Genomic DNA, 131,989 nt, shown 5'->3' with positions numbered 1-131,989 from the left:
TAGACATTATATAAATTCATATTTCCTCCCATTCCTCTTCTTATTTAAGCCTCCCCACAGCCCTATGAATGCGCAGGACAAAGACTTTTTGATAGGTGAGGTAAGAGGTAGCTTCCATGTTGCCCTAGCACACTGGGAATTATTTCTCTGTCTCAGTGTACTGTGCAAAGCGAATAAGGAGGATAAGTTCTGTATTTACCATGGGAATGTACCAGGTTTGAAAGCAACTGTAGAAAACATATAACTACACAGCCAAGGGTGGGGAACCCCTCCTTATGTTAACACAACTGGGGAAAGTAGGAGTCACCAAAACCCAAGTTTGCTCTAAAAGTGAAAAGAACCTTTTGTCCAACAGGAAATTCATTCAAAGAGAGCACCATAAATGACTCATCAGCAAGGATAAAGATAAGGGGGGGGAGAGAAGAAGGCATCCTATATAATGAAGCAATGGAAGAGGTGGGAAAATTGTACAAACTTGCCAGTGACTCAGTCATTTCCCTAGAACAGCTGCTCCCATTTCCTCCCCAATGCCAGTAAATGGAAGCAGGGCTATATAAGACACTGTCATGGCCAACAAAATAAAAATAACTGACCATTTACATAGTTCTTTATGGTGCACAAATGACTGTACAAGATTATCTTATTTGATCTCCACAACAACCCAGTGAGATAGATTCAACAGATACTATTATCCCCATTTTACAGATAAAACAACTGAGGCTTAGAGAGGTTAATTGACTTGCCCAGGATTAGAGCATCCGGAGATTTGAACACAGGTCTCTACCATCTTCAAGTTCAGTGATTGGTGTTTTTTTCACTAGACTGATGATGATGCTCACTGTCTTTTTAGTATCATTATTAATATTGTGTCATTCCTGTTGCTTTGTTATTTGCAGAGAACCAAGGAGGATTATTATTGCAGAGAACATTATAAGGACATTATAATCTTGTTCAGATATGAAGAGTTGAGAGAGGATAGCCTTTTGGACCCAGTATAGATTATAGAAATGTTAGATAATATTGTTTGGATTGTGCAGTGTCCTTACAATTTTTTCAGAGGTTCATTTAATCAGTTTTTCAGCAATTACTGTATCTCATGTATTCAAGCCTCTGGGACAAATGTGATTCTGAAGATAATTTTGCTCAATGATCCACTGAATATTAATGTCAAATGAGATATAAAAAGGAGACATGCAGGTTCACATAAGGTGTCCAACAGTGTCTTTAGACAAGGATGTCCTGAAGTCTAAACAGATGAAGAAGTCATTCTCAATGTCAAGATTCTCCAAATGCTCTATTCACAAATTATGTTGTACTAATGGCAATGATCCCCACAACAGCCTCCTCAATGAAATCCATAATTATTGGGGGAGTGAGGAAAGAAGGAATCACATTAACTATCCACATCCATAAAACAAAGTGGATGAAAACATGCATGTTGCCCAGATTCTGACCTATAGCATGTTGTGCTAACACATCAACCTCTACTGGGAAAGGCACTACAGAACTTGACCCAGATTTGAATAAAGAGAGAAAGAGACTTGAATCACATTTGGAAAATTGTGGGCAGCATAGTGGTGCCACAAAAATCCACCTCTTTAACAACGATATTCTCTCAGCAGTGCTGTATGGCAGTGAATCATGGAATGCCAAAATTTTAGAGGCATGATGATTCCTTGTGACCCAAAGGGAAATGGAAAAAAATGATCAAAAAGTTACATATAAGACATCATTGAGAATATATAACATTACAAAAGGAGGCGAGCTAATAATGTAGTCAATCTAGGAGGCATCATGGCACAGTGAAAAGAATATTAGCTCTGAAGTCTTAGGACCTGGATTCAAATTTTTCCTCTAATGTTTATTACTCATATGACCTAAGGCATGTCACTTAACTTCTGTGGACCCCAGTTTCCTCATCTGTAAAATGAGTGAGCCAGGGTCCTATGGAAGATAAAGAGGTGGACAGTCCCAGCATTACCTCATATTATAGGAGAATAACTTTAGGCACAAAGACATTAAATGAACTGGAGAAAGACTTTCATCATATTTGATGTACTGAGCCTTTATGGAGGCTCTATTGGATAACATAACAGAGAATCAAGCACAACAAGGAGGAGAGAATGGGTTGTGATTTTTACCACACCTACAGTCAGTCAGTCAATAAACCTTTATTAAGAACTTACTCCATGTCAGGTACTGCACTGAGCACGTGTTTGTCCTTCATGCTCAAAGAGAACCAAAATGACATCATGATATCAGGGCCAACGTGCAGTGTGTCTAGCTGTGGCTGATCATAACAGTATGAGCTCCAAAGGCTCTACTACAGGTCAGGTACAAATAGCTCATGTGACCATTTGGGAGGGAGATGTCTTCAAATTGGCACATCCCATGTTTCTTTTTAGCTATTGCAATTCTGCTTTGCTCATAATAACTGATAATAGCAACCCAAATTGCTGATAGTAACAATCCAAAGTGTTTTTAAAATGCCCTGAAGGCTACCTATGGATTAAAGACCTTTGGTGCATCTCAACTACTCAGCCCTGATGGAGACCTACTAATTGGTGATAAGGACATGATCTTTGAGAGATGGGCTGAACACTTCCACAGTGTTCTCAACAGACCAATGTCGACCAATGCTAAAGTTATGGATGGTTTATCTCCAAAATTCCAACTAAAGAAGAGGATTTGAATGATTTTAGGCTCTTTTCATGTGGCAAAGCACCTGGTTCTGATTCCATTCCAGCTGAGATCTTACAAAGCAGGGGGTTCAGTGTTTATACAAAATCTGGCAAAAGGAGGTTATTGCCCAGAAGATCGATAATGCCTCCGTTATCCATCTGCATAAAGGAAAAGAAAACAGGTTTTCCTGTGAGAACCAGAGAGGGGTCTTTTAGTCATTGCCGGCAACATTCTTGCCAGATTCTTTAATCAGCTGATCTTTCACCTGGAAGATGGTCATCTACCCCAGAGTCCATGTGTCTTCAGAAAGAGCTGAGGATTTGGAGAACTGACAGGAGCAGAACAGAGGTCTGTATACATTTGTTAATCTAATGAAAGCCTTTGATACTGTGAATCATGAGGGCTTGTGGAAAATGTGACAAAATTTGGTTGACTGGAGTTCATCAGGTCCACAACCACATACTTGCGTAGGTTCTGGATAATAGACAATGCTCTCTCACTTTCCCAGTCATCAGCGGAGGGAAGCAGGATTTCCATGCTTTTTAGCATGATGTGTTCTGCGATGTTGTCAGGCACCTTCAGCATGGATGAAAATTACATCAAGGAAAGCTGTCACATGGATGGCAAATTATTGAACTTGAAAAGGCTACAAGTCAATACCAAAGCAGAGAGAAAGTTGATACACAACTTTTTTGGTTTTTGTTCACAAGATGATCATGCATTCGGTGCAGCATCTGAGGCTGAGATGTAACAAAGTATGAATCAATTTCACTGCTTGTGCTAATTTTGGCCTGACAATTAACACCAAAAAAATAGAGGTTCTCCACCAGCCAGAATCACCCCATCCATATGTGAAACCATCAGGCTATAGTAATGAAGAAATTTAGCAGTATTCTTCCCAGGAATGTACACATAAACGATGAGGTGGATGCACACATTGCCAGAGCTACCTCAGTGTTTGGGAGGAGGCTCTGAAAGAATGTATGGGAGAGAAGAGGCATTCAGCTGCATACCAAGCTGAAAGTCTACAGATCCATTGTGCTGACTTCCTTGTTATATGCCTGTGAAACCTGAACAGTCTGCTAGCACCATGCCAGAAAATTGAACCATTTCCATTTGAATTGTCTTAGGAAGATTTTGAAGATCATCTAGCAAGACAAACTAAGTACCTGATACTGAGGTGCTCTCTCAAACTGAACTGCCAAGCATTCAAACTCTGCTGCAGAGGGTGCCATTCCAATGGGCAGACACCTTGTTCAAATGCCAGATGTGCATTTGTCTAAAAGACTATTTTACAAAGACCTCACACAAGGCAGGCACTCACATAGTAGTCTGAAGACACTCTCAAAGTCTTTCAAAGAACTTTGGAATTGATTGTGAGACATGGGAGACACTGGCACAGGACCACTCAGCATAGTGTGCCCCAATCAAAGAACCTAAGCACTAGGGACACAGAGAAAGGAAGAAACAATCCCTGCTCTCAAGGACATTTCAGCCTGAGGAGACAATGTGTAAACAACGATGTATAAAGATGCTATATACAAGATGAATTGGAAATAATCAACACTAGGGATCATGGGAGGCTTCAATCTTTCTCACAGAAGGGTGGGATATTAGCCAGAACCTGAAGGAAGCCAGGGAAGTCAGGAGATAAGGAGAGACAGCATTCCAGGCATGGGGGGGAGGGGAGTTAGCAATAAAAATGCCCAATCAAGAGATGATGTATAGCTGAGTAATACATGCAGCATTGCACATGGACTGGTAGTGCTACAAGTGGAACTTTCTCTTTTATAGGAATAATAATACCTTATATTTGTCCAGTGCTTTACAATTTTCTAGGGATTTGCCATCCTTTATCTCATTTCATTTTCCAATTCAGCTTTTTACTTCCAAAAATAGGCAAATCAGACACTAGATGTCACTGTTGCTACATAAAATTAGCCTCAAAAAGACAGTTTTTGGTGTATAGGACACTGTCCCTGAATTTATTTCTTGGAGTGGGGGAAGGGAATAAGCATTTATGGTATTAAGCACCTACTCTGTGCCACACTTTCTGCTAACTCATTTGATCCTCACAACACTGAGATAAGTCGGATTATGATCTCCATTTTCTAGTTGAGAAAACTGAGACAGAACAAGGTTAAGTGACTTGCCCGAGGTCACACAAAGTGTCTGAGGTCAGATTTTAATTCAGGTCTATCTAACTCCAGACTCAGTGCCTATCCACCTCACTACTATTTCCTTCTATTAGAATCATAGCACCTCTGAGTTAGGATTCATCCTTCCTCCAAGATACCTGTATCCCCCTGCCTTTGCCTGAAGAACTCCCCTACTCCACTGAGTGGCCCAGTCTACTTCTGGAGAGCTCTGATTCATTAGGAAGCTTTTCTTCACATTAAAACTAAACCTACCTCTTTGCAGCTTCTACCCCCAATGCTGCCTTCTAGGAGCAAACAGAATAAGTCATCTCTGTCTTCCGTATGAAAGCCTTTCAAATATTTGAATGTAGCTTTTATGCTCTCCCTATCTTCTCTTCTGATTAAACACTCCCACTGTTTCTCCTACTGGTCTGCATGTGCCATGATCTCAAAGCACTGATTGCCTTCCTTGGGTTCTCTCTAACTCATCTTCATAAAATATGGTGCCTAGAATTAAAACAAAGTACAGGGAAACTATCCACTCCAAAGTGCTCCGTTAATGCAACCCAAGGCCAAACAAGCATTCTTGGCTACCATGATCACACCACAAACCCATGTAGAAGTTGCAGTTCACTAAAGCCCCAAGATCTTTCTCAAACAAAATTACTGCATAGACCACACTTCCCCCATCTCTTACTGATGGAATCAATTTTTTAATCCAAGTATATTTACATTTATTCCTATTAAATTAGACTCCTATTAAACTAGACTAGACTAGTGTTATAGGCTCTGGAGGTTAGGTGTCTCAGTGAAGAGAATTCTGGGCCTGGAGTTCAAAAGACCTGAGTTCGAATGAAGCCTCAGATACTTATTAGCTATACATCTCCAGGCAAGTCACTTGACCTCTATGTGCTTCTGTTTCCCCAACTACAAAACTGGGATATTAATATCACCTCTGTGTCAGGATTACTGTGAGAAACAAGAGAGATAACATTTGTAAAACAATTAACAGAGTGCCATGTATGTTGCTGTTCAGGCATGTCCAGCTCGGTGATCCTACTGGGGGTCTTCTTGGCAAAGACACTAGAGTAGTTTGCCATTTCCTGCTCTAGCTCATTTGACAGATGAAGAGACTGAGGTAAACTGGGTTAAGTGACTTGCCCAGGGTCACACAGCTAGTAAGTCCAGATTTGAACTCAGGAAGGTGAGTCTTCCTGACTTCAGGCCCAGCACTCTATCCACTGCAATGTCTAGCTGTCCTGCCAGGTACATAGCATTGTGTACTAAATTTGGGTTTCCCTTCTTCTAAACTGTCCTTAAAAATCCTGATTCATGCATACTCCCCCCCCCCCCACTTTCAGTACATTTTTCCCTCTATTTTTCTTGCTTTTCCCACCTACAGCATGGCTAATGTGGAAATGTTTTGCATAACTTCAATTGTATAATTAGTTTTATGTTCCTTGCCTTCTGGTTGAATGAAGGGAGGGAGAAAATTGAAACTGAAAATAAAAATTAAAAGTTAGCATAAATCTAACTCATTATTCTATGAGTCCACAATCTGATCCTCAAAGCAACAGTGGAACAATTAAATACAAGTCTTTCTAAGACTATTCCCTAAAAGCCCATTTAACTTGTTAGTTACTCTTTGCTGTACTTTAAAAATCTCCAGGCTTGGAACGTCCATTCCAGTCTTCCCATTTTACTGCACTATCTGTAAAGAAACACTTCACTTGAACATGATTGCATCTTATGTCTTTCAGGAGAAGGAAAAGGATGACAATAGAAACAGCCTGATCATGTCTGTAAAAGTTGCTATAGAGCCTTATGCACTTCCGTGTTCATTATCTTCACTAGTTAAAAAGATAGAGTGGGGGATGTTTATATCAACAGACCATGAGTTGCTGCACACTCCAGCGGTTCCTGATCACCTCCGAGATCGAATACAAAATCCTGTGCGCTGCTCAAAGCCCTTTATAACCTGAAACACACACACACACACACACACACACACACACACGCACGCACACACACGCCTTTCAGCTCTTCTTACACTGCCACCACTAAGGACAGATATTAACAGTAACATTTCCCAAATACTCTGTAACACACAGACACTGGCCTCTTTACTGTATCTCCAGACTCCAGACATTTTCACCGGCCCTCTCTCAACCTGGATTTCTCTCCCTCCTCATCATCTCCTAATTTCCCTGGTTTCCTTCAAGTCCTTGCTAAAATTCCCCCTTCTCCAGGAAGTATTTCCTAATCCCCCTTCATTCTAGCTCCTTCCCTCTGTTCTAATATATGCTGTATATAACTTGCTTGTATAGGCCATGAACTCCTTGAGAGCAGAGACCATTTTTTTTTTGGTCCAGAGCTCAGCACAATACTTGGCACATAGTAGGTGCTTAATAAATATTTATTGAATGACTGAGGTTCGGGATTTCAAGGACAGTCACTGTTATTCGCTCTTTAAACTAAATATAAGATTTATCAAATGACATAGAAACTATACTGATGTAGCCGCCCATACAGAAAGGATACGAGGAGACAGACACATCTGCTTCTTTGCTGACCATTGAGTCCCTGTCTTTGTCTGGCCTAATGAAAGGAAGCTGCCCACATAACTGCTCCCAGGAAGTTAGCTCTATCCAGACAATAACCCAACCACCAGCTGGCCCACAGATCTAAGGGATGTGAGATTTAATACTTCGGTAGACAAAGGGGAGCTAGTGCCTCTTACAAATTCACCAATCTAGGGTAAGCAGATAAGATTAAACACCCAGGTTAGCACCCGTCCTTTGGAGTCATGGATATTCATCAGTCACCCTAGCTGTCTCTGTCTGTACTTTCCCCACAACCCCTCTGGGTGAAAGGGCTCATCTAGCTAGCCAGTGTCAACTGACATCCATAAAATATTAAACAACCCAAAGGGAGCCCTCTGGGGCATTGCACAGATCCTTTATGAAGGATTTATGGAGGAATATAGACAAGAATCATGCCAGATCAGGAGAGGCATAAATGGACTGGGATCTGCACCCCTCCCCTCCCATCCTACTCCCATGGATTAGACCAAGCGTTTTTAAGCTTTTTTGAGTCATGAACCTCTTAGGCAGTTTGGTGAAGTTTATGGACCCCTTCTCAGAATGTTTGTAAATAATTGAATGAAATGGAGATTTTTAATTAGAAGTTAGTGGAAATAAAGACGTAATTTTTCCCATCCAAATCCGTAGACCCCCAAAATCTAACCACCAACCATAAGTTAAGGACCCTGAATTAGTGTATTCATAAAAGAATCCAAGTAAAAAGACAAAGAAATTAATCCCATAAAACCCTCATTATTCAGAACATAAGCTGGGTTTAAATTCTGCCTTTTTACTATCTATGAGAAACAGATTCACTGAGGATACAGGGATGGAATCTGTGATTTCAGGGATACAAACAATTCCCAGATTAGGAAACTCCCCTTACTAATGCAGGTCAGCACCTTCTCTGCACTTTATAATCTTCGAGGACTGGTTGAAGCGCAGAGAGAATCAGTGATTCTCCTGGGGTCACTTGACCAGAATTGGTCAGAGGAGTGCCGTGAATTGAAGGCTAGCTCTCTCTCCACTATTCCACGATGCCCCGCAGAAACTGATTAAGAGAACCATTTTTTAAGCACTTTAGATCCATCCAATTACCAAAAATTCAATACCAGTCTACTTATAAAAAACATTCTTATTAAAAGAGATGCCCAAAGGACAAGAGCTTGGTAAGATTTTGTTAGCCTTATTTGTGTTACTATGGGTCCTTGAAAGTCATAAAACTGTACTACATGGTCAGGTGAGATTTGGCTCTTTCCCACAGAAAGAGGAGTGGAGTTGCTCAGCAGAAAAGAGAGAGTGGCGGCTCCACAGAGGTTATCACTATTCTCCAAAGGAATAATAACCCAGATAATAACAACCTTATCTAGCTAACTCTTGATTGGCTCGTTCAGAGGTGCCTGGAGCCTATTTATCTTAAATTGCTACATTGGTAAAGCTCCAACTGTCTCTATCCTTCTCCTTATAAAATAATTCAAACTCCAAAGTCCTGGGGCTACTCAATCTAGAGTCCTGACATATAAGACAAGTTCTTTCTTGGACCACACTCTCACTATGACATGTCCCAAATCAGGGCAAAAGGGACCCAGATGGCAATGTCACAGACTGCCCATCTGTTTTAATATCAATAAGTTACAACCAGGCAAGTCACAATTGTGACATGTGTTTCTTGTCCCTTTACATATATTATCTCATTTTGATCCAGAAATGAATTACTATATTGTACTTGTTTTTAGATATTCTCTGTTCAATACTTTTCACTTCATCTCTGTTCATTTGACTAAGTTAATATTTTTAAAAACTAAAAACAAATTGCTTGACAACCAGGATATACACAATGACTTTTTTTTTTTTTTTTGGTCCAGACCTTGACTGGATTCGAGAACTACCATAGAGAGACTTCCCTTTGTCAAAGTAAATTCACAATTCTTATACCACTTCCAGTCATATTCAATTGCCTAGTATACTGAGAGCTTAAGTGACTGCCCGGAGTCCCACAGTTAGGAAGTTTCAGAGGCAGGACTGGAACCCAGATCTTCCTGGCTACACAGCTCACTTTCTATCTGATACCTTTTGAACATAGCTACAATGATGGAAATTAAAACAAGATTAAAGGACGTGAATTCAGGTTAAAGGCAATAATCAATCTTGGTCCCTGAGAACAGGGGATGAAAATCACTTCTCTCATTAAAGAAGAAGGGGACTTCAGGTGGGAAATTATTCTTACGCTATCCGACATCATCACACAGTTTTTATCAGTTTTGTTTATGGCAAAGGAGAGGTCTGTTGCAGCAGATATGTCAGGATATCACTGTGGTATTTCTCAGAAAATATTAATGAACCTATAATTCATACATTCATTAAAGAAATTAAAGCTCAAAGAACTCCCCAAATTAATAGCTACAGAGCGGGACAAGGCGGTTGTATTCCCTTCTTTAGGTTTATATTTATCCCCCCTCCCTCTCCACAGGCTACTACAAATTGTAAAAGTCAATTAAATCATATATCTAAAAATGTGTAATTTGGACACTGTATTATTTCATTAAACATGTTTGAATTGCTTCACCTATTAGAACCCTAAGGTCCGTCTCGTAAAAGTGAGCCTTCCCATCCTCATCCCAGGGCTAACACTGCTTTGGAGGCACGAACCAGAGAGCACTTTGACATTCAGCCTGATAGGGATAGAGCCTGGATCTGCCGTCTAATAGTATGGGGAACTTCCAGAAAAGGAAACTCCCTCCTTGAATGCAGGTCAATATCTCTGTGGCAGTTTACAGTAAGGAACCAATTAGTACAAATAATGACTCTTCTGATGTGACTGCATGTATTTGAATTTGCACTATTCAAAGTCGAAATTATGTAAGTCATGTGATTGTTTCTAACCCAAGGGAAATAGGCAGCATGAATTGGATGATGCAACTACTTCAGAGTATCCACCATTCAGCTAATGGCGACCAAGCTGTAGAGTGTTTGAGAGTTGCCCAGAGCACCAAGAGGCTAAATTTCTCAATTCTACCTAGTATTCCAGTGTCTACATTCATCATGTCACTTCCTTGTTGTGCTGTTGTAAAGAAAAGCACTTTATAAACTCCCAAGTGCCCTGTTGTTATCCTCTGTGGAGGTAGGGGAAAGAGTCAGAAGACACTGGCTCAAATCCAGAGGACCTTTGCTACTTACTACCTGCGTCACCCTGAGCAAGGGAATGACCCTGTGGTAGGAATGATATACGGAAGGCTCCCCTCAATGGGTTTCCACTTCTTTCTCATTCTGCCCCCACCATTCTAAATCTTCAAAAGTACCTGACCCAATGCCAAAGCTCATAATGAGCTGCTGAGAGCCTCAGATCTCAGGTTTGAGATTCAGTGCTCCCTCCCAGTAACAAGGAGCATCCCCTGTCCTGGCTTCACATGCAGACAACTACAACATCCTCATGAAAATAAGCAGGGGGAGACTATACCACTAAATTATTATTTATCACTCACTTGTAAAATATGTACATACATACAAAGATATCTAAAATAGGAATGACAACAGTAATTAATAATAATAATAGCATCTGCCTCCCAAGGTTATTATAAGGATCAAATGAAATGTTTGTGAAGTGTTTGTAAGCCCTGAAGAGATATATAAATATAAAAAATTGTTATGTATGTATACATTGTTGGCAAAGACTATTTCATTTTTGTTTCAGTACCTTAGCACAGTGTCAGTCACAAAGTTCTTAATAAGCATTTTCTGTTGATTAATTACAAATAGATTTATATGTGTGTATGTATATACATATATAAATATTAACAGAAGTACATGTGGCAGCTGGGCAGTGCAGAGAACTCGGCTTAGAAACAGGAAGACTTATTTTCCTGATTTCAAATCTGGCCTCAGGCACTTCCTAGCTGTGTGACCCTGGGCAAGTCACTTAACCCTGTTTGCCTCAGTTTCTCAACTGTAAAGTGAGCTGGGAGAAGGAAATAGCAAGCTACACCAGTACGATTGCCAAGAAAATCCCCAAAAAGGGGTCACAAAGAGTGAAATAACTGAACAACAACAACTAGATGTGTGTGTATAATATACACATTTACAAATACATGTGTGTATACACATGTATGTATATATGTTTTAGATCTATGATTTCATTAGTATAAGGACCATCCAATGTAGAAATAGCCTCCACCACTCCAGACTGGCAACTAGTTGTCTGTACTGCTAATTAGCTAAATGACTTACCCGTGGACAGACTCCAGAACATTTCAGAGGTAGAACTAAATGCTTGTGATTATATTACATGCATGTTTATGTTATTGGCAGAGAAAAGCCTGCCTGGAGCTGTGTGTAGCAGGCAGTTCGGACCTGAATGCCTACTTTTAGGTTGCCAGGGATACCTTTCCCAAGGTTACTACAGATAAGCTCTTGTAAGGCTTTTATATCTGAGTTTGGCAGCCTGTAAGAGGTCACAAACAATAACTTCCATCATTTTAACAAAAGCTGTAGCTCTACAAATGAATCTGCCCCCACATACATGAACATACATGCACGGGCACAGTTTTTTAAATGCTCACTACTCCTCTTATTCTTTACAGGAAACACTGATGTTCATGGGGTCTTAATGAGCCACTAGCTCATTGGGAGATTCCTGGCACTGCACAACTGAGATAGAAATTAATCAGTTGTCAGGAAACTGAGACACTGCAGGGCAGAAAGAACAGAGAGACGCAGGTGTTGAGGCTTGCTTGGGAGGATTCCCTCCCACCTCGCCCTGTTCCAGGGGCAGCTGGAAAGGGGTGTGATTGATTACAGTTCTACCAGGAGTCTTTAGCAGCATCTGGAGGGAGGCAGAGTGCTGATGTACGTGACAAAGGGTGGTTGGAAGCTGGCCCGTCTCTAGTGAGCATTAGAGAATGGAAGGAGAGAAAATCATAGTGGTGGGTGGGTGTGGGAGACAGGGGTGCGAATTTTTTGTGTAAGATCGATGAGAGAGTCCCTTTGAGTGTGGAGTCAGGGAGGTCGCCATGACATATGACAAGTGTGTCTTTTAGCATGAGGACAGAGAGTAGTAAGTGAAGGCCAATTCAGAGATGGCACTACATTTTAGGAGTTAGTGCATGTTCCTGAGTTGAAGGGATATGCATTGGGTACAGATTTGTGGCTTGGTGTCTAATTTGGCAACACACACACACACACACACACACACACACACACACACACACAGCATGGGTCAGTATCTAGTGTAGCTTATCTGAATCACAGACACCTGAGCTTAATTCTGGATTTCTGTTTCTGAAGCAAATTGCAATCTAACAGTAAAGAGCTAAGTTGAAAGGGCACTGGGCTGGACCAGAATACATTCGGGTGTGAGTCTTGGCTGTATGGTTGTAGACAAGTCTGAGGGTGTTTCCTGATCTATAAAATGGGACAACTAAAACTGCGGTGCCAATCTCAAAGTATTACGGTGAAGAAAGTGTTTTGTCAATCTTAAAACTCTACAAAAATGTGAACAAATGTTGCAAAAGCTGTAGCCCTTGGAGAGCGTACTTTAATGACTATAGTGTAGCAGCTGTTGGTGTGGGAAAGTCAAACATCTCAAGGATCATTTAAGGTTACAAGGAAACAGAAGTCTCATCAAAGTTCAAAAGAAATTGTGGTCAAAAACAAAATAACAGTGCCAAGAAATGATAAACTGTTGCTATAAAACAGACTACTGTATCCTCAGAAAACAGGTAAATACCTTTATAAAGAGCTGAAAGTCACAAGGGTTGCAAGTGATTCCTCAGAATAGCATAGGATTATTGAAGCTAGAAAAAATATATAGAAGGCAAGTAATGAAACAGAAGTTAACTGCTGAGATGATGAAAAAACCCATAGATGAAACAAGACAAAGACTGGAGCACTGAAGATTGGAAAAGGTGATTTTACTGGTGGGACTCATTTGAAATTCAAGGTCATGCCAAAACCATTATCAGAAAAAGTATAGATGAATCTATCATATCTGAGCAAAAATCTGCAAAGCATCTAGCCAAAAAATGTTTCATGGATTTTTACTCAAGAATCTGTCTTGGAGCACTAAAAGCCTAGAGAACTGACAGATTGAGTAACTGTCCAGGGTCATATAGCTAGTATGTGTTAGAAGAACATAGGTCTTCTTGGCTTTCTATCCATATGACAGACTGTCTTTTATTTGTTTATTTGTATAAATGCTTGGATACATATAAATGCACTCTGTTGTATACATGTAGATATACTCTATTGCAAATAATACTGACAGCACTTACAGTTACAAAATGATAAGAAGAAAAACCATTGCTTACACAAATAATAAGCTGTGTATAGAACTACAAAGACCAAGACATTATGAGAAGAATTGTAAAACTTACAGTCTGTTGACCCTTTCACAAGAGGGGAGAAACTAGAGGGATAAAGTCCAATTAGAGACATTGCATGCAGTGGTATAGGTGAGGCAGGGCCTGTAATAAAGAACTGAAATAGGATGGTGATTATGGAAGTGAGAAAGAAGGAAACCTATGTGGACATGTTTTTGAGGGAAAATCAATAAGACTTAACAGCTATGGACAAAATGACTTCTGAGGGGTCCCCACCAACTTTAGGATTCTATGATTTTTGCTGAGATATGGGTAGTGACTTAAGGACGAGTTTGAGGTAGCAAACTGTATGACTAGAAGGATGCTGGTATAGGGAATACGGAGGTGTGGAAGAGGGCTGGAAAGATGAGATGTTTTGAACATGCTGAGTTTGAGGTGCCTATAGTACATAGAGTTGGAAATGTCCAAAAAGCAGTTTTTTATGCTGGACTGGCACTCAGGAGTTGAGGAAAGGGTCTATAGATCTGAGCAAAGGGGCACAGTGGATAGAGTACAAGGCCTAGATTCAGGAAGATTCATCTTCCTGGATTCAAATCTAGCCTCAGACACTTATTAGCTCTATGACCCTGGCAAGTCACTTAACCCAGTTTGCCTCAGTTTCCTCATCAGTAAAACAAAAGGAGCTAGAGAAGGAAATGGCAGACCACTCCAAAAAAAACCTCAAAAGGGGTCACACAAAGAGTTGCACACAGCTGGAAAATGACTAAACAACAAAAATAGGTCTGAGTCAATTGCATAGATATGACCATTGAAACTACAGGAGCTGATGAAAGAGACAGAGAGAGACAAAGAGAGAAGAGGAAAAGAAAGAGGGCAGAGAAACCAAAATTTAGAGTACATTCACAGCCACAGAGCAGATGTGCATTATGATCCTGCAATAGAGATTAAGGAGCGGTCAGACAGGTAGAAGGAGAACCAAGGAGGAGTGTAACCGAAACCCAGAAAAGAGAGCACATCCCAAAGTTATTCAAGTCCCAACCTCCCAGGTCCTTATTGAGTCACGGGGGAAGCTGAGTGCCCCACTTGTTCACTCCTGCAGACTAGCTACACCAATCAGGTTGGATGCTGATTCCTCCTCCCATCTCCCCCTCTTCAGCTGTTCTATCCTCTCTACTCACTCCTCCAGACCTGCCTTTGGCATACAATCACTAACTTCCTCATGAGCCAGAAAATTCTCAGGGGACATAGTCTTCTTAGTATTATCTTATTACAGGAAACCCATCAAGACGGGTTTTACTCTCATTCAGTTTTCCCCACTGGCTGTGTCCAGGAACACGTCAGATCCAGGCTCATTTCTTATCTAATTCTTCGTATTTTCCAGATTGACAGAGAGGCAGCACAAGTATAAAGGGAAAGAGTGTGAGATTTGTAGCTAAAGAACCACCACTCGAATCCAGTCCCTATTACACGATGTATGTGTGACCTTGAGCAAGTCACCTAAATCTAACTTCTCAGAACCTCGGTTTCTTCATCCATAAAATGAGTATAATAATACTTCAGCAGTATTTGTTCCATGTGATTGCTGTGAAGTTTGTTTTTTAAGCATTTTGCAAACTTTAAAATACAATCCAAATGTCACTTATTTTAGCTATTCCTTCTGAAGTATGAATCCCCTCTTAAAAGTACAAACAGCCATTCAAGAAGGCCTTTCCTCACATGTTAACTTCGGAGAAATCTGGAAATACATTTGCATGGCTTCCCATGTATGATTGATATTATATTGCTTGCCTTCTCAAGGCACAGGAGAAAAGGAGAGAGGAACTCAAAATTTTTTAAAATTGATGTTTAAAAATTTTCAGTGTAATTGGGAAATATACATACATACATGTGTATATACACTTGTGCTTGTATACACACACACACACACACGCACACACACACACACAAGTTCAGACCTAGGGGTTCATGCACTCAGAAATGGTTGAATTTTTATCAGTGCATTTTCTGCCCTAAGAATGGAAAATGAAAACTGCCATAGCCCTGCTTACAAGGAACATGAGAATCTTTTGCATTATTCTTCTGCCACAGAAAAGATCGCTCTATCTATCTGGGGAAAAGTGCCAGCCTCAAATTGACCTTTTGCTGCCAAAAGTCTTTTTATGTCTCCGTGAACACCGGAAGCCCTCCCAACAGCATTCAAGAGAAGATTCAGTTCAACCTTTTACGAAGTAGAACAATCACCTGCCTAAGGGGCCCCGACTCCCCAGTTTGCTAACATTTAGGCGGTACTTTAAGGTTGAATGATAATAATAATAACAGCTAACATTTAAAGAGTGCCTTAAAGTTTTCAAAGTACTTTACAAATATTATCTCATTTTATCTCCATGACAGCTATCATCCCCATTTTACAGCTGAGAAAACTGAGACTGAAAGAGACTAAATGACTCGTCCAGGGTCACATAGCTAATAAGTGCCTGAGACTGGATTTGAACTCAGGTCTTCTTGACTTTAAGTTTAGCACTCTATCCACTGGGCAACCTAGGTTTACAAATCTTTGCATATTTTATTTCACTTTGCATATATTATCTTAATTCTCACAACAGCCCTGTGAGATAGGTACCCATTCGCCCATTCTACGGATTACAGAAACAGACTCTGAGAAGTTAGATGTCACACAGTTAGAAAGTGTCAGAGGAGGGAATCAAAACCATTTTTCTCCTGACTCCAAGTTCACTACCTTGCAACGTGTTTCACTCTATTACATTGCTTCTCCTAGGGAAGGCTGGTTAATACTGAGTTTAAACTCCAAGGAGATAACAGCTGAATTAGTTGAGGCATCCCTTTGTAGCCACGCATGCTCAGAGTTTTTACCTTTATTTTCCTAACACCTCTAGGTCATAGAGAGAAATGGAAATGCGAGACATCAGGAGCTGAATTGTCTGGGACATTATGTACAGAGATCTTTAAGGTCATGTAACATTGTGTTAGAGAAGAACATTTAAAAGCCCCAAGAGTTGCCTACTTCCCAAGAAACATTCTAAAAGGGCATGTCAAACAAGGAATTTGTTTTGCTTGACCATGCATATCAATTACAAGGTTTTATTTTTCTCTTTTTTCAAGGAAGAGAAACATTGATTTTTGCTCACTGAAAAAAGTTTTTTCATTTAATCTTTTAAAAATTACCAGAAGGAGTCAGAATGGGACACAGGAAAATACACATGCTTGAGATACAGAATAGTCGAAGAATTTAAACTCACTAGTCAGGGTTGGGGAACCTACAGCCTTGAGGCCACATGTGGCCCTCTAGGTCCTCAAGTGTGGCCCTTCCGGTTTGAATTCCGTCAGGGGGCCACACTTGAGGACCTAGAGGATCACATGTGGCCTCAAGGTCGCAGGTTCCCCACCCCTGTACTAGGTGGTCACTCAGGGTTATTGATAGGTGACCTCAGGTCTGAAAACAGCACAAGGTGATGACATAGAAGATAGCAAAGAAGCCATCTGCTGACCTCCCTCCTGCATCACATCTCCGACTGCATAATTTTCACCTAAAAACTGATCAAAGAAACAAATGCTGTCCTCCCAGGGCTCAGGGTGGAGGATGGCACACGGTAGAATGGTTCATCTTTCCCTCTTTGGATCTTTGAGATGGGAGAGGTGGGAGACAGGGAGATGCCTCCTCTACAGATGGCCTTTGGACAAAAAAATGAAGTTGATGATAAACTCCAAGGCAAAGATGGCTGCCTGGACAGAAGCAGGTTCCCACATATCTGCTCTAGCAAAAACCTGAAATTCACTTCAACAAAATAATGATCAAGAAAGTCAATTAGAAACTGCAATAAGAGATTTCTTCCCCAGAACTGCACAAAAGGTCATCCAGAATGCCCTTGGGCAACAGAAAAGGGAGCTGTCAAAATATCCAACACCAGAACATGCAAACACATGCATAGTTCTTGGTCCAGAGGAAGCAGATCAAAAGGATCCCTCCTCTAGAAAACTATGGGAGGTTGGTAACCAGACCTTGGAAACTCCATAGAGCAGTAGGGACCAGTGGGGCATCAAAGCATAGACTGGGACAACCAAAGAACTCAAAGGTTCCCAGATCTCTAGTACTCTGTTCTGAGATGCTGTGGAGAGCCCAGAAGATCCAAGCTCTGAAACTCAAACATCCAGGGGAGGAGGGATCCTGGGAGGTGGAGATCAGCACTGGAGCCCCAGTAAGCCAGAGGAAAACCAAGCAGGGCCAACCACTTCTCCCAAAAGCCCAACATGGATTGGAATCTGGCCCTGACCCAAAGCCCCATTTCAGGAAACCAAAAAAGACACCAACAAATATAAAAATTATAGATCTAGAGATGTCCACAAAGCCATTCTAAAAGAAGAAATTGACTCCATACCAAATGCAAACTGAAAAATATAAATTTTTCAGGAAAACCACGAATACTTAAAATCATTAAGCAAAGAGGTAATTCAGGCTAGTAGTTCAGGGCTCATATGCCACCTGGTGGCTCACTCAGAGATTGCATGATGCTTGATTATTCCTGCACTGTCTCTGTCCTTGCAGACTGGGTCTTTCCAGGACAGAAAAATCTGTATCCTTTCAATCAAAAAGAAATATTCCATATGTACCCAAATATTTACAATAGTGCAATTCATAACAATTTGAAGCTGGGAATATATTCTGTGCCTAATGATTGGGAAATAACTCAACAAATTGAAATATATGTGTGTAACAGTATTCCTGACTTCTGAGGAATTACAAATATGAAGAATTCAGAGAAATGTGGAAAGACTTGTATTGACTGACACAGAGCAGAAAAGGCAGACTCGAAAAGACAATATTCAATAACGCAAATGGAAACGTTACTGAAAGACAAGAGAATGTAGGTCAGATGCAATGAACCATGGGGGTTTCAGATGACTCAGGTTGAAACACATTTGATTTCTATTCAAAAATGATAAGCCATAAGAATAGACCATTATATAGTCTCTTAATTATAACTTTTATATTAGATATTTTTGTTTGTTTTTTTAAAAGGAAGATACTTTTGGAGGTGTTTATTGGAAAGCAACTAACATATCCAATCAAAATATTAGAGGAGAGATAAATAAGATAGTGCTAGTTAAAGGACTATGGGGGCATCTAGATAACTCAGTAGACATCTTCCTGAGTTCAGATCTGGCCTCAGACACTTACTACCTATGTGACCTTGGACAAGTCACCTAACCCTGTTTGCCTCAGTTTCCTCATCTGTGAAATGAGCTAGAGAAGGAAATGGCAAACCAGTCCAGTATCTTTGCCAAAAAATCCCAAATGGGTTTACAAAGAATCAGAAACAATGGAAAATAACTGAAAAAAGCTAAAAGACCATGGCAATGATTCACAGTCAATGGTCTTTCAAAAGCAGCATGGTAACAGAACACTAGACTAGGAATCATAAAAACCTGACTTCAAATCCTGCTTTATGAACCATGTGACCATGGACAAATTAACTTTTCTCATCTTCAGTGTCTTCATCTGTAAAATGGGTATAATACCTGTACTACTTCCTCAAAGGATTGTGAAGATAAAGTAGGATAATATGTGGGAAGCACTTTGCAGACATTAAAACACTATATGAATTATAGTCATTATTTGGCCTGTAAATGTATATTTTAGATTTTTAGTATTTTTGGCAGGCATCTATAGGCTGCAATGGCCCAAAACATCCATTATATTGCAGAGTACAAGATAAAAGATTGATAGTCCAAGTGTCATCCTGGCAGTCCTGAAATATTAAAAGACCCACAGGCAGGGCTCTAGAACGTTGGATAAATTTTCTTTGGAGGATTTATAGGACGTAGACAAGAATCACGCAGAATGAAAAGAAATGGATGGGTTGTCATCTGAATCAATGGAAGGAGAGTTCACACCAGTGAGACCACAGAGTCATCAAAGAATCTGGCATGGTGTTGCTACTTAAAACTAAGCATTTAATTTTTTTAATAGCTGTTTTTTGAAAGTATCTATTAGCACAACCTTTGACCACTATATAAGCCCCAAAATTTCAAGGTGCTAATATTGTAGTGAAGCTAAAACATTAGAATCAATCAAACAAGCATTCATTACATGCTTTGTGCATGTATATACATATGTATGTATATATACACATATACATGCATATACATATATGTGTGTGTATGTATATATACATATACATACATATGTGTGTATATGTAGGTATGCCAGGTACTATACTAACTGCTGGGGATACAAAGTAAAAAGCAGTTCTTGCCCTTGGTGAACTTACAGTATCATGGAGACACCAACATGTACAAATAGAGCTCCATACAAGATACATACAAAGTAACCCCAGAGAGGAAGACACTAGCTGGTACTCAGCCAGTTCCTTAGAGACTTCTTCTGTCCTCTCTTCCTCAATCAACTCTCATCTCCTTTTTCTTCCTCGCCTTTTTCATTTTTCTTAACTCCCTTACTTCTCTTTTTTTTACATTCCTTCCCTACTATGCTGAAATGTTGAATACTGTTGTGACCTGGGCCCTTGCAAGGTTGGTAATGAATGGACTGTCTTGGCAAGGATGGAGCATTGACCATCAGCCTTGACTGCAGGGAAGGAGGAGGAGAAGGGGAAGAGAAAGGAGAGAGAAGAGAAGGTAAGAAACATTTATTAAGAGTCTACTATTTACCAAACACTTTTACCAAAAATTACCTCTTTCATCCTCACAACAACCCTGTGAGGTAGGTCATATTTTTTACATTTTATCCACATTTTACAGTTGAGGAAACTGAGGCAGAAAGAAGTTAAATTGCTTGCTCAGGATTCCATAGCTACTAAGTGACTAAGGTCAGATTTGAACTCTGCTCTTCCTGACTCCAGATCCAGCAATCTACCAACCTCACCACCTAGCAGCTTTATAAGGACACGGGTAGGTACAGAAGCTGGGGGCAGTAGAGGAGATCCCAGAGGAATCCCTTAACTTCATTCAATACTGGACTTTTTTCTGCACATTGTGGGGGCCCCAAAGCCAGTTTGTCCCACAAAATGGAATACTGCAAAGTTCGCCTTGGTTCAGGCCAAAGAGAATCCCAGGTTGCATGAAATATTTTCAGTGGACTTGGAATCCTAGCTGGTCCTCTCATGGCCTTATGGGAAGTCCCTGAGGTACTCCAGGTGCTGTCAGGGACCTGGGTCAATAATTCCAACTGCTTCCTCAGCCAGAAGTTTGCATCCCTCTGAAGAGCAAATGTGCTTTACCAGGCAGAAAAATTCCTCAGAGGTCTGGGCCAACCGTCTGGGCAGCTCTGGGGTCTTATGGAGGCCCCTGCTGCGGGGCTTCCAGTCCAGCAGTCAGCCTCTGCCATTGTCAGCTGCAGGACATACATTCATGGAGTCAAACAATAACTGTCACATCTCTAATTGTTATAAAGGGGATGATGGGAGTTTGGGGGGTTGGGAACGGACAGTGTTGCTGTGTGCCAGTAATTAGGGCAAGCACCAGGCCTGGGAAGGAACAATTGCTTCCTCAGAAGAGGGCCAGGATCCAAGAAAGCATCAACCAAAACAAAAAAAATAAGTAATAAAGCAAAAGCAGGCTAAAGAAATATAAAACAATAACTGTTTTCAAGTATCTAAAGGCTTTTGTAATAGAAGTAAATATGTTCTGTGCTGTTCCAGAAAGAAGATCTTAGGAAAAATTGATGGCAATTACAAGATGCCTTTTTTGCTTCAATAATAAAAGGAATATTCTTACAATTAGACCCGGCCAATTATGAGCTCTTTGTTACTAGAGGTATTTAAGCAAAAGACTAGCTGACCATCCATTAGGGAAACTATCATACTGCAAAGGATGGGGCACTGAACTTTAATCCGGAGATTTTAAACAATAAGATTTTACGCAGAATTCAGTTTGCCTAATAACTGGCTAGTTTCTGATCCAAATGTGTATTATTATAACAATAGACTATCCCATCTCCAAATACCCAGTATCACAAATCTCTTTGCTTAGCTTCCCCTCCTGCTTCCTTTCTCTCTCCTCTACAAGAAGAGATCGGTTTTTTTATGGGGAGGCAGTGGGAGAGAGGGGATGGGGAAAAGGAGCAAAGTGAGCTCCTCCAGAGTCCTTGTAGAAAGCATTTGGAATGCATTTCAGTCCTGGATTTCAAGCATAGAGTCCTTTTGATCAGAGGCGAGGGTTTTTAAGGCTCAACTTCAATTGATCTGGCTCAGAGGCGAGATTCCTTTGGCCAGTATTTCTAAAGCCCAGATCATGAGACAAACCCAGATACAAGGGTAATGCCTGGGACTACTTTCAATTTTTCTTTTTGACATCGGTTTATCTGGGGCTTTGCCAGTTCCAGTAGACAAAAGTTTCCTACATACTGTTTGCTCAGAAAAATGTTTGGAGCTTTTTGACACTGACCAAAAAGTAACCCAGGGTTATTACTAGAACCTAATTTGTATATTTACCTAAGGAACTATGGGATACCCAGGGCTGCTCAAGGATCACAATTTGCTTATGTGCCCCTGTGTCTAAGAAGAGGAATTTGAGACTATTGCCAAGTCCCCTAGACAACTAAGTTTGGACAACACCAGAGCTCTATGCTGAAATACCGAGAGAGAGATCCTTGGGAAACGAAACAATTTATCCTGAATTAGAGAATTTGCTTGCAGGTCTATGTCTGCTTCAATCTGCAATGAGGATCGCTAAGCTCCCTTCCAACCCCATGATTTTTATTTTATATATATAGGTGTGTGTGTGTGTGTGTGTGTGTACATATATATGTATATATGTATTGCATACATAAATATGTGTATGTGTAGATGGATAGACAGATTAGACAGACAGACAGACAGATAGACAGACAAATCGTGAGCATAACACCCTGTGGTGTGTAAGCCACTCTTATGTCTTCCTGTTGAGCTACTCAATTCATACAGATTATAACCCTTCATTAGGAGTTGTTCTTTGATGATCTTGATGTAAACAGAAGGGTTTGCTTTTCGTATGTCTACTGGAATTCTTAGCTTTTTGAGATTAGGGAAACTCTGCCTCTTGGTTTTCCTTTGAGGGGGTGGGACAAAAGAAAGGGAGGAAGAGTCAGCTACGTATTAGGAAGTAATATAGGTGAAGCACCACAACCCCCACCCCACCACCACCATCAAAAGACCTTCCCATGGGCTGAAAATGAACCTGAATTGGAAGAAATAATCAAATATCCCAGGAAAGGGATATCTAAATTCTACTTGGGGCTAATATTCTAAAAGGAAGATTCCATTCTCATCTCCAATTAGAAGAGGAACACACAGACAGAGGGGATTCAAGATCATTAGACTGGGGATATTCATAGTTAAGGACTATATCAGAAAGAAGGGGGCAGCTAGGTGGTACAGTGGATAGAGCACCAGTACAAGAATCAGGAGAACCTTAGTTCAAATCTCACCTCAGACACTTGACATTCACTAGCTGTGTGACCTTGGCCAAGTGACTTAACCCCAATTGCCTCATCCTGGATCATCTCCAGTCATCTTGATGAATATCAGATCACTGGATTCAGATGGCTCTGGAGGAGAAGTGAAACTGGTGACCTGAACAGCCCTCCCTCACTCAACACAAAGTCAAGTGCAAGTTATGTCATTATTTCTCTGATGGCATGGTCTTCTTCGACAATGAAGGACGAACACACCACACCAATATCAGAAAGGCTAAATGCCACTCAGTCGTGGTGGAAAATACAAACTTCTGATTGCCTTCCTTACCCTTGATCTAGAGTCTACCTGGTATCACACATATTTGTATAAACATGTATACTGCTTTATTAGATTATAAACTCCTTGAGAGCAGGGACAATGTCATTTTTCACATTTGTTATCTTCAGCACTCAGCACAGTACTTTAGATATAGTAGACATTAAATTTCCTTGGGGCATCATTTCTGAATATGAATATTCCCATTTCCCTCATACATTGGTCTGGACCTATGATTTCATCAGTAGAAGGAATTCCCAGCATGAAAACTCCCTCCACATATGTAGATCTGCCCCACATCTATAACTTATAGTACTAGAGTTGCCTGGGGTGATGAGAAAATGGGAAATTTGTCCACAATCACAGAATCCCTGTATCAGAAGCAGATACAACTCAAATGTAAGTCTTCCCAACTCTAAGACTGACCCTCTAGCCATGATACCCTGATGCCTCTCTTTCCTTCTGCATAAGCCATATAAGAAATGATTTAAGGAATTGTTTTACCACAATCTTGGGTCAAAGTCCAGATTTGGACTTGGCCCTACTTAATCCCATTCAAGGAAGGTAATACCTCAAAAGATGTCAAAAAATTGAATAAGAAGGTGACACCTGAAAAGATGCCAAAAAATTACCCAGAGGCAGTTAATTTGGGTCCTAGAGGATTGTTCTTGTACTTCATCTCGATGTCTCCCCAAGTATGAAGTGCATCTGCTGATCAGAGAATGGGGGGGACTGTTGAAAAAGAGTGAAATCTAGTCCATGTGTCTCATAGCCCCAGGTAGTTCAGCCACCCTACAAGAACTCCTATCACTTTCTTGATAACAGAGCTTCCATATTAACCATCATTCAAGGATGCTGCCCAACGAAGCTATTGCCTCTAGATGTAAACTACTGTTGTTGGTACTTGCTGTTTTTAGAAAGAGAACTGACCGTGCCAGTTAAATCTTGATCTAGTCATGAAATTATCAGGATAGAATCAGTCCCAGAAATCCAAGGATCTTCAGTCAATATCTAGTGAAGCCAACATCTTTACCAGATAGAGAAACCCCTTAACAACACCACTGAAAAAAGTCACCTATCCTCTTAAGAGTTCCACTGAGGGGGGATCCATTACCTCCTCAGGCAATCCATTCCACTTTCAGATACCTCTAACTCTAAGGGAAGTTTTCCCTTCAAAGTTTGCCTCTACAACTTCTGGCCATTATTCCTAGTTCTGCCTTCTGGGCAGAAAATACACGAATTCTGAAATGTCCTTAGAGGATGTCTTCTGGAGCCAAATAGAAGTAATCTCATCTCTCTTCCATCACCTGTCACCTCTTCTCCACCCTACACACCTCCAGTTCCTTAGATGGCACAGACTCAATGCTCTTCACCATTCTCGTTGCCCTCCTTTGGGTATTCTCGATTATGAAATGTGGCACCTGGAACAGAACGCAGTCCTCTGGTCTGACCAAGGCAGATTACAGTAGGACTATTGCATTCTTCTTGTCTCTGAATAGTAATACCTCTTAATCAGATGGAGATCACATTAGCTTCTTTTGGCCATTAAATCACAATTGGTTCATGTTGAACTTGCAGACGATCAGAACCTTCAGATCTTTTTCAGACAAACTCTAGGATGGTGGTGACAGTTCCAGAGGTGACATCATGGGACATCAGCACAAATCATATATAATGAATGGTTTGTGATCTGATGTGTTAGGAGTTTTCACCTCACCTGGTCAAAGAACGATTTGAATTCATATATATTTGAGAATCACGGATTTAGAATTGCTGAAGTCCTTAAAAATCATGTAATCCAATCCCTTCCTCTTTCAGAGGAGGAACCTAAGGCCCAGAGATGTTGAGTGACTTACTCAAGGTCACATTGCCATTAAGGGGCACAGACCTTTAGACTTTAAATCCAGCACACTTCTACCTGACCATGCTGCTTCATGGCATTTGTTTTGAAAAACCAACTGTATGAGTACAGAATGAGGCAGAAATAATAGGCTGCAGTTTTTTCATGTAAAAATGATCTGCAGAACCAGGAGAACATTGTACACAGTAACAGCCTCATGGTGAGATAACTTTGATAGACTCATCTCTTCTTTGCAATGCAAAGATCTAAGACAATTCCCAAAGACTTATAATGGAAAATGCTGTCCACATCCAGAAAAAGAACTATGGACTATGAATGCAGATCAAAGCATATTTTTCTCTTTTTTTGTTTGTTTTTTCTCATGGTTTCTTCCACTGGTTCTAATTATTCTTTTTAATATGACTAACATGAAAATAGGTTTAATATGAATGTATCTGTAGAGTCGATTTCAAATCATACACCATCTTGGGGTGGGGGAGGGGAGAGATGGGGAGAAAATTGGAACTCAAAATCTTATAGAACTGAATGTTGAAAACCAAAAATAAATTTATTTTTATAAATGATCTGAGTATTTTGTTGTTCAGTCATGTCTGACTCTACATGACCCCATTTGGGTTTTTTTTGGCAAAGATACTAGAGTAGTTTGCCATTTCCTTCTCCAGCTTACTTTATAGATGAGAAACTAAGACAAACAGGGTTAAGTGACTTGCCCAGGGTCACACAGCTAATAAGTATCTGAGGTCAGATTTGAACTCAGGAAGATGAATCTTCCTATTTCCAAGCCTAGTTCTCTGTCAACTGTACCATCTAGCTGCCAAGTTATCAAGAGGATTTTAGCCCACTGCTATTCAGGAATCAACAATGTGCCATGGCAGCCCCACTCCCAAAAAATAAAAAGCAAATGCGATCTTAGATTGCAATAATGAACATCCAGCATCCAGCATCAGGGAGGTCATAGGATCATAGATATAATGATGGGAAGGCACATTAAGGCTATTTTGTTTAACCCCTTCATTTTACAAATAAGGAAACTGAGGCCCAGGGAAATGAAGCAACTAGCCTAAAGTCATATGAATAGTAACGAACAGAAGCAGGATTTGAACACTTCGGTTTCCAGAGTCAGTGCTCTTTCCACTGTACCTACCACACCACCTCCAAGGGGCTAGTCCCACTATACCCTGCCCTAATGGAACCTCAGCTAAAATACTGCCTTTGACTCTAAATACCACATTTTAGGGAAGACACTGATGAGTCAGAAAGACATCTAAAATGGTCACCAGGAAGAGAGAAGGCCTTTGAGGTCACTCCATAATGATTATATTTTTTTAAACTAGGGCTATTTCACCAAATTTGGACAGAGGAAGAGGAAGGATGAGAAAGAACCTCTGAAAAGTGAGGGGATAGGGGAAGATGCTCAGTAGCCTTTCAGGTCCTTTCAAGCTCTGAATTTATAACTCTGTGACATGATTGCTGCTCTACGGAAAAGATCAGGTTGAAGATTCCAGCTTTATGGCTAGAAGGGACCTTCAAGGTCATCTTGCCTAATGGTTATTTTACAAATGAGGAAACTGAGGCCCCCACAAGGTCATTTAACAAGAGCAAGCAGTAGAGTTGGAATTCAAACCCAGGTCCTCTGACACCAGATCCAGCCTTCTTTCCACTGTATCCCCCTGTTCTCCTTGACCCCCCAGGGCAAAATTAGGACCAAAGGGTAAAAGTTACAGAGGCAGATTTAGGCCTGCTGTAAGGAAAAACTTAGTAACACATCTATCCCACAGTGGAAGGGGCCACCTCAGAAAGTGATCATAGCTAACATTTATTAAGCATCTACTGCATGTGCAAGGCATTGTGCTAAGCATTTTACAACTCTCTTTTGATCTTCACAACAGCCCTGGGAGGGCTGAGAGAAAGAAACTGAAGCAGGCAGAAGGTAAGAGACTTGCCCAGGATCACTACAGCTAGTAAGTGTGTAAGGCTGGATTGTACTCGGGTCTCTCTGACTCCAGGCCCAGAGCTCTACTACACCCATCCCCCTTCTCCAGGGCTAGTCAAGCAAAAGCTGTATGAATGGTTCCTTGTCAAGAATGTTGTATTCCTCTAAATCTGGGATTCCAGGCCCACCTCCACCAATCTGGTGACTTGCAGATTAGACCCTCTCCCTTCCTGCCTCCCTCACAAATTCACTCATCTCCAGACTACTAAACTCCCTCCACCAATCCACTCATTCTTCCAGTAGAGCTTGGTTGCACCTCAGGAGCAGAGGCCTTGGCTGTGGTCACAGCCAAGTGTGAACCATAAAGGGATTAGGCTGAGGCCAGCAAGAGTTGCCTGAAATCTTAATCTCAGCTGCCTCACTGGTCTCTTCCTTTGCTTCCTGATTCAATGACTACAGGTGAATTACATTTTATAGCCTTTTGATTCTTGTTTTACATGTTTTGAGATTTCAGTTGCTAGTTTTAATTGGATTTTATGGTTCACAAGTGCCTATGGCATATTTGTAAAAAGTGGGGAGGGAACCTTTGAACTGGGCCAAGCCAAATTTGGACTTAGCTCCCAATACCTGCCCTTTGCTAATCCCTACAATGCATACCCCTTCCCTCTGTCTGCAGCAATCCATTAACCTTTAGATTTTAGACCCCCTCCTACTTCATACTAATATGCTAAAACCTACTGATCTCCCTTCTCCTGAAGGAACAGGAGACAGCTGTGGGGCTTGGGGACAAGACTCCCTTCAGGGTCCCAGGAGTCACTCAAGATACCTATGCAGGGCAGGAAGGTGTGCATGGCACGTCCTAGGGATGGATGTGAGCATCTCCCTGCATTGCCCACTAAGGATAGCAGGGCCTGCAGAGGTCTGCTGCTCCCAACAGGGACAAGGCCTGAAAAAGCAAAGCCCAACTCCATGAGGTCAGTGTTATCCTTTAATGATCACCAGGTGTCAGTCAGGTCCAGCACTACAGTTACATCACTAGGTCATAAGGTCAGAACCTCATCAAGGCTTTATACCAATTTTTCTTCCCAACAGAGGCAGACTTTTAGCACTGAAGAAGGGGTTATGAGGGTGAGCAGGATGGGCACCTCTCCCCCATTCTCCACCCCCAGGATTGCTGTCTCAAGCAGCCAGACCTGACTAGGGACCAGTCTGCAGGGATCCTGGGAGAGGATTCAGAGTTACAAAGGATGGAAACCCACAATGCAGCAGGGCTGATGGGGAAGCCAGAGAAGGGGAATGGGACCATATCCCTGCTCCTTTGACTTTAGCCTTGAGGGGCAGAATGATAAGATGCCATAGGGCATCCTATGTGAGCGGCATCACTTGTCCTCCCTATCTATCCCCCAAGGGAAAACTGAACCCTGACTCTGTGTCCACAGTCCAAGCAGAAACAGCTAAGAGGGCCAGCTCAGTCCCACATAGAGAAGGTGAATCCTATAGGGCTAGTGAGCTCACGGAAAGGGGATCGCCACATGTAGCGTGAGGCCACTGCCATAGTGCTTGAGGGGCCTGTGGCCAGAGCTCCAGGAAGCCCGAACCCTGTTACTCCCACTAAACTCTGCTTGGAAAATCAGTCACAAAAGAGTATGTCTTCTAACACGAGGGCCCTCATTCTGTATGAGGCCACCCTGGTGGGGGGAGGTGGGAGGGTCCACTTCCCAGGCTTTTGAGGCCATAGCAAGATATGTATCCAGGCCACGGGGGTCGAGGGAGAGGGTCTGTCAGGACCAGCTCGGTGAGGAGGGGTCACAAGTCAGTGACTTTGTTCTCTACAGCAGCAGCAATCTGTTGGAGCCGGTAACCCAACTGCATCTTCTGGGCAGTACCATCCTCCTCCAGGGCAGTGATGATCTGAAAGGCAGAGACTAAATCACACAGAGCCTTGACAGGCAGCTGCAGGGAAGAACAGGAGAGGCCTCTCACTGAAAGCCTTTAGAAATCAAAGAAGGCACCACTCAAGGTGGGGGATGGAAGGGAGGGAGAGGAAGCCTGCACTAGAGGTTCCCATCACCAGGACCTGAAGGCCAAGGAGACATCACCCAGAGCCTTCTGGAAAGAATACAGACCCCAGACCTCTGGGAAATAAGAATGACAAGGGTTTCAATCAACCGAGATCTATCACTATCACCCCTATTTTTCTCCTATCAGTGGGTTGTGAGAAATCCCACTCTAATGCCATAGCATCCCCACCACCCCCAACCTGGGCATACTCTCTCCAACCCTGCCCATAGACAAGTGTCAAAGAGGAGGGAGCACCACAAACAAATACCTCCCCCCAAATAGAATGGAGCTGAAGCTCATTTTATTGTCAGACAGTGTTTGGGACTCAGAGAACGTATTTGCAGTGAAATCTAGGCAGGCAAGGAGACATTCCCAAACCTTGTAGTGGGAGAAGGCATCTCTCCTACATCTGGCCTAAGGATTAGGAAACGTTCACCAAAATTTGGGCTTCCCTGAAGTTAAGGCCAGGGCAGTGACACAGGGGTGAGGGCCTGTGGGAGAAAAATTCCCAACAAAGGACTTCCCGGACCCCAAGATGAGGGGCCTACCTAAGGTGTCCCATTGCCCCAGGGAAATTCTATCCCAGTCCTGGGGGTGGGGGGAGAGTGGGGCAGGATTACAGAGCAGGATCTGGGAATGAGGGAGCAAGCCTTCCTAAGATGAAGCTTCCAGATAGTAACAAGAGGTAGGGGTGGGATCAGCAGAACATACCAGCCCCCACCATTCTTGCCAGATCTCTGGGAAGCAATGGTCCCCTTCCCCCTCTGCTGGGAGGGGCACTTAGGGTAATGGCAGAAGAGAACACTAATCAGTGGGGGCTTCTGTGCAGAAGACACAGGAAGGCTCCCCCTTGCCGATCCCACCCAAGTCACATGCGGTCCCAGGTACCGAGAACCTCAGCTCCCTGCCCACTCCCAGCCCGACCCGCAGTGCTTTATGGGGGTCCCTGCACTCCTGAGGGTGGCACTCACCTGGTCATAGTATTTGTTGATATACTTGTAGAGTTCATGAAGTGCCACCAGGGCACTGAGGTCCCCAGAATAATTCTAAGAGGGAAGATCAGAACTTCAGGTTACACAGGGACAAGGGAAGGAGAGGGAGCCCATTGAGGGAGGAAGAAACCCATCACACAGGCCTCAAGAGCTTGCCTCATGTTGGCCAATGACCGCAGCAGGTAAGCAAGGGCCATCGTGGGCCTCAGGTGGCCAAACACTCCTAGGAGAACCCCCTCTTTGTGACAAAAGCTAACCGAGGTAGCCAAGTTCCAATTTTTTTCTGGAGTACAGATGGCTTTAATTTCAGCCCATGATGTTCCCAAAGATTCACCATAAGTACAGTACAGACACATTCGACCATAAGGGAAAGGGAATAAGCCTTTATATGGTGCCTGCTATATGCCAGGCAATGTGGTAAGTGCTTTTTACAAATATTATCTCACTGGGTCCTCACAACCTTGGAGGCAGATGCTATTATTATCCCTATTTAACAACTGGGAAAACTGAGGAAGAGTTTAAACAAAGACTTGCCCAGGGTCACACAGCTAATAAGTGTCTGAGACCAGGTTTAAATTCAGGGACTGGCTACCTATGAGAAGGTGGAAAGCACATGGAAGGGAGCTATGGACCACTGGCTCACAGAATGGAAAAAAGCACAGGACTGGGAGTCAAGAGAATTGGGTTCTAATCCCTGTTCTGTCACTGGTTAGGGGACTTCAGGCAAGTCACAGCCTTATTTTTCTATCTGAATGAATTGGTTGGAACACCCAATGAGAAGCACTGCAGGGAAAAAATGAAAAAAGCAACGAATTCAGGAATCCAAAACATGCCACTTACTAATTGGTAGACTTGGGCAAGCCACAATCTCACAGAGCCTCAGTTTCCTCATTTGTAAAGGGGGGGAAATAATCAATCTGCCTTAAAGATCATGATTGTAAACAGTTTATAAACTGTCAAAGGCTATACACATACACCATATACAGAAGATAAGGAAAAGGAAAGAGAGTTTAGTTCTGTGGTGCTTTTTGCTTCTTGAATTCAGTGGACAGCCCAGCTCAAGTCAAACTTTCCTTGTACCATGAGTAGAAGGGAGAATTTTAGAGATCTCTTGTTTTGTAACTTTCTTCACATGTGTGATTTTTAGACCCATACTGGCAAGCAGCAAAAATTTCTACAAACTCAGAAAAAGGCTGCATGCTTGCTTCAGGAATAGGAGGAAATGGGAGACACCAGGAGACTCTATTCCATTTCTTAATGGACCCTGAAGGAAGGAAACCCCAAAGAGAAACAGCTAGTAGTAGAATGGATTAATTCCCAAAGTTCATAAAAAAGAAGGAAGTGTTCCTTGGAAATGTACCTGGAAGTCCATACCAGCAAAATACTCCAAGACTTACTACCAGGGCAGGGATGAACAAAGCCCACCCCCCAAGAGTCAAACAACATTTTTCTTACCCTGGACAGCTCAGCTAGGGCTGAATTCATCTCCTGATCGCTGGCCGAGATGGTCTGCCTAATGTCTGCATAATACCTGCCCAGAGACCACAGCCACAGAGGAGATTTAGTGAGCTGGTCACCCCTAGGATCCCTCTCTGTTCCATTCCCCACTCCTATACTTCCAGCTTCTGCTGTCCACAATGTTCTCCATTTCATCCCCAGCTTTTTTCTCCATCCCCACCCTCCCAACTGGTAGGTTCACTCCCAGCTCCTCTAAACCCCAATCCTCATAGTGGTACCTCTCCACCATCTGCTTGTAGCGTGGGATGTCTCGGGCATAGAGCAGCTTATTGATGGGTGAGTCCTGGACGTTAGGAGGAAGGAAAATAAAAATGACTTCTCTTCACTGCTGAATTCCAATGGAAGGGTCATATCCAGCATCCATTCTCTCCTTGCCCTCCTGCAATCTGACTTTTGTCCTGATCATTTTTCACTCAAATTGATCTACTTGAAGCTACTGATGCCCTCCTTCTATACACATCCAACAGTCTCTTTTTAGCCTCCAATTCATCCCCACTGCATTTGGACACTTCAGGAAGATAAGAGCCCCAACCTGCGCCCTTGGAATAGGAGTTTGGTAACAAAGATCCCCTTCTGATGTTCTCCTCCCTTTAATAATCTCACTTGGGAGAAAGAGGTGAGCATAGCCAAACAGGCAAGCATGATTAAGGCAATCTCAGTCAAACATGGTACTAACTTTGCCCTGTGTTTGATGATTCCCTAACACCTACCTCATTGAATAAAATACACCAATGCAGCAGTGGCCAATGCACAGACTGAACCAACTAAACCCAATTACCAATGCACATTGTCTGCTTCTGTCTCTCTCTGTATTCAAACTGGGACCCTCACCTCATAGTCTACTCAAGCCCTTCAGCCCTTGCTTTATAATTCACCCTTATTTCTTTCAAAGTTTCAAAGGAACTTTCTTCAGTTCCAGGCATGTTTGTTCATTCATTCATAAATTCATCCAACCAACATTCCTGAGTGCTTATAACCATGAAAGGCACAGAGAAAAGCTCTGGACTTGGTGCTAGCAGAGACTTGGGCTGGAGAGATTTCCCACACTAAAGAGGCTGACCATGGACAGGCCACTTAGCATCAGAGTCTCAGCTTCTCGACTTGCAAAATGGCCCAACAATTAGCACCTATAACGTCATCACGGTGCTAGTGTGAAGACAGAAAGCTTTGCAAACCTCCAGGTGCCATAAGAACATCAGTTCCTATTTTATTTCATTCGATTTCTTCCCAAGAGGCTCCCCGGTCACCCTCCCACTCCAACTCTCCAGCCTGGTTCTGAGGCTGCCATTGCATGACTGGGGCAAGCTTCCAGACATAGTCCTCTCTGTTCCTTTCTAATCCTCTTCTGAGTTTATCCCTCCTCCTCGTACTCTTAAGGTTTTAATGTATTTAATTCAAAAACATTTATTGAGTACCTACTATGTGCAAAACACTAAAAATATAATGATGAAAATTTATGTAATTAATCCCTGATCTTAAGTAAAATAAGGGAAGGAGTATTTCCAAGAGATATGTACATAAATAACCATATTCTAATTTTGATCATAATGTATAGGCCCAATACACATACAATGGGTCACTTCTGGTGGAGAGAAAGGGTGGCAGATTAGAGAAGGCTTCAGGAGTGAAAGAAAAAAAGCACTTATTAATGTTTATCATTATGTGTCATAAACTATGCTAAGCATTGGGAATGGGGATATAAATAGAAAAACAATACAGTTCCTGCCCTCAGGAAGATCACATTCTAACAGGAGAAAGGATAATTCAGTTGCCAGTCAGATGGAAGGACCCAGAGGTCCTAAGGGCTCAGGTGAAGATAAAATGGCAAGTCTCAGGGTTCATTAGGTTGCACTAGCAGTCAAACTGCAATGCCTGGGGGTCTAGAGAATATCATGGCAGGGTAGATGGTAAGACCCAGTAAGACCTCCATTGTCTGGGATGAATTATCCCTGCTCATTCCAGTGGCCATGTCCACCAGGTAAGGGAGTAGAGTAAGGATAGTAGTACCTCCATTGGGAAATAGGGAGAGGGGTTTGAGGGTTGGAATAGAGTGGGAACTTTGGGTTTCCTCTAGGAGGAAAAGGTCAGCAGAAAGCCCAGAGAGGCAAGAGAAAAGAAGGTATTGTCAGGGAGATGGGGGGACGGTGTCTGGTACTGCCAGAGAGGATCTAGGCCAGACAGGCAATCAGTCCGGGATGAAGGAAAGTAAAGCTATTCCTTATGGAGATGGTTTCTCAACTGAGCCTTGAAGCCAAAGAAGGACTTCAAGGGCAGAGAATGGAAGAAAAGTCTCTTCTGGGCATGGTATATGACTAGCAATAGAAAAAGGTAGAACAAGATCAAGTAACAGTCAAGGAGACCACTGATTAAAAAAAAAAGTCCCCATATACACCAAAATATTTATAGCAGCACTTTTTGGGATAACAAAGAATTAGAAAAAATAGTAGATGCCCATAGACTGGGCATCCAAACTGTGATCCAAGAATGTACTAGAGCAATATGCTGTAAAAGAATGACAAATGTGAGGAATACTAAGAAGTATGGAAAAATCGGCATGAACTGACACAGAATGAAGGAAGCAGAGCCAAGAAAAACCAACATACATAATGACAACAACAACCTAAATGGAAAAAACCAACATAAAGTCAATCCAAAATAAATACTGCAGAATTATAAAGAACAAGCATGTCTGGAAATAAGAAATATAAGAAGAATGTCTTCTCCTCTTTGCAGAGGTGGGAGATCCACAAGCATTACACTCTGTATATATTTTCAGACTTCTTTTGGTGTGTTCATTGGTTATGTCGATTTTTGCTTTTTTTTCTTTAAGTAAGTACTATTTATAATATCTGATGACTCAAGGAGGAGGAAGAGGAAGAACACCAGGGGGAACTAGGTTGATGGAACATAACAAAAGATAAAAATTAAAACATTTTTTAAAAAGATCAAATAACAGTTTTAATTTGATTTAAGTTGAGTATAAAGTACATGAAGAGGAAGGAAGTCAGATGGTAATATAAAGAAGAGATTAGAGAAAGAGGAGACTGGTGGCAGAGACCAGTTGGGAGACTAATATAATAATCTATTCAATAAGTAAAAAGGCCTAAATGAGGGTGGTGACAAGGGGAAAGGAAAGAAGGAGATGAATGAGACATATAAGGGAGAGAGAATCAAGAAGACAAGTTCAAAAGTGATTCAACGTGATGGATGAGGGATCAGGAAAAGTCAAAGATGACTCTCAGGCTTTGTGTCTGGACAACTGAGAGAATTGTGGTGCCATCATCAAAAACGGAAGAGCCACGTCTAGGAGGAGGAGGGGTACAATTTAAGGCATGAAGAGACAGAAGTTATTAGGCAAGCTGAAAACGTGACTGGAGCTCCCAGGAAAGGGAAAAGACAAAAATACTAATTTGGGAATCTGTCACAAGTGTTGATGATAATAATAGCTAGCAGTTATATAGCACCTACTATGTGTCACAGCAGCTAGGTAGCACAATAGAGTGCCAGGCCTGCAGTCAGGAAGACTCATCTTCCAGAGTTCAAATCTGGCCTCAGTAACTTATTAGCTATATGTCCCTAGGTTAGTCACTTAACCCAATTTGCCTCAGTTTCCTTATCCGTAAAATGAACTAGAGAAGGAAAGGGCAAAACCATTCCAGTATCCTTGCCAAGAAAACCTCAAATGGGGTCATGAAGAGTCAGACACCACTGAAAACAATTAAACAACAACTATGTGCCAGGAGCTTTGCAAATATTACCATATTTAATCCTCACAACAACCCCAGAACATAGGCGCTGTTACCATTTCCATTTTACAGTTAAGGAAACTGAGACAAAGAGATCAAATGACTCGCCCAAGGTCACATAGTTAGTATGCATCTAAGGCCAGTTTTGAATTCGGGTCTTCCTGACTCCAAGACTCCTGGCTCAAAACTCTATCCACTCTACCACCTACCTGCCTCAAAGATGATATGAAATCTATTCTAAAGCTTCAATTTTTAGCATAAGAACAGTGAAAGGACAAAGGGTCATGGGATCCAAGAATGAACACTACATAATTGAAATAATTGATTAGAACAGAAACAATGGACTAGGACAACAAAGATGATCCCAGATACTTAAAGGGCAAGATAAGGATGAAGAGACTGGGGAAGAATGAGAGCTTGGGAGATATGAAAGGACAGGAGATTATGATCAGAGAGAATCCCAAATACTGGTAATTCCCATTTATCTAGAGCTTTAAGTTTCATAGAGTGCTTTCCTCAGAACCACCCTGTGAGGTGGGAAGGGAATTCATGATCATCTCATTTTACAGATGAGGAAACTGAGGCCCATAGACTCAAAGTGACTTTCCCATGGGGACAGTGATACAGCAAGCAGTTTTCAGCATCAAGATCACACGTGTCCTGACCAAGAGCACAATGCTATTTAATGCAACACAAGGTCATTCTACCTCTAAGAAAAGAGAGGAATATGTAGTGATAACAGAACACTAGGAAGCTGAGTGATCAGGAAATGAGGCCAAGATGTTACAAAGGTCACCAAGGTGAATATTAAAAGTCAGAAACAATGATCAGAAATAGAACATGGAAACTCTTCACAGTCTCCAACATGTATTTATGAGACAACAACAAGGATGTCTGACCCCGTTTCATCATACTTCCTCTCCCTGTTTGGTTTGCAGGATATTTTACTCTCCTGGCATTCTTCCTGAATTTCTGGGAGCTCTTCCTCAATTTCCTTTACTGTCTCCTCATCTTCCTCCAAGCTCTCCTAACCCTGGGAATTCCCCATGGTTTATTCTTGGCCTGTAGCTCTTCTCTCTCATTGATTCATCCCTCAAGGAGCAGTCACAGTCAGAGTTTGAACCCTGGGAATTCCCCAAGGCTTATTTCTGGGTCTTCACCTCTTCTCTCTTGTGAATTCCTCCCTCAGAGAGCTCAGCCACAGTCAGAGTTTGAAGTACCACACACAGACTGTGACCTCATACATGCTAAGATAGCTCATAAGATGAAAGGCCACAATGGTCAGACATTTACAGCTGGAAAAGGTTTTTGACAATAACACTACCAGGCCTTTGTCCCACAAGAGATCAAAGAAAGAGGAAAAAGCCCCAGATGCACAAAAATATTTACAGCAGCTCTTGTAGCGGTGGCAAAAAAACTGGAAACTGAGGAGGTGACCATCAATTGGGGAATAGCTGGAGAGATTATAGTGTATGAATGTGATGGAATATCCTTCTGCTGCAAGAAACTGTGAAATGAACTATTTCAAAGGAAACTAGAAAGACCTCTATGAACCAATGAAGAATGAAGTGAGCAGGACTGGGAGAATAATTTATACAAAGATAGTAACATTATAGAGAAAAACAGCTTGGAAAGTCAACAGAATACTGCTCAAGGCAATGAAAAACTATGAAGTCGAAGCATGCTACCAATCTATTTACAGAGAGATGTTGGGCTCAAAATGCAGAATGAGATACACGTTGTTGGACATGGCCAAAGAGAAAATTTATTTTTCTGGGTTATGAATATGTATTATGAAGGTTCTCTTTTTATTGGTCTGTTTTTCATTTGGGTGGAAAGAAGTGGAAGGGGGTAGAGAGGAGAGAAAGACAGAGACAGAGAGGGAGGAAGGGAGGAAAGAAGGAAAGGAGCAAGGAAGGAAGGAAGGAAGGAAGGAAGGAAGGAAGGAAGGAAGGAAGGAAGGAAGGAAGGAAGGAAGGAAAGAAAGAACTGACATCTTTGATTACTCTCCATTTCAGTCTCTTAACTTTGGGCAATTCAGTCTCCTTACTTATCTCCACACAACCTACTCTTTCCCACCACAGGGCTTTTGCTTACTTACTCCCATCTCCAAAAAGCCATAATAACCATCTCTTCCTCCAAAAAGTGACCCAAGTTCACTTCCCCTCAACGAGTCTTCCTTTCCTCTGCATTTTTACACAGTGTTCTACACCAGACGGTTGAACATTCCATTTCACTGCCTTAGAATTGTCCTTTATTGGGTTCCTGTGTCCTCTGCAAAAATCCTACTCCATACTTCATTGTGGCATTGAGATGGGCTTAAATTTTTGAGAGCATGCCAGTCAAAGACATGCTCCAGCAAGCTTTGCCCAAGCTGGGACCATTTCCAGTAGGAGACAGTGGCTGCTGCCCAAAGATCATTCTAGGTTAAGTGCATAAAGTCTCACTACCAGCAGATTGGCCACTAAGAGATGAATTTTTAGGCCATGGTGATCCAACAAATTTCAGATTCCCAGAGACAATGACTGAATAGTAAAAAGAGAGAAGAGAGGGAACTAAGAATCAGGGAGTTTTCTTAGACTATCAACAAACATTACAAAGTATTTTTCCACAGACACTGTCAGTACTCTAACTGTGAGATTCTTGTCCAAAGATCATTGAGTTGGATAAAACCAAACCACATCCATATTGACATTCTCCCTAGAAACAAAACTAAGAGAAATAACTTGCTGCCAATGAAAAGATGGCTCATGGTTTCTCCTTAAAGAAACAACGAAAGGAATTAGTTAGTTTCATCAGATGCCCAAATATCATTTCATGAAATCCTTGTTCATCTCACCTTGAAATACTCCTGACGAGCATCAGTAAAAAGGCCACCATGAAGATAATTACAGGTTGTGCCCCAACGCTGGTTGTAAAGGATAAACAAGCAGAAAAATTCCAGGAAGAACTTGACAAGATCCTCCGAATTAAATCAACAGATACCCTGCTATGTGGTAACTTCAGTGTCAAAGCAGACATAGGGAGAACAGAAGAAATATTGGAAAATATGGTTTGGGATTAAGAAATGAAAAAGGTCAAAAGCTTATAGATTACTCAGAAGTCTCAAGCCTACATTTCACAAATACTTTACTTAAGAAGTGAGTCAGAAGGGTCTGGTCATGACAAGTCTTGAACAATATCACAAAACTTTCAATGTACTATGTAATAACAAGAGCTGACTTTTATATAGCACTTGCAAGTTGGTAAAGACTTTTACCTAGGTTGTCTAATTTGTGTCTTAACGGACAGGGAAACAACAGTTACCAAAATGGCAATCTGAGCTGAATCAACTCATTGAAACAAGTCAGATCATTGACAAGTTAGAACAGAAGTCCAAATCATCACCAGATTAGAAAAAGGATAAGAAAATACAGTGTGCATTTACAACAGTTGAAAGTGTTGACAACTTCTTGGTTCTCCAAAAATGGGAAAGGTAAAAGACACTGACTCTAATTAGCAAAGGCTTACTGAATGTAAAAGAGCCACGATAATGAGGCAGCCAAAAGACCCAGAGACTGCCTTAATCAAGCAAATAGTTGATCTCAATGCCAAGCAGGCAGATGACACAAAGAACAATTCTAGCCCGATCGTAACACACCATGGAAAAGGATGACAGAAGATCACAAGCAATATTGGCCCTGCAGCACAGTGAAAAGCAAGGAAAGGAATACAAAATTAGTATAAGAATTAGCTGAGCTAGATCATTTAGAGATGAAACTAGAAGGGCAATCAATAGTCATGTAATGGAACAGATTTGTTCACAATTCTTTGGAATCTGTTCTCATCATTGATAAATAGAACCACCCCATTCGGGTGCCACCACCTCGGATTCTGATGTGCTATAATGAAGAAGTAGAAATATCACTTAAAAATATGAATTCAGGAAGAACAGCTGTCCTAAACAAATACATATTAAAAAATGCATGCCGAATTTGTCACAATATTAGTCACTTAGATGTCAAATTTCAAACTGCCTCAAAGTGGGGGAAAATTCCAAAAAAAGAGAAAAAATACAGACCAAAAGAAAGGGGACCAGGAAAACATCAGCAACTCATGATCCACATATGTACTTTTACACCTTCGTGAAAATTGTATATGCTCATATTGCAATATCCAGGAGGTAAATATGAGAAGAAAACAGGTTTCCTCAGATGATTTTCCACTTCAGACTCTTTCTTCAAATATGGTAACATGTATTTGGAATCTATTTGTCTGGATTATGACCTGCCATTGCGAGGGCAGACCAGTGAGTTCTTCCATCTATCTCCTAGACAGACAATGAAGATAGGCAATGAACTGGGCCCAAAAATCAAACAGGATAAGGACAGCAAACACCACAAAGACAGTTGTCCTCTTTGTGATCCCAAAAGTCTCCCTAACACCAAGGTCTTTTTTCATCAGCAACATTTACTCAGTGATACTATAAGGTTTTAAACATAGAACATGACCTCAGAAGAAGCACAGCTGAAGTTGGCCTAAATCTCAGTGGAGAGCAACAGCCTAACACCAAGGATGTGTGGGAGGTGGCATGAAAGGCATCACGCCAAGGATGGGGAAGGCCAGAAAAGGAAGAGGCCTTGTCATGTAATTCACCGGAAGGCCTCCTGCATGTCACGTAGATTCTCAGTGATTTATAGAAGAATATGGAGAAGTCAATACGATGAAACGCTTATGTTTGCGTGTTTGTATGAGTGAGTGAATGACCATTTTGCTACTTGCTCCCTATGGGACCTGGGGCAAGTCATCTAAAGTCTCTCTAGGCTTCAGTTTCCTCATCCAGAAAATTAGGAGATTGGAATGGATGATCCCTAAAGTCTCATCTCTAAGTCTTTAAATCTCTATGGTCTCCATTTTTTATCCAAAAGATATGATCAACATAGTTCTACCCCATGCCAAACCCACATTTTCCTCTCCCACCTCTGCCATATACTTCATTCTTTCCCAAAGAACATTTTTTTTGAAGGGCATGTCAGTTGGAGCCTGTGATTTTATCAATATAGAGAACTCCCAGAGTGAAACACAGACTGAGAGAGTTTCTTGGAACAATATGAGCCTAAGTGACTTGCCCAGAAGTCACACAACTAATACATATCAAAGGCGGGATTTGAATCCATGTCTCCCTGACTCTAAAGCCTTTATCTACATGCTATGCTACCTCCTCCCTATATCTTATTACCAACCCCAAATCCATGCTACTTCTCCATTCTTTAAGACATCTCTTCTTCCAACGTCATACCTCTTCCCACAAACCTACTTCACTCCAAGATTCTCCCCCTCTCCCTCTAGCCCAAAGCTGCAACAGCCTGACTTCTGCCCCTGTCTCATACCTCTGATCCTCATACTTTAGGCCACCCTCAATCCTTGACTCACCCGACCCAACTTGTGGTCCGCAAGAGTACAGGCATCCATGAAGGTCTGGGCAATGACTAGGAGCACAGCATCCATGTTGTCTGACGTCTGGACATCAAAAACAAACTGAGGGTTCTTGATGATGTTGATCCAGAACCTCAGGGGCAGACTGTGGACAGGGCAGGCCAGGGTAGGGTGTGAGAATGTAAGTTCTGGGTAACTGGGGAGGCCCCCCAGGGCCTCTGTGCCCTCTCCCTCCCAACCACAGCTGTAACCAGAACTTTCTCACTGTAAGGGATGGTGTGTAGTGGCGCTTGTCCACTACATAGTCCACCATCACCTCAGGGACAGACTTATAGACAGGGCAGACCAGAGGATGGTCCTGGTCACTACCCCATTAGTCCAACTGGCACCTGACCTGTTAGTTTTCCAGATGTGGATAGTGTCCTGGTCTGAGATACCATGCAGCTGTGCCTGATCATCCAGCAAGTCAAAGAAATACTTGATAGCCAGGGGCACTGGGCGGCTGGTACTAAGAATCACCTGGAATAAGTCATCCACAAACGTCTGCAGGGTGCCCTGGGAAGAGATCATGGGAGAAAAAAAGAACAAAGCCTGAAGTGACACTGAGACCTTAGCAAGTATCCATCCTGTAGCTGAAGGCAGCAGCAACTCTACCCAGTCTGTACCAAATCCACTTTCTGGACAGCTCTAATTAGTAGGAAATTTTCCCTTGCATCAAACAAAAATCAGCTTTGCTTCTTAACAACTTTCATCCAGTACTCCCAGTTCTGGCCAAACAAAACAAATCTAATCCTTTTAAATGACAGCCCTTTATCTCCTTGAAGAAAGTTTTCATGTAACCCAAGTCCTCCCTTCTCCAGGCTAAAACTCCCTAGTGCTTTCAGCTGATCCTCCTAAGGCATAATCTCCCATCCTCTCACCATTCAGCTTGCCCTCCTCTGGACTCACTTCAATTTGTCAACGTCCTCCCTTAAAATGTGGTACCCAGAACCAAACACAATACTCTGGATGTGGTCTGATCAAGGCAAAGACCTATGTAGGAGTGTGCTGGTAAATGTTTGTTTGGAGTGGGGGTCAACAACGAGGAATGTACACTTGGTGTACTGTAGTTTAATCTATATTATTAATGTTTTCTTCATCACTATCTTAAGTCTAAACCATCAATCAAACAACAAATCAAGTACAGGTTTGTAGCATTTGCTAATTACTAAGGTGTAAAATCTAAATGCTCACACTGAAAATTTAATAATCACCTCTCATGAGCCAGTACAAGGCAGCTCTAGCCCACCGCTAAAAAATGGGACTATTGGGATCTTTGTCTGGGACACTTCAACAATCTATGATTTCACCAGTGTAGGGTCCCTCCACTGATTCAAATCATGACTCCCCCACCCCCACCCTGGATGGTCTTTCAGAACTGCAAAAGCCAAAAAATTCATCCCTTGTAAGGCTCATTAGCTGGGTTGGCTTTCAGACGATAGATAGACACTCACTCTGTCACAGAGATCACATTCAAAGGCTTTCTACTTTGATTGGCTCTTTCAAAGCTTGACTGGCACAGCCTTCAAGAACCCAGGGTTCCCTTCAGTCCATAACAAGGCACCAGCGGGAGCTCAATAAGCATTGTGTCTTGTTAATGCAGTTCTAGGTTACCTTGTCCTACATGATCTCTGAGTACATCTATTCCCAACCAAACCCTTGATTTGCCCATGCCATCTGTCCCTGAATGACACCCCCATGTAATTGCTACCTTCATGGACAACAGACGGGTCAAGTAGATCTCAGGGATGGCTTTGGCTCTTTCCCGATCTCCACCCCGAAGGCTTCCCCTTCTTTGCCTGGGTGGTTCTGGCTCCTCGCTTGGTTTCACTAGATGCCAGGGACGGATGCCTCCCTCATCCATGTCTTCCAACATTGGAGTTTCTGCATTAGGAACCCCATATCTAGATCAGCCTATATCCCCATAAGAGATCCTCACAATCTCCATAGTGAAGGGCAGGGGCTGAAGAGATGTGCTACCTATGATTATGCTTGGAGATCTCCTTGGGATAAGGAAGGATTTGGGGAGATGCTCATGCTATCCAGTGTAAGGAGAAGAGAGGTACTTACTCTCTCCAGGGACATAATCCTGGTTTTCCCGGGGAATGTGCTTGTTGAAGCGGGGGACCAGGGCTACAGTTGCTCCATCAGGCACCTGTTGACAGGGCTGGTGATTCCCCTACCCCCCAATAGCCCAGCACACCTCCCCCTAGCCCTCACCCTTGTTCTCTACCCCCCATCCCCTCCCACCTTATAATGCTGCAAGGTGTTCAGCCGCCTCCATGCACCTTGGACTACAGAGGTGACATCCTCATCAGACAGGATGAGGTGACCAGCCACCCCTGACCGCCATTCTACAAGGGGAATGAGAAAGGACAGGCTTCAATCTCCCCCTGTCATCACACAAAGCTCCCAGGCTGCTGTCCAGGGAGAAGGGTTTGGGTCAGTTTAAGTCTCAAACTCATTATCTAGGGATGAGGGCAACTTTGGGGGATGCCCTGACCCCTGCAGCAGGAGAGCAATGCAATCCAATTCATCCCTCCCTCCCCCTGAAGCCACCCCTCCAGCCACCTCACCAACATCCAGGGCACCAGGCTCTGGCCGCTGAGCAAGGGGCACCCCCTTATACAGCTGGTCCAGAATCTTCTCCTTGGCCTGGGAAATGGTGTCACAGTCTAGGACCTTCACAGGAATGCCTGGAGCCTCTGCCAACCCAACACCTGGCACTGTCACTGCATTTAATGTCTGTCAGGACATATAAAGGGGTAATCATGAGTGGTCCCTTTACAAAGGCTCCAGGGGCTGGGAGGGGGTGGTGAAGAGGAAAAAGGAACCAGTCTGTGAAGGGATCAACATGACCGGTTAACTGCATGGCTAGCAGAGGTTCCACCAGGGACCACTGATTCTCCTCAGCTGGAGAGAGGCCTTTCTGTCACCATCACCCAAAATACCTAGGGACTGACCATTTCCCTTATCTACTGTGTGTACAATTCCCTTGGCTCTTAAGTTTCACTAAGAAAAGAGTGGGAGATTTCTATAATGAATCTCTTTAGGAAAGAAACTACAGGAAAAGAAAAGAAACACCTTGACATCCAGAAAAGTACAGGTTTCCAGAGTGTGATGCTGGATTTGGATCAGAAGACCTGGATTCAGACTCTGGCTTTGATGTTCACTATCTGTATGACTTTGGAGCAGATCTCTAAGGTCCCTTCCCACTCAAGATCTATGTTCCTAGGAGCCCAACTTGAGCATCCAGCCAGAGTTTAGTTTGCTATGTAGCTCATGGCCTGGTCAGGCACTGCTCCTTTTCCCTCCTGTCTAAGCTAAGTACCAGAGAATGGATATTAACCAAAGATCCAGATTTCTCACTGGACAGGCAGTGGCTAGCGCTGCTGCCCAGGCTGATGGATCTCTAGTCCCTTCCCCATGATTCCAGGCTCCTACCCCAGCTGTATGTCCTTCTGCTTAACCCTAGCCTAGGTGAAATCTTTGATTTGCTGCTGCTCTGACCCTCACAGGTCCTCAGTTTCCCCAACTATAAAGAGTGCTTAACAAATCCTCCCTCCCTTTTTTCCTTTCTTTTCTTCCTTCACTTCTTCCTTTCCTTTCTTTTTCTCTCCTTTCCTTCCTTTGCTTTCTTCTTACCTTCTTCCTTTTCCTTCCTTCTTTTTCCTAACTTCCTTCCTTTCCTTCCTTGCTTCCTTCCTCCCTCCCTTCCCTGACTCCTCAGTGAGGAAGAATCTTTCTTTTTTTGTTGCACAGATTCCTCCCCCAAGATTCAGATCCCTTTGCTCTGATATCACAAGCCCCTGACCTTCAACTTCCTAGAGCTTCTGTGACTCTAGTGCAGGGAATCCTTCCCTCTCCACAGAAAAATGGCTGCAGTCTCTATGCCTGAAATTCATGTACCAACTCTCTCAATTATGACATTAGAAGCTGGGTTCTGTACCTAAACCATGTAGGTAGGTAGAACCATTTTTACCAGGATCCTGTCTACACTATGTCAGCTCCCTCCACTGGCCAGAAACAGACCCCTTGTCTCTTGTGTTAAAGGTCTTACTCCCCTTTTGGCCCACCCACCAAATTTCTTGCCTGAAGAACAGCTAGGCAGCACAGTGAATAGTGCACAGTGAGACACTAGGCCTCAAGTCAGAAAGACTGAGCTCAAATCCTGCCTCAGACACTTTACTGGCTTTTGTGATACCGAACAAGTCACTTAGCCTCTGTCTACCTCAGTTTCCTCAACTGTAAAATGGGGATAATAATATGACCTACTTTCTCAGGGTTACTCTGAAGATCAAATGAGATATTTGTAAAGCACTTTAGCACAATGCCTAGTACATAGTAGGTATAGAAATTATTATGCCAAGATCTAGCAGCTCCTACATTAAGGAATCACAGGGCTTGGAGTATGATATTTCAGGGGTCAAAGGAGCTAGGATTAAAACCAAGAATCACCTACCCAGCAAAACTGAGTATAATCCTTCAGGGGAAAAAATGGTTTTTCAATGAAAAAAGGACTTTCAAGCATTCTTGATGAAAATACCAGAGCTGAATAGAAAATTTGACTTTCAAACACAAGAATCAAGGGAAGCATGAAAAGGTAAACAGGAAAGAGAAATCATAAGTGACTTACTAAAGTTGAACTGTTTACATTCCTCCATGGAAAGATAATATCTGTCACTCTTGAAACTTTTTTCAGTATTTGGGTAGTTGGAGGGATTATACACACACACACACACACACACACACACACACACAGACAAAGGGCGCAGAGTGAGTGAATAGGAATATCTAAAAAATAAACAGGAATATCTAAAAAAATAAAATTAAGAGGTGAGAGAGGAATATATTGGGAGGAGAAAGGGAGAAATGGAATGGGGCAAATTATCTCTCATAAAACAGGCAAAAAAAAGCTTTTTCAATGGAAGGAAAAAGAGGAGAGGTGAGAGGGAAAAAATGAAGTTTACTCTCATCACATTTGGCTTAAGGAAGAAATAACATGCACACTCAGTTTGGTATGAAAATCTATCTTACACTACAGGAAAGTAGGGGAGAAAAGGATAAGTGGGGGGGTGATAGAAGGAGGGCAAATGGGAGGAGGGAATTAGAAGTAAATACTTTAGGGGAGGGACAAGGTCTAAAGAAAGAATAGAATAAATAGGGGGCAGGATAGGATGGAGGGAAATATAGTCCATCACAACATGACTGTTATGGAAGTTTTTAGCAAAGCTACACATATACAGCCCATATTGAATTGCTTGCCATCTAGTGGGGATGGGTGGGGAGGGAGAAAGGGAGACAAGTTGGAACTCAAAGTTGTAGGAACAAATATTTAGAATTGATTTTGCGTGTAACTGGGAAATGAGAAATACAGTTAATGGGATATAGAGATCTATCTTGCCCCACAAGAAAAGAGAGAAGATGGGGATAAGAGAAGGGAGGGGTGTGATAGAAGGGAGGGCAGACTGGGGGAAGGGGTAATCAGAATGCATGGTGTTTTGGGGTGGGGGAGGAGAGAGATGAGGAGAAAATTTGGAACTCAAAATCTTGTGAAAATGAATGTTGAAAACCAAAAATAAATTAATAAATTTTAAAAAAAGAAATTATTATTCCACTCCCTTTCCCCTTTTCCACTCTAGTCTCAGCTCATAAGCAAAGCAGGGATGACTAACATTCTGAGCCCAGTAAGGTCTAGTAAGGCTAGTAAGGTCTTTCTTAGTCCAAGGTACCAGCTCTGCCCATTTCCCTGGTTTCCTTCTGATGACTCACTCGAGTGCCCCTCACAAGAGAAAGAAGCCTTCTAGAATCCTATGATTGTGGCGTCACAAAATCCTAATTATCCTACATAAGCAGAAATAATGACAAACAAAATTTCCACCAATGGGCTAGGCAGGTCATTCCCTCACCAGAGGACGGTATTCCAAGTCCTCTCGAAGTAGACGGTTATCATTCAATGTGTACTTGGCCTTGCCGGTCACACTGTCCACAGGCCCCTTGTCCACTTGATGCTTGATCCCTCGGAAAAGCATGTAGAGGGGTTCACCCACTGAGTCCTATTACACAAGATCAGAATGTTACTGAGGCTAATGGGAGTGGTATGTGAAGACTCAGAGGACAGAGGGGACTTCAGTGTAATGGTGGAGGGTCTACACAGAAGGATCAGCCTTCTTTCACAGGGATTAAATGAGCATCCTGGCTAGAGATACAGAAAAATCCAGCTCCAAAGCCTAATTTAAGGTGCACTGTCCCTTTTTTTTTCTCATTAAACTGTCCTGTGTGTAATGGGCCTGAAGTATCATAAAATCATAGACTTAGAGCTGAAAGGGATCTTAGAGACCATCTAATCCAAACTGCTTCATTTTTTTAAAGATAAAAACTGATATTCAAAGATGTCATAGAGGTCAGGACAATAGTAGGATTTGAATGCTGGTTCACTATCTCCAAATTCAGCGCTCTTCCCAGCGCAGAGTTTCTCATCTAATCAACTACAACCCTCTTCTGACCAGGAGAGAAGAAAGAAAGGGCCTGAATGGCCCAGACCAAGAAACAAAGGCTCCTCACCCGCACAAAGGTGTAGAGGCAAATGGACATCCAGTTGGTGAGTAATTTTTCCACCACAGTCTCAGTCCTGGGTGAAAGCAAAAAGGAAAGAGGCTTGAAGTTACTCAGATGCAGCTTTGGAACAGAGAAGGGAACACCTGCATAGGATGGGTGCTTTGGGAGGAGAAGGTTGGGTAACATGGTCAACACAATCACCACCAAAGACCTCAAGGTTACCTGTGTAGACCCAAGCAGTACACACAGGTCTTTGTGAAATTTACAGCAAATTCTTATTAAATCAGCTTGTTCTAAAGATGAAAACTCAAAAATTAAGAGTTGAAAAGAAGCTTAATGTTTGAAAAATAAAGTCTGCATACACCAAAGAGAATATCAGAGTTGGTCACCTTGATTTCCTATAAGAGATCTGAAAGCTATGAGATGTCATTCATGACTGTCCTCCCAACTCACACACACACCCATCCCTCACACACACTCGTGCCAGCCCAATACCCTTCCCAGACCCTCTCAAACATTCAAGGTTATTGTGATTGTTCTATGACACAGTATCATTTAGAAGCTGGATTTGGTAATTGGGGTTCAATGAACTCCAAGAACCATTCCCCATTCTTCCCTTGCCCTGCCTCCCACTCCTTCCTACCTTCTGCAAGACCTTGATCTATCAATCCCATCCTATCTCTAGTATCTTTAATGTTTCCCTCTCTCCAGCTCCTTCCAATCTACTTACAAAAACTCCTACAGGACCTCTACCCTAAAAGAAAAAGCCTTCCTTTTATCCTTCTACCTTATTCAATCCCTCTCCCATCTTTCTCCCACTAAGATCTTGGACAAGTCATTTCATTTCTAAGGGCCTTGATTCCTCCAGATGGAAATGAGGGGGTGGGACAAGATGACCTTAGACCTTTCCTGGCTTTAGAGCTTGATCCTATGATCTTCTTGCAAACATTTTCTCCCCATCCTCATGACTTTATCCCTCCTTAACCCCAGTAATGAGGATTCTTCTACCCCATCACTTTACTAAAACTGCTCTCTCTGAGGTCACCAATGGACCTCTTAATGGCCAAACTCAGTTTTCCCTCAGTTTTCCCATATACACACCACTACTCCTTATGGCAGGGAGCTGAGGAGACCCAGCTGTTACTGATATCTGAATCAGTTCCCATCAGGAACCCTGCCAGCCCTCAGAGTTTTTAAAGCTTAAAAATGCTAGTATTGAGAAGACTCTTTAAAAGTCCAGAGCATGTAGGCATAGATGGGATCACCAGGTACCTGCTGTCTCTTTTTACCTTTTGTTCCTCCATCTCTGTCCCTGTAGCAACATGTTTGACCCTCTTTGTCGTACCCTTCTATCCCTTCTTACAGTAAACAGAACGATCTTATATACAAACCTCACTGACTCATTTTCAACTTCCAGAGGCCATTTGTCCTCGTCACCAGTCTTAACTCCTGAACTCCACTCATCAGTCTTCCCAATCTCCACCTCCTGCCTCATCTCTGACGCCAGTCTCCACCCCCACTTCCCTTCCCAGCACAGTCCCAGGTCCCCCTCAGAAACACTGACCTCCTCAGCATCAGCTTGGGGTTCTTGGCCACATATTGGGTCACCAGGTCACTGAGTAACGTCCGGAGAATGTCAGTGAAATACTCCAGCTTCCCATGCAATGCTACAGTGAGTAGGGATGCCACGTAAGCACGGTCTCGTGGTGAGAAAGTACGCTGACTCTCCAGTGTGTGGATGAACTGAGGATCAAGGAAAGGAAGCATCAAACCACACAAGTTCAGAACTGGGAGGGACCTGAGAGCTCTGGTCCAACTCATACCTGAGCAGGAATCCTATAATATTCTCAAGTAGCTGTACCCTCTGCTGGAAAACCATCACTGATGAGAAACCATCACCTTCTGAAGCAGCTCATTCTATTTATGGACAGCAACCCTAACCGTCGAAAAGATTCTCCTTACATTAAACTCAAATCTGCAGATTCTACTGCCGGCTCCTAATTTTTCCCTCTCTAATGCCTCTTCTACACATCAGACTTCCAAATACTTGGAGACAGCTATCATGTCTCCCTGCCTCCTAATATTCTCTTCTCTTGGCTAAACATTCTCATTTCTTTCAGGTGACCCAGGAATAATGTGCTTTTTAAGTCCCCTCCCTATTCTGGTTTCCCTCTTCTGAACATCCCTCAGCTCGTCAATGGCATTCCCATTAGATGATACCCAGACTGGAATACAGTAGAGGCATGGCTTCCACATCATGTGGTTTAGGAACATAGCACCCCCACAATCTGGAAAATCTACATAAAATTTTTGGCCCTCCCTTCGTAACATAAAAGATGTCTGAATTATTATGGTATGTTGATATTATACAATACTATGTATGTATATATATATATATATTATACATTTCTGAGTTTCTAAACTTTTTTTTATGTCATCTGCTGGCCTCCACATCTGCAACTTCCATAAAACTCCCAAAAAATTCCCATTTAATATCTTTTGCTGATCCAAGATATATAGAAATGTGGAAAGTTGCAAAGTGGAGGGGCTAACTGTACTTTATATGCAATCTGACCTGACCTGAGGACTAAAGTATCAGCTCCTTCCTCCTAATACTTTTATTGATACAGCCTAAGGTTACATTAGCTCTCTTGGCAAACTGTTGATTCATACTGAGCTTGGAATCCACTAAAACCCCAGCCCTTGTACATGTGGATTGGTTGTCTAACCATACTCTGCTCTTTACCCTGTATCTGCAGAGTTGATTTTTTGAGTCTAGGTGTAGGATTTACATTTATTGGAGAAGAGTACAAAGGGAAGAAGGAAACAGAGTGGAAAGATGGGAAGCAAAGGGAAGAGAAGGGAACTAAAGGAAGACTCAAAAAAGGGACACAGAGAGAGATCGCTGATTGTACCTTGGTAAGAAAGAGTTTGCTGTTGAGGAGGTTGGACAGCTGCCCCAGCCCCTGCTCCACTGTCGGCCTTCGACTCTCAGGCACCCCCAAGTCTCTGTGCAGGGGTGACTCCCGGTGTCCAGGGAAGAAGACACGCTCTGCATATGACTTGTAGTCCAGAAATGGGATTCCACTGCCCACCAAGTCACTAGTAAGATCTGTCATCTCTGTCATCAAGTCTGTAGAGAAGGAAGATACATGACTCTGGAGGGCTTGGGGGGCACAAGGAGTTAGGAAAGACCACCAGGGCTCCGGTGATAAAGAGGTGCTGAGTCAAGAGAGGTGGAATAGGGCAAGAAAGTCACCTGTAAACTCTTTCTTGCAGCGATCTCGGACACTGGTTTCCAGATTCTCCAACTGGATTTGCACTTTCTTATAGTCCCTCAGGGCCTGTTTGCTCTTCCTCCTAGGAACCCCAGTGTAAGCAAGGAAAGAGAGAAGGAAAACAAGAGGAAGAGGCAGAGAGGGAGAAGGGGGGTGGCAATGAAGTTGAGAAAAAAATGGGGGTTGGAGTGGGGAAAGGCAGGGAAGTTGTGTGTGTGTGTGTGTGTGTGTGTGTGTGTGTGTGTGCGCGCACGTGCGCACGTGAGAGAGAGACAGAGACAGAGACAGAGAGAGACAGAGTATAAGAGAGAGAGAGACAGAGAGAAAGAGAGAGAGAGACAGAAATATAAATGTACAGTGAGTACCACAACAGAAGACATTAGGGACCATGTGATGACCATGCAGAGGAAAGAAGAGTAACATTATGTGGGCAGATATCAAGTGGGTAGAAGAAAGAGAGAGAGAGAACATGTAATAGGAAGAAGACCACTCAGAGGGGGAGAAAAAGAACATGGGTAACATGTCACTGGAGGGTGAAGGAGACCATAGACCTTCCTGATCCCCTAAGCCCCCTCCTTCCCTTTCCCTTATCCCCTTTCTAAGATGTATCCCACCTATAGATGAAGACGATGATGAGGACACCAAGTGCAAGAAGGGAGGCACCCACACCCAGTCCAACCTGGGCTCCCACGGGGAAGGCAAGGGGACTCTCGATATCATATTGTACTCGGCCAAGTGTAAAGTTCAGGTTGCCCATCTGCACCTGTACCAGGAACAGAATCACTGAGTCCAGATAACTGCTGACTATACCCAACAATGTCCCAAAGCTTTTCATGCCCCACTTACTGTGAACTCAGGGAGGGAGTTCAACCCTTCCCGATGCCTAGGAGGGGGCTGCTCCGCTGGGGGTTCACAATACAAATGGTTCCGTGTCAGAGTCTTCACAAGACAAGGACCATCGCCAATCATGGCAACCACCTCATCCTTAGAGATTGCCAGATCCAGATTCTCCCCCTGGGACAGACAATGAGTCACTCAAGATGCCCCAATTCCTCCAAATAAGAGGTCACTCTGACCCACCTTCCCCTAAAATATAGGAATACTTGGATAGAGAGCAAGTAAATAATCCCCTCTTCTCACTAGGATGCAAGGACAATGGGTCTATCAGATCCCCTGCCCCTGGGATAGAGGCAAAGCAAGTCACTCAAACCACCCTTCTCCTAGGACACTGGAACAATGGGGCTCCTTCTCCATGCAATAGAGGGAGAATAAGTCACTCAGCTCCACCTGCCTCCTCCTGGAATAGAAGGTCAATGAGCACCTCAAATTTCTAAACCTCATAATAAGACCTTCTCCCCTCCTTGCATTTTCAGTCTCTTCTTCTTATCCCTTTATTCCTCCCTCCCCATGAATCACTCTTACCCTGCCACACCCATAACACTTTCACAACCTTGCCTTGACCTTCCATGTTCCTGGAATCCTTCAGCTCCTACAACCCTCCCACAATGACTAGCCTCAAGCCTTTGCTTTGTCCATCTGTCTCCCACAACTCAGCAAAGCTAGCAAGGCAGTAGGTTGACATGGCTAGGGCCAAAGTGCTCTTTCCACTGAACAAGCAGGGAAGTACAGACAACTGGGATAAAAGGATCACAGACCTAGTGGGTGGCAAGAAGAGTGAGGAACAGGACCTCTGCTATGACCTCCCTAGAAGCCACAGTGGTGTGAAGGGAAGATAGGTACCTCCACAGAGAGCACACTCCCAGGCTTGTGTCTGAATGGTGAGGAAGGGTCCTCCATGTTGAGGGGCCTCAGGATAGGGTTGGCCTCATAGGAGAAGCGTGTGGGATGCAGGGTAGCAAAATCAAAGAGCAGATTGTCGAGGATGAACTCCAGCTGGACCCACGTACCACCTGGGAGCCCAGGGATGGCTGGTGTACGGCACACAAGCAGTTGAGAAGAGTTGATATGGCATGGCTCCTCAAACTGAGAGAAAGGGAAAAGAGGCTAATGAGAAGAGGGAGACAGAATGATTATATCTGCCTCATCTACTCAACCCCAGTCCCTTCAAGCTAGCGTGCCAAGCCCACACACTGACCACCAGCCATGTGTGGGGGCTACACCTAAGTGCTGAGGGAATACAGAAGAGGATGTGGTCCCTGCCCCAGGCAGTCATGTGTGTCTCTTAGTCCAATCCACCCTCCTTCCCCCAGGAAGATCCTGGTACAGAGTAAAATCAAGATAGAAACTATCAGAACAAAATCTAAAGTCCGTCCAGATCAAATGATAATACAGAGCGAAATTATTCTCCTCTCTCACACAAACTTCATTGTGAAGATTTAACATGCACAAATGCCATTCCCCAATAGATAAGTGGTCAAAGGATATGGACAAACAGAAACAGAATTGGAGAAAAACAACCATATGAAAGAATGCTCCAAACCACTAATAACAAGAGAAATGCAAACCAGAACAACCCTGAGGATTCACCTTGCACCCTACAAATTGGCAAAGTTGACAAAAGACAGCAATAATCAATGCTGGAAGGGTTAGTGGGAAGATAGACACACTGGTGCATTGCTGGTAGAACTGTGAAATGGTACAACCATTTTTGAAAGCATTTTGGAATTATGCAGATAAAGTGATTAAAATGTTTGACCTACAGATTTCATTACTAGGCTTATACTTCTAGGAGACCAATAAGAAGGAGAAAGTCCCCATATGCACCAAATATTTATAACAGCACTTTTTGTGATAGCAAAGAATTAGAAACAAAGTAGATGATATCACCTAGGGAATGGCTAAACAAAAGTACATGAATATAATGGAATATTTCTGTGCTGTAAGAAATGATGTATGATGCATACTGAGAAGCACGTGAAGATCTACATGAACTGATGCAGAGTGAAGGAAGCAGAACCAAGAAAACAACTTACACATTGACCACAATGATGTTTACAGAAATGACAATCACATACACACACACAAAAATTAATTGGTTGTTGCAAAATTATAAAGAATAAACATGGATTGAAAGAAGAAATGTGAGAAGACGCTCCCAGTCTGCCCTTTTGCAAAGGTGAGAGGTCCACAAGTGCTGTATATTGCCCATATTTTCAAATATTTTCAATATATTGTTCAATTTCAATATATTGATCAAAATGAAATATTTATCCTCTTTTTCTTTTTTTGTCTTTAAAAAATACTGTTATACTTTCCCAATAAGATCAAGGGTAAAGCAAGGATGGCCATTATCACCACTATTATTCAATATAGCACTAGAAATGTTAGCTGTAGCAACAAAAGAAGTCAAAGGAATTAGAATAAGCAAGGGGGAAACTAAATTGTCACTCTTTGCTTATGATATGATGGTATACTTAGAGAACCTTAGAGAATCAACTGAAAAACTACTTGAAATAATTAACAACTTTAGCAAGGTTGCAAAATATAAGATAAACCCATGTAAATCAGCAGCATTTCTTCATATAACCAACAAAGCTCAGCAGTCAGAGATAGAAAGAGAAATTCCATTTAAAATAACTGTAAACAATATAAAATACTTGGGAGTCTTCCTGCCAAGACAAACCCAGGAACTATATGAACACAATCGCAAAACACTCTCCACACAAATAAAGTCAGATCTAAACAACTGGAAAAATAACGATTGCTCATGGGTAGGCTGAGTCAATTTAATAAAAATGACAATTATCAAAAAATGATAATTTACTTATTCAGTGCCATACCAATCAAACTACCAAAAAAGTATTTGATACAGCTAGAAAAAAATAATAACAAAATTTATCTGGAAGAGCAAAAGGTCAAGAATATCAAGGGAATTAATGAAAAAAATCAAAACTATCTGAGACTGGCTAAGAAATAGAGTGGTGAATCAGTGGAATAGACTAGGTACACTAAACACAGTAGTCAATAGCCATAGTAACCTAGTGCTTGATAAATCCAAAGACCCCAGCCTTCAAGATAAGGCTATTTGCCAAAAACTGCCAGGAAAACTGGAAAACAATAGAACACAAACTAGGTATAGACCAATATCTCACACCATGTAGCAAGATAAGCTCAAAATGGATGCATGATTTGAACACAAAGGGTGACACCATAAGCAAATTAGAAGAGTGAGGAATAGTGTACTTGTCAGATCTATTGGGAAGGGAAGAATTCATGACCAAATAAGAGATAGAAGGCATTACGAAATGTAAAGTTAGATCATTCTTATTATATTAGAATAAAAAGTTTTCATACAAACAAAACCAAGGCAACCAAGATTAATAGGAGAGTAAAAAGTTGGGAAACAATCTTTACAGCAAGTGTCTCTGATAAAGGCTGCATTTCTCAACTATATACAGAACTGAGGCAAACTTCTAAGAATACAAGTCATTCCCCAATTGATAAATGGTCAAAGGATGTGAACAGGCAGTTTTCAGATGAAGAAATCAAAGCTATCTATAGACATATGAAGAAAGTGCTCTAAATCATTTTTGACTAGAGAAATGCAAATTAAAACAGCTCTGAGGTACCACCTCACACCTATCAGATTGGGTAACAAAAAAGGAAAATGATAAGTATTGGAGAAGATATGGGAAAATTGGGACACTAATGTAATGGAGTTATGAACTGATTCAACCATTCTGGAGACCAATTTAGAACTATGCCCAAAGGGCAACCAAACTCTGCAATACCCTTTTTGATCTAGCAATATCATTACTAGGTCTGTGTTCCAAAGAGATCGTAAAAAAGGGAAAAGGACCTATATGCATAAAAATATTTATATTCGTGGTGGCAAAATATTAGAAATTGAGGGGATATTCACCAATTGGGGAATGGCTAAACAAGCTGTGGTATATGAATATAATGGAATATTATTGTGCAATAAAAGTGATTAATTGGCCAATTTCAGAAAAATCTGGAAAGACTCATACGAACTAATGCAAAGAGAAATGAACAGAACCAGGAAAACACTGTACACAGTAAGAGCAACATTGTGAGATAATCAACTATGAATGCCTCAGCTCTTCTCAGCAACACAATGATTCAAGACAAGTACAAAGGACTTATGAAGGAAAATACCATCCACGTTCAGATTAAGAACAGGTGGACTCTGAATGCATACTTTTTGAAGCATACTTTTTTAATTTCTTTCATTCTTTTTCATGTTTTTTTCCCTTTTGATCTGTTTCTTCTTTCACAACTGTGAGTAATATGTTTTACATGATAGCACATGTATAATCCATATCAAATTGCCTAACATTTTCAAAAGAGAGCCTCAAGGGGAGGGAGGAAGGGAGAAAAATTTGGAACTCAAAATCTTATAAAAATAAATGCGAAAAATCGTCTTGACATGTAATTGAAGGGAAAATACTTTTTAAAAAAATACTATTATAAAGGTAGCTCTTCGGCAGAGGGACACTAGGGAAAACTATGGTGACGTAAAAAAGCAAAAGACATCAATAAAAATCTTATTTAAAAAAATACATGAATCTTGAAAAATTCATCGAGGAAGACTGAGGTTCTAGCAGTTGGGGACATAATGAAGTGTTAGAGTAAGTGGATGGGGGTACATAGTGCTAGGGACAGAAAGAGGTGGTTGGGGGGCTGGAATCAGACTGACCCTGGGTAAAGTCTCCAAGACAGATGCGGATACCACATGTCATGAAAGGAGTTCTGGGACAGGGCAGTATAACAGATGCCCTCGATTACATGAATACAACAGTTTAGGACACACTGAGAACCTGGGTGGCCAAGAGATGACCTACATATTGCGTGCTGCATGGGGTATTCTGGGAACATTCAGTCTCAGTCTCCGGGATGATCCGGCGTCTTCGGCCCAGTCCCCGTCGCTGACGCTGATGCTGCTCCTGAGTTGATACCGTGACCCGAATTCTTGGCGTCTGCACCACATCCAAGTTCTGCCCATGGACCCAGATCACACGCCCTCCACTGCAACACAGCCATGTGAGCCACGGCCCCACTGCAACACAGCCACGTGAGCCATGGCCCCACTGCCACACAGCCAAGTGAGTCACGGCCCCATGGACACCAAGCCACACAAACTCCCCAACCCTCTGCCACACACACACACACACACACACCCCGCCACCACCCAGCTGAGAGCCCTGCACCTGACGAAGCTCTTGGCTGGGCCAGCAGAGGTTATGTTGGGGTCTGGTGTGTACTGGAAGAGGCCCTGCTGCAACTGCCTCTCCACACCCCCAAACCACACGGCCACCTGCAGCTCTGCAGACACTGGACTTGGGCTCGTCTGGCACTGGAGTTGTTCCATCTGGGCCATGGAGAAGCTGGAGGTCAATGGGAAAGAAAGAGAACCTGGGTCAGGTTTAAGGAAGACAATTGGAGCCTGATCCCATGACAGGGTCTGAAGGAAAAAGATTTTATAAATCTGATCGACTATGGGAAGGGGACAAGGAAACAGAGACAGAGGTAGAGGAGTACAGAACTGAAAGGGAGGGGGGAGAGGAGAAAAGAGGAAGGTGAGGGCAAGGAAGAAGGGCAGGAAGGAGAGAAAAGAAAAGAGTAAGAACGTGACATACCATGCAATGATCTATAGTGTCTCTAATGGAAAAGCCCTTCTAGGTCATGGGTGGGATCTCTGGGGTCATCATCCAGGTTCAGGACACATACAAATATCCAAGCTTCCCTCAGTAACATAGTATGGGCTCTGTCATTCAGGAGTTTAACCAAACTTTTCTTTTTAATTATTTACGTTTCCATTCTACTCATGGATAGAATACAGTCTTAGAGTCAAGAAGATCTGCCTCTAACACATTAGTTGTGTGATCATAGGCAAGTCATCAACTACCCCAGATAACTCTACATCTAGAAGTTACAAATAAATGTCAGATTTCCACTAGTAGAAAGAGTTTCTACACCAGAAGCTCCTTTTTTTGCTGTTGTCTAGTCATTTTCAGTCATGTCTGACTCTTGGTGATCCCATTTGGGGTTTTCTTGGCAAAGATATTGGAGTGGTTTGCCATTTCCTTCTCCAACTCATTTGACAGAGGAGAAAACTGAGGCAAACAAAGTGAAAGGTCTAGGTGAAGATACCTGTAAGTATCTAACTCTATCCACTGCACCACCTAGCTGCCCTCAGGGAGGTTCTTAACACTCACTGAAATTACAGGTCCAAACAAAAATTAAAAAAACATTTCCAATTTAACTGCATCTTGAGATCACAAATTCCATCAATGTATTCCTCTTTGTGTAAAGTCCATTTCTTTGCCCTAAATTTATGTCTTTCAGGTTTCAAAGGAGACTCTAGTAATAAAGGGTTTGGTAGCCTAGTTCTTTACTGATCCCTTCATACAGTCATAGCATTTCCTGGTTGGGGGGAACTCAAGAGGTCTTCTAGCCCTCCCATTCTACCCAAATCAAGAAATCCTGTCTTCACCGGTGTCTCAGAGCAGACCACCTCAGCCTTGAGGGCATACATGTCAGAGAACTCAAGACCCCAGGAGGCAACTCCAAGCATCAGCAAGTTTTTCTTACTAGAGCTGAAATCTGCCTCTCTGTAACTCCCACTCATTTCTCCTAATTCTTCCCTCAGGAGCCAAGAAAAACAAACCTAATCTCCCTTTCACATAAAAGCCCTTCCTTTCAAATATTTGAAGGCAGTGATCAAGTCCTCTTTAGGCTTTTTCTTATTTAAATTAAACCAGTTATTCAACTAGTTCTGAAATCACCCAAACACGCTAGCAGCTAGTCTAAGCCTCACCAAGATCTTTCCTATAGGAAAAACAGGGGAGATGAAAAAAGTACAGACAAAACCCAGAATTCAGAATGAGGCATGTATTTTTAGACATGACCAATGCAAGAATTTGTTTTGTTTGACTCATTCATGTTTGTTACAAGGATTTTGTTTTTCTATTTTTTTTTTTTTTTTGCAAAGAGGGAAGGGGTGCACGGGGGAGGGAAAGTAGACTTTTGTTCATTGAAAAATATTAAATTTAAGCTTTTATAAAACATGGCCAAAACGAAATTCAGATAAATTATGTCTATAGCATTCATCTGAGCCTAATAATCATATTCTCCTCTCCCCAAAAATCAATCCTACTCAGTTTCATATTATCTACAAATTATTAAACATGTCAGCTATGCCTTCATCTAATTCGCTGATGTATACCTGAAATTAAATTTATCTGGACCCAGAAGAATGGCCTGTTATCTTGAAATGACTAGCTCATAGAGAACTATTTTGGCTTCTGTTAAGGCCAGAATAGCTCAAGTCAAAAGAGTGTGAATAATCAGGGCTAAACTAAGTAGAAAAGTATTGTTTCAAATGAGTTTCACGATTGGTCCGAGCAGAACTCGATGATTTTATGGAACTTGGACAGGATGTGAAGAAGGGTGCCTCAGTGCAAAGAGGAATAGAATTGGGGTCAGATAACCAACTAGTGAAGGGAATCCAATGTTCCCTCAAAGAATAAATGCTTGGAAGGAAAAAAAAACAAAAAGTTAATCCTAGCCTGTGTCCAGAGTAGAAGACTGTGACACAAAGGAGAACTTTGGAGTTATGCTCCAAAGGTAGATGTCTCCCTAAAAGGCTCCATCTAGACCCTAGAAGGAAGAGGGAGCTTCCAGTGTTCCAAGGAAAGAAGAAATAACTCCACACATGCCCAAAGGATAGAAGGGATCCAACAAGAGTCAAGGAAGAAGAGATAAGTCGTGATGTCTGGTGACTCTGCTGAGGACAGAGATAGCCCCAGGTTAGCCAGACACAAACAACAGAAAGATCTCTTGTCATGTCAGAGTGTCTATATTCTGAATATGACAAGAGTGTGTCCTAAGGTTTGTCAAACCTGATGATCACTTCCCACCATCTGGTGATTCACATACAGACAAGTAATACAATTAGAAGGAACTCAGGAAGTATCAGTAAGGCTTAGGAAGTCTTCAGCAAGAGTGAAATGAGCAGAACCAGGAGAACACGATACACAGTAACACAACATTGTGCAATCAACTTTGACAGACTTAGCTCTTCTCAGAAACACAATGATTCAAGACAATCCCAAAAGACTCACAATTGAAAATGCTATCCACAGCCAGAGAAAGAACTATGGAGTCTGAATGCAGATGGAAGCAGGCTGTTTTCTCTTTTTGTTCTTGTTCTCTCTTTCTCGTGGTTTTTCCCTTTTGTTCTGACTCTTCTTTCACAACATGACTAATATGGAAATATATTTGATATGATTGTCCACATATAACCTATATCAGATTGCTTACTGTCTTGGGGAGGTGAGAGAAAAGGGAGGGAGGAAGAAAGAAAAAACCTGGGACTCAAAATCTATAAAAGTGAATGTCGCAAACTATCTTACATGTAATTGGAAAAAAACAAAATACTATTAAATGGGGAAAAAATAAAGACGTTTTCAGCAAGCAGGTGAAGGTTTTCGCAATATGGCTGGGGTTTCCATCACTGCTGCCAAGGAAGGGGTTAAAGAAAAGCAGAGTTGAAAAGTGAACAGTTGGTTAATAAATTAGTGGATTTGGGGACAATGATTTAAAATACAGGAATTATGGATTCTTGATCAAGGATAGAGAAAACCCAATAAAGGCTGTAAGCTCCTCAATGGCAGGGACTGTTTCACTTTTGTCTTTGTGTTACCAATGTCTAGCATGATTCCTAGAACTGCTATAAAATGCTTACTGATTGATATGTTTGCCTAGAGTATTTGAAACTAATTAAAAGGGCTTCAAATTGAAAAAAAGTAGGGGAAGAAATTTGAAGTGGTACTTTTTAGGGTAGCAAAGAATTGGAAATAAAGTAAATGCCCATTGATTGGGAAACAGCTAAACAACCTATAGTATATGAATGAAATGGAACATTATTGTACTAAAAGAAATGACACAATGAGATGAATACAGAAAAGCATGGAAAGGTCCACATGAGCTAATGAAGAATGAAGTAAGCAGAACCAAGGAAACAATTTATACAATGAGCACACCAACGTAAGTGGAAAGAACGATTGTCAAAAAAAATCGAAAGTGAACGTTACAGTATCATGAAGATGAAACACGATTCAAAAGAAAACCCAACCCTTTTCAGAGGTGCGAGGTCCCACAACTGTTGCACTATTTGTACCTAACCTGTGGTAGAGCCTTCCAAGCTCATATTGGTCTGATCAGCCACTGGACACCCTGAACCTTGACCCCTACATAGTGATGTCCTTTTGGACTCCTCATGAACAAAGGATGTGCACAACCATGTTTTCTGACTTTTCTGATGTATTGATCAGTTATGCTGTTTTTTCCCTCTTCTTTTTTCTTTTTTTGGTCTTTAAAAAATTCCATTTGTAATCTGGGAATTTGTTTTGCTTAACTGTATATGTTGTAACAGGAAATTTTGGGGGTTTTGCTTCCTCATTGGGGAAAGGAGTTAGGGAGAGAAGGCAGATCTTCATTTTAAAAGATAAAATATATCCAAAGTTCTAAAAACACATAGAATGACTCTCTGGAAAGGCAATGATTCTGGTAGAAATTATGGTAATGTTAAAAAATGAAAGCCATCAATAAAAACTTATTTTTTAAAACATAGAGGAAGACAAACAAAACTACTCATGTATGTCTGCCAAACCAGATACAATGGAGAGTAGGAAGGATATAGGAAGAAGAAAGCCAGCAAGTCATAAGAATAATAATGTTCCCAAGAAAAGAAGCAATAAAAATCATAGTCTAAGATCTACAAATGTACAAATTGTGTACAATAAAATGTAATGAACATGGCAAACTAAAGAGCCTAAAGTACAAGAAGGTAAATTCAACCTTCTAGATATCCCAAAAACTTGATGAAATGGCTCATGACTAAAATATGGCTATGAAAGGGCATATTTTACTAAAAAGGAACAGAGAAGATAAGTGGGATAGAGTAGTATTGTACAAAAAGAAGAAATATTTATATAAGGAAATACAAGATAAGGTAGGGGTCAGATGTGAAAAGGATCTAGGAATTCGAGCCAATTGCAAACTCAATACAAGTCAATCATGCAAGACAGAATAACTGAGGCACAATGCCGAGTACAAGAGATGAGATGCACCATCTACTCTGCCGCAACTGGAGCATTTTGCTCAGTTCTCGGTGACGTAGTTCATGCAGGACACTGACAAACTGAAATAGATCCAGAGAAAGATGGCAAAGACAGTGAGGGATCTGGAGGCCATGCTATCTGGGTATCAATCACAGGTACCACAAAGGTTTAGCATGGAGAAGAAAAAATTTACAGAGAATATGATAGTTGTCTTCAAGGAGCTGAAGAATTGTAATGTGGAAGGATCAGGCTCGTTTTAATTGTTCTCAGAGGACAGAACTAGAAGCAATGGGTAAAGCTAAAGAAAAGAACATTCAGTTCAACGTAAGGCAAAATTTCCCAACACTAGGACAAAATGAATTGCCTCTGAAGCTGATGAATTCCCCATCACCTGAAGTCTGTAAGTATAAGCATCATTAACTGACCAACCCCTGTCAGGAACTCTATAGACAGGATTCCCAATCAGGTACAAGTTATAATATATGACTTCTGAAGGTCATTCCAACTCCAAATTTCTGTGCTTAAGACACCCCTGGCCATTGCATGGAAAGAGGGGGAAAAGGAAACCAGAAAATTAGGGAAATGGAAAAGAGGGAAGGAAATGAGAGATTTAAAAAAAGGTATTGAAATAGCCCTTACAGTTGGCAGGGATGGTCACCAACCAATACACGGATGTCTTCCAATCGTCCAGTTAGCAGCTTGGCTCCCTGAAGGGTCAGATAAGTACCCCCAGCCTTGGGACCTCGAATAGGAAAGATAGATTTCACCTCGGGATCCTGAGGAAAACAGAGAACGATGAATACGGGGGAGGAGAGAAATTGAAGAGAAAGAGGCACAGAGATAGGGAAAGCCAAGGAGAGACAAAATAGACAGGCTCAATGGGGGAAGAGAGGGAAGGCAAAAGATAGGAATCTCTCTCTTTCTGTGTGTGCGTGCATGTGTGTGTGTGTGTCTGTCTGTCTGTCTCTATCTGTCTGTCTCTCACTGTGTCTCTGTCATACGCACACACATACACACACACACACACACACACACACACACACAAATATACACTCACCATAATAGGAGAAGAAAGGAAGAGATACAAAGAAACAAAAAGACACTAAACATAACAAAGGAAATGGCAAAAAAAAAATAGAGATGAACAAAACAAGAGAAAAATACTTGGATCCAGGAAAAGAAGAGAAGAAAGAGAAAGACACCAAAACAGAGAAATAGATACAGAAAGAAAAGGAAAAAGGAAAGAAACATGAGATGAAGAGGAGGGGGATAAGTCATTATTATAATATGCTGTGTTTGTTAGTAATTAATAATATATTCATATAATAAATAATAGTATGATGACAATATATTAGTTAATAATACATTATCCTTTATCACATAATAGCATTTATACAGTGCTCCGAGGTCTGTGAGCACAATACATGTGCTGTCTCGTTTGCTTCTCACAACAGCCCTGGGAGGAGGTGCCACTATGATTCCTATCTCACAGATGAGGAAACTGACCAAACGAGAAGTTAAATGGTTAGAGATTAAAGGACTTGCCCAGGGGACATACAGCTAGGAAGCATCTGAGGCAGGATTTGGACTCGGGTCATTCCTAACTCCAGCTCCAGCATTCTTATTCACTGTACCATCTAGCTGCCTCAAAGACAGACAGGACAGACAGAGAGACAGAAACACAGAGAGAGAGAGAGAGAGACAGAGAGACAGACAGACAGGAGACAGAGACAGGCAAAGGGGTAAGGAATCAGACACAATAATGAAAGAATGTCAGAGACAGTGATGAATTCAGGCTGGGGAGAAGTTAAGCACAAGCCCCCACCACAGTAAGGGGACTGGGAGAGAGGCCTGAGGGGCTCACAAGAAGGGTGGAAGGGAAGTGGAGAAGTCCAGTGTTTGGGGGAGCAGGGAGCGGGTCAATGTACCTGATAGGCAAATTTGTGGTCAGAGATACCATGTCCACCACCAGGAACTTCCACGGTCACATGACCCACCTTCTCCTCCCCACTGCCACCAGTGACGCACACAATGCTGTGGAGGATAAGCAAGTCTATTTGGTCCTCCCTCTGCTCATCAGCCCATTTGTGCTACCTCCCTCTCGCCCCTCCTGACCCCACACAGGGCTCCAACAGGAGATCCCCAGGAATTAGCACTCAAAGGAGCAGTTCCTTCCCTTCACCCACAAGCAAAGTATAATGAAAGACCCCCTGGGAGAATTGTTTGTCTCATGTTTCCATGTATGGTTTAAAGATTTTTCATTATAATCATGGGGATAACCGTAGCTGACACACTGATCTGAGCAGACTATGTGTTACAATGGAATGGGATGGTCAGAGATAGCATTCTGAGGCACACAGTGGTTAAGTGACTTGCCCAGAGCCACATTGCTAGTAATTCTCTGAGGCTGAACTTGAACTCAGGTCTTCCTGACTCCCAGTCTTGGTGCTCTGTCTTTATTATCTATCTTTATTAAGCACCTACTATGGGTCAAGTGCCCAGTGTTGGGCACTGGGGGTTCAAAACAGAATAGCTATACTCAAGCCACAGAGAGCTGAGACAGAAGAGAAAAAAAGGTTTTTCTGAGGTCAGGGGTCAGAGAAATCTCTGGTAAATGGATAAAGGTCAATGTGAGTTGGCCTCAAACCAGGGCTTCCAAAAAGAAAGTATCTTTTTCCTTTAGAACTCAAGACAAAAGTCAAGGTGAAGATGGAGTAAAAGTGTAGCATGGCCTGGGAGGTTAGGACCAACCAGGCAGGGACACTGAGAGGATGCTGGCAAAGTGGTAGCTGGGTCTAACACAGATGTAAGAATCAAGGACTGGTCATCCTCATCCTTGTGGTGAGGAGGGTCCAGTGAGGACCAGGCTGCAGGGCCCCAAAGCACACCAAAAGGAACCCAGGGAGAGAACTGAAAGCAGAACAGCAGACCCTGGGGTCCTTTGCCTTGTGTTTAAGCAGATAAACAGGCACTCTCTTCCCTATCCCAATTCCCTACAAAAGGATACCTGCTTGAGACCTCGTACTCCTGGGCATCCACAGCACAAGGCACTCCAGCCACAGTAACCGTCTCTGCAATGTCTTGATGCTTCTGGCCCAGGTTGGATCCTCGAATGGTAATGCGGGTGCCTCCATCCACGGGTCCAGTCAGTGGCTCTACCTGTCCAGTTATACCACAGTCACAGCCTAGCACTACCCCCTAGGAGAGTGACACCTTGGGCTCCACCTTCCCTTCCCCCGGTTTGCCTGAGGTACAGATTAACAGTCACCCCTCTGACCTCTAGTCTCATTTCCTCCATCCTCAAGTTTGAAGGGTCCTCTGCCCTACTCCAAACCCTCCCAAGGCTCTGGCCATATGCATCATTATCCACATACCATGTGAATGAGGGGAGCAGGGCAGAGAGCTGCTTCAGCCTCAGTGCAGGCCTCACGGGCCGCACAGTGGGGATGGTGGCCATCACACCACACACAACCGTAGCGAGGGTCAGCCGTACGGCAGAGGCTGCAGTCTGGGCGTCCCACGGAGCAGTCGTACAATGTCACTAAGAGAAGAGAATTATAGTATGTGGAGCTCGAAGACTAGCATCCCCCATCTTCACCATGTAGCCCTACACCAAGTCTCCCTCTCCCCTGAAACTGGAAGATCCTCTGTTCCAGAGGTGTCAGACACACAAATGGTCAGTGCTTGCCGGAACCAGATTAAAACACAACTGGGAGATATTTAATCCAATAAATACAAATGCAATGGAGCATAAGATCATGTTAATTTGTGGTTTTCTAAATCAATATGTGACTCCCAGGGATGCTTAGGGATGGCTTAGTGGCTGCCATTTCTGTTTGGATTTGACCCCACTGCTCTGTTTCCTTCCTAGGACATCATCCTCCCCCCACCCTTCAGGTATTCACCATGAAGCCCCTCGGTGCTGTCCATCCGAAGCTTTCCTGATTTCCGCAGGAACACCGGCACAAGGAACTCAGGCTGTAGGGCTGCATAGCTAAGCTGAAGTGAGACAAGGTAGGAGAGAAGGGGTTAAGGTGGCTAAGGAATGACAGCAGCTTGGAGCAGATGTCACCCAGCGGAGGACTGGGACAAGGATTAGCTTCCAAATGTTCAAGGAGCAGCGGCAATATTTTCTGACTGCCAGATCAAAGGGCCTGTGTCCTCCTCAGACTTCAGGGGCTCTCTAATGTCAAGAACCTTGTCCTCCCTCAGAGGTCAGTGGGTCAGGTCTCCTTCAGACATGGAGGCTCTCCAAGCCCAAAATACCTTGAAGAAATGGGGAGGGGGTACAGGGAGAAGAGACTCTCTGACAGCAGTAGATGTCTCTCTCTCTCTCTCTCTCTCTCTCTCTCTCTCTCTCTCTCTCTCTCTCTCTCTTTCAGACGGTGGTCCCCTTGTTTATGGAGATTAGTGTACTAGAATAACCAACTGCCTAAGGTTGGGGACAAACACACCCCACCTTGGGAATCCCCAATTCCTCTACCTGGTGCAACTGGCAGATGATACGACAGAGTGTGCCTGTGACCCCATCACACTCCATTCTGGCCTGTGTCACTTCCATGTGATCCTCCAGTTCCAGCACACATTCATAATCCCCCAGTCCATCCTGGGGAAGGAAAAGAAAAATCGAGACTTGTGACTACTGAAGGTCACTCACACTTAATAAACATTTGCTAAGCCACTTTATAAATTTAAAGAGGTTTGAAGACCTCTCTGAAGCTTTCTAGGACTTGAAGACATCTCTGTGATGTCTATAAGGCCTTGACAGCACAATACAAGAATTTCAGGGACTACTCTAGGAATGTAGAAGCTTCTTTAGATTTAGGGAGTCGAATCTCTAAGGCAGTAGAGATGGCTCTGGGACCTTAGGTATGTCTCAGAGGCCTAAACAGTTTCTCCAGGACTGACCAGCAGGCCATGTCTAGGATCTCTGGGACATCTCTGGAGCTTCAAGGACACCTTTGGGACCTTAAGGATGTCTCTAGGGTCTTGGGGACATCTCTGAACTTCAGAAACAACTTCAGGATCTTGGAAATGTTACTAGGGCCTCAGAGACATGTCTGGGATCTCAGGGATCTCTTAAGGACATTTTTGGGGCACTACAGCAGCATGGTGGGAGCATTTACATACTTAGGAGACAAGCTTAGACCCAATTGTAAATAGCAGCTGCCTCTGGCCCTGACACTGTTCCAGTTCCCCAAAACTAGAAGGTGAGCACCCTATTGGTAAAAAGTAAAAGATCAGAAAAAAAAAGTAAGTATAGAGGGTGCCAAACTTTCCTTCTAACCAATTCCCAGAACCTGAAGAGCTCAATATGTGAAGAACAAAGGTTTCCTAGGGCTCTCCTAGCTTCACAGGAAGGACCACTGAATGAAGCCAAGGACTCACCTGGTACAAATGAAAATTCCTTCCTAGAAGGGTCAGTTCATGTTCTATCTGGACAGGCAGCAAGGAAGAGCCCTCAATACCCTCCACACAGGGACAGGCAGCAGGACCATGGTTCACTATTTCTTCCTACAGAAACCCAGAGGAAAAAGGAGGGTGTGGGGCTGCATTCTCTCTCCCTGCCTTCCCACCCACTCCTTTCCTCCCTCCTGCCACAGAAACCCCAGACACTAAAGGACACCACTAGGCCATCTTCTTTCCTCCCCCAGAAACCCCAGATGACAACAGGGAGGGAAGGAATAGGGCAGCATCCTCTCCCTTTGCCCCTGGCCCATCACTCCCTTGTCCTGCCTCCCTCTCTTCCTGCCCCAAAGACCTTGCTCTTTCTCCCTCCCAGCTCTCAGCCTCACCAGCTCCCAGAGCCCGGGGGAGTCATACTGGTAGTCGAGGTCAGGGAGGAGGATGTGGGGGGCGTTGGGGCCCTCGAATTCCGATGAGTCTCCGTCACCTGAGAGGAGGGTGGAAGTGGAGAAGGGCGATGCGTCACTCCCTGTCCACTCGTCCGCCTCAGGCAGTTCATCCTCTCTGGGCAGCCAGTCAGGGGCATGCTCCTTGGAGCCAGCAACCCCTGGGAAAGTGGTGGAAGGGCCAGTGCTGGGAGCATAACCCCAGGGAGGAGAGGAGGAAAGGGTCAGGGTACCAAGGTCCCAAGATGAAGAGGTCAGAACTGTTGTATCAGAAGGCTGCTCTCCTAAAGGAGAGGGTGAAGGGGCAGGGGGCAAAAGGTCCTCAAGTCTGGTCACTGCTCCAGGGGCATCCACTATGGTGACAGTGTCACCTACACCCTCCATAGTCCCAGGATCCACAGGGATGCTGGGGAGACTGCTGGGCTCCTCCGTTGGAGCTGTCTCCAGGGCTGGACCAAGAGTCACCTCTGACCCAATAGTGCTGGGTATAGAAGCAAAGGCCTCTGTAGTTGGAGGGGCTGTGGTGGGGAGCAAGGGGACTGTGAGGGGAGGCCCAGGCTCTGGGAGAGGTGTCCTGGGTGCCTGTTCTGTTGGGAGAGGTATGGGATCTGTGGAGGGAGAAGTGGATTCCACAAGGAGAGTGCCAGGCTCTGTTGGGGGAAGTTTGGGAACAGGAGTAACAGGAGCTTTGGGGGGCACAGAAGGGGTAAAAGCGTGAACATCCCCTGTGGGAGCCACTGAAGAGAGGAGAGGCCAGGAGGCTGATAATGGCAGCTAGGGATGGGAGGCAGAGAAGAAAGGAGGAAGGGGGACACACTCAAAGGACACGATTGGGAAAGGAAAAGGCCAAGAGGTAGGTTTATGTTTCAAAGAAAAGGTAAGAGACCAAAGAAAAGAGAAACACACACAAAAAAATCTAGTTAATTCTCTAAGGGAGGAAACAACCCCAGGAACATCTGTGAGGGAGAAAGGGGCCCCAGGAAAGTGTCATGAAAGGAAGGGAACCAGAGGGCTTGGTGGATGTGTCCACCCTACCTACTTCAGAACACACACAGACACAAATCAGATCTATAAACCCATATGGAACCACCATAGAAAAAACCCTCATAAAACACAGACTGACACACAGACAAACAGGTAAGCACCATATGTGGTCTCACATCCAGGCACTCACAGACTATGGGAAATCTCACCCACACCTAGAAACACCCAAACATCTCACATTTGATCACACAGGCATTGATGGTCTCAAACTTATTTTCAGGGTCACATACAGAAGGGTCACTCTCACTCACACGTGCAAAGCACAGACACAGGGATTCAGGGAGTTGTTCCCCCAGCCCTCCCATCTAGGACACACGCAGAGCACAGGAGCTGGGCATGATACAGACTAAGGCCCAGAACATGGGCATGAGCATGCCATAGGGTGGAAAGGAAAAAGGGTTGGGAAATGCTAGCAAGATCCCTGAGGAGTTACTGAGCCAAGCTATTCTCCCTGGCCCTGGGGAGTTAGTATCAAAGATCCACTCTCTCCCTCACACACCCAACCCTGGAGTCCTTCCCTCCCAGGAACATCCACTCTTTGGGAAATCTCCTGTCCCATTCCTGAAAGACACACACACACACACACACACACACACACACACATACACACCCTTTCTGTGTTCATATCTCCTGTATCACACTCACCCTTTGGCTGTGCACAATAGGCCCTGCTTCACAGGCTGTCTTATGGGTACACAGATGCTGCCACACACACCAGCTGCACCCCCAGGCGCTCTGCACACAGGCCTGGCATCTAGGGCAGGGGAAATTATGCTGATGGAGAGGAGCACATAAAGGGGGATGATAGGGTTGATGCGGGGATTGGTGGGAAGCCAGGTCAAGGGTAAGTACTGCTGGAGACATAACAGATTGGTGGCCACAAAGCACTTTACATATATTTGAGATCAGGGCAAACAGGAGTGTTATTATGATCCCCATTTTGTCGATGAGAAAACAGGGAGTCAGACAGAAATGACACGCCCAAAGTCATACAGCTAATCACAGACTTAAAATCAGGTATCTTGACTCCCAGCCCAGGGATCTCTCTACTGCACCCAGCAGCCAAGTCAGGGAAATCAGTCAACTGAAAACTAGGTTTGGGGGTCAGAGATAGGGAGATCTGGTCAGGCTAAGTAATGGAGAAGACAGGTCAAGATTCGGGACAGGAGAAGATGGTCAAGGTGAGGGATAGAGGAATAGATCAGGGTCAGGGATGGGGAAGGGATGGTGGGGAATGGAAAGATGGGACAAGGTCAAGGAATGGTGGGGGGTGGGAAGGTTGTTCTTCAATCCATCAAATAGACATTTAAGTGCCTACTGTGTGCACTGTGCTAAACACTAGGGAAATGGAAAGAGGCAGAAGGCAGTTCCTGCCCTCAAAGGGCTTACAATATCACGGGAGATGTTGGAGGGAGGGACCAGGCAGAGACATGCAGCAGGGTTAGAAACCCTGGACAGGAGGGCAGGAGAACTCACGGCGTAGAGAGATAAAGCACAGCCACGGCAGCACAGTCATAAAAGGAGAACTCAGTGGATGCAATGACAACTTCCCCAAACTTCAGCAATAAAGGCACTAAGACGTGGTCTGTGAGGGGTTGGAAAGGAGTTCTGGTCAGGGTCTAGGATTCACGTTCACACACACGCACAGGTCCTGCTGCAATAGAGAACCAGAGACCCAAGACAAAGGGAGAAAGGAGGAAAGGAGAGGGAGGAAAAACAGGCCACAGAGCCCGCCATCTTCTAGCACTATCCCCTCTCCTATCCAATCCCCTGCCCCTGGCCTTCCAACCCCACCCCCACCCCAAGAGGAAAATCTTTTGGACCCTACCCCCATCCCAACTTGCCCCCCTCCAACACTGACCAGCATCCATCCGCAGGGCAGGGGTCCGACTGGGGTCTGGGGAGGAACACATCACACCAGTATCAGTCCGAACCGCTGGACTCTCATACTCTTCAAAATGACATGAGTATAACTCGTCTGGTTGCAGGACAGGCAAATCTGAGATTGACAGGAATATCTGCCAATCAAAGGGCAGGATAAGCATATCAGTCTATGTATACAGGAGAGAGGATCACACCCTACACACACACACACACACACACACACATACACACCCCGGGAGACTCACACACACATTTTCTCCAAACCCAGGGAGATACGCAGAAGGAAGCGGCAACAAAATCTACCAGACCCCTCCGAAGCCCCACAGATGCCCTCCATGGAATTCTCACAATTACCCCTCCACATATCCCATGTAGAAAACATCACTTTACCTACCCATACACTGCATGAACCTCCTCTGCTCTATTCCCCACACACTTATCCCCTGCAGAGCCTTTTACTCTATGCCTCCCTCCAAAAAAGAAAATGATCCAGAAACCCTCATGGGATCCTCTGCAGACACTTCCTGCTCCAGGCTGGGGCTCTCCAAAGAGACCCAGTGCATGGAGTTTCTCCGTGAACATCCCTTGACCCCCTGTCCTTGGAGCCCCACCCCTGCACACATCTTCTGGACCCCTCAGAGAGATGCCCCCACCCCAGGCTCTTGGGGCTTACATTTCTCTTCTCCTCCCTGCTAACATTGGCAGGACTCACAGCCTGGATCTGCAGACACCTGGACTCGGGACTAAAACTCCACAGCCAGGGCTCTGGGTCCCGGCCCCGGGAGCACTCTGCACGACGGCTACACCTGCACCAGAGGAAGTGTTTAAGTATCACAAAGCATCTTCCAGCCAACAGGGGTCACGGAGAGGAAAGAAATCCCTCCCTGAGTGTCTTTAGCTAAGGATAAGAATCACAAAGGGTCTCTAGAGAGGTCTCTAGGAAGCACAGCAGGGACAGGATCTCCTCCAGCTGACCCCAGTCAAGGACTTGACTGTCCAAGGCACATTTCTACCTCAGTCTCCAGAGAATGGAGTCCTGACTGTCTGAGCATATCCCCCAAACCTACATATCAGAGAGTCTTAAACATTAGCAGAGTAATCTTCAGGGGTCATAGAAAAGTCTATCAGAGCATCATCAGAGGGATCCCACAGAAGAACTTCCAAGGGCCGGGGACCTTAGTGTCTGATAGGCACCTCCCCCCGCTCCCTCATACACATTAGCAATCTACAGGAGTCAGAGGGCCAAGGCACTGACCGTCCAAGAAGAACACACCACCCACAGTAGGGGTCCTTGGGGGCCAGACATGACGTACAGTTCAAATGCTGAGAGCAGGAGGCCACTGGGACCCTCACTACCTGGGGAAATAAAATGGTCATCTCAACAAAAGAACCCAGATACCCCAGGGCAATTCACTTTGAAGAGCCCAAATTAACGAGAACTCTTCTTCACCCCACTCCACTCCCTATTTCAAATTCCATCCTGATAAACCATGTTCAAGGACATAATGATTCCCATTTCAATAGTGCTTTAAAGTTAAGAAGATTTGTTGCCCACCAGGATTCCGCTCTGTAGACTGCAAAGCTGTGCCAGGGCTAGGCCTCCTCCCCCTCCCCATTCTATGCTCCTCATATTCATCATCATCTTCATCATAAGTCATTCAAATCATGATATAAATAATAAGTTATTTTTTATAAATTTATATATGTATAAACCACTACAAGTGGTTGTTTTGTAAACTTGTTAACAACTTTTGTTAACTTGTAAACAACAAGTTAAGTTTTGTAAAGTATTGCCTCCACAACAAGTCCTGTGACAGTGGTTGGATGAGGACTATGATCCCCATTTTACAGATGAAGGATTTGGAGCCCTAATTAATAAAGTGACTTGTCTAGAGTGATACAGTAAGTGTCAAAGTCTGGATTCAAACCAAAATCTCCTGACTCCAAATCGGGTACTCTTTCCAATATACCATACCTATTCCCTATATAAAGGGGGTTCAGTTCTACCCCCAGCTCTAGCCCCATCACTCACTGTGCTCTGAGTCATGACATACAGATGTTCCAGGGTCCCATCAAAGATCAGATCACTGCTCACTGCTGAGTCACTCTGGATGAGCTGAGTTGCATAAGGACGATGGTCACTTTCTGGACCCAAGTAAACCTGGATAATAGGGACAGTGAATGAGGCAAAGAGGGTGAAGAGGTAAGGACTGTGAGATATCCCAAAACCCAGAGATCAGATATTATAATGCCCACCCTTGGGTCCAGGATCAGGGATCTTAGACTACAGACAAAGAAGCCCAGAGATCAAAGACCACAGACAGGGTCCAGTCTTGGGATCAGAGCTAGTATAGCCTGGGTCAGAAGTTTATAAGTACATGGGCTTGGTCCCAGGATCACAAATGACACATTTCAGAATGGGATCCCCAGAAAAGTACTATAGGAAAAAAAAAAGCAAGAGGGAGAGGAATAAGGAAACCCAAAATTTTCTTCTTTCACACAGCAATGTATCCCTTTTAACATGCAGTCCTGATCCACCCTCACTCTCCCATGGGTGTCCCCAATTCCTAACCTCACCTTGTGCAGCTGCCCTTGGCTATCACCCAGGAAAGCAATGGTGTGTCCATTTTCCACACTGACTGCTACAGCTGTTAACTGGACATCTGCCCACTCCACCAGGGGTGTGGCTTCTAAGGGAACTCGACTGGCCATTGGGCTGGGCGTGTGGTCTGACCCACAGGGGTAGGCATCCAGTGTATCCTTAGTAGGAGGAAGAAATTTAGGGTGGGGTCACAACTCCTGCCACTATCTAGCCCAGGACCCCCAGGCGGCTCCTTCCACACTTCGGAGACAGTCTTAATCATCCCTGACAGTCTATGGAGTCCTTGAAGGCACTAAGTATCTATAGGATGGCATGACTATATTTTCTGAACCAAAAATAAAGATCTTGGTAAAACCAAAAAAATTTCTATATCTCTTTTCCAAAGCTTCACGAAAAAGTGTATTTTCTCTTCTTAAAGTTGGGACTTCCTGGAAAATTTAGGATATTTGGTCACTGGAGTTAAAGGTTCCCACCACCAATCCTCACCACCCCCATCCTCAGTAGAGTTCCTAAGTGGGAGGGAGAAAGAAGGAGAGACGTTAGGACTTGAGAAGGAAGCAAGAATCTCAGGGTTCCCTACCACTATCCCCACCCTGTCTCAACCTCCCACAACACAATGCAGCTGGTGCACATTACCATGAAACTCCCATGCTGCCATACTTGAGCTGGTCCCACTTTCTTCCCTAGAGATTTTGGTCCCTCCTAAGGTTCTCACTATCACTTCTGTGCTGACATCTGCCAAATCTACATCTCCAGTTCCCCCAAAAACTATTACTGAAGCTCTAGTCCCTTATTTCCAGCTACTCAGAGACCAACACCACCTCAAACTCAAGTATGTCCAAAACCAAACTCCATCTTCCTCACCAAAACAAATCTCCCCAATTCCCTTGCCTCACCACTATTCCCTCAGTCTTGAAGACCTAGAGCCGATTGTGACTTATCTTCTTCTTTATCCCCTTTACACTCTCTTGTCTCTCAAATTAGTCCCTTCCTCTCCATCTTCAAGGCCATAACCCCAACAGAGAAAAAGAATGTGGCATAATGACCAACCACAATTCCAGAGGCCTCATGCTGAGACATGCTACCCACCTCCTGATAGAGGCAATAGACTGAGAGTGCAGAATAAGACATTTTTTACAACATGGCCAATGAGGGAATTTCTTTTGCTTGACTGTACATGTTTGTAATAGTCTTTACGTTTTTTGCTTTCTCAATGGAGAGGAGAAAGGAGAAAGAGAGAGAAAAAAGGTAGACTTGAAAATAAAATAAAACTTAATTTAATTTTAAAAGAGAAGACAATTCTAAATATGAAAAGGTTTTATCACATGTTAAGTGTCATAAAAATAATAGTTATCATTATTATTATTAGTCCAGTTTCTTGACGAGTGGCTGGATTAAATTGATCTCCCTGACCTCTGGTCTCTTCCTCTCCAATCCACCCTGCTCACAGTACCAAAAAAAAAAATCTTCCTAAAAACACTATTTTCCTTGCATTACTCTCTTACTCCAAAATCTATGATGGCTCCCCAGTGCTTACAGGACCAGACCTAAGCTCCTCAGTCTAATGTTCAAGGTCTTCCATACTACACTCCCACTTGCCCTACCTAGCTCTAAACTCTCTCTCCAACACAAACACTAAGTTGTTCTCCTAACCCCAACTATCCCCCTAAGAGATACGCTGCGCTTCTTTCTCCATGTTCATTTTCGTTCATGCTATTCCCACCCCCTCTCCCCTGGAATCTGCAATACTGTCCCCACCCCTTTTCTACCTATACAATTCCAACCCCTTCTTCAATGTCCCAGTTCAAACTCCACCCCCATGATATTTTCTCTGACAGCTTAGCTCATACAAACATCATCACTCTCTGAACTACTTTGGCACACATTATCTGTACCATATAACTCAGCAGTTTATTATCAAGAATCTGATATCAATCTCCATTTCAAGTGTGTGTACTTTACCACCTCAGTTAGACAGTTTCTTTTGAGCAGAGACCATTTCTTTTGTATCTTCAGAACTTCTGGCACAGTATTGGGCACACAAGAAGCAATCAATACATTCTGATAGCTCTATTAAAACTCTTCCTCAATTCCCAACAACTTAGGAGCTCATGGAAACTTGTAGTGAGTCTTAGAGACAGGAAATGGCAAGGGAGAATAGGATCACCCATCAGAGAGGGAAAGGTACAGGGACTACAGGGTTACTTACAACTGGCAGCTGAGCACAGTTGGAGTTGACGTCATATTCGATATAGGCAATCTCAGTTCCATCCTCTGCTCGGCCATCCCGTGTATAGCAGGCATCTCGTGTCCGGTTGGCCAACTGGTCAACCTCATCTAATGGGAAAGCACAGAGTGCAGAGGCCCCAGAGACTCCAGCAGTAGGGGCACGGCCAGCAGTGGAAGGGTTGACTGAAGAAAAAGCAGCAAACAACACCTCTCCACCATCCCCTTGGGACCCCATCCCAGGAACAGCCACAGCAGCTGCCTGCACCAGTCCATAAGGAGCCCCTCCACAAGATAGTGGAAGCTCCACATAGGAATAATAATGCTGATCACTCAGGCAGACGCGTGACAAGTAGGGGCGGAAGGCTCGGGACTGAGCCTGCAGGTCTCGCCTCAAGAACAGGAAATAGACACTGGTTCGACGGGCAAAGGCAGTCACAAAGTGGTGGCTGTACTCAGACAGCCGGCCCACAGCTAGCTTGGCTGTCTCCTCATAGGAGAACGCAGCCTGTGGGTCAGGGGGACGCAGTGCACGGGTTGTGATGGGAGGGATGCCCCCTCCAACACCCCGGCTGGTATATCCTCGACCTACAAACAAGAGAGGCTCTCCAGTTGGACCCTGTTCTACCAGCCCCACAGTACTGATGGCTGGATCATTGGCTGCCACATACTGAGTATCCCCTGGACGCTCTGGACGAAGCAAGAGTTGTCCAATGTGGTCAAGGCGGCGCTGTTCACATACTCCCTGGTGTGCACTCCCACACACCACTAAGGCCCCTTTATCTCCGCCAGGCCCACCAGGGCTCACCAACAACAGCTGGTTGGGGTTGTCTGTGAGTTGGGCCTGTGGGCACTCAAGAGGCAACACAGGGGGCAGACAGTCTCTGCTGTCCAGCACAGGCCCCGTGGACACAGTGGCCTCAAGTGTTAGCTCTGAATCCAGTTGGAACAAGAAGTTGGTGGCCCCCAGATAGAGGGTCCCTGAGATTGAGTCCCTGACCAGATGCTGAAGGCGTGTGTTGTTGGGGGTGAAGGAGGCAAGAGTGGACTGTTGCATCGCAGAGGCTGGAGCACACACAGCCCAGAGCAGCTGCAGAAGGGCTGAGCCAAGGATAAGCATGGTCACCTGAAGGAAATAAAAATATGAAAGACAAACAGACAGAGAGGAAGAGGGGGTGAGTGGAGGAAGACAGGAAGGGGGGAGAGAGAGAGAGAAAGAGAGAGAGAGATCAATTAGTCTGGATAAGGAGATCTATAGGGAAAGGGCCTAGGTCGAACCCCTCTACCTGGGCTCTGATTTCATCCTTTGCCATGTCTTTCCCACTGATCATACTTTTTCATTTTCAATTTCTCCTTAATCTCATCTCATTCTCCTCTGCCATCCTGAATCTCTCTTTCCTTTTACTACCAAACTCCTACAAAGAGATATCTGCAAACACTGCTGCCTCAATTTCTTCCTCACCCTCTCCCTTCTAATACCTTAAAATCTGGTTTCCAACCCCACCACTCTACTGAATCTGCTCTTTCAAAGAGATCTACTAACTGCCAAATCCATTGGTCCTTTCTCAGTCTTCATGCTCTTTCATTTCTCTGCAGCTTTTCCAAGAGATTCTCTCCTCCCTTAGCTTCTCTCTCTCCTGGTCTTCTTCCTAACTGTCTGACCAGTTCTTCTCATTCTCCTTTACTAGACCATCAGCTATCTCCTTTTCCCTAAATAAGTGTCTCTCAAAGCTCAGTCCTGGACCCTTTTCTTTACACTCCCTCCCTTGGTGACCTCATCCACTCCCATGGATTCAATTATCATCTCTATGCAGATGCAATTATCCTCTCTAGGAGATCATCTGTTGCTTAGAGACCTTCTCTAGCCTTTTGACCAGAATCTTTCATCACTGAACCAAATCTATAAATCCAGTCTTCATTTCTCTCCTGAACTCCAGTCCTACAAATGCCTGCTGGACATTTCTACTTGGATATCTGACTGCTATCTCAAGCTGAACATGAAAGAAAATGAATGAATGAATGAATGAAAAATATTTTAAGTTCTTACTATGTGCCAAGCAAGGTGCTAAACCCTGGGGATACAAATACAAAAATGAGGGCAGCCCTTGTCTTGAAGGAGCTTACGCTCTGATAGGGGAAACAGCACACATAGGAGAGTAGTAGCCAGGAAGGAGCTACCACTGGTCTGGATACAGGGATGGTCATTGTGGCCATAGAGAAGTACAGTGACAAACTCATCTAAAAACAATGGCAGAGTTGACCCATGGTTCATGGTGCCAAGAATAGTCTACAATGAGATTCATCATCTTTCCCATCCTATTTTCACTCAAACCACATCCTCCAAATTTCCCTTTTTCTGTTGAGTACCACCAACCTTCCAGTCACCCAGATTCATAACTTCAGACTCTTAACTCTCTCTTCTCCTTCACCCTCAGACTTAATAAGCCGCCAAGTGCTATTGATTTTACCACAACTCTCATATACATTTCCTTTTTTCTCTTTTCACATAGGTATCACCTTAATTCAGACCCTCATCACTTCATGCACTCTCCAGTTCCTCCTCTCTCCAATCCATCCTTGACAAAAATCTTCTGATGTCACCCAACAGACCATTTTGCTCCCCAACTCAAAAACCTCCAGTGGTTACCTATTGTCCTCTAAGTAAAAATGCAAATTCCTCTGCCTGGCTGCTAAATCTTGTCATTTCTGCCTTCATAACATCTCTTACATATACCCCCTTCACAATATTCATAAAGCCATGATCCTAGGTCAGGCCTTTATCACCTCTCATCAAGATTACCACAATATTCCTCCAACTGGCCTCCCTGCCTTCCCTCTCTCCCTATTCCAACCCATCCTCCATTCATCTGCCAAAGTGATTTTTCTAAAGAGTAGGTCTGATCATGTCACCACTATCCCTGTACATGGTGCTCCAATGGCTTTTACCTCCAAGGATAAATATAACCTCCTCTGTCTGGCATTTAAATTTCTTCATAACCAGGTCCCTTTCTGCCTTATGAGACTTCTTACACCTGGCTTCCCTCCTCCATCAATCTGATGATCCATCTATACTGGCCTACTTACAGTTCCTCTAACAGGACGCTCCATCTCCCATATCCATGCCTTTGCACTGGCTGATCCCCGTGCCTATATTGCTCTGCCTCTGTGCCTTGACTTCTTCAGTTTCCCTGGCTTCCTTCAAAACTCAGTTCTAACTCCCCTTTCTGCAGTGGGGAGCTTTCCTGGTTCCCCCCCAGCTGTTATGGTCTTCTTTCAGATTACCTTCATATGCTATGCATACATCATACGTGTACCTAGATATCTACCAGTTGTTTCACTCACTAGAATGGAGGATCCTTGTAGCAATGGGGTTTTTTTGGCCTTTTGTTGCATCTCCAGTACCTATCACACAGTAAGAGGTTCATAAAAGCTTGTTGTCTAATTGGTTTAAAGCCCTCCACAGTATAGCTAAAACCTGCCTTTCCATCCTTATATCCTGTTACTCTCCTTCATGCCCTCAATCAGTAGGACCAGTCTTTAAGCCACTGCCCATCTCACCATTCCATTATGCACCCTGTGCACACAGGCAAGCTACTCCCCATGTCTGGAATGGAGTCCTCCCTCATCTCTACCCTTGAGCATCCTCATCTTCCTTCACAGTTTCCCTTAGGTCCCATCTCTGCTATGAAGTCTTCCCAGTTGCTTCTCCACACCTTTAAAGTGCTTTACTATGTACAGGTTGCTTCCTCAAAACACACACAAACAAGCCATAAACTTGAGGAGTAGCACTGTCTACTTTTTGTCTTAGAATATTCAAGGTCTACCTAGCACAGAGGTACAGAGTTAAGCATCTTGATGTCATTCCCGACAACTGAAACTCTCGTTTCAGTCATGTCTAACTCTTTATGACCCCATTCTGGAGTGGTTTGCCACTTCCTTCTCCAGCTCATATTTGCAGATGAGGAAATTGAGGCAAACAGGGTTGTGTGACCAGGGTCACAGTGCTAGTGTCTGAGGTCATATTTGAACTCCAGAAGATGAGTCTCCCTAACTTCAGGCCTGGCACTCTATCCACTGCATCACCATATGCATCTAGTAAACCCTTAAAATAGTTTGTTGGATTGAATTGAATCAGAGAATAAGTACGGGGCAGGGGCATAGCGGGGCACTCACTAGAGAGGAAGGAGACAAAAAATTAGGATCCCTGTGATCAGAGCTCTCTGGGCTTAGAATGAGGTAAGTAACAAGTCATGGTGAGAACCCCTGATATGCCCAAGGATGTGGAGAGTGAAAGAAAAGAATGGAGGACTTAAGTGGAAGGTGGGAGGGAAGTTCAGGTTAGGTGTCAAATCATGGTCAGAAGCCTGAGATTCCCCAGAGCCCAAGAATGTGGAGAATTCAAGGACACCTAGGGAGGAAAGGAAGGCTGAAGAGCGGGAGATAAGAAGAGAGGAGGAGGGAAGGAGGAAATGTTTTAGTCCGAGAAAAGTTAAAAGATCATTGCAAGATTGTCTTCCCCTTGTCAAGGGATTTAGAAATGATGAACATTTTAACTGAGATTAAAACAAGAAGAAAATGACAGGAAGGGGACAAACTAATATTCAGAATTAAACATGAACTTTCAGGCATGGGCCACGTAGGAATTTGTTTTGTCTGACCACGTTTGTTTGTTGCAAGAGGTTTGGTTTGGTTTGGTTCTGTTTCAGGGAAAGGGAAGTCAGAGGAATTAATACTAGGAATACTACTGGGATACAAGAATTCCCTAAATAGTAGACATTTAGGTTATACCTAAGAAGGAACTAGCGGGAGATAGGGGTATCGAGTGTTACTAAAAATAGGTAACCAAACACAGCCCTTTACTAGAAACTTACAAAAGCAAAGTGACTCCCCTCCCCATCCCCGTCTGTATGGTCATCCTGCCTGGAGGCAGAGGATGGTGAGATGACCCCCAGGGAACCCCTACAATCAGAACCCGCAGATATTTACTCCCAAGTGCTGATTTATCTCTGCCCCTTCTCTAGGTCAGGAGGTGGGAGACAGGAGGCAGACATGGACACCAGAGGAGCATTTCACCCTCCTTCCCCCAAAGGAACAGGAAAGTGCACAACAAAACAGCCAGGACCGGCATCAGGGTACCAGGAGGTGTGGAATAGGATAAAGGGCATACAGAGGCACAGAGAAGAGGGGAGGGGAGGAGAGGCGAGGAGAGGGAAAGGGGAGGGACAGGGGAGGGATAGGAGACAGAGAGGGGAGGGATTTGGGAGGAGAGGAGAGGGAGAGGCATCCCACCCCCATCCTTTCCACAACTTCACATGTTTCCTGGACAGAGGGACAAGGATATGAGGACATGTTGTATCCGGCCCAGCTGTGACAGAGGCCGAACAGGAGAGGGTGGGGAAGTGAGGGGGATAGGCAGAGCTTAGTCTGGATAACCATGACCAATGACCCAGTGCGGGAAAATAGATAGTCACAGGTCCTGGGGACTATCAGTTGGCTCAATGGACAGAGATTTGATCAAAGAGAATAGTGAGGGTTTAGGGGTAGTGGTCACAAACCACAGTCACATGGAGAGGGCAGCAGAATTGAGGGAGAGCTGGCAAAGGAATGAACTTGCTGAGTTCAGGAAGGCAAGTCAATGATTTAGTGACATTTGATGGAACATTTGGGGGCCTAGAGCTTAGTAGTGCCAGAACTTTGGTACATAAAGTCCCCATAAACACTGCCTCTCACTCTTCCCAGGAGACATGATCTCCCCGATCCTTTGAGGGAAACCACAATCCTGGCTCCCCCTCAGGCAATACCAGCTCCGAGCTCTCCCAGGGAACACTAGCTTCCTGATCCCAGCTCTCTCAGGAACATCAGCTCCCAGCTCCTCCAGGGAACACCAGCTTCCCCAGAGAACACCAGCTCCACACTCCCAACTCCCCTAGAGAACACATCAGGTCTCCCAGAAAACACCAGCTCCACGTTCCCAGCAAACTCAGGGAACACCAAGACCCAGCTCCCCCAGAGAACAGCAATTCCCACCAAGAAAGCTACTCTCACTGTTCCCCCAGGAACCATTATCCCTCCAATTTCTCCAGGGACCAATACCTTCTTCATCTCCCTCTAGGGATACTAGCTCCCAGTTCTCCTAGGAGAACACTAAGACCAAGCTCTCTAAGGAGACCACACACACACCCAGATCTCCCAGGGGACTACCACCCTTCCAGCTCCCCTCAGAAAACATGACCTCTGGCTCTCACAGCAGGCAAATATAGTTCTGGGGAGCTCTGCCTCTGGGCTCCACTAACTCAGATCTTCCAGATAAAGTCAAGTGGAGCCATGGGCTGAACTTACCTGGTACAGCAGGCAAAGCAAGCAAACAGCAGCATGGCCAGTATGGATCAGGTCACCTGGGCTGGAGAAAGAGCACATACTCTGAAGTAGTCTGAAAAGCTGAGGTCACAACACCACTCCCTGCCAGTGTCAGCAAGGATGGTGAAGCTGCTTGAAGGTTATCCCAACACCGCACATGGGAGGGAGGGAACAGGGCCACCCCACCCCTACGAAGGTCATTACGGTTCACAGGAGGCTGTGGTCAGGCTTTCCCCTCACTGTCCCCACAGAGGGCTGAGAGGCAGTGAAGTTAGCTTGGAGGACTGCCACTACACACATTCCAATGAGGTGGGGGTGGAGGAGGGGAGCAGGGTACTTGCATTCCAGAGTAGGTTACTGCTCCCCTCCCAGGACTTCAGGACTGCCTCCCCTCTCCCCACACCTACCAAGCAAGAGAACCATGGAATTATAGGGTCCTCAATTTCCCTATACCCCAAAGGAATGACCCCAAAGGAATCTTTACCCAGTCCTGGTGACAGATATTTGGGGCATCTCTGAGGGAGAAAGCCCAAGGCAAATTAATCAAAAATAGAGAAGGAGGCAGGTTTCAACCCAGTGTGGGTCCTGGAATTAAGAGATGCCCTAGTCCAGTAGCTCTTAACCTTTTCTGTGTCCTGAGCCCCTGACCAGGGTGAAGTCCTTCTCAGAATAATGTTTTTGTAAAAGTTGAAGGAAATGTCAAATTTCAGTTAGATGTTAGTGAAACTAAAGAAGTAATTTCTTTTTCCCCATCCAAGTTCAGATTACGGAGCCACAGTTAAGAATCCCAGCCCTCCAAGTCTAAGTCTGTGGTCTAGGATGTGGGGTGAAGAGAGGGGTGGAAGGGAAACTAAGCTCCACAGACAAGACAGAACCAGGAAATGGTTCTATATGCTTGGCAGGTTTTGGAAAGCAAGGAGTTAGAACAGGTGATCAGAGAGAAGGTGTCTGGGAACAGGAGCACCAGGAGGCTAGCTAAGGATGCTGGCCCCATTCTATCAGGTGAGTGGGTAAGCTCTCAGCTTCAAGTCCCATGTAAGCTATCACATGGCATCACAGCCATGACCACAAGATACTGACAACAAAGGCAGTGACCTTTGAGCTTACAGCTAGTCTCTCTCTTTCCAGTTTCTGCCTCCTACAATCCAACCTGCATATCTGTAGTGGTTTCACTAATATTCCCAAAGTATCACTTTCACCACATTCTATCTCAGACTCAAATACCTTCAGCTGCTACCTGTCACCCATCACATCAAACCTAATTTCTTGTGCATGATTTTCACAGCCTCAACAGACTATACCCACTTATCTCTCACCACTTCTCCTCTCCATGCTGTTTTCCCATCCACCACCCAATACCACACTCAAATGCAGCTTTTCTTTTCTCAGAATGTTTACTGCTTTAAAAGGCTGAGCCATTCTAACACTTTTATACATTTAATAAACATTTATCAAATAACCATTATGTGAAGAGACCTTAAATAAGAGAATCCCTGCCCTCCTGAATCTTCCATTTTTGTAAGAGATTAAGAGTAGCTTCTCCATCAGTAAAGAATCCCAAGGGAATGACTGAACAAGTTGTGGCATGTGATTGTGGTGGGATACTGCTGTGCTGTAGGAAAAGACAAGCAGGGTGGTTTCAGAAAAACCTGGAAAAACCTATATGAGCTGATTGCAAAGTGAAACGCACAGAACCGGGAGAACATTGAACACAATAACAGGAACATTGTGCATTGAACAGCTGTGAAAGGCGTATGTTATTCTCAGCAATGCAATGATCCAAGACAATTCCAAAAGACTTATGAAAAATGCTCTTCACCTCCAGAGAAAGCACAGATAAACTCTGAATGCAGATAAAAGCATACCTTTGTGTTTTTTTACTTTCTTTTTCTTGGGGGATTCTGTGGGGGGGTGCCTGTATTTTCTGTCACAGTATGGCTAAATGTCTTTTACATGACTGCACATGTATAATCAATATCATATTGGTTGCTTTTTCAAGGAGGGGTGAGGGAAGGGAAGGAGAGAATTTGGAACTCGGAATTTTAAAAAATGAATGTTTAAAAACTGTTTACTTGTCATTTGAAAAAAAAATAAAACAAAGGACCCCAAGCAAAGTCTGGATAACAATCTGTCAAGGGAATTAAATGAGATTCCTTATCAGATAGGATTTGGATTAGATTATTTCTGCTTTCTCTTCCAACTTTGAGAATCTATGATTCTTAGATATAATGTTTTAAGGTAAGTGTACTAGAAAGGTTCAAAACATAGCACTCTAATAATAGCTAAGAGTAAAAAGGAATATGAACAAATGATTCTCAAAAGAACTGTGTATTATTAACAACCATTTGAAATACTGCTCCAAATCACAATTAAGAGAGATGCAAACCAAAACAACTCAGATTTCACTTCACAACCAACATATCAGCAAAGATGACAAAAGATGAGATTATCAATATCGAAGGGTTGTAGAAATACTGACATACTATGGATGAAGCTGTGAATTAATCCAACCATTCTAGAAAGCAATTTGGAAATATGCTAAAAATGATTAAAATGTCCACACCCTATGACCCAGAGATTCTACCAAAAGGCATACGACCCCAGAGGTTCTACCAAAAGGCATACGGCCCAGAAGGTCAAGGATAGAAAGAAAAATCCAACATATGTCACAAAATCATTGTAACAGTACTTTCTGTATTAGCAAAGGACTGGAAACCAGGGAGATGTTTATCAATAAACTATGGTACAGGAATGTGATGAAAGGTTACTGTGCTAATGAAAACTACAAATATGAACCCAGAGGAGCATGGAAAGATATAAATTGAAAAGGGAAGTAAGCAGAACCAGAAAAACAATCCTACTCCAATGCACACTTAAGCAACATTAACAACAAAACTGAACACTGTGTAATTGGCCAAGCCTGGCCCCTAAGAAGACATATGAAAATGCCCTTTGCTCCATTTGCTGAATGAGTGGGAGTCTATGGGGGTAGAACACAGCATACATTGCCAGACTTGACTCATGTGGCTCTCTTTTAATTTAGTTCTTTTTTCTAGAGATGCTTCTTTAGATTAGGGGAGAGGAAAAGAGGATGGGAAATGAAGGTAATATGAAAACAAAAAAAAATAACAATACTTTTTAAATAGTAGTTGACATTAACAGAATACTTCGAAGTTTGCCAAATTTTACGTGTAATTTCTCATCTGATCCTCCAAATAATCCTGGGAGGTAAGCACTGTGACATTATTTTTCTCCACTTTAGACATGAATAAACTACAATTCTGAGAAACTTCAGAAAAACCTTGAGTTGAGTCTAGGGTCACACAATTAGTAAGCATGACAGGCAAAATTGAAGCCCAGGCCTCAGTGACTCCTAAACCTGCCCCCTCTTTCCATTACACCACAATGCCTCTCAGGTATGTGATGCCCCAGGGGGATGCTCATTGCCAACAAGCAACAGGGAAAGTTTCATCAAGCATCTGAGAGTTTGGCTTTGAAGACTGGGTAGAAATCTGGCAGAGGAACAGAGAAGACATTCTCGGCATGGGGAATGGTTTGAACAAAATTACAAAGGCAAAGAAGGAGAGGGTACGCTCAGGAAGAAGAGACTAGCACAGTTGGTCTAGAACAAAGAATATGCCAAGGCAAGAAACATTTAAGATAAAGCTGGAAAAAGAGAGAGGCTCTAGGCTATGAGTGGCCTTGAATGTCAGACAAGAATCTTGTGATTTACTTGGCAAGTACCAAGGAGTCACTGAAAATTTCTGAGCAAAGGAAAGAGATAACACAACTCGGTACATAGCAGGAACTTAACAAACATTTGTTGAATTGAATTCAATGGTCAGATCTATTCCAAAGGAAAGGCATTCTGGTCATGGTGAGAAGGATGGATTGGAGGACACACTGAGAAATGGGGAAGGGGCCCTTAGAAGCTATTTCAAACACCATTCCTAGGCCTTCTTCCCCAAAGAAATCAAAGAAAGAGGAAAAGCATTCCATGTATACAAAAATATTTATAGCCTTTTTTAATGGTGGCAAAGAAATGGAAATTAAGGAGATGCCAATCAGTTGAGTAATGATTAAACAAATCATGATATATAAATGTAATGGAAAACTATTGTTGAAAAGAAGAGGTGCCGAGAAACCTGAGATACCTCGTATGGACTGCTGGGAGCTTAACCAGGAAAGTTTATACAATGACACCATAAAAACAAATAAACTTTTAAAAGACTTAAAAACTCTACTCAACACAGTGACTGAGCACAATTCCAGAGGACTATTGATGCATCATACTACCTCCCTCCTGACAGAGAGGTGATGAACTCAGAGTGCTAAATGAGATGTGTATTTTTGGACATGGCCAATATAGGAATTTGTCTTTCTTAAGCATGTATGTTTGTTCCGGGTGTTTTGTTTTTCTTTTTTTTTCTGATAGAGAGAAAATGGACTTTTGTTAATTAAAATGATTGTTAGAAAGAATACCCAGGTAGGTAGTAATATGACTCATACTAAGGGGATGGCAAAGGGAGAAGAGAGGATGAAGGGATGTAAGAGAAAATGTAAAACTGGAACAAACTCAACAGCACTTGATAGGATATGAGAGGTGAGAGGGAACAGCTATGGCTTTGACTCAGTGAATGGTCAGGCCACTCACAGAAACTGAAAAAAGAAAAAGAGGAACAAGGTGAAAGATAATAAGCTTGTTTTGGGACACGTTAAGTTAGAGGTTCATGTCATATTTCCAGACAAAGACGTCCCGTAGGAAGGTAGACATACGGGTCTGGAACACAGGATTGGAGAGTGAGAGAAATTCTGGGGTCATCTACATAAAGTTTTTTTTTTATAGTGAGATCTACATATATAATTTAACATGGTAGTAACAACAATGCTTATCTTTCCCTTACCTTATATATAATAATACATATATAATCTTATCTTACCCTTTCTGACCTGCCTATGTTCTCTCCTTTGTATCTTTGTCTCAAGGATGCTCTTTTTTTTCTTTTTTGCATCACTATCACAATCCTTCCCCCTCACCACTCTGCCCTGCCAAATAAAAACTTCCCTAATAACAAATAAATACAGTCAAGAAAAACAAATTTGCATTTCAAAGGTCTGAAAATGTATGTCTTGCTCTACATCTACAATCTATCACAAAAAAGAAGGAAGCACACTTTGTGATCAGTCTTCTAGAGTAAAGACTGGTTCATTGATCATTTAGTTTCCTTCATAACATGGTGTTCATTTTATAAATAGTTCTCCCGGCAAAAAAAGAAAAAAATGTTATTGTGAATAGCTTTACTATGAATAGTTTCCCTCAGTCTTTGGTCTCTTTGATGTTTATAGCTGGTCATCGGGCAGCTAAGTGGTGCAGTGTCAGTCTTGGAGTCAAGAAGACTAGCCTTATGAATTCAAATCTGGCCTCAAATACTAGCTGTGTGACCCTGCACAAGTCACTTAACCCTGTTTACCTCAGTCTCCTGAAGAAGAAAATGGCAAAACACTCCAGAATCTTTGCCAGGAAAACCACAAATGGGATCACGAAGAGTCAACACAACTGAAACAACTGAACAATGAGAAGTGGTATCACTAGGTAAGAATAGGAACAATTTAGTAACTTTCGGGCTATTGTTCCAAATTACTGTCCAGAATGGTTATGCCAATTGACAGCTCCACCACCAGTACATTAATGGGTCTATCCTCCCAAAGTCCCTCTAACAATTGTCATTTTCCTTTTCAGTAATTATTCCTAATCTAATGGACACATGAAGAGGCACTTCAGAGTTGTTTTTATTGCAGTTCTCTGGTTATTAGTGACTTGGAGCATTTTTACATGTGGTTCCTGATAGCTTCGATTTCTTCCTTTGACACTGCTTCCACAAATCCTTTGGCTAATATATCCATTAGGGAATGGTATGCTCCTTGTCCCAAGGGAAGATCAAGTAGGCAATAGGAAATGCCAACAAGAAAGGAAGGTTGGACTGGCACTGGACATCAGGAAGAGAAAATTATGGGAGCCTTTAAGTTCTACATTCCTTGGTAAAAATATAATCCAAGATTTAAGAGGATTGAAGTCACAAAACAACACGGTAACATCTATACTACTTCAACACAAAGTTTAAGTCATAATGTGAGTCCTCTTTTTTGAACATTCAGATTTATCATTTCAATGAGACAACAGAAATACGAAGCCAATCACCTCTCTTCAGAAACAGCATGGTCAATTCTAGGATATAGAGAATGTATCTGTAAGCCTGGAAAACCTGATATCAAGATCTTCCTCATAATGTCTTAGTAACCCCAGGTCCTTCTCTTAACTTTTCAGAGTTCTGGGCAATTATCTAAGACTTTAAGTTGAAAGGAAGATATTAACCTGAAGTGGTAGGGTTTTTTCCACCTGGCAGTTACATATGTCATTAAAACCATAAGTCCAGTCCCTATCCATATCCTATTATATGCTTAGCACTGGGGAAGCAATGACAAAAATAAAATTATTCCCACCCTTGAGCTACTGTCCTATTATCAAACAGCAGATCAAGCAAATAAAACATAATGTTTACCCCCTTCTAATTTTGCATCACATCTATTTAAAACTCACGCATTCTTTGGGGTGGTGTGTACACACACACACACACATACACACACACACACACACTTGATTTATAAACAGAATTAAGTTGTGTATGTTATAAATAATGGTAAGCTTAGCATCTTTAAAAAAGCAAGTCAGTTGATTTAGATTAGAAATTTTAAAGAGCTGTAGATACAAGGGATATATCTAGCCATTTCGTTAGTCTTCTAGTTTCTTTTCTTTCTTTCATCTTTCTTTCTTTCTTTTTTCTTCCTTCCTTCCTTTCTAGTAAATGTTTATTTTCTTTGTACCAGCAGAAGCATTCAAGTTGGAATTTATTTTTTAAAAAAGAATGGCATATATATTGTATACATGCATAGTAAGTATAAACACATATATGTATGTGTGTGTATATATATATATACATATATGTATATGCCCTAAATATCTTGGATATCAGTGTTTACCACAGAAATTTGGTGCAAATATGTTTCCAAGTTAACTGTTTCCCTTCTAATTCTAACTGCACTGTTCATATCTTTGTAAAAACTTTCCAGTACAATTTATTTCCTTTCATACTTGAGCTCCGTTGTTTGGACAATGCTTTCTTATTCACAGTTGTGAAAAGCTCTCTCTTCATTCTCATCTAATTTATTATATGACTCATACACAGGTCATGTAAGCCATTTAAAACTTTTTGTGGAACATGGTATCACACAGAAGCCTAATTTCTCCCAGAATGCCTTTCCATTTTTTCAGCCATTTTTGTCCAGTAGTGAATTCTTACCTAGCAGTGGGTACCCTTGGGATTACCAACCCCTTTACTGCTGTGTTCAGTTGTTTCTGATATTGTGTAACTAATGTGTTCCACAGATCGACTCTATTTTCTAGTCACCACAAACTCATTTTACTCATTTACTGCTCTGTCATTTACTCTGAGGTCTGGAACTGCTAGACCTCCTTCCTTCCCACTTTTTTCATTATTTCCCTGAAAATTCTTGACCTTTTGTTCCTTCTTTTGCTGTAACTTTGTTTACTTCAATAAAGTAATCCTTGGGTAGTCTGATTGGTATGGCACTGAGTCAGTAAATTAATTTAGGTAATATCATCATTTTTATTACATAAGCAGTGCCCAGCCATAAACAATTAATTCCTCTCCAATTATCTAAGTCTTCCCTAAGTTCTGTAAAGAATGCCTTGCAGCTATATTCCTATGATTCTTGTGCATAGAAGTGATAGTTGAAACTGTCGACATGGCCAGGGTAAAGACTATTGAACGAAAAATGATCAGGAAGAAAATCTGGATGAGAATTAAGATGAGGCTAAGAACCCAGTAAAGAGGACAAAAGGAAAGACCAGAAAACAGGAGCATCATGCCCAAGAGAGATGAGTATCCAGTAGGAAGGTGTGGTTAACAATGCCAAAGGTTAAGCAAAAGCTGTTTATTTGAATTGGAAATTGGAAGCCATTGGTGACTTTAGAGAGACTATTTCAGTAGTGTGATAGAAGACTGCAATGGGTAGAGGAAGAGAACGAGAACATTAGGCACAAGGTTTTTTAAGTTTGATAGTGAAAGGGGAAATAGAGATAGGACAGATAGTAGCTGAATGACAGAAGTAACAAAGAAAGGTTTGTTTTGTGTTGTTGGGTTTTTTTTTTTAGGATTGGGAAGATCTAGGTAGCTAGCAAGGAATCAGCAGAAAGGAAGATGCTGAAGATGGATAAAAGAGAAAAGATGGCTACTAGAGCAAGATCCTAAGAGGTGGCATGAAAGGGGACCGGGGTACAATCCTAACAAGAGATAGATATTTTTTCAAGGAAAGAGGAATGGATGATGATATGGGAAAATGTTGAGAAATGGAAGAAGGAATCTTCTTAACTTAACAGATATACTACCTACTATAAGAGGAGGTGGGGGGTGGGGATGAGGAAGGTGAGTAGAGAAAAAATTGTCTGGAACCATCATTGAGAAAATGAGATAGGGCATCAAGAGTGGAAGGATCAACTTTTTCCAAACTGCCTATCTTTCTCACCCTCCCCTAACCTACCTCCACATACATACACACCCAAGAGGATAGCTGATTAAATATTGGAGCTGGTCATGGAGCAGAACTAGCCCCAACTGATGAATGGGGGTGAGAATACTCAACCATGACTCACTATTCTATAAGCAGCTAAGACCCAGTCTCAGGCCCCTTCTTAGTCAGGCTTTGACCACCAAGATCAAGACCTACCCCTCCAATTCCCACTTTTCTCCTATGGTACTATTGCCACAGGGAAGGATATGACCATCTCTTACCCTATGGTTCCACTCAGTATCCCCATGATTTAGTCATAGACTGCCTAGACAAAAACATGCTTTCTTTACTACCATTTTCTGCTCCCTTTTATGCCATCATGTTATTCTAACGCTCCCCTTCTTACTAAAACCCTTCTTCTCTCACTCCTTCCTTCCTCTTACAATCACAGAAACCTTGTTCCTCCCAGAGGCACTGCAGCCCTGACTACTAAGTCCAATAGTATGTGTTGTTTCACTCCTGCCCCCACAAGACAGCCAAGAACAGTAAGGAGAGTCCTCACTGCCACTTCCAGATCGTCCCCATCCCCATCCTTCTGCCACCATCACTCAGCAACATCTTTGAGGTTCACTACATCCAGATTTATCACCCTATCCAGATCCTAGTGGATGTTCTGTAATAGCTCTCAGATCCTTCTCCTTCCTTTCTCAGGAAGAACACCTAACTCACAGTCTTCTTTCCACCCCAACCCCTGCTTTTATAGTTAGCAACTTCAGTTTACATAATGCTGTCCTTTTGATTACTCTTGCTTCCCAGGTCTTCAATTCCCTTCATCTTTTAGTCTGCACCCTCATTCTATCTAGCCACACACAGGGGACAAATAGTCCACTTCCACTTTCCAGTGCCCTGAAATTATCTGAGCATAACCTCCCATCTTTCCATTTCTCCCTATGCCTCACCTCTCACCCACGCTCTGTCCCCATCAGGACCTCCTATTCCACTGCTCCCTGCTCTCCTAGTTCATTCCCTTTCCTCTGGCTTCACTTGTCTCCCCCTTCCAAATCTTAGCCCTGTAGTTAACAAATTTAATGTTGCACACTGACCTCCAGCCTTGAGTTCCTTTTCCTCTCATCCTAGCAGTGTCCCCTCATCCCTTTTCAGATACTAACTCTGACTTACTTCCAGTCTATTTTCTCTACTACGTATATGCTGCTGAATGATGAAGTCAGTCATATTATTGTGCTGATTTCAGTCCACTGCAAATGTATTTTATATAATCTCAACTGAACCCTCACTGTTGCATGACAAACCTGCCACCTTTCCACGATTGACTACCATACTTCCCACAAGATGTGTTCTAAAACAGTGATGTCAAATTTAGAAAATCACAAATTGACATTATCCATGTTATATTTTCATTTGTTTTGTTAAACATTTCCCAATTACATTTTAATTTGGTTCCAGTCTTACTGGAGTTTTGGGCCAGGGAGTTTAACATCTCTATGCCAAACCTCTCAGGACTGTGCATTATATTTGACTGGAAAAACTGAGTTCCTTCTGGTCTTCATTTCTAAACTCCATCACTCAATATATTAACGTAAACTCCAGGGACACCCTATTACATTCAGAATCAAATATAAAATCTTGTTTGGCTTTTAAAGCCCTTCATAATCTGGTCCCTTCCTATTTTTTCCAGTCTTCTTACATCTTACTTCCTCCCACCACCACCCCCATACCCTGAAATCTAATGACATTGGCCTGTTCTCTGAACTAGACACTCCATCTCCCTCCTCCAGGCATTTTCACTGGCTATCCCCCATCTCTAGAATTCTATCCTTCCTTTTCTTTGTCTCCTGGCTTCCTTTGAGTCTCATTTAAAGTCTATAGAAATAGAGGTAGGAGGAGAGAGAGACACAGAAAGACAGAGAGAGAATATCTGTCTGTACAAACAAGATACATGCATAGACATAGATACATCATTTGTATAGCACTGTTGTAATATTGTCATCCCCCCCTCCCATTAGATTGAGATTTCCTTTAGAGTAGAAACTGTTTTTTGCCTTCCTTTGTATCCTCGATGCTTAGTATGGTGTTTGGCACATAGTAGGTTCTTAATAAATACTGACAGCCATAATCCTTCATTCCTCCGTTGCTCATCCTCAAAAAGAAGGTATTGCTCTTCTCCTTACTAGACTCTAGTTTTTCTACTTCGGGGCTTGATCCCATCCCATCAGGCAGCTCGATCCTTCAGTCATCTCCCCTCTCTCCCTAATTTTCAATCTCTCCTTATTCCCTAGTTGCTCCCCTACTGCCTAAAAATATGCTCAATCTCCTAGAAAATTCACCATTCTCTATCTCTTCACCCTTTCGTAGCCAAACTCTTAGAATAAAAAAATTTGTCTAAATTTATTGTCTCCACGGTCTCACCTTTCACTCCCTCCTCAACCCTTTTGAATCTGGCTTCTGACCTCACCATTCAACTAAAACGGCTCTCTCCTATATGAACTGATCAGAAAGAAGGAAGGAGAACGAGAAAAATTATGTACACAAGGACCATAATAATATACTTGGGAAGAACAAAAAACTGAAACTTCATGCTTTGTAATTATTATACCCAAGCTTGACTCCAGAGAAGTGATTTATATACATACATATATATATATATATATATATATATACATACATACATATGAAACCTTTCTTCTTTGAAGATGTGGGGGATTACGGGTGTAAAACATTGCATGTGCTGTCAGATGACACTCATGTGTTGCTTCGTTTTGTTGAATTGCGTTTTTTATTTTTTTCTTCTTCATTACAAGGGATAGGTTAGAGAGATAAAATCAGAAATGCAGCTAACCTATAAATATAAAAATAAAAGGGATCATTTAACATTTTTAAAAAAGAACCTGATCTCTTCAAGGTTACCAGCCTTCTTTATTCCTAAACAACCTTTTGTGCTCTTGACCTCTCTGCAGCCTTTTATACTACTGAACATCCCCTCTTTCTGGACACTTCTCCGTAAGGATTTTCTTTTCTTCTTACCTGACTCATGCTTCTTAGTGTCCTTTGTGGGATCATCACCCCCATCTAGCCCTGCTATATATCCCAAGGCCCTTGACCTGAGTCCTCTTCTCTTCCATATATTCTCCCTCTTCTTGGTGATCTCATCAGCTCCCACAGGTTCCATGAATATCTCTATGCCAATAACTCCGAAATCTACATATCAAGCCTGCATCTTCATTCTGAACTCCATTCTCACATCTCCAATCACCTGTTGGATATCTTCTCACACTCAATATATCTAAAATGAAACTCATTATATTTCCCCCTAAATCCTCCTTTCCTCTAAAACTTTCTCATTTCTCTCAAGGGTATGTACCACCAGTATTTTAGGGTCACAACCTAGAAGTCACAATTTAATCAAGCAAGTGCTTATCATGCACTGGGCACATGGTGTACAGATACAAAAGTGAGATGGTCCTTACCCTGAAGGAGCTTACATTCTGCTAGGGAGATACTTATTCAATAGGGGCAGCTAGGTGGTGCAGTGGATAGAGCACCAGTGCAGGTGGATCTGAGTTCAAATCTCACCTCAGATACTTGACACTTACTAGCTGTGTGACCTTGGGCAAGTCACTTAACCCCAATTGCCTCATCCTGGGTCATCTCTAGTCATCCTGATGAACATCTGGTCACTGGATTCAGATGGCTCTGGAGGAGGAGTGAGGCTGGTGACCTGCACAGCCCTCCCTCACTCAAAACACAAAGTCAAGTGCAAGTCATGTCATTATTTCTCTGATGGCATGGTCTTCTTCAGCAACAAAGGATGAACACACACTTATTCATTGATGAGTAAATATAGCACATATATATAACATATGATGCATATATGCATACATGTATTCTATATTACATATCTGTGTATACATATACATACACATATATTAGGTTATGGGAGATGTATATATATGTATGTGTACACATACACACATACATATGTGTGTGTGCATATATATACATACACACACATATATTCAGTTATTAAGAAGAAGCTTTACCAACTGAGAGCAAACAAGAAAGACCTCTTGAAGGAAGTGTCACCTGGGCTGAGCCTTGCTTGAAGGAAACTAAGAGATGGGGAGAGATGATGACAAAGCGCATCCTAGGCAAGAGGGGAGAGCCTGTGCAGAAGCAAAGAGGAAGGAGATGTAGCCACTCTTGACTCTTCCCTCTTGTTCCCCCTCCAGCCCCATGCCCACCCAGATCCAATCAGTTAACAAATCTATCTTAATTCTTTCTCCACAACACCAATGGCATGTATCCCCTTCACTCCATTCATGCCACATCCACAGTAGTTCAGGTAATCATCCCCTCTCTTATAGGAAGAATACTCCAACAATCTCCCAACTCCCTTTCTACATCCAGTCTCTCCTCTCTCCAATCCATCCTCCACACAGCTGTCACACTAATATTCCTAAAATACGGGTCTGACGATGTCACTCCTCTGACTAGAGAAGCATTGGTGGCTCCCGACTCACTGCCTTTCGGATAAAGTAGAAGCCTTCTCTGCTGGGCATTTAAAGCCGTTGGTAAGCTGACTCCAGCTTATGTTTTCTAATTACACGCTACTCCCCCAAATACACAGTACACTCTATCCAAACTGGTCTATTTGATGTCCCTCCTTCATGACATTCCATCTCACTCCTCCTTGCCTATGAACAGGCTGTTTCCCATGCTTGGAATGCTCGTTTTCCTCACCCTCACCTCTTAGGATCCCTAACTCCCTTCAAAGTTTCAATACTTCCTACAAGAGGTCTTTCTTGATTCTTTCAACTGTTAAGTGTCTCCTCTCAAAAAAAAAATTTAGTCTTTATTTTGTATATGTTTTATGTTATCTGTACACACATTGTTTCTCCCACTAGGATATGAATTCCATTTGTTATTTTTTTTCTCTGTATCAACGCCTAACGGGTTCTGGCCCCTAGAAGGCACTTAAAATGTTTGTTGAATTGTCTATCAGACAGAAGCAAGGGCCCAGCTGGGGTTACGTGCCATCAGTTTGCAGTAGGTGAAATTAGCTTAATTTGGCCACTGGGCCTAAGCCTAAAAGCAGCAGAGAAAATAGACAGTAGGGGTTACCTAGAGATGAGGATTAACAGATTCAAGACATCAAGGCATACTACCATAATAAACAGTGAAATATTAAAGTGGCAACTCATGGTATGATCTAAGTCTTGAGGAAAGTGAAACCAGGGTAGTGGAAATAGAATGGGTGATCAAGGATGAGTCAGAAGTCCCGGAAGTCATTCGTGAAAAGAAATCTTGAGTAGAGGGATACAAGGTTATTTCCTGTCTGGTACTGGTCTCTAGTTATCTCCTCAGCTGGACTAATCATTCATGGAGGACACATCTCTGTTTCTACTCCAGGGCACTCTGCACAGGGTTGCCTATATATTTTTATAGGGGTTCTTATTTACGACATGGACCCTTTGGGCAAACTGGTAGAACCTTTCTCAGAATAATGTTTTTAAACTCCCATAGAGGGAGTCTCAGTAAAGCTGTACCTAAGGTATTAGGGAACTGAGCTCTGAGGGGGGTTGCAGGGCTTGGGGAGCTAAGAAGGGAAGGAGTGGGGGGGATGAGGGAGATAATTAGGGGCCTGAGTAGGGGGTGGAGCACCTGAATCTTTTCAGTCTTCAGCTTCCCTCTGTTCTGTCTGGCCCCAACAGGCTGATCTCCTAAGTGACTCGGGGCTCTTCTGTATGCTGTTGGTGGCCTGGGGGGTCAGTCTATCTCAGATAACAAGAGTCCAAGAGACAAGCCAGCCAAGTCAGAGAGGTTTCTTTGGTGTCCTGGGGAGGCCTATTTAGAAAAGTTCTTCTGTATACTCAGACATCTCTTGTCTCTCATATGAGAAAAGGCAAGAGGGCACAGATCCTAAGACCCCCAGATCGACTACCAGTAGTAGGAACAATCAGGAGACAGTGATGACCTTGGCACTCAAGTCTGCTCCCCACTAACCAATCCTCCCTGCCCCCTGACCCAATCAAGTGAAAGAACAGCACTGCAGGGAATGGTCAGTACACAGAAGAGGCCAGAGAGGAGGGGCTCAGAGCTGAACCCTGAGCCTAGGCTCCACAAGGAAAGAGCTGCGAAAGAGGGGGTGGGGACCAAGCTGGGTGGGAATGGGGAGGCAGTAGGCCACGGCCCGGCCTGGGCACAGCTCCCAAAATAGCTCGGGGGTTTCCATTTTTAGTGTGGAGAGAACAGGGCAGCTCTGTGGGAGCGGGAACAACACTGCCTTTGTTTATCCGCCCCAGGCGGGTGGGGGAAAGGATGAAGGTGGGGGGGAGAATGAGTGGCATGGAAGAGAGGGTGTGGGGGTGAGAATTGAGAAAGGAGGATGGAGAGTAGGAGGGCTGGAAAAGGGTGAGTAGGGACTGGCTGAAACCTCTCTACCCCATACATCCCACTGTGGGAGAATAAGGGAATTTCCTGCTTCCCATGCCACTGACTTGGGTCATTTTCAGATCCAGACTGGAGAAAAGGCAAAGAAGGGATGTCTTCTCTCTCAGGATCCCACAGGCTCCAGAAACTACTTCAAGACACCACTGGACAGACAGAATCTAGAGATCTAAAGTTCCTAGTTTGAAAGGAAGAAATCTATGTCTGGATGTATTGCTTGCTTCTGACTTTCTTTTAAATCAAGGCATTAGATTCCAACCGCCTTCACTTCAATCTCGGAGGACAGCAGCCTTGGGAGAGACCTTGGCAGAGCCCCACCCCCCCCAAACCCCCAGACTGCAGGGTACCTATGGCACAGACCTGGTAACAGACAAGCTCAGAAGGTCCCTCAAGCTCAAGTGTACTTCTCCCTAACAAAAGACATAGATGGGGCTTTCCCTAAAGACTAGTTAATGGGGCTGAAACTGGGGAAGGGTATTTGGATGAACCTAAAGTCAGAGAATCCCCTCCCCCTCCAACTCAGCTGCTCTTCTCTCTAGCACCTTCTCCCACCCTGTAGTCTTGAATTCCAAGCTCTCTCTCTCCGACCCCCCTCTCCAAGTAGGAAGCAGATGAGAACTCCAAAAGGCTGATCAAACAGATATCACAGGCATCTGGAGCAGATAGGGAGTGTGTTTGTTGGAGGGAGTGGAGGCAGATGCCCATATAAACCATAATAATATAACACACAGCAGAAGATAATCACCCTGCATCCAGAAATGTTCTGAGGGTGCCGACTGCCATAGCTGCCCAGTTCAAGGAACAGACAGGAGCTTCCTCCAAGGACTCATGTCCTATCCCACAGTGGGAACTGAAAGGCCTGAACTGGGGGGATATGGGGCCAGAGGGCCAATGGAATCGGGAGGCAAAAGGGGTTCCTGAGCAGGGTAGGTCCAGAGCTGCTCCCATCATCTATATTCCTCCCTCCTTTCTTCTACTGACCCTGAAGAGCCAATCAGTTCTCTTTTCCCCTCTCAAGGGATTCCCAGGAGCTGTCTGCATGGATGGAGTGACTCTAGGGGAAGGGGGCTGGAGAGGCCAGAACTGCTCCTATTCTGTTCTCTATCATCAGCTTCCTCCCAGGACCCTATATACCTTTCCCCATTATGGACAAAAGCCAGAGTCAAGCAAGAAGAGTCATGCAGACAGAGAGGGAAAGACTGAAGGACAAGGAAAATAAAATGGAGAGGGTCAGGGAAGATTGAATGAAAATGAAAAGGCATTTATTAAGTGCTTAGTTTGTGCCAAGCATAGTAACAGAGGAGAAAGGGGGAAGGACAACACAGAGGTCAAGGGAAGGGACAGGGAGAAGGGTGAAGATCAACTGGAGAATCTGGGTGGCTTCAGAAACATCTTTACTAATTAGAGACCATGAACCAGAATGTGTTATTGAGATTTGTACACAAATGAGACAGTGCAAGTCCTTCATTCTCCCAAAACTTTCTTCAAAGCTTCTATTGCCTCCAAATGGGCCTCTGCACCCTACCGACCCCTTGCACCCTAACACTCAGAGCCTACCACATTCCAGTTGGGCCCACGAGTATACCATTCCTTCCCCCCAACATGTTAGCTAGAAAATCCCTCCTCCAACAATGTCAAAATTGGCACCAGATTATGCCACTCTAGGGCTCCCCACTTTTTCCAGGCCATCTCTCCATTTCATCCACCAGGGGGAGTACGATTTCTTCACCCACCAGTTAAGGAGATGCCCAAGAGCTACGGCCCCCAAATATACACCCCCTCCCCACTCCAGGTTTAGCCCTCCTATCCACTTCCAGGAGACAAGAGGTGAAAGGCTGAGATAGCGGTGCAGAGAGGCTTCCTCTTAGCAAGGGAACAACCCCTCCCCTTTCTTCAAAGGCCCAGACCCTGTCTTGATCCCTGCCCCTTCGGCCCCTCCCCCCACCTTGTACCCAATGAGGTGCCCACCACCTGGCTGGCTCCCTGGGTGCCATAATCAGGAGAAACCAGCTTTCACTGGAATGGCCGGGGAGACTGCTTCCTTCCCATCTCTGAGCTGGCCAGTTACTCATTAACCCCAAAATGTGAGCGGGTTACCCTTTGATTTGAGCATTTAGAGGGCTGAGGAGAGGGAGGTCTCAATTTAGATTATGTATGAGGCGAAAAGGGAGGGTCGTAATTCAGGATATGCCTTTTGGTGGTTTAGGTGACACAATCCAGTCTGACGGAAGACTGTCACTCTCCAGGGTGTGTGTACTGAAGGGGAGGGTGGTCACATTAAGGAAGCCCACATTAGAGGAGTGTCAAAATCCAAATCCACTCTATATGTACAGAAGGAGCGGTAGCGATTTAGGGTGTGTTCTGAGGGAGGGACGAGGGCCACAATTAAGGTGTGCATGGAAGAAGGGGGGGGGGGGGTCGCAATCCAGGGAGCGTTTGAATTTACTGGGATGGGAAAGGTAGAGTTACGACCCACTCTCCCAATCCTTCTTGGATCTAGGCAAGGTGCAGGAGCCCCGAACCTCTCCCACATATTCCACCTTCCGAGGTGTGGTGTACCTCCCGTCTTCCTCAGTACAGGCATCCCGCCCCCAGGGTCCAAGAAGGAAAGACCCCCTCTCTGGTCATCTGGTCCTGGCGGGGAGGGAAAGGCTGTTGGCTGGTGAGGATGGAGGTGGGGGAGAGGAGGGGCTGCCCAGGGGTGGAGGGAGGGGGCACTCAGCTCCAGTTCAGGGGGAGTCGATCCCGCCTCCCGCCTCTCCCAATCAAAACCACCCTGAAGTTTTCTTCCACCGGAGAAGTTCGGTCCAAAATGCCCACAATGAAATAGCCCCCTGCCCAGCCCCAGGCCCCAGATCAAGAGCTCTCCCTTCCAGGTGGCCGATCCACACAACAGAAAGCCCCAAGCGGTCCACGTAAGTGTTCCCCAAGCCATCCTTACGGATGCCGGCTCTCCACCTCCGGGGACTCGGGGAGTCTGGCCGGGGTGCTCGGATTCCTCGCCGCCCCCCGGGACGCACGGACTCACCACTCGGGCCCCGCTGCTGGGACAGGGAGGGAGGGAGGCGCTCCCACCGTTGCACCGCACACCGTCTCACCGCACACAGTTGCACCGCGCTCGAACCCTCTGCTGCGCGGGGCCGCGCCGAGCCGAGTGGCGCTGCGCGGCGCGGCGCTGAGCTGGGCTGAGCCGAGCCCCAGAGCGGCGCGGGCCTCCCCTACCCCCGCCCCCGGAGGTGGATCCGGCGAAGCCACAGCTGTTACCCGGAGACCGAGGGGCGGAAAACTGCGCCCGCCCATCCCCCACGGCCCGGCGCATTCACCTCCAGAAACAATGGAGACAAAGCCGCGTCCTCCCCCGGGCTCTGCGCCTTCCTTTCCTCCCTCTCTCCAGACCCCGGCTGCCCAGGAACAGAGACACCCCCACCCCCAGCCAGCCCGCAGGCCGAGAAGGGCTGCAGGATGAAGCAGGGAGGGCAGCACAGAGGGGCACCGCGTTTTCTCCACCAGAACCCTCACCTGCTTGTCCTTTGCCTTCCCCCTTCTCTTTCTACCCTTCCTTCCTCTCCACTTTCTCCTCCAGATTAGGAAGGATGGAAGGAGAGAGAGAGGAGAGAGAGAGAGAGAGAGAGAGAGAGAGAGAGAGAGAGAAAGAGAGAGAGAGAGAGAGAGAGAAAGGAAGGAAGGAAGGAAGGAAGGAAGGAAGGAAGGAAGGAAGGAAGGAAGGAAGGAAGGAAGGAAGGAAAGAAGGAAAAAAGAAAGAAATCCCTAAGAAAAGGAAGGAAAGAAAGAAAGGCATCCCTAAGGATTGCTCCCGTTCTTGGAGGACGACCCACAAGTGGACATATTAGTAAATACCAAGTAAGCTCGACTAGGGAGTTGGGAGTGGACAGAACACCTGAACTCTGACTTAAAGAAATCTTGGGGTCCTATAAGGTAGAAGTAAGGAAGGAATGTATTCCAGAAATTGAGGGGCGGACAGCCAGTGCAAACGCGGCAAAATGGTCAAGTGAAAAGGGAGGCTGTTTGTGGGGTCGGAAGACCGACAAAGTACGACTCTACTGTGTGACCTTGGACAAGCCATTTAACATCTCTTGAATGAAGAGGTGAAGTTGATCTCGAAAGACCCTTCCTGAGTCTAAATCTATGAACAGAGAAGAGAGATAGCATACCCAGTTCCCAGAACTTCAAGAAAACTCATTTTATTCACGTGGATGGGACCAAGGTGCAATATTTGGAAATGTAGGTGGAAGCCAAGTTAGTGGCTTTAAATGCCGGGCTGAGGAGTCTGCATTTTCTCCAAAAGCCAATAGAGACGCATTGAAGACTTTTGAATAGGGGATTGACATGGTCCGACCTGGGGCTGCCCTTCCTTCTCTACCATTTTCCCCTTCCACTGCCTTTCCCCTCTTCTCCCCTCCCTCCCAACTTCCTCATCCCCCATGAAGCTTCCCCACTCTCTCCTCCTACAATTAAACATTAAGCCCTGGGAAAGCATTGGACTAGGCTGTGGGAGAAAGAACACTTAGTTTAAATGTCACAGTCTCTGCATTCACAGTTCACTATACAATGGAGGATATGACACAAAGTCACACAAAGCCAAATAATGTAAAAGTCCATGAGAGAGTGCACATAGGAATATGTGAAATCTGTCTATGATAATACTAGCTGAGTTACTAGAGGGAAGTGGGACATTTTGAGTTGGAGAACAGCATTGTCCAATTTGACCGGAGCTCAGTAGACATAAAAGGTGAGAATTAGTGTGAGATGGAAAGGTGAAAGTGGTGCCAGATGTGAAAACCCTAAATGTCAAACCAAGGGCAATAAAAAGTAGCCAAAAATTTCTGAAGAAGTAATAAGACGATTTATTTATTAGAAAATGTAATCTGGCAGTAGTGTAAGGTTGGACTGGAAGGGGAAAGACCTGTTCAGCTATTGGAATAGCTTGGGGGGGTGGAGATAAGGAATTAGTAATGAGAGTTTGTGCTGTGGTAGAGTCATTTGGGACAGAAGGGTAAGGATTTGAGAGATGTTACTGAAGGGGAATCAATAGAACTTGATAAGCATTTGGATAGGGGAAGAGTCCAAGATAACCTTACATTTTCAAACATGGGACACAGGATGAACCATGTGGTATCAGCCGCAGAAATGATGAAGTCAGAGATTTAAAGGCTTAAGACAGTAAGTGGAACCTCCAAATTGCAGGTGTCATATGCCCCATAGGCAGCTGGAGATGTAGGTCTGGAGCTCAGAAGAATCAGTGCTGGAGATTTGAGGGCTGATCATAGAATCAGTCATGGCAACCATAGCAGTGAATGAGAATGCCAAGAGACAATGTGGAGAGGAGAGAAGAGAAGCCAGAATAAATTCTTGTGGTGGAATCACTTTAAGAGGATGGGAAATGAATGAAGAGACAGTGAACAAACAAACAAAAAGACCATTTAGGTCTTTTCCAGCCATAAATCTGTAATCCTTTGATTTCCATTTTCTTACCATCCCCACCACAAGGTTCTTGTCAACATCTAGAATTTTCTGGAGTTCTCTGTGAAGGCTTCATTCTTAGGGTTGGGGAGGAGGGGACAGAAGATGGACCAATGAGAGGAAGTAGTTTGGGGAGAGGACAGGGAGAGATCATAAGATAATAGTTATTGCTGGAAGAGACTTAAGTCATCTAGTTTTCAGTTGAGGAAACTGAGCCCTAGAAAGGTTATTTTCCCAAAGTACAGAGAGGATGATAAGTAGCAGAGCTAGCATTTGAAATCAGGTCCTCTGACTTCAATTCCTCATGCAGCCTTATGGGGAATGAGTAAGGGGGGATGAATGGGATAGTTGAGGTAGGGGCAGTAAAGGGGAAAGTGCAAAGTGCAAAGTCATTGATTAATGTTAGAAGGGCAGGGAGGACTTAGCTGCCAAGCGTGGCCTACATGTTGTCCAGGCAAGGGGAGCTTGAGAGGCGGGCCCCAGGAACATACTCTGCCCCTGTTTGGGCCCCTTCCCAGGCAAGAACAGGGATTTACCTTCAAAGCTGGCCTGCCCCACCCTTCCCCAACTCTCCCTGCTGAGTTGGCACCGCCCATGCTCCCTGAAGCCAACCCTTACCCCAGCTCTCTGAACTACTCAGTGGTGTCTTTTCTCTTAAGCCCCACCTACCAGGCAAAGCTGAGTAGGACCTCAGGTGTCAGGCAGCTGGGGGTCCTGGGCTGAGCCTACATCACAGTCCCTCCTCCTCTGCCTTTAGTTTGTACTGGCCCAATGAATTTCCGTGGGCCTGTCTGGCCAGAGGTGAGCAAAAGACTCAAAGCCTACCTTCAGGAAATCAAAAGGCACTGCTATTCTCCAGCCTGGCAAAGAGGGAAAGCATGTGTGGGCATCAGTCATTCTAACACCTCCACGTTTCACTGCACTATGATGCTCTAGAGGTGAAAGATAAGGACCTGAGTCTTTGTCCCTTAGTCTAAGCAATGCCTGTCTAGCATCCCTACCATGTCAGGGTCCATTCTAGTCCCCTTCAGAGACTGACAGATTGATCAACCACATTGGCTGTTCCCAAGCTCCCAGTTGTCAGTCAGTTAATAAACATTTATTAAGCTCCTGTTGTGTACTAGGCACTAATTTCTGGAATACAAGCTTTTGATTCTCAGGATTCTGTCATTCAGGTTTACAACTATCTCAACTCTTCACATTTTCTTTTCCTGTCCCATACAATGTTACCAAATCTTGTTTCTTCCTCCACGTCTCTAGAATTCCCTTCCTTCTCTCTATACCCTAGCTCAAGCCTTCATCACTGTTTGCTTCTTAATTGGTTTCCCTGCCTTCATCCTCTCCCCTCTCTCCAATTCTGCACACAACTGCCAAACTGATAATCATTAAGTATTTCTTAAATGCCCTCTACATGCCAGACAGTATTCGAGGCACAAGGGTACAACTATCTTGTTTGGAGAGTTGAAATGAGGCAGCAGTGTATTCTAGGCATATGCAAAAAGCATAAAGGCTTGCTGACAAAGAATGTCAGCCAGTTTGGCTGGAAGGTAGCATGGGCGGGGGTAATGTATTATACTTAATAGAATATATTCACATCCTTGCATGATGCTAGACATCCTCTATTGAGTTAAGAAGAAATCCTGTTCCACACTCACCCTAGCTTCATTTCCCCCAATTAAGGTAAGCCAATCTGTGTTTGTCATCCATGACCCAGGGCCCAAGGACTCTGATCTCACATGGAGGGGACCTGACACCATGAGGGTCTTTGTCTCTCTCCAGCTCATTGCTTCTACCTGGAGTTCTCCAGGAAAATCTTACACCGTAATCACGGCATGGCTAATGTCTAGGTTTCCCTAAAAGTAGGTAGCAAAGTCCTCGAGTTCTGTAGAGATACTTAGTGTATAATATGGATATTGGGTATGGGATGGCCTTTGTTTCTCACACCACAGAAAATGTATAAGCTAGGAACAAATACAAAAATATAAAGCAGTCCCACACTCCCACCATCACTTCCAAAGAAACTTTGGAAAGCTGTTCCCATTCCCTGTCTATCCACTCTGACCCGTTACCACTCCTCTCTTCAAGAAGCTTCAATGGGTCCCCATTGCCTTGAGGGTAAAATACAAACTCTTCTATTGAGCCTTTAAAGCCTTTCTTTCACCGTCGGCCTCCCATCTATCTTTCTAGACTAATGTGACGTTTCTCCTTCTCAGCCAAACTGGGTGAACTCTAAAGTGCTTTCCAGATCTAAATCTATGATCCTATGATGCTCAGGAAGACATTCCATTGAACCTCTGTGCATTTGAAAAGTCTATCTCCACTCCGGGAAGCCTTTCCCAACCCTTTTTAATTCTAGTGCCTTCCCTCTCTAAATTATCTCCTATTTATGCTGTAAATAGCGTTTGTACGGATTTGCTGCCTTGTAGTCTCCCCCACTAGATTACGAGCTCCATGAATATTGGGACTGGCTTTTGCATCTTGGCGCTTAATAAATGTGTATTGACTTATTGACTGGAATGTTCTCTGAACTTTACCTCTGCCTTGTAGATTTCCTAGCTACTTTCAGAGTTCAGCTCTATCCTCATGTTCTCTATCACCCTCTGTTAAAAGTTCTCCCCCATGCCCTACCAGGAATTACTTTGTGTACAATTCATGTTTACTTCTATGAGTACCTGCCATCTCCCCCCAATGAGACATAAGCTGCTTGAGGACAGGGACTTTCTCATTTTTGTCATTGGGTCACTAGTGCCCAGTATTATGATATATGATTTCATCCGTATAGGAAGCTCTTGGTAAAGAACTTCCATCAATGGAGACAGGTTCCTTTGCAGCAATTTCCCTGGGGCACTAAAAGGCAAGGTGACTTGCTCAGTGTTACAGCCATAATATGGTGATAGAAGCAGGATATGAAATCAGGTCTTCCAGACTCTGAGGCCAGCTCTTTATCACAATGCTTCTCACTGAGCATATCGTGTAAGAGAGTTATTGAATTTAACTAAAGTTCTAATCAACAGTGTCACAGAATTACAGAATTTGAGAGTTGGAAAGGGCCTTAGTGGCCATGTCTCTAGAGGCAGCTGGACAGTGCAGGGGATAGAGCACTGGGCCTAGTGTCAGAAAGGCCTGAATTCAAATCCATTCTCAGACACTATGTGACCTTGGGCAAGTCCCTTAACTTCTGACTCTGTTTCCTCAACTGTAAAATGGGGATAATAACACCTATTTCCAAAGATAGTTGTTAAGGATCAAACAAGTTAATATTTGTAAAGCACTTAGCACAGGGCCTGGCATATAAAAATCGTAGATGTTAATTTACTATTTTATTCAAACCTACATACAAAGGAATACCATCCAGTCTCAGCCTGAAGGTCTTCAAGAAGGGGGAATCCACCACCTCTAGAGGCAAGTCATTCCATTTTTAAACAACTCTAATTCTTAGCAAATTTTTCCTTATATCAAGCCTAAATTGTTCCCGATTTTGCCAGACAGAATACGCTTAATCCTCCTTTTAGACTTAACAGCATTTCAAATACTTGATCACAGCTATCATGTTCCCCCAGAGTCGTCTTTTCTCTAGGCTAAATCTGCAGGATTCTTTCAACTAATCCTAATGAGTCATGACCTCAAGATCCTTCACCACCAACCTATCTGAACACTTTCCAGTTTATTAATGTCCTTCATCAACTGTGTTGCCTAAAGCTGAACATAACACTGCGCATGGGAGCCCTGCTTCTCCTAATGCACCCCAAGATTGCATTGGCTTACTTCCTTCTCTTTGCCTAGGAGGTCCCCTCTGAGTGTAACCCTGTGAATTTCAGGACTAGCAAACTACAGGCTGGAGAATGAGCTGTGTCTCATTGGCCAGGGCCATGGCACTGAATGTATCTTTGCCTCTGAACTAAATTTTTCTTCTAGAAAGCTTGAAAGAGCAAGACTGAACAACACCTCCCTTCCGCTGCCATGCACAGGCATCTTAAAGTCTGTTCAAGAGAATTTCAAAGCCTGGAGCTTGGGAAAGATCCAAATGAGCTCACTTTCTTGGATGGGACTCTACCCAATAGGGGATGAATATATGGGGCTCCCAGATTGGGGAAACAGCTCAGGGAGTTTTGGAGTTAGTTTCATTTGTGTTTACCTAGAAAAATGACATAACCCAAGGAAGAAGAGTACCTGCCTTGACTTGTTCCTCGCATCTAATCAATTATTAATTCCCTGTCAATTTTCCCTATGTCTCTGGAGCACTACAATATCCACTCAGGGGTGGGGAACCTGTGGCCTCAAGGCCACATGTGGCCCTCTAGGTCCTCAAGTGTGGCCCTTTGACGGAATCCAAACTTCACAGAATAAATTCCCTTAATAAAAGGATTTATTCTGTAAAACTTGAACTTAGTCAAAAGGCGACACCCAAGGACATAGAAGGCCACATGTGGCCTCAAGGCTGTAGGTTCCCCATGCGTGATCTAACTCCCTATATTTTCTCTAACATATGCCTAGCACCAGATTAATCTTCCTAAAAGATTTGGGGGACTCACTTCCATGCTAAAAAAAAAAAAACTATTGTTTTTCCATTGACTAAAAGATAGTTCAAGGCCCCCCACCATTTGGCTGCCCAATCAATCCACCTTTCTAATCTTAGCTGATCTAGCTGTATTGATCTGGTCACCATCCCCCCAAAATATGCCTTAATTTTTCTTTTTGCCTTTATTTTTGTTGTTTCTCCTACTTGGAACACTTACCCACTATCTCTAGCTATCAGAATCCTACTCATTCCTTAACTACTATCTCCATGTTATGAGGTCTTCACTGATCCCCAATCCAGAAGCAATCTCTCTCTTAAGTGAATAACTATACCACTTGTCTACAATCCTTATACAGAACAAGCTCGTGACTTGGATGAAATAGGCATCAACAACTCTGTTCCTTCCAGCAGGCCTTCCCATCTGCCCTGTCTTAATGTCCTGAAGCCTCCTGGCACTGCTATCCTACGTAACCAAAGGATCCCTGGGTTTTGCCATTTGCCTTGCAACTGAATTTTTTATTTATTGTCTTCCCCAGTATAAGTACTTATAGAACAGTCCCTGTCTCAATTTTTCTATGTTGCAGTGGATACTGTCAGGCCTGGAGTCAGGAAGAGCTGAGTTCAAATCTAGTCTCAGATATGTACTTGCTGTGTGACCCTGGGCAAATCGCTTAACTTTTGTTTGCCTCAGTTTCCTCATCTGTAAAATGAGGATAATAAGAGCACATACCTCCCAAGGTTACTGTGAAGATCAAATGAGATAAAAATTGTAAAGTGCTTTAGCACAGTGCTTGGCACATAGGAAGCACAACAGAAATGTTGGCCATTATTATTGTCTATATTCTCAGCACTTAACGCTTTACTTTGCACTTGAGCACTTCATGCTTTTTTTCATACATTCATGCCACTTACATGTTATACACAATTATTTGTGTACCTATCTTCTCTGGATTGGAAACTCCTGGAGTTCTGGGATGATGTCATACATGAGGCAGCATGATGGATACAGCAGAGGCATCAAACTTGCAGCCTGGCATATAGCCCACAAAACTGCAACCAGATTAAAATGTAATTGGGAAATGCTACACAAAATAAATAAAAATAAAGTTAAACATGATGCTAATTTGAAGTTTTCTAATCTGTTTCTATTTGAATTTGACTCACTTGACTGCTATATTTGGAGTCTGGAAGATATAGGATCAGATGTTGCCCTTGTCTGATGCCTACCTGATGTATAGCTCTGGCCAAGTCACTTAACCTCTCTGGGCCTCACTTTGCTCATCTGGAAAATGGGGATAATATCTGTAAGTAACTACATCACAGGGTTGTGAACACCAAATGAGATGGTTATAAAGTGCTTTATAAATGTTTCAGTTCTCTATAAATGCCAGCTTTTATTATATAAATAAATGACACATCCCCTGCAGAGTCTAAAGTACCAACTATGCACATCGTACATATAATAAATACTTGTCCAAAACCAAACTCCATGTTTCCTCCAAAACTTGCAAATTCTCCCCACTATTCTCCCAGTTACCTGGGTTGAATGAAATCATCTTTTGACTTCTCCCCAGTAGTCCTATGCCTAATCAGCCACCAAATCCTGCCAACTCTACCTCTGTATTATCTCTCATGTTATTTCCTCTTTTCTATTCCCCCCCTTCTCTGAGGCCTCATTACCTCTCACATGAACTATTGCAAGGACTTCCAGTCTTCCTGCCTCTGGTTTCTTCCCCTTCCAATTCAGTGCTTGCTATTTATAATGCAATTTATAATTTATAATGCTGGGCATAAGGGAATATTAAGATTAAGAGAATTATTAAGAGATCAATATTAAGAGAAATAAATAAGAGTGATTAAGATAAATAAGATTCTTTTCCTCAAGGACCTTATGGTCTAGTAGAAAAATTAAGTCACATATACTACAATAATAAATAAAACATGGGCATAAGAGGTACAATTATATATTCTTACCAACAGCACCATAATATGTAACAGGCATTGTGCTAGACGATGCAGATAGAAATATAAAAACAAACATGTCCCTGCCCTCAAACGTATAGGAGGATATAACATGAAAATATATAAGGAAATACAAAATATACATAATTTCCTTGTGGGGAGGGCAGATGAGGACAGACCTCATGTAGGAGATGGCATTTGATTTGAACCATTAAAGAAGCTAGGGATTCTTTATGGAAGCCGAGGAGGGAAAGCATTCCAGGCCAGAGCAAGCAAGGCAATAGGCTATCCAACAGACGGAGTATGAGATGTTCTAGGCTGGAGTGTCAAGTCTACGAGGTGGAGTAATATATGACTAACCTGGAAAAATTGGTTGGAGCCAGATCGTGAACAACTTTAAATGCTTGAGAGATGAGATTGCATTTTACCCTAGAGGTAAGAGTGACATGGTCAGATCTGTGCTTTAGGACTTTCAATTTGGTAGGTGTGTGGAAGATGAATCAGAAAGGGAGAGACAAGGCAAGGAGATCAATTAAGAGATTGTTGCAATAGTCCAGGCAAGAAATGATGAACTTGAACTAAGATGGCAGCCATATGAGTAGAGAAGGGATAGATATAAGAAATGCTTTGGAAATAGAATCAACAAAACTAGGCAATTGATTGGATATGAAAGGTGAGGGAAAATGAAGAGTCAGAGGGCAACCAGAAGGATGATGGTGTCCTCAAAAAATATAGGGAAGTTAAGAAGAGAAAGAAGTTTGAGGGAAAGACAGTAATAGTGAGGTAACACTTAGAAAGTGCTTACCATATACCCAATAGGTTTTTTGAGGAGTTCTATTCTGAAAGTAAGGAGAGATGTAGGGTGATGACTTGAGATAGATCAAGTGAAGGTGTATAAGGATGGGGGAAAGGGACACATTTGCAGAACATTTAGATGATGTTGACATCACACCTGTATATAGCAGAAGTCGAGTAAAGGTATTGGCTCTGGGACTCGAGGTTGATGACTTGGAGGCCAGTATGTTTGAGGGGACATCAACATGTTTATTGATGTTTCCAAGTATAAGGCAGGGGCTAGGGTGGGGAAGACTGTAAGTAGGGAGAATGACCTGGGAAGCTGCATATATCCAGAATATGGATAATGTACTGTTTCTGAATGATAAAATCTTCAAACGAGAGGCTAAATGATGGTGGCTGAGACAAGGTGCCTAGGAAGTGGCACGGGGGAGGCAAAGAGCCTGCTCCTCCTCCTGGTCCATTAGGTCAGAGAACACAAGAGAAGGTATATCCATTACTAGAGAGGACATCTTCAAAGGGAAACCTGGTTTTCTTGAATGCTGGAATATGAAAGGGGTGCAGTAGAAAAAGGTATTGGATGAAGTGAAATTTGTTAACAATGGAACAAGGGTTCCATAGGACACCATGATATGGGAAGGAAAGGGCTGAGGAGCATGGGATTGAGAGCAGGGAGTGGCAGTAAAGGAGTGGCTAGTTTTCTTTTTGGCAGCTAGCAGTCCTATATCACTGAGATGAGGACAGAAATGGATTTTTTGACTGGGGCTCCTACCTTTAAGACTCATGATGGCAATGAGCAGAATAAATTCTTTTCCTAGCACTAGAAGAGGGAGTTCTGATGGCAGAAGTCAGTAGTCTTGCTCAAAAATGAAGTCCTGCTGGAAGAGGTCTTATATAGAGGTCTCTGGTCCTGGGCTGGGTCCATCCAGTCCAGTCCTTAGTGGTAATAAAGAACTGTAGCTATTATTACAGTGAATTAAAACACAATAGCAAAAGATCTCAGGGAAACAGATTGGGGAGATGGAGAAGCTAGGGAAACTAATCCACAAAGACACTACTGTCATCCCTCTATTAAGGATTTCTCTCCTGTATTTCGCATCTATCCCCCTGTTCTTGCAACTCATTCTATCTATTGGGATGAATCTTTCTAATATATAGCTTTGTCACCTGTGCCACCCCACCCCCACCCTCACCTCAAAAACCTTTTAATGGTTTCCCATTGTCTGAACGAAGACTAGACTGCTTTGTTTAGCACTCAAAGTGCTCACCTACCCCTAACCTATTTAACTTAATTTCATATCACTTGCCCCTTATGTATTACTAAACAAATCAGATTCCTCAAACGTGTTCTAAACTTTCTCACCTTTTGTAACTTGCCTTAACTTAGTTCCTTGTTCTCAGAATGTCCTTTCCATGTCCATCCGATCAAAATCTTAATTGTGGTTTAGGGCCCAAGCTCAAATGGCAGCACCTCCACGAAGTCTTCCCTTATGCTCAAGGCCATAAATGACATCTCCCTCTCATGAATGCCCAGAGTTGTACTTCTCTCATGCAATTAACATTCCACTGTAATCATTTGTGTTGTTATCTCCTCTACTAGACTCAAACCACCCCGTGACCTAGTTCAATTCAGCACTTTTATCAGTGACTTGGATGCTGAAGGCAAGCTTATCAAAGTTGCTTATGATATGCTGAAATAACATTTTGGATAATTGGATCAGGATCCAAAGTGATCTGGACCCCTCACGAGAGCCAGAATGATGCTCAAATCTAGCAAGAGGGACAAGAAGATAGAAATGTGAAGATGTGTACTTGAATTAAAAAAATCAACTCTATAAGTACAGAACGGGAAAGACAGCGGGACAAGTTTATATGAAAAATGTCTGTGAGTTTACTGTTGTGTAGATCAGTGTATCAACAGTGAGACAGGGCTCCCCCAAAAGCTAATGCAACCTAAGAGCACAGTAAAAGAAACAGAACAGAATGTCCAGAATGAAAGGTTACAGAATGCTCTGGTCAGAACACATGGGAACTATAATTGGTTCTGGATGCCACATTTTAGGAAGAACACTTTCAAGCTAGAGTGTGACCAAGATGGTCAAAGAACTAGATAACTTTTTATTCAAGGATAAGAAACAACCTGACATGTTTAGCTGAAAATAGTCCTCTTCAAGTATTTGAAGGACTATACTGTGTAAGAAGAACTAGATTTCCTTAACTTTGCCCCACAGCACAAAATTAGGAGCAAGGGGAATAGAAGTATATTTCTGGGTCAAGATTAGAGAAAATTTGACAATTAAGACTTGTCCAAAAATGGAATTACCTCAGGAAGTAATGTTTCTGAACTACTCAATATCTTTAAATAAAGGCTGGATTGACCACTTGGCAGGGATGTTATAGAACAGTGATGTCAAAGTCAAAAAGAAATTGGAGCCACTAATCCATACATAAAGAACTCTGTGAGCGCATATTGACTTAAGTTTTAAAAAATGTTTTATTTTTATTTTGTTAAATATTTCCCAATTTCATTTTAATCTGGTTCAGACAGTACTCAGGAGTGTTGTGGAGGTCAAGTGTTTGACATCTCTGTTGAAGAAAGTATTCTTTCTCAGGTGTGTAGGCCTATGAGACATCTGAATGTCCTTCCACTTGAGATTCTGATTTTATGATAAGGACAGGAACTCTTCCTCATTTGGTTACATCTTCAGTGCCTAATATGCTACAACATATAGAGGAGGTACTTACTAAATGTTTGATGAATTAATGTGCCTTTACCCCTTTAGAAAGCTGTCAGATATCCCCCAGGGCTATTCAAGGATATGGCTAGAGTCAGGCTCCACTGTAGGGAGAGAAGCTATTCAAGAGCCAAGACACTATGCTGAGAGGAATCTTTCCAGGTTCCAGTTCCAGCTCAACTAATACACAACCACAATATGTATGTAACTGTAATGAGTCACTGATGATGCTGTCCCATATAGTAGACAACAGAGCTTCCCACAAACTTTTCTAAATAAAAAAATGATAAATAAAAAAACGATGATAAATGGCCATAATAGTTATTATCTTTTATTCAACTGTAAGTTCTTACCTAGCAACACAAAGGCAAGGCTGATATAGAACAAGCCCACGGTGTGAGGCTTGACAGGGACTAGCAGGCAGTCCTCCGGTACTGGAGCAGGCATGTCAGGGTGGGGTTCACTCAGAGCTGAATCTGCCACCATCCAACCTGCCTGCCCCTCCTCCCCCTAACCCCTGTCTGACTAGCATGGTGACTTCCACTTCTGGAATTCACCCCACCCAGCTCACTGCTTTTCAGTTCACACTATCAATGGGATACAGTTTGCCAGCTTTCCTCCCATCCTGCCTTAGGAAAATGAGATACTTTCAAAGAGCATCTCCAGGCTGTAGAGAGGGAAGGCATACACACCCTTTGGTAGTGCCCAAATCCCATTTCCCTACAGGCAAAAATCTGTTTGTTTAGCAAGCTCCTTTCTCTATGCTGCCAATCCAACATAATCCATTATCACCAGCCCTACTCCCCCACCCCCAATTCCCTGTTTCAAGTATCAGACATTAATTGTTCCTCATGTCTAGAGGGAAGGTGAAAAAAAAAAAAAGGCGAGGGGAGCTCTTCCCACCTGACAGATGGAATGGAACAGCTAAATCACAAAGGGAAGTGGATTCCATAGTCAGCCAGTAGACAAGCACCTAGGAATCCTGACTCCCAGGTTCTAATGACTAGATATCCCCTAAACATTTACACACAAGAAAGTCTGGGAAATACAAATTAGGTCAGGAAAATGAAAACCAAGGGTAGATGCAGACAGATGAAGCATCAAAAATAATTATTCCCAACACAAAATGACATGACACTAAAAAATGTCATAGAATGCAGACAACAGTAAAGAAGAACAGTGGGGAGAACCTAGAGAGAACACGGAGACGATGAAGGTCATGGTTCTAAATCCATACTGCTGAACTGCTTTCCCAATCTCGTCAACCAAATTGGCTTAGACTTTCATTACTACATTGCATTATTGTGAGGATCAACTGATGATGTTATAAAGTGCTCTTTAGACTGTAAAAAGTCATGTAAATTTCAGCTATTACCATAATTTGAAGTTTTTAAATTGTTTTCAATAACATAATTTCAAATATAATCCTTTTTCCAAGTGCAAGGTTGGTAAATGAATGTAAAATGTGAGCTGGAATTTTAAAGAGGTAAATCTTGAAAAAGAAAACCCTGTTGTCTATCTCTTTCCCCTTTCAGGAGACAGGCTCACAAGTTCTGCATGGCTTTACCACTAGTAACCATCAAGTGACTTAAATGGACAAAGCAGCTCATTACTGAATGCAACAACTCCGTTTCCTCACTGAAGCTTCCCTCCAGAGAGAGCTAGTTGGCTCTAAAGAGAATGTACAGCACAGGCAGCATAGCGGCAAACATGGTACAAGTGAGCATGGTGCTGTAGATAGAGTTCCTCTTGACTTGGGCCTCCAACCTCTGTTCCATGTCTGACAGTTCTAGAATCATGCCCTGGACAGCCAGGGACTGCCTGGTGTCCAGTGAAGAGTCTAGCAAGGCTTGGTTTGCTTGCTCTACAAGCTGAGAACGGGCTGCAGCCTTTACAAGCTGAACCTCTGCAACCATTTGGCTGAATTTTTTGTCCAGGTCAGTAAGCTGCTCTTGTAAACTCTGTAGACATGAACGAACCTGCTGAGATTGGCTGAGTTGCTCTTTCAAAGAGGCTGAAAGCAAGTGTGTATCTTTATGAGATATGAGCCTTTCTCCAGAAGTGGCGTCTTCTTGAGCTCCAGAAGTCACCCTGATTCCAGAGTGCACTGAGCTCCTAAATTCTTCAATAAGATCACTGAGATCCTTGTTCTGCTTGCTGTGGCTGGAGACTTGTTCTCTGATGATCTCCTGCAGACTCATTGGTCCAGTCTGAGATTGCAGAAGCAATGACTTCAGTTCCTGCAACCGTACACGATTCACATAGGTGGAGCCAGCAACACCAATCAAAGCTCCTAGAACAGAACCAATGATTGACCAGTTCTTCGTCTTTTCAGCTCTTGTTCGCTCCTTCTCATGACTCTCCCTCACAGCTGCAGAAAAGAGGGAAAACTTCTCTCGTTCTGACTCTTCTGAGTTAATGTAGGTTGTTCGGAGCCTCTTCTCTTCCTGCAGACACAGCAAACAGAAATAAAGCTATAAAGTTTATATCAATGGAAACCTAAAGAAGTAAGATATGATTATAGAACTTTCTCCCTCAGCACTCCATCACGACATAAATGGGGAGGAGGTAGGAAAGAGACATTCCCTGACTGTGAACCATGAAAGATTAATGCAAATTAATTCATCAGAAATCTGTGAAGTGTTTACTATAGTCAAGCAGCTACAGGAGGCATTGAGAATACAATAATGAAAAATAACACAATTCCTGCCTTCACAAAGTTAATGTCATAAGGGAGAAGACACAACCCTTTGTCCTATGGAAAAACATGAGGAGTGATCCCTTTCGAAGGGAAGAGGATCTGGGAAGATTTTAGAGAGGAAATGGCACCTGAGTTAGTTTTTAAAGAAAAAGATTTCAAAAGGAAGTTGGAAAGGAGGAACAAATACATGCCAAGCATGAGAGGCAGTCTTTACAAATATACAGAGGTGGGAAAATCAGGATGAGGATCATCAGATCATAGGTGTAGGTATTTTAGAGAACCTTCCTTCTTCATGCTATAAATGGGGCCAGTTAATAGTATGAATGGAAAATAAAGTGCCCAAGCAACATTACATGAAATGAGGCTGAAAAGACAACATGGTCTTCCATGCCAGGGTAAAACAATCTGTTTTTAATCCTACAGGCAATAGGGACCTCCGCAGTTTTTGAGTTCTTAGTAAGATCATCAGATCAATGCATTAGGAATGTCAGTTTAGCAGCTGTGTGATGGACAGATTTGTGAGGATTAAGCCTGGAAATAGAACATGAAGGCTTGAACTAGGAGAGTGCTAATGTGGGTAAAGAAGATAGGACACATATGAACAACATTGTCTAAGCAAAAAATGGAAAGACTTAGCAACTGATTGAATATGGGAAGTGAGATGAAGGGAAGAATCAAAGATGACCCTGAGATTTGGAATGGGAGAGACTGGGGAAATGGTAGTGCCAACAAAAGAAAAAATGAGAAAGTAGGAAGACAGAGACAAGTTTTAGGGGAAGATGATGAGTTCAGTTGTGATCACTTTGAATTTGAAGTGTCAGCAGTACATACAAGTACCAGGGAGCTAGAGATACAAGATTAGAATTTAGGTGAAAGACTGAGACTGATATGCAGATGTAGAAATTACCTGCAGAAAAATAACTGAAGCCACAAGAGTAGATAAGATTGCTAAGGAAAAGAAAAAAAAACTAAAAGGGTCAAGGACTACGTCTTGGGAATACCTATAGGAAAACAATAAACCAGGGAAGATCAAAACAGAATTCAGATGGATGAGAGGAGAATCAGAAGAAAATGTCATGGAAGATAAAGGAAGAATATCCTGAAGGAGAGAATGGCTGCTATTGGAATATGCTACAGAAAGGTCAAGAATGAAGAGGACTGAAAAGAAGCTATAGAGTGTGCCACTAGGAAGTTACCGGTAACTTGAAGGGAGTTGTTTCAATGGAGTGGTAGGGATGAAAATCAGACTACAAAGACAGGTATTGAGAAAGTACAAACTCCAAGTACAGACTCTTTCTCCAAGTTTAGCAAAGGAGAAAAGCAGGGGTGAGGAGCCTGTGGCCTCCAGGCCACATGTGATTTTCTAGGTTCTTAGGTGCAGCTTTCTGACTGAGTCCAAGTTTTACAGAACTCCTTTTATTAAGGGGATTTGTTCTGTGAAGTTAAGATTCAAAGGGTCACAGAAGAGTAATGTAGTTTGAGGGGTTGACAAGATCAAGGTAAGGGTGGGTTGGTTGTTTTTTTGAACAGATGAGACTAAGTTACGTTTTTAGGAAATGGGGAATGAGCCAGCAGAGGAGAGCAAATAATATTTGAATTTAACTGGTTAATAAGGAAGTGTTGAAAGCTACCCATCAATGTTAATATATTAATGAGTGACAAGAGGATACTAATAGAGCACTTACCATAACAGTGATTCTTTTCCTATTCTTCCCTAAGTTCTATCTTTGAAGACGTTAATGACCGAGTCACAAGGCAAGAACATCTACCACTTCTCCTGAGTGTATAATGACATGGACTTGTTAGGGGATCCTAACAGGAAGCCCCAGTCTGCACCTCTGTTGGTAGAGAGGTAACATCTCAGTAACTCCTCTAGATTCATCCTACCTGCAACAATCTGTGTTCCAGAGTTGCAAGTTCCAAGTACTGGGTGTCTTCCCGGGAAACTCGATCCAAACGATCCCGAATCTCTTTGAGTCTGGCCTGGTGAGCTTCCAGGTCATCTCTAGCCTTTCGGACTATTCCTCGAGCCACCATGAACTCTTTCTCAGCCTGAAAGGCAAACAGAAGTGAAGTCTGTCCCCCTTTCCAAGGTGAACTACTTCCCTAAAATAGTGAAGTGCTGGGAATGGGGGAGGATATAGTTACCTACAGGTGCTACACACTGACTGGCACTCTGGTTGCCCTGGTGTAATTATGCTTTCCTTGTATTTTTATTTTATTCTGGCAGAAGACAGAGATGTAAAAAAGAACAAAATTTCAAACCTAACTGTTTTTCCTACACTGCTATAAAAGGGAATAAGGAAAGGAAATAAGCAATTATTAAGTGCTTACTGCAGCCAGGCACTGTGCTAAATGCTTTACAAATATTATCTTATTTGATCCTCACAACTCTGGCAGGCAGGTGCTGCTATGATCTTCATTTTAGAGAGGAAGAAACTGAGGCACACAGAAGTTAAATGACTTGCTCATGGTCATGAAGCCATGTCTGAGGCTGGATTTGAACTCAGGTCTTCCTGAGTCCAGGCTCAGAACTCTGTGTACTATCATGTCAATGTTCATATGTCCACAAAAGAGGGAACCTAGAGCTCAGTTTATCCCTGGATCTACCACCTACTCTCTTCTCCTCCTATTCCTCATTCATGTTTCCCCATTCAAATATGGGAAGGGAAGCTTTCCATTTAAGTTTTTCATAACTAAGTAACAAAAGTTAAATGAGACTTCAAGAAAAAACCCTGTTGTTGTGTGAGTATGCACACATACACATATGTGTATGTAAACACATACACAACACACAATGAAAAGCAGAATATTGACCCAATTCTCCACTTGTGTAGATAACACCATAAATTTTAGTGTTTTTTGTAAATAAACTATTCTCACTGCTATTGTGGAAAGAACTGAAATGTGACTACGCTGAAGTTATGACGGATTTGACTTTTGTCAGTACCGTTTTAAGCTCTTAAAGCTTAACTAGCACTAAAATTTTGGGAATACCCTGTACAGGGTATAATATTTTTCAACTTTTTTTCCTTCACAAATACTCTTTAATTACGGTGTTATAAAATCATTATAAATGCAAACACCACCAGCTCAACATCAACAAAGGAATCAGCTATTGGGCCTAACTGTATAGAAGGTAATGACCAGAAGGGGAAAATGGCAGTGGTCTGGTTGAGTAACATGCTAAAACCACATTCAGTATCTCCAACCCAATGGCACTAAAGAGCTCTAGATTCTCATCTGCATAACACATGTAACATTTACCTCAGTCACATTCCCCTGGGCCTCTCGAACTTCATTTAATCCAACGAATTCCTCATAACTTTCCCACCAACTTTTGGCCACAGAAGATATTCTCTGTTGGAAATTCTGTCCCAAGGCTCGACCCATTTCAGCAAGTCTGTGATATAGTCTGATGGCAGTTTTTGCTGAAGTTTTCCCCTTGGGCTGGATGGGACCTGGGCTGGAGAAGGTCCTCATGATAAGGAGTTTCATCCTTTGGCTTCTCAGCCCCAATTTCTGGGAGGAATTCATGATGTACTGCATTGCAAAAATGGTAGTATGCCCCATCACTAGGCCTGAGAATTCATTCAAGGCACTGAGGAATGCTGGAAAAAGGACACAGAAGGTATCTACTCAGAACCAAGAAAAAGCACAAAATCAAGCTCAAGCATTTCTAATTCTCAAGAGGGAACAATGTCTGAACGAGATATTTTCATTTAAATAGGTATTAACTGAACGCTCTTTAGGTATGATGGTCTATAGAATACTTTTCTCTCTCTGCTTGAAGAATGGTTCTCCTCAGAGAGTTCAAGTAAACTGGTTTAATGAAAATATTTCATATATTTCTTGGTTTGATTTTTCCAGACCTATGATTTCACCAATGTGGAAACCCTCCACCTATCCAGACCTGCAACTCACAGTAACTCTTTGTCTTACAGAGTTGCCCGGGACACTGAGGAGATAAATGATTTGCGCATGGTCACACATCTGCCCATGAATTGGAGGCAGGAATTGAACCCAGTCTTTCTTCTTCACTCCATGGCCAGTGCAGTAGGCATTAGGCCAAGTTGCCTCTGTTTATTTAAAATTTTTATTAATGCCTTTTTTTAAATCACATGATGTCCTGAATATATCCCTCCTCCTTTCTTCCCTATTCAGCAAGCTATCCCTTGTAACAAAGATTTTAAAGGGGAAAAAAACGAGAAAAATTAACCAACATACTGATCACTTTGGACAGTATAGATAATAAATCCCACAACTTCTCATTTCTGAAGAGAGATGGTACATTTAATTATCTAAAAAGTTTATTGATGTATTTTGTCTTTTAATCACTACCTACATTTAACTGGACATAAACAGCAAATAGTATACACTGTCCTCACTTCCACAGCCTATCCCTTCCTGTAGAAGCTTTGGCTGCTCTCCAAGAACAGGTACATCCCTGTTAATGAGCTGGATGAATCTTGTGCCTGAGGAAAAGGACGCCCAGGCCTGCTCAGACTATGATTCCTGTAAAAAAGATGACAAACTGGAGGGAAACAAGGGACAACAGCTTAGCAGGCAGAGTGAGGCATAAAAATCTCCTGGGGAAACCTGAGACAGGATTTCAGGAAACATCTAGGATTCAGTCTCATATCCACAAAAAAAAAAAAAAAAAAAGAAAGCCTAATCAACTGCCTCCCCGGCAGAATCTAACCTTCCCTCAAAAAATCAGGCAGCTATTCCAGAAGAAACTTATATGATTACTGAAGCACAGTTTCGAGAAAGGTGGTTTCTGCCTTTCCCTGGGGGGAGACAATTTTATAAGAAAATCAGGTCTTCACAGAAAATTTTTTTCCCTTGTACTCTGTCCAGTTTTTTCCTCTTAATTTCATTTAATCACAGGACTCCCAGGCTATTTGATTCCTGCATCTCACGTTTCAGGCCTCTACTCTAATCTCTCCCTTCCCCCACTACTTCTCTTAGTCAGTGCTCAGTCAGGCTCAACAGATTGATTTTCCTTAATCTTTCCTTTTTTTCAGTCTTTTGAATGTTTGTCCTAAGCAAATGAAAAGAAGCTGAGGGCTCTTCAAACACGGAATCTTCCCCATTATCCAACATGCAGAGCTCCTTCTGCATCTACCTATCTGGTCCTGTCTTTTCATGTCTCTTAAAAGTCTGCCAAAAGATGGAATTGCTCTGTTTTGTGTTGGTCAAATTGCCGTCCAAGTAACAAATCTGATCGCTAAGACTGTAGAGTGACACCTGGTGGCAACCAAAAATAACAGAAGGCCAAAATGGGAGGAAAGAATACAGTACTGATGAAAAAAGAGTAATAGCAGGGATTCACATTTATACACATGCACACATATACACACAAAATGTCCTCCCTCATCCTTTCCCTTTTCACAAGTGCAAGTGAGTGTTAATTTCCAAATGCCTAAATATTATTTCCTTATCTGCAAAGATGATGATTCTGATTTCTAACCCCCATGTCTACCTTCCTTAAGAAACATTCTCTATCCTAGCCAAAATGCTTTTGAGCTACCAGCCTGTGGGAAAACACTCCAGGACACAGCCAGACCTGCTAATGAATGGGGCACTAAGTTTATTCCACCTGATACTCAAAACAGATGTCTGGTGACCATGGGATGTCCTTGAAGCAAGTTTAAATTCATTCATTTATTAACTTGCACAATATCACCCATATTCTTTAACTTCTATTCACAAGGCCACCACTCTAGTTCAGACCTCCTCACCTCCATAACAGACTCTTAATTGGGTTCCCTGCCTCTACTGTATTCCATGTTGCCAAAATAATCTTCCTAATGTACAGATTTGACCTTGTCACTCCTCTGCTCAAAACCTTTCAGTGACTCCCTATTGCCCATATGATAAAATATAAACTTAACCAAGCATGACCCAATAAAATCTGGCTCCTACTTTCCATTCTTTTTTCACATTATTTTTTCATCATGTTCTCTGCTCCAGTCAAATGGACTAGCAGGTATTCCCTAAACATGCTATCCAATGTGCCTGGTATGAATTCTTTTATCTCTCTTTCAGAATCCTTCTCTTCAAGTTTGATTTAGGTGTCACTTTCTCCACAAAGTTTTCTCTAATTCCCCCAATTAAGAATGTTTTTTCCCTCCCCCAATTTTCCCATCAATAAATCAACAAGGCTCTATTAAGAATCTACATAGCATCTAGATTAATTTATCCTTCCTTTGCCCTCCTCAAAGTCATATCTTCCCCCCATTATAATACAAGCTCAATGTCGCTTTCTGGGAAGCTAAGTGGTGCAGTGGATAGTGCTGGACCTGGAGTCAGGAAGACTCATCTTCCTGAGTTCAAATATGGTCTCAGATACTTACTTGGTGTTTGATGCTGGGAAAGTCACTTAACCCTGTTTGCCTCAGTTTCCTCATTTGTAAAATAAACTGGAGAAGGAAATGGCAAACCATCCAGTATCTCTAAGAAATCCACAAGTGGGGTCAGGGAGAGTCGGACACGACTCAACAACAACTGTCTTCTTTTATCGTTTCTATCGTTATCTGCTCACCAGTCAGTCAGCTGGTATTTCTAAAGTGCCTACTGTGTCCCACCCACCGTGCTGAGCGCTGGGGGACAGAAGAAGGAAAACCCAGCCCTGCCCTCCAGGGCCCCACAGTCTAACGGAGGAGACGATATGCAAAACACACACAGGATAAACTGGGGGTGGTCTGAGAGGGCAAGGGCTCAGATCAGAGCAGCCCAGGAAACCCTTCCTGCAGAAGGCGCCACTTGAGCTCGGATTTCAGACCAGGAAGGAGACATACGGAGAGGATTTCAGGCAGGGGAGCACAGCTAGTGACAATGCTTGGAGTGGGGAGATGGATGGTGGAGAACAAGGTGTAAAAGGGGAGCGTAGGAAGGGGCTTTAAGGGTCAAACAGAAGATTTGACGTTTGATCCTGGGGCTTACAGAATACACGGTGACAGACAGGCTTCTAGGAATTTCAATCTGACAGCTGAAGGGAGGATGGAACGGGGAGAGAGGACACGAGGCCTCAGTCACTGGGGCGACTGCAGCCACGAAAAGGGGCGAACGTCGGAGCCGCTCTCAAGGTAGAAATGACGGCCCTTGACAAGGGATCGAACATGATGGGTTAAGGTGAGGGGACCACTTCCAGGACGGGTGACCTCAAGGGTAACAGAAGGGCCCTTAAGTTTCATCGAGCATGTACTGGGGGAACCAATGACCCTGGCCCGGTTCTGACGGCGCTTCCGTGCACACGGCCCCCTTTTGGGGGGCACTTTCACTAGAGCACCGACACTGAAAGCTCGCTTTCATAAAAGCTGCCTGCAGCCCTGGGAGGTGGTTCACCCACGGTCACACGGGCAGTACGTTCAAGGGAAAGAGGCTCCAGTCCGGCCACTGACCATCCTCTTTAGGCCCGGCTCTTCCAGGGCTAAATCTACGACCCCACCAACACGTTCGGAGAACGAGGAACAAGGAGGAATAATGACCACTGCGTCCCCGGCCTCACGAGCTCGCACAGGCTGGGCCCCGAAGCTCATCCGCCCCCCGCACGTTCGGCCACCCTGGCTCCCGTCCCCTCCCCGCCTCCACGAAGTCCAGAGGGAGGCCCCCTCCCTCCAGGGCCCTGACCGCCCCTCCTCCCGGCCTCGCCCGGCTTCCCGGCAGCCGAGGCCCTCAGCCCGGCAGGGGCAAGGGAAGGAGGGGCCCTGCCCGGGGAGGGAGCCCCCCAGGCCAGGCCTCCGGGCGGGGCCAAGGGCGCCAGCAGCGAGCCGGCGGGGCACAGCCTCCCTCCCAGCGCGCCCCGCCGGACCCCGCAGCCCCGACAGCCCCGGCCGGGGGCCCTGGGAAGGCGCGTGGGCCGAGGCCCGGGGTTTGGCTGCCCCCGCCCAGCTCCCGCCCCCTCACCTGGCGCGCGGGAACCGAACCGGTAACCGCCACCCCCGAACAGCCCGGTCTCCAGCCGCCCACGACCTCTGACCCCGCCGCGGAAGCGGCGGCTCGGTTTCCAAGCTAGGAACCAATCAGCCTGACTATGGAGGCGGAAGGGGCGGGCCGAAGGTTCCGCTTCCGGTAGCGAAGGGGCTCGGGGAAGCTGAGCAGCAGGCACGATGTCCGGCCGCGAGGGTGAGTGGCCCAAAGGCCGGAGGGTGGGGGCGCGGCTGGGGGCCGAGTGGCCTGACCCAGGAGGGGGCACCGAGACCGCGGGACCGCGGGAGGAGGACCCAGGGTCCGAGCGCTCCCCGCCATGCCCAGGAGGGGCCTGCAGCAGCACAGGAGCATCCCCGGACCCCGAGGGCTCCCCTCGAGGCCGGGGCTCCCGGGAAGCTCTCCGGGCCGAGGATGGGAAGGAGCCCACGGTGCCCTCCGGCCCCCCAAGGCCTAACCACAGAGCTTCCCTTGTCCCTTGACAGGCGGTAAGAAGAAGCCTCTGAAGCAGCCCAAGAAGCAGACCAAGGAGATGGATGAGGTGAGGGGTCCGGCCGAGGTGAAAGGGGAGCGGGTGGGGGAAGAGGGGGTCGATCCTGCTCACACCCCTGGGAGGAAGTAGCAGCCCCCCCCCACAGGCCAGCCTGGGGGGGCCTAGCCAGCGTGTGACCCAGGGCTTTTCACCTCCAGCTGTCGGCATTGGCAGGGACAAGTGCCAGCGTCTGCTGGGACCTCAATAGCATGTTCCACGTTTTCTTTAGGAAGATATAGCTTTCAAACAAAAACAAAAAGAAGAACAGAAAAAACTGGAAGAGTTAAAAGCAAAAGCTGCTGGGAAGGGACCGCTGGGTAAGTCCTTTGCATTTCTATAGGAAGGACTCATTACCAAAGATAAAAAGCACCTTCAGAAATTAAACTGCTATGCCCATGGCAAAAAGGAGAACCGTAGGACCTCTAAATCTCTATTTCTTTTAACCTATCACGAAATTCTAACATTCTAGTTGAGGCACATGATGATGGTGGTAGCTGGCACTGTTACAGTGCTTTTAAGCATGATCTCATTTTAATTGTCACAACCAACAACTGTCTGGTAATTGGTGTAAATTGTATACACAATTTACAAATCAGGAAACCAAAGTTCAGAAAAATTGAAATTACTTGCTCTGGGACCTAGCTAGTAAGTGGCAGACCCAGATTTGAAACCCAGATCAATTCAGTTCAAGCATTTATTTAAAAACCTGCTACATGAAAGGCCTTGTACTCAATACAAGGAACTCTAAGGTACTGGGGATACAAAGACAAAAAAGTCCCTGCCCTCAAGAGTTTGCATTCTACTAGAGATTTACCAGATGCACAAAAGAATTTCAGGAGAAGAAAGCCATACATACTGGAAGAATAAGGGGGAGAAGACCTCATGTAAGAGAGAACTAAGCTGAGTCTGGGACAAAGCTAAGAATTCTGAGAGGCAGAAGTAAGGAGTTACCACGTTTTAGTGGGAGAGCCATTCAGAGTGCAATGTTATGTTTGGAGAGTAGAAATTAAGCCAATTTGGCTGAAGTATAATGCTTATGAGGAGGAGTAATCAGCGTAGAAAGATAAGCTGGAGCCAGACTGTGAAGGACTTTATATGCTACAAAGATGAGTTTGTAGTTTATCCTAGTGGCGATAAGAAGCCACTGAAGATTCTTGAACATAGAGTACGTTAGTGAGAATTGTGCTGTAGGGAAATTTTTCCAGATATGTGGAAGATAGGTTAGGGAGAAGAATTGGTAAGGACAGCCCTTAGGAGACTACTAACATAGTTCAGAGAAGAGATGATGAGGGCCTGAACTAGCATGGTAGCATTGTAAGTAGAGAGAAGGATACAGTCACAGCTATACCACCCTGAATGTCCTTGATCTCAGGAGCTAAACCGGGTTGGGTCTGGGTGCAAGAAATATTGTGGAAGTGGGATGGACAAGGCTTAGCAACTGATTAGCTAGCTGAAAGGGGTGAAAGGGAGTGAAGAGTTGAAAAAGACCTTAAGATTCCAAGTATGGGTAAATGGCAGGGTGGTGGCATCCTTGATAGAAATAGGGGATTGAGGAGAAATGAAGGGTTTAGGAAGAAACATAAAGAATCCTGTTTGGGGCATGTTGAATTTGGGATACCTTGTGTGATATTTTGGTGGAGTTATCCAGCTGGAAGTTCTACATCTTTAAAAATAGAGGAATGGAGCACAGAATAAACAGGTCTCGATATATAGATTTGGGTGACATCTACAAAGAAATGATCATTGAATCCATGGGAACTGATAAAATCATGAAGAAAGGGTTTAGAGAAAGAAGAGAGGGTATGTTACAAAAAAACAGGGAGGAGAGAGGGCAGTGTTAAAGTCAGCAGTGTTAAAAGCAACAGAGGTCAGGAATCCTAACAGATGGAAAGCCTATTGGATTTAGCAATTGACAGAGTATTGGTAACCATGAAAAGAGCAGTTTCAGTTGAATAAGGGGGCAGAAGTCAGATTTTGAAGTGGGTCAAAGGAGGAAGGAGTAAGATGTGAAGAAATGGAGGAGACAAACATAAACCACTGGGTGGGAGTAGTGGCGAGTTAGACTTTCAAAGGGATGAGTAATATCAGCACATAGCTTGAGGGGACAGCAGGGTCAAGTGAAGGTTTTTTAAAGATGGCAGAGACCTGAGCATATATGTCAGGCACAGAAAAGCCAGTAAGTAGAGAGAAAATGAGGACGAGGTTGGGTGATCAAAGAAGATCCAAAAGAATACTTGAGAATGGGATCAAGGGTGCAACTAGAGGGGTGGGCCTTGGCAAAAAGAAGGGGGCTGCCTCTTGTTAGGGACTGGAGAAAATGAGAGAATGGAGAATGATGAAGAGCTATTAGATACAAAATAGGAATGAAAAAGAGTTCATTAGTGGATGACCTTTATATTCTCATAAAAGGAGGAGAGATCTGCTAAGAGGGAAGGAGTAATGTTACACTTGAAATCAGGAAAGAATAAGGAATGGAATAGACTATTAGAAAAATAAAAAGATTACTGTGTAGCAGTAAGGAACCAGTTGAGAACAGGTGAATGAATGAATATTAAACACTGTGACAGGCACTGTATTTCATGCTTGGGATACAAATACAGGCAAGCCAGATGGTCCTTGCTCTCAAGGAGCTTACGTTCTAATAGAGAAAGACAAGAAAACACATATAAAGGAGTAATGGCCAGGGAGGAGTGTTTTGGAAGGGTGGAATCAAGGGCAGAGGTGAGATTTGAACTCAGGTCCTCCTGACTCCTGCACTGGTGCTTTATCCACTGCTAGCTGCCCCAGTGAAGAAAGTAGATCATGACGATACCCCAGAGCCAGAGTTTGGCAAGACATGAGCAACAGTAGGACAAGAGAGCAAGGAAGTCAAGGATGGAAGGCTGTATAGGTGAGCTCCTTAACCATGAGATCAAGAGCCAAGGAAGAAAGGTAAAGGTCTTAGGAGGAGACAGACTGGGAAAGCAGGGGAGATTGGAGATGTTAGGGAGGTTTAAGAGAAGTGAGGCAAAGGGAAAGGTTGAAGAGTAAGAGTTTGTGGTCAGATAGAATTCAGTGTTGTAGACCACTGAGGTAGAATAATATGGGTTATAATGAGGTCAAGTGAATGGCCATTTCTGTGGCTGAAAAAGTGAAGTTGCAGTTGGATGAACGGGATTGGCCATTGGAGTTGAAGAGGTTGGTAGATTGGGACACCAGGGTGCTTGAGGGGACATCCAAGTGTATATTGAAGCTCTCAAGTGTGAGGGCAGGTTTTGGTGTGGAGAGGAAACCTACAGGTTCTAAACTTGAGAAAAGATGGAGAATGATCTAGAAGACTAATAGAGAGGGAGATACAGACAGTGCAGGAAGCCTAAAAGGAAAAAAGGTTGCCAAATGATGGGAGGGAGTGCAGAGAGTCTAGGAGTATCATTGAGAAGCAAGGAGTGTTTTTCTGAGCTGGTTGTGGTGGGAGGTTATAAAAGAAGGACCACCCCAGAACTGGATAATGTGGTCAGGGATGTAGAAATACAGTATCTTCTTGGGGGAACAGATTAATATGAATGTTCAAAGATGAAAATAGGACCTTTAGGACACAGGGAAGTTTAATAATAGAACAAAAATTCTAGGGGAGGGAGCACATTGGAACTAGAGGGTAGAATAGGATAGGAGCACAGGAAATGTAGAGTTGAGGTAGACAGGATGAGACTAACTGCAAACCTATTGCTCTTTGCAGTACGTCACATTTCTTCCCAACATGTCTAAATGTCAGCTACATATTCTTCTTGGCTGGCAATGCACACAATTTTTAGGTTGCTGTAATGACATTCTTTAGCTCAGATTTTCAGAAAATGTTAAGTTGGAGGGGCAGTTAACTGGCACCTGCAATAGTCTGCATTTTGTCAATTGAAAATCCTGATTGTTAGAGGACATTGTTTAGGATCCAAAGTCAGAAAGACTTGCCTTGTGACCAGGGGAAAGTCACAAAGAGTCAGATAATTCACTAAAACTATAAGTTATGTATATGCAAGTTTTAGTAGTAGTTGGAGTTCCCACATGAATAAATCCTAAGTCTTTGGCATGTTAACTTGGCATGCTTTTTTGGAGGGGCAGAGCGACAGGGTTAAGTGACTTAGCCAGGGTCATACCACTAGTAAGTGTCTGAGGCCAGATTTGAACACAGGTCCCCCTGACTCCAGAGCAGGTGCTCTATCCACATTACCACCTAGCTGCCCCATGACACAGAAATCCCTCCCTCAGTCTTAATTATCCTACCACCTTTCCCTGGATCTCTAATCTTTAAGGTCATATCCCAAACCAATTTTTCATCATCTGTTGTTTTTGAAAAATGCCTTATTAATACACTTTTCATTTATGTGTATATCATTGGTTACTTCCCAATGACTCCCTCCCTCATAGAACTTTTCCCTGTAACACATAAGTACAATAAAACAGAACACACCCACACAGCCCCCCATTCTCTTTCCTTTTTAACATTTGATAGCTGACCTGGAGTACTTTACCTTGTTTCATCTGATCCTCACCACTGGAGTAAGTGATTTGCCCAAGGTCACACAGCTAGTAGGTGTCTAAGCCCACATTTGAACCGAGGTCTTCCACCCAGATCCAGTGCTTGTCACTGCATCACATTTCTTTTATAATGAATATTCTTTCTGTCTTTAACATGTTATTTCTTATACGGTATTAAGACTTTTTTAATATAAATCTATACATAGTGTAGTGATGTCAGTATTTCTGTCCTCCAGTATATTCTTACCTAAAGTCCATGTCTCATTTTGCCTAACTTAACTATTACTTTTTGATTATGTAAAAAATATTTGTCGTGAAAAAAATTACAAATGATATTTTTCCTTGTAAATGTTCATTTTCTTCCAAAATCCTTTTGCCTTTGGGCTTACTTAGCATCCTAACTAAATATAAGTAATAAATTTTATTTGCCTGAACCCCGTAGCTTAGCCTTCAAGTCTCTGTGATCTTCCCTAAATCCATTTTTCCAGCCTTATTTCCCAGTGTCCCCCCATTTAAATCCTCTGTCCTTCAAGTCCCCTCACTGCTCTCTCCACATGCTGGCTTATGTTGTCCCCTCCATCAAACTTTCTCCGGTGACCTCAGCCAATAAGGTTCTTTGTCTTACTGTCAACTTATACCACCTATGTTTTGCACCACATATTTGGCATTGCCAAATGTGGTCATCTTTTGTTGACTTTGTGTGTTCTCAAACAGACTGTAAATTTCTTTCAGGAATGTCTCTATCTTACACATCTAGATATTAGGCCTGGAGTTGAGCAACCTGGGTTCAAATATCATCTAACATTTACTAACTAACTGTGTGGCTCTGAATAAGTCATTTAACTTCTGTGAACCTGTTTCCTCATTTGTGTGGGGAGGATAATACTTGCCTTCCACTTTTCATAAGATTACTATGAGGAAAGCATTTTGTAAACTATAAGGTGACACATAAATGTAAGCTATTAGATTTCTTTTGTTCAGGGAGATAAATAGAAGTGATCACATTTCAAAAAGATTCTCTGGGCCAAAAAATCCCAATAACTACAGCCTTTCTGCCTAAAACCTATTATTCACAATTTGAAATAATTTTTCAGACCTCTTATTTTCTCTATTTTTCTTTTTAAGTATATCAACTAAAACTTAATGTATGCCAGTATGTAAGACATAGTCATTGTAAAACATTACAAATTTCTAAAAAATTTTAACTTAACATTAAGCTTGCAGAAGTAAAAGAACACTTTTTGAGCTGCCTGCTATGTACCTCATACTGATGATACAGAAGTGAAACAGTCCCAGCCTTAGAGCTTATGAACAAACTACCAGCATGCTACAGTGTTTACAGAGAAGTACAGAATACGAATAAAATAAATACACAGAAAGACTTCTTAAAGGAGAGGGCACTGGAACGAAACCTTGAAGGAACTGGAAGTTTCAAGAAGTGGAATTGGGGAATGAGATCATCTCAGTATGGCAAAAGCCAGGAGGCAGAATGTCCTAAAGAGGAAGTGGGCCAATTTATTAGTAGTGATGAGTCCAGAGGGATAATCATCAGCCTGGAAAGAAATGCTGAAGCCACTTAATGAAGAACTTCAAATGCCCAACAGAGAAGTTTGTCATTTATCCCCAAAATAATGGGGAGCTGCTGAATTCTTGTGCAGAGGAGTAACACGGTCAGAGAGATGAATTTGGCAACAGTGGGGAACCTGCCACCTTGGCAGAGTTCTGTGAAGTTAGGATTCAGCCACTTGGGGACTTAGAGGGCCACATGTGACCTCATGGGTTTCTCACCCACAGGTTTCCCACCCCTGGGTAGCATATGGAGGAGATTTGGGAGAGGCTAGGTACAGAGAGACCAATTAGGCTATAACAATAATCCAGGGGAAAGGTGTTGAAGGGTTTGTAGCTCGGGTGGAGAGAAGGGAGTAGATGTGAGAGCTGTTAAACTTCCTACTTAGTGAGTGGGTCATGTAGGGTGGAATTGCAAATCTAGCTAAAATCAAGATAAATCATCTGGGCTTAGTGGTCCTGAGATGAACCCCTCAGCATTCTTCCCTGTCTAGAGTAATATTTCCTTCTCTTACAGCCAGTGGTGGCATTAAGAAATCTGGCAAAAAGTAGACGTTCCTGTGTAGATAAAATGGTGATTCCTGTTGCTTTGTGACATCTGCATTTCCTACTTCAACATCTGTTGCCGCCTGCAGTCAAGATTAAGTGTCATTTTAATGAGTCTTGTACATTGTAATAAACTTTTTTTAAAAATCATAGTGATGACTCACGTTGTCTTTATTTTTTTTTCCATGTCAGCTCTTCCTAATTCAGCTAGGATGACCTGACCCAGTCTAGAAACTGTCCTCTGCCATAATCTACTTGATATGCCTCTGGGTTAAACAGCAGTGTACACAAAAAATTAAACAAGATGGTTGAATGTACTCTTTTTCTTTGGCGTTATGTTCATTAATCGACAGCCTGTAGATCAGGCCTGCACAACCTGCCGCCACTTACGGCACACAAAATGTACAGGATGTTTTCCTTTACATTTTTCTTGTGCCACCTGAAATCCTTTGGTGTGCTGCAAGCAGCCGGTGGGCCACAGGTTGTGCAAGCTTGCTCTAGATCCTGAAGAGAGGAAACCAGGGAAGAGAGAAACTCTGGGAAGAAGGCATAGCTGAAGTTTTAATCCATTTTGTCCTGAGGTCATTTCAGTGTTTTAAACTGAACTCAGTTCTAGAAATCTTGGCCTTGGTGGTCATTTTATCAATAAAAGTCCCCACCCACCTAGCCCACAGTGGATGTAATAACTACCCAGGAACCCTAAGGGTCTTCCCCTCCCAGTTTGATTTTTTTTTTTTATTAAAGGGACCATCCCTTGAGTAACTACTTAAAGAAGCCTATCCATTGAATGGGTGTATCACTCAAAGTGAGAATGTAATAAGATCTCAGCCTGAAAGGGCCAGGGTCTCACATGGCATACTGGGCCATCTCCAGTCCTCCTGATGAATATCTGGCCACTGGACCCAGATGGCTCAGGAGAAGAAAGCAAGGTTGGTGACCTTGCACAGCCCTCCCTCACTCAAATCAAAGTCAAGTGCAAGTCATGTCATCATTTCACTAATGTCATGATCCTTTTCGAGAATGAAAGGCAAACCAACAACATTTATAAAGGAGCCTACTCTAAAGAGCCTGGCACTCTGCTGAGCACTAGGAATACAAAGGAAGGCAAAAAGCCAGCACTGCTTTCAAGGAGCTCAGTCTAATGGGAGAGACAATATGCAAATAACTGTACAAACAAGATACTGTACAATGTACTGTGCTATGTACAAACGATAAATTGGGCATAGTTTCAGAGGGAGGACTGGGGAAAACATGCACAACATGGAACTTTATCTGAGACTGCAAGGAAGCCAGGAAATAGAGATGAGGAGGGAAAGAGTTCCAGTTGTAGGGAGAGGGCAAGTGAAAATGCTCCAGAATCAGAAGATGGGAGTGTTGAGTTAAAGGAACCTCTAGGAGGCCAGTGTCATTGGAATGTAAAAAGAATGGAAAGGTACCACAGTCTTTAAGGTACAGGGAGCTGCTGGAGTTTGCAGCAAGGGATCTTGTCATTTTTTGGTGTCATGGACCCCTTTGACAGTCTGGTGAAACTGATACAACCTTTCTCAATAAAGATTTTAAATGCATAAAATACTAAGCATTTATTAAGTGCTTAATATGGGTCAGGCTTCCAGCTAGGTGAAAACTAGTTCTTGTCATTCTGATGGGGAGAATATGCAAAGAACCACATGCATTCCAGATAAACATAGGGTAGTACATGGGCAGTCATCTCTGGGAGGAAGATATTGGGGGATGGGGAAGAGACCTGGAAAAATCTTACAAAAGATGGGAATTAAAGTTTTAAG

The 131,989-nt window shown here is 43.4% G+C and overlaps 2 protein-coding genes across 6 annotated transcripts; both read right to left on the bottom strand.

The window, feature by feature from the left end:
- Positions 1–28,228: 28,228 nt before the first annotated feature.
- On the bottom strand, positions 28,229–100,242 carry PLXNB1 (plexin B1). 5 transcript variants are annotated; one of them, XM_072654736.1, is made up of 38 exons: positions 99,956–100,242; positions 81,856–81,916; positions 75,500–76,642; positions 73,266–73,448; positions 72,721–72,849; positions 71,944–72,044; positions 71,362–71,494; positions 70,666–70,822; positions 70,281–70,389; positions 69,450–69,558; positions 67,704–68,534; positions 67,297–67,422; positions 66,392–66,514; positions 65,814–65,907; positions 65,283–65,449; positions 64,916–65,067; positions 63,837–63,942; positions 62,548–62,684; positions 56,992–57,168; positions 56,626–56,809; positions 52,601–52,843; positions 51,707–51,874; positions 51,475–51,623; positions 50,842–50,942; positions 50,498–50,715; positions 49,147–49,325; positions 47,589–47,655; positions 46,934–47,080; positions 43,601–43,769; positions 43,275–43,378; positions 43,095–43,179; positions 42,736–42,908; positions 41,380–41,540; positions 40,983–41,130; positions 32,043–32,107; positions 31,762–31,837; positions 30,286–30,360; positions 28,229–29,164 (listed from the first exon to the last, which is right to left on the bottom strand). In XM_072654736.1, exons 1-38 carry the CDS (start codon positions 100,225–100,227, stop codon positions 29,060–29,062), a joined length of 6,927 nt encoding a protein of 2,308 aa, XP_072510837.1. In that variant the 5' UTR covers positions 100,228–100,242; the 3' UTR covers positions 28,229–29,059. The 5 variants fall into 5 exon arrangements, with proteins under 5 accessions (XP_072510837.1, XP_072510852.1, XP_072510845.1 ...); XM_072654751.1 differs by having other exon boundaries at positions 67,802–67,921; XM_072654744.1 differs by having other exon boundaries at positions 71,401–71,494.
- An 11,917-nt stretch (positions 100,243–112,159) lies between these two features.
- On the bottom strand, positions 112,160–123,121 carry CCDC51 (coiled-coil domain containing 51). The gene is made up of 4 exons (XM_072654581.1): positions 123,032–123,121; positions 118,388–118,731; positions 117,008–117,172; positions 112,160–114,866 (listed from the first exon to the last, which is right to left on the bottom strand). The coding sequence occupies exons 2-4, from the start codon at positions 118,691–118,693 to the stop codon at positions 114,081–114,083; spliced, it is 1,257 nt and encodes a 418-aa protein (XP_072510682.1). The 5' UTR covers positions 118,694–118,731; positions 123,032–123,121; the 3' UTR covers positions 112,160–114,080.
- Positions 123,122–131,989: the final 8,868 nt, after the last annotated feature.

The sequence above is a fragment of the Notamacropus eugenii genome, chromosome 1 (genome assembly GCF_028372415.1).
Source record: "Notamacropus eugenii isolate mMacEug1 chromosome 1, mMacEug1.pri_v2, whole genome shotgun sequence".
NCBI classification, from domain to species: Eukaryota; Metazoa; Chordata; class Mammalia; order Diprotodontia; family Macropodidae; genus Notamacropus; species Notamacropus eugenii.
The sequence above is the reverse complement of the archived record's forward strand: the minus strand, read 5'-3'. Positions and strand labels throughout refer to the sequence as shown.

Coding starts and splice junctions, on each gene's coding strand:
- CCDC51 (XM_072654581.1), bottom strand. CDS start 118,693: ATGGGGCATACTACCATTTTTGCAATGCAGTACATCATGAATTCCTCC. Junction 117,173..118,387: donor CCCAGGGGAATGTGACTGAG/GTAAATGTTACA, acceptor TTTGCCTTTCAG/GCTGAGAAAGAGTTCATGGT. Junction 114,867..117,007: donor TGGAACACAGATTGTTGCAG/GTAGGATGAATC, acceptor CTGTGTCTGCAG/GAAGAGAAGAGGCTCCGAAC.
- PLXNB1 (XM_072654736.1), bottom strand. CDS start 100,227: ATGGGCGGGCGCAGTTTTCCGCCCCTCGGTCTCCGGGTAACAGCTGTG. Junction 68,535..69,449: donor CTATTGTGCACAGCCAAAGG/GTGAGTGTGATA, acceptor TCCCATCCCTAG/CTGCCATTATCAGCCTCCTG. Junction 51,875..52,600: donor GGAGTGTGCTCTCTGTGGAG/GTACCTATCTTC, acceptor TGTCTGTCCCAG/GGGGAGAATCTGGATCTGGC.